This window comes from Tasmannia lanceolata, unplaced genomic scaffold (assembly GCF_043159265.1).
Source record: "Tasmannia lanceolata isolate RefF3 unplaced genomic scaffold, GAP_Taslan_0.1 ptg000054l, whole genome shotgun sequence".
NCBI lineage: Eukaryota > Viridiplantae > Streptophyta > Magnoliopsida > Canellales > Winteraceae > Tasmannia > Tasmannia lanceolata.
Window position 1 is genome coordinate 1,918,696 of NW_027518731.1, and position 144,179 is coordinate 2,062,874.

Here is a 144,179-nt window from a genome sequence, read left to right on the forward strand (position 1 = left end):
CCCGCTCTGGCAACCTTGGGACATTCATCATGAGGTTTAGGTGCCATGTCCAGGTACCTTGATCCACACCATCAACCTTGCCCGATCTCAAGAGGAGAAGCTGGCGGCACAACGCCATCACACTAGGACCACGGTACCAAGAAACCCCACATCAAATGTGCGAACTCTAACCGGATCAAGTAATCGTTCTCTTCCCTCTATCAAATGTTCAACACCGGTCGAGGCTAAAGACATCATGGCAGGGGTTTATGCTACAATTGCGAAGAGAAGTTTCACTCAGGGCATCATTGTAAAATACAACAATTATTTCTTATTAATGGGAATTAGCCATATGAGATTGATGAAAGTACAACCGATGACAGTTTCGAAGAAGAAATGAAGGCACCCGAAATTTCAGTCCACGCATTGACTAAGTCCATGATGCCTCAAACAATGAGGGCTAATGAATTTATTAGAAGAAAATCGATAAACATCCTCATCGACTCCAAAAGTACGCATAATTTTGCCGATCCCTCAACCGTTCATCAAACTGGCTGTCGAATCACCCCAAGTGAAACTTTTGAGGTTATGGTGACCTATGGAAAGAGACTATCCAGTGAAGGTAAATGGTCAAATTTACCCATCATCGGGGAAAGAATTATCTTTAATGCTGATTTATTTCTTCTACCATTAGGAGCATGCATGGTGGTCCTTGGGGCACAATGGCTGCACACACTCAAATCCATTTTATGGGACTTCACCCAACTGTCCATGCAATACAAATATGAAGGTTGTTCGCACATGCTCAAAGTTTTTTCTGCAGTCTTGGGGCTTAAGCTTTTGATGTCCAAAGAGCAATCACAAACGTTTAAAGGTCAAAAGGAATTTTCAAAATATTGGTCTTGAAACCAAGAACTTTTTTGCCTCAATATGACATGCAAGATGCAAGTTGGAGCTCATCTCTTTCTGTATGTTGAGGATCATGTTCAGGTCGAGGAATTACTACAGCGGGGTGTGATCCGAGATAGTCTTAGCCCTTGTGTTGTACCTGCGTTGCTAACACCAAAGAAAGACGGGTCATGGAGAATGTGCGTTGACAGTCGCGCCATAAATAAAATCTCTAAAAATAACATGGAAAATAAAATCCTAGAAACTAAATAACATGGAAATAAAATCCTAGAAACTAAATAACATGAAATAAATCCTAATATCTGCATCATGTTACCTGTACCACACTGCACAATTGGTGTGTAATATTTTCCACTAGAGTTCACATGTATATCAAGCACTCTCTCCATTGTACTTGCACACATTTTTTGAAGACGACCCAAAGGAGCAGTTGTATGTCATCAGGTGGAATCCTTTTCTGTATTATTGGTAAATCAGAAATAGTAGCACCACCGAAACTATTACAACCATTGCCAATCCCAAAACATATATGGTTAGAAATACAGATGGATCTCATCGAAGGCCTTCCATCATCGCATGATAAGAATGTCATTCTAGTAGTCATGGATCGCTTATCTAAGTATGCAATTCCTTTGGAGCATCCTTATTCAGCATCATCCGTGCCCCAACTATCCGTTAATCATATATAAAAATCACATGGAATGCCAAAATCCATCATCAATGATCTTAATGCAGCATTTAAGCGTCAATGTTTGACGGAATTTTTTAAATTACAAGGAACTCATCTTAAAATAAGCCCTGCTTTTCACCATCAAACAGATGGTCAATCAGAGGGGATGAATCATTATCTAGAGACTTATCTACGATGCTTTTGTAGTCAACAATGCAATGGCATACAAGCTTACATTGTCAAACAACTCTAAAATACACCCTGTTTTCCAGGTGTCATGCCTAAAAAAGGCCTGGTGATTCAGAAATTCAGATATACTAATTGTGCATCACTCCCAAACATTACTGGAGATGGTATCAACAAAGTTCAACCTCAAAGTCATTTTAGACAATCAAATGGTCAATAAAAATGACCGTGTAATCACTGAAGTCTTAATTCAATGGGCAAACACGATTCCAGATAATGCAACGTGAACAAATTTACCCATAATTTTGCCGATCCCTCAACCGTTCATCAAAAGTACCCATAATTTTGCCAATCCCTCAACCGTTCATCAAACTGGCTGTCGAATCACCCAAAGTGAAACTTTTGAGGTTATGTTGACCTATGGAAAGAGACTATCCAGTGAAGGTAAATGGTCAAATTTACCCATCATCAGGGAAAGAATTACCGTTAATGCTGATTTATTTCTTCTACCATTAGGAGCATGCAAGGTGGTTCTTGGGGCATAATGGCTGCACACAGTGGCGGAGCCAGGATTTATACATAAGGGGGGCAAAATAAGATAATATTATATTTAATCCAAAAAAACATTACATTGTTAATAAAAACATTCCATCACTATGCTCTGATGGATGCACCAACTCACCTCATCTTTTCATTTCAAATAATACAAGAAATTTCAATCTGACACCAACTCTAACAAAACAAGAATTTTCAATCCAATTCCCATTTCAAATCCAAAATCTTTCCGTCTAAATACTCAACATTGAAAGGGTATCATTTATATTGGCACTACACAAACTCACATTGTCTTGTCTTTTAATAGGTGCTACTTATATTGGCTCTAGCATGTTTAAATAATTACACAAACTCAACTTGTCATGTCTGTTTTAATAGGCCGCTGCAATTAACAAAACATGGCAGTGAGGAGCTACTTATATTGGCACTAGCATGTTTAAATAACCTCAATTTGTCATGTCTGTTTTAATAGGCTCTTGCAATTAACAAAACATGGCAGTGAGGAGTTGGGTTGAGCTTTTGCTAAAAGAATGAATTGGAATCAATTGGAACCTGATCAGATTTTAAGGTTAAAGCCCAACCCAAATCTTTAGGTTTAACAGGACCAAATCAAACAGGACTCAAAAATCCAAGCAGTTAGGGTATTTGGATTGGATTTGGAAAATTGATTGATTTTGGGTTCTAAAACTGATTATTGGACTCAAAATCAAATACAATTTTGAGTGTAATAATCAGTTTTGGACTCAACCTCCAAATCAAAAAGGGCTCAAAACCCCCTAAAACAAGTATCAAAGAAATCATATTTGAAATGAAACGAGACCCTAAAACCTTAATTCGAGTTGAAACGATGACAAAAAAGAACCCTAAGTTGAAATGAATCGACGAGAAAAAAACCCAAATTTGAATTGAAACGGTGACCAAAGAAATCTGAGCAAAAATGGGGTGAAACCCTAAATGAAACAAAATCAAAAGAAGGAAGAAATCTGTGGGAAAAAACCAAAAAAAATAAGCAAACATACCTGAAGATGCTAGGGTTTGGGCGATTGAAGGCGAAGACGGCAAAGCTACTGTTTCTCTCGTGTCTCCTTTCACTCGAAGATGCTAGGGTTTGGGCGACGGACAAACGGCGAGAAGCTGCAGATGGATTTGGGCGACGGGATCCAGCAAAATGGGTTTCGAATCGATTTGGGATAAGTTGGGAGAAACCCTAGTTTCTGAAAGAAAGTTTTGGGTTTCTATTATTGCCTCGTGAGAATAGAGAGAAGAGAGAGAAGTCAACTTTGTTATTTTTGTCTTTCTAATAGATGTATGGGACCCACATAAAACGACAGCAGAAATGCTTTTCTCAAAGAAAAGCTTTTCCAAAACCGTTGAAAAAAATGTACTTTTTTTAGTATTTTTTTCAACTCATGGGGGCAGCTGCCCCCCTTATTCTACACGTGGCTCTGCCCCTGGCTGCACACACTGAAATCCATTTTATGGGACTTCACCCAACTGTCCATGTAATACAAATGTGAAGGTTGTTCGCACATGTTCAAAGTTTTTTCTGCAGTCTCGGGGCTTAAGCTTTCGATGTCCAAAGAGCAATCACAAATGTTTAAAGGTCAAAAGGAATTTTCAAAATATTGGTCTTGAAACCAAGAACTTTTTTGCCTCAAAATGACATGCAAGATGCAAGTTGGAGCTCATCTCTTTCTGTATGTTGAGGTTCATGCTGCTTGTACCACACTGCACAATTGGTGTGTAATATTTCCGCTAGAATTCACATTTATATCAAGCACTCTCTCCATATTACTTGCACACATTTTTTGAAGACGACCCAAAGGAGCAGTTGTATGTCATCAGGTGGAATCCTTTTGTGTACTATTGGTAAATCATAAATAGTAGCACCACCGAAACTATTACAACCATTACCAATCCCAAAACATATATGGTTAGAAATACAGATGGACCTCATCGAAGGCCTTCCATCATCGCATGATAAGAATGTCATTCTAGTATTCATGGATGGCTTATCTATGTATGCAATACCTTTAGAGCATCCGTGCCCTAACTATCCGTTAATCATATATAAAAATCACATGGAATGCCAAAATCCATCATCAATGATCTTAATGCCACATTTAAGTGTCAATGTCTGACAGGATTTTTTAAATTACAAGGAACTCATCTTAAAATAAGCCCTGCTTTTCACCCTCAAACAGATGGTCAATCAGAGGAGATGCATCATTATCTAGAGACTTATCTACGATGCTTTTGTAGTCAACAATGCAATGGCATACAAGCTTTTACATTGTCAAACAACTCTAAAATACACCCTGTTTTCCAGGTGTCATGCCTAGAAAAAAGCCAGGTGATTCAGAAATTCAGATATACTACTTGTGCATCACTCCCAAACATTACTGGAGATGGTATCATCAAAGTTCAACCTCAAAGTCAATTTAGACAATCAAATGGTCAATAAAAATGACCGTGTAATCACTGAAGTCCTAATTCAATGGGCAAACACGAATCCAGAGAATGCAATGTGGGAGACTACAGGAGAAATTTCCAAACATGAACCTGACGGATCAGGTTCCTTCGGTGAGCATGGTATGATATACACCCGCATATGATCCATGCATGATTAATCTTAGCCGTCTAAGTAGCAACAATCCAACCATACCATCTTGTTGGATCTAATTTTGTTTTGAATTTGATAAGAGACGGAAGAGATTTTCGTATAACCAAAAGGTGAATGAGAGGAATCGTTCCCCTTGAAGAAAATGTTTTATGTGATTTTTAGCTATATGTAATAAAACATATCAAATTCCGTGTCTTATTCAACTGAGATCTTATCACCCTCTTTTGAATTCGCCCAACAATAAAATCAAGGAAAAGAAAAAACAATCCAAAAATATCAGACAAAGAAAGAAAACCCTAATTTCAAAGGACAAATACAAAAACCCTACTCTCTTTTAAATTCATCTAAAAATAAAATAAATTCAAATAAAAGAAAAACAATACAAAAATACCAAGGACAAAGAAGAAAAAAAAAACCCTAATTTCAAAGGACAAATACGAAAACCCTACCCTCCTTAAATTCCCCCAAAAATAAAATCTAAGAAAAGAACAACAAATCCAACCTTAATACATAAGGAAGACAAAAGAGAAAGGAGAATAACTAAGACCGAATTGCAAGAAAAACATTTCCGAGGAAGGAAAAAAAATATTCTTTCAAAGATTTAGAGAGAAATAATATAAGTAAACAATTAATTTAGAGGGATATCATCATTATTTCAAGGTCCTTGATACAATTTAGCTTTTTTTCGTGTGTCAAGAAAGTACGGAATTTTAGAAATATTTTTCCTTTCCAAACTTTTCCAGAAAATTCCTTTAATCCAAACAAATCCTAAAGAAGAAAAAAGGGTTTTAAAGAATACCTCGTCGTACTCTTTCTTGTCCGCTTTGGGTTGCTTCAATGGCTTTGCCTTTCCACCTGCAAAAGAAAAGAAAGATATGAAAGCAATCCTTTAGAGAGAGAGAGAGAGAAACCCTAATCGTAGAGAGAGAGAGAGAGAGAAACCGTAATCGTAGAGAGAGAGAGAGAGAGAGAGAAACCCTAATCGTAGAGAGAGAGAGAGAGAGAGAAACCCTAATCGTAGAGAGAGAGAGAGAGAGAGAGAGAGAGAGAGAGAGAGAAACCCTAACCTTGCTTGGACGACATGGTGTATGAGGGAGAAAGGATGAAAAAAGCCGGAGAGCTCTTAACCCTAAAAGGCCCAAAATCAGACGATTTGGGAACGGGTGAAAAAACCCTAATTTATAGAGTTCGAGTCACTGACCAATACGGAATCTCATATATATAGACAATGCTAAAATTAGTCATGACACCCCTTCCAGTTTGTCCTGTGTGTAAGGGCTTTTGTTATAGGGCAGTGATAAATCGACTCCCATGTGTCTATCTCTCTCCTCTTTCTCTCTCTAACCTAGAGGAGAGAGAAAGACACATGGGGAGTCGATTTATCACTCCCCTTTGTTATATGATGTAGATTGTAGAGACTAGACGAGTTTTTAGTTTTCACATGGTGCAGGCCCTGTTTTTTTAACAAAAAGTAATGCACGGCCCACACTATAGGATGATCCAAACCGTCCATTTTTGTGACTATCAAGTAATATTAGCTCAAAGATACTCCCACTAAAACCCATACCTACATACCTTCAACTGGATCTCTCTCTCTCTCTCTCTCTCTCTCTCTCTCTCTCTCTCTCTCAATGTGATGGGACTTAGTGAGGGTAAAATTGGCACCCTCGCCAAGATCTCGACACATGGCTAAAGCACATACCCCACGCCCCTATCCGCAACCTCGTTGGAGGATCGTGCTCAAAATTCACCAAATTCTCCCTCACCTTCAACCTCCAAAACCCTAAGTTAAGCTCACATGTTCTTTGTTTCTTCTATCATTCTATTCAGTTACTGGTACCAATTTCTGACTTAAACGTCAGAGTGGCTGCCCGGAGCCACAGCTCCGAGACCCCTTAATGCTTTCTCTATGAGCGCAGAATATCACGGATTGACGTTCCACAAGCCATTGGATCGAGGGACCGGACTTTGGCATCATTAGATTGGCGCCATCCTTGGGACCAGTTCCTAAAGTGCCGAAGAATATCGCGAATCCCCAACAGAGTGATAGGATGATGACAGGGATCCATGACAGTCGCGGCTCCACTCTTCTCTTTATCTAAACATGTTTTTTTTTTAATATTGGTTGTAGTTATCTTTCAACAAATAGTAACGACACAACCAGCTAGAAAAGAGTAATTACAAAAGAAAGCCCAGGAGAAGGAGTGGAGATACCGGGGGAAATTCTCCTATGTTTCTTTCCGCGTAAAATGGGCGTAAAACAAAATTGACACCCATATTTTAGTAGAAAAATGGACATATGTAAAATTTGTTTTACACCCATTTGCATTGAAAGATATGGAACCTTATTTATAGTATCACTTGTGCAACCATTTATCTCAATCTTTTCAAATATCATTTTCCTGTATTTATCGTATCACTTAGTCTCAATGTTTCCTTTTCATTTTTATTTTTTTTGTAGGTAAGTGAGGAATGCGCTTAATGTTAGAATATGTGAGATATCACCGTTGGATTGATTACATGCAAGATGAGATAGGTGGGATATTATGTAAGTAGTTTAGATTCAAATTATCGTCATATCGGCCTAGCGCACGCTCAACCAGGTGCCACTCTGCCGCTGGTCTCTACGGAGAGGATCTCTAGGATCTTTGGCAGTGGGGCCCAGGAGGAGTCAGAGCCATCCATAATGAGCTAGGGGGGTGCCATCGAAAGCTTAATTGCGGTGATTAGGAGGACGAACAACATGATCATGTATCTTCAAATTTGGACGTGTGCGGTAATGGCAGTCATGTCAGAGAATGAAAGAGATGGCAATGACAATTTTGATCGGGATTGCAGCCAGGCGCAAGCTGTTGATGAGGATAGATGCAAGAGGGGGCTAGACCCACTCTGATACCATGTTAAAGAAAGAAATTTCTCCGATCTTGTATTTTAGAAGGATTACAAAGGAGCCCTAATGAGTTATTATATAGAGCACTCAAGGGTAAACATAGAAAGATCTTAAGATAATGATGAAAATAACTAAATAAAGATTAGCCTAATCTAGACTAGTATCTTAATCTATCCTTTTTCTTAATCAATCATTACACGGACCAACGATCATATCTCATAATATCCGATTTATTCAAAAACTTAAGACCTCTAGCGGACGATCTAACGATAAGATCTGATATATTCTAACACTTAAGACCTCAAGGGTGAGAAAACATTGAGACTTATCGTTACATAAGCCAATAAGCGATATGTCTCAATGTTTTCCTTTGTTGTTCTATCATTATACCATTTCAAATGAGCTACAAGCTAGACCCTTCTCTAGGTTTTTACTGGTGTACATTTACGGGTGGTCATATAAAAATGTCGGTATATTGCATTTTTACCGGAGACTTTCTTTGACATTGGTAAATGTTAATAATAAACCGACAGTAACAATTGCTAGTAGAAGTTAGTTTTTACCATTAGTCAAGAAGAATTTATTTTTTTTTTTGAAAGTTGATATATTTCATTAATATTAAGATAGTAATCGGGACCAGTAGTCCCATTCTGCTTTACAAAATATTAAGGTGGATTGGACCAACATGCCAGCACTAATCCAGGAGATAAACAAAGCAGCATCCAGACATCTATTCAAAATTCAACCACCATCCAGGTCTTTTCAACATTCATTTCTTTTACCCGAAAAACCAAAACTAAAGATCCCCAAGAAGTCCCATCCATATAAGCAGATACCCTACAAAATCTCGTTCTACTCCCTAGCCATCTGTACATTTTCTCCATCCAGTCATAAGCTAATAACCAGTTCCCAAAAAATCATATAACAAGACTCCCTTTTAAAACAAAACATCCAAACTAACTCTGGCATAGGTAAAAACATAATATACTGACATTAGGTCCCGTTTGAATGAGACTGCGAGTCTCTTTTACTTTAGAGTCGCCTACTAGGAAACATGGGCCCAAGATCCCAGTCATAACTCTGTTTATATTTGCACTATTGGCCTGGTTACCATGCCATGAGGGGTTAGCCACAGGTTCCACCCGATCGAAAGATCGGTCTTTACTTGAGGGGTTATGTTCATTACTTGCTTAATTTTATCATTCTTTGGCCTGACAAGGTAATTAAGGAACAAAGATGAAGCCTATATGGAAGTCGTGGGAGTTGAGAACTAGAAGAAAGGAGCGATTTGGCCCTTCTGGAGGTAGGTTCCAGTCGAACACTAGAAGTGTAGAGTTCAGGGGCTGGTTTTCTTGAGCCAGTCGGGGTTGGTCAAGCGTGGGACGAGTGGCACCGGGCTTAGATGGGTTTGAGAAGGATGGGTTTGGTCTTGGGATTGGAGAAAACATGGTCAGGGTTGATAGAGCTTTGATTAACTTCCATTGAGATTCGAGGGGAGACGACCATTTTAGTAAGAAGAGAATTCAATATATAATACAAGTAATGAGAGATTTGGATTCAGAAGTGGTAAAATTTGGATAAGAGAAATCTATTCAGTTTTTATTTAAATAAAATTTCATGATTAAAAAAAAAAGAAAAAGAAAACGGCACAACCATGTTTTAACAATTGCACTAACTCATCTCGTCTTTTCTTATTTAAAGAGCTGTCAAAAGTTATCATAGTTTCCAAAAAGCACACATACCAATTAAAAGAGAAAAGACAAGATGAGTCCGTGCAATTGTTAAAACATGGTAGTGCCAATATCAGTACAATCATGTCTTCATAGTTTCACTAACACATCTTGTCTTTTCTTATTTAAAGAGCTGTCAAAGGTTATTATAGGTTCAACAAAATAGTAATTTTTTATTTTTTTTTTGCAAATCAGTAGTACTCTGGGTCTCAATATCATTTTCCTACCCAAAGAGCTCTCACTAGCCAATGAAAAGAGAAAATACAAGCTGAGTTTGTGCAATTATTAAAACTTGGTAGTGCCAATATCAGTAGGCTAGAAAAAAAATATGGAACTTCTGGGTTTTCAGCTAAGACAGCCCGGCCTTGACTGCCAATCACCTGCCAAAATCAGCTCACTCTAGCCAAATACCCTTAAGCCAATCTAACCTGCGCTTATAGTGATTTGTCCCACAATCCGACTCACATCCAGCCAACAATTCGTTTAAAACGAGCATATTCCTTCTCTTCTCTCCTTTTATTTTTCTTCCTTTTCTTCTTCTCGTCTTTTCTCATGTCCCAGATAAACTCCTCCAGAAGAAAAATTGAAAAAATCCAACCTTGAATTGATAAATCCACCCTTATCAATTTCCCAAGGCTCATGGACCTCGGCCTTCTGAGCTCGAAATTCTGCTCCTTTCGGCAGAGAAATTCATGGGTTGAGAAACCCTTTTCTTGCTTTTCAGGAAAGGTGGGGGTTTTTAGGGTTGAAGAAAGGGGAGATTTTATGATTAGGGTTTCGAAATTGAACGGTTTTAGTTACCGATCTCTAAGGGTTAGATCGATGGGGAAGGAGAATCATGACGATTCGTCGTCTTCAGGTCAGATTCTTTGCTAAAATGTATGCAAATTAAGGCCCTTTTTTTTATACCACTATGAATTATTTGCACATGATCTTATATGCAAATGGTTTTTAATTTAAGTATGATTGTGTCCAAAAAAATGGTTATAACAGCTCTAGAAATTATATAGTTAATAGCTTCCATAGATGTCACAACTACAAACAGATTTGTTCAGATTTAAGCTTATGAGCATGGAGCAGGAAGATCATGGAGACGACATATATTCATTTTATCTGGTATCCAATGGTAAACACGAAAAAGACTAAAATTGCCTTATAAGTCATGAGCTTATTACATCAATAAATCTCAGTATATCTCAACACTCCCCCCCTCAAGCTAGTGAGTACATAGCACCTTATGCTAAGCTTCCTTGTAATTTCTCCGCATCTACTCTTGTTGACACCCTTAGTTATGACATCTTTCTATTGATGATTCTTAGTTATATAAGGAGTACAAATCACTCTAGAAGCTAATTTCTCACTTATGAAGTGTCAATAGACTTAATATGTTCTGTACTGTCATCTTGAATTGGGTCATGGGTGATGCTAATATGATGTGGCCCAAGGGAGGAGAAATAGAAGAAGGGGAAGAGAAGAAGAATAGAAGAAGGGAAGGGGAAGAGATTAGAATAAAGAAGAGAGAGGACAAGAAATTAGAGGGGAGAAATAGAAGAATAAGAGGAGGAGGAGGAGGAGGAGAAGAATAAGAGCAGAAGAGAAAGGGAAGAAGAAGAGGGATGGGGGAGAATCTCTGTTCTCAATTCATTAATTCATTAAAAACTCTTCCAATTCCCTAATATATGAGGGCCTTATATGGCAACTAAAATAACCTAGAAATAAAATAACATGGAAAATAAAAGCCCTAAAAACTAAAACATGGAAATAAAAATCCTAAAAGTTCTAATGGGCAAATATGCCACTTATTGGGGCTACAATACACATCATAATAGTAACTTTGTCATTGCACTACAACTTTAGTCTTATGTGACCGTGTCTTTTAAAGCAATGCTCTCCTGGGACTCCTCTTGAGATACTTGAGTATTTTCTGTGTTGCCTCCAGATGAACTGCCCTTGGAGCATGTATAAAGTATAAACTGGCTCACAACGCTCACAACATACTCTATGTTTAGTCGTGTAAGAGACACGTATATCAACTTACCATCTAGTTTTTTTTTTTTTTTTTTTTTTTTTTTTTTTTTTTTTTGAGTGGTAGAGAATTCATTAAATAAAACGGGAAATAAAGAATGTACAAGAGCTATGAAGGATAAATAAAAACTAAAAGAAATTCTTAAGGAGGCAAATGGCCATAAAGAACGAAGCCTTACTTGGACACCACCCCCTCCCTTGCCAATCTGTCTGCCGCTCCATTTACCGATCTTCTGCCATGATTCATTAAGAAGTCCGATCCCTCCACCAATTCTTGGATCTCATCAAAAGGTGTTCACCATCTTTATCACCTAATCAGTGATTTTATTCAATAGGTGTATCCACTGTTTTACAGCCTAAGTTTCCTTCTTCCTTGAGAAGATTTTTTGTTTTGTTTTGAATGCTTCCTTGAGAAGATTAAAACATATTTTCTTTGTGAAATAAAGATACCTTCTCTAGATTTAGCCACTTCGATTCCCAAAAAATACTTCAATTAGAAAAAGTGTGTTCTCCTTGTGTTTTGCAAACAATGTGTGATCAGCCTAGATTTGAACATATCCAACTTTAATCTATGGACTTGACCATCTGCTCTTGATAATTTAGTCCTTGGTGGCATCATCATGTAAACTTATTCTTGCAAGTATCACAGGAAACAGTGACCATTCAATCCCTGAGGGAGACAGTTCTAGTGGTAAATCTGAGGATGCCACCAGCCACAAGTCCCATCACATGATTTCAGACTGGCGAACGTTTAGAGCAAATCTCGTGGCTCAGGAGCAGGTAAATTGACAACACCTTGAACAAATATAATTTGAATACTTCAGAATATCTGTTAATTTCATACCCATTCGCCAAATGCTGATTGTTATTACTTTCTCCTAATTGTTATTACTATCTTGTAATGGGTGGTATATTGTTCTTGAAAACTTTAGTTCTACTTCCCATTCTTCTTTCAAACTTATAAGACTGCCTATCGGAAATGATATCAGCACGACCTTATTATGATATTTTCATTAACTCATCTTGTCTTTTACCATGTTTTAATAATTGCACAGGCCCAGCTTGTCTTTTCTTTTTTAATTGGCTTGTGAGAGCTTTTTGGGAACTATAATAACCTTTTGACGGCTCTTTAAATGCTAAAAGACAAGATGAGTTTGTGAAAATATCATAATAAGGTCGTGCTGATATCATTTCCCTTGCCTATCTTATATAGTAAATATTAAATAATATAGGTATATGAGAAAATAAAATTAATGGGCACTGGGATGACTATCATTTTCCTAAAGAAAAAAAACAAAATTAATTTAGCAAGAAATATACCAGGGAACAGAAGTGTTGTCAGCACTTAAAATTGCTAAATCACCAAAGAGAACAGTGGTAAAGAATTTGAGTTGCAAGAGTGCAGCCCTGGCATTAAGACCCAACCCTGTCGCATTTGGTTCTACCTTGAACATAACTTACCCGCCCACCCCGAAAAATTAAAACTTAAATAAATAAACTAATATTTGAGAATATTTTCCAGGTGCAACTGTTGGATGCTGATACTCCTGTAGAAGATACAGTCACCCACAAGTCCCCCAAGCCACTCGGTCTGAAATGGGCTCACCCAATTCCTACACCGGAGACTGGTTGTGTCCTAGTTGCTACCGAGAAGCTTGATGGGGTTCCCACCTTTGAAAGAACCGTTGTCCTTCTCCTCCGCTCAGGAACTAGAGATCCAAGGGAAGGCCCTTTTGGAGTCGTCATAAACCGACCGCTTCAGAAGAAAATCAAACACATGAACCCATCAAACCTCGATCTCACAACCACCTTTGCAGAGTGTTCCCTTCATTTTGGGGGCCCCCTTGATGCTAGCATGTTCTTGTTAAGGACCAATACTCACTTGCAGCTCCCATGTTTCGAACAGGTGATTCCAGGCCTATGTTTTGGTGCTAGAAACAGTTTAGATGAAGCCGCTGGGCTAGTGAAGAAAGGAGAACTCACGCTTCAAGATTTTAGATTCTTTGTTGGGTATGCAGGGTGGCAGTTAGATCAGTTACGAGAGGAGATCGAATCGGATTACTGGTTTGTTGCGGCTTGTAGTGGAAATCTGATTAGTGGGGGGTCTCCGGATTCTTCGTCGGGTTTGTGGGAAGAGATTTTGGAGCTGATGGGTGGCCATTATTCAGAACTGAGCAGGAAGCCAAGGCAAGATAGGTCCTGAGGGTCCATGGTTTTCTTTCAGCTGGCCTTGCGAATTCAAATGTACATAAACTTGTTATATTAATTTATATTAGTTGATCTGATTTTCTAAGTGGTTTTCAATTAGTTTCTTCTTTAAATGTCTTAGCACCAAGATCGGAACAATTATAAATAGAATGTAGATACAGTGTGTAGGTTAGACATTGTCGTTCAGCGGCACCTGAACCCTTTGCCGGGCAAATTATCTTTTTCAATCTGACCGAGAGAGAGACGGTTTATAGGGTAATTTCGTGAGAATCTTTCCCCTGAAAAAACTCCCCCGTATCAATGTTTGCACTTTTCTATTTGTTTGACACTTTTATAATTAGCTGTTAAAGGCAGTTTCAATTCCCCAAAAGCTATTAACAGCCGATCAGAGAAGTGTTCAATGGAGTAATGTGGCATTATCAAAACAAGGGAGTGCCTATATCATGTACCAAAAATGAACCAAAACCATCATCTTTCAGAAATGGAATTAGAAACTGAAATTCAATTAATTTGATTTGGAATTCCAAGCTTTTAAGGTCAACAACTTTTTCTTTTCTGATAGATGGATTCTCCATCCCCGGTGGTAAATATTGTGGGTTCATTGTCTGTTCAATGTCAGCCAAATTTCAGAAAAATCAAATCAAATTTTAACAGTACTAGTTAAACAAAGACATAACTTGAGCAATCTCTTTCTTTGACTAAATAAATTCATTTAAATTTGGGAAGATGGCATTGCCTCACAAAAGTATGGGGCAGTTTATCAAATTGTACAGTTGATCATGGCAGATTCTTCTTCATTCTAAGCTTGAAGTTAATAATAGTGTAGATAGAGGCCATTCCTGAACCAGAAGCTTCCAAAATATAGAATTCCCACCCAGGTCCGAAATTCAGCATCCATTTCCAACAAATCTAATCTAGCTTGTATAACAAATTAAAGTATGTTGACCTCGAAATCTCACATAATTTTGCACCTTGAAGAACCTGTGTGTAGTGCAAACTCCCCCGCTGTAACCGACGATGACAAAGCCAAACTCCCAAAAGGACTTTTAACGAATAATATAATTTCTGTGGAATTTTCAGACCTATTCTTCCCTTTGAATGACAGCATTGTTCATTGCGCTGTCGGAGCATTAAACCAGTATAAAGTACAGTTTGTTACTCAAACATCTGAACTGCCATTTCTCCCCGAGTAAAGTAGTGATTCGAATTGGGCATTCCTGTCATAGTTTTTCTTGGTCTTGGCTTTGTCAAGACGTGCTTTACGAACGGCCTGTTGGATTTGCCTTTCGTGCTCTTTGAGCATTTCATCAATGTTTCCTCCTAGAGGCATCAATGGTCCAGAGTAGTGGATTCTGTTCTTCTTAGAGCCATAACCCTGATGTCACAAAGAATGCACACGCCCAAGTTAAAAATTCTGATGAACTGTCAGGACAAGTAGTTTTCGGTACCATAAAATCTAGTTTTTAGAATGAAGGTCAGTTGTAAAATCCAGAACCTTAATGAACTTCGACACTTAATACCACATAATCTACAAAAGAGCCAAGATTTTGTAGGCCAACCTTCCTAAGGTTCCCATTACAATTTTTCCTGTTGAGAGGAAAGATTTTCATTAAAAAACCCTTGCTATTTGCTTTTGCATCTAGCAAGATTAATCATACTGAAGGTATTAGTTCCTTCTGTTACTGTTACACAGTTTTTAGATACTTAAGATAATATTTTCAACAACCCCAAACCACGCCCCCCCCCCCCCCCCGCCACACACACACTCCACCCCCACCACGCGGCACTACGCATGGGCTCCCCTTATAAGGTGATTTGATGTGAACAGTGTGCAACTTTAATGCTTTTTAACGTCAAATCACTTTATACGGGAGCGCATGCGTAATGCAGGGGGGGGATATCATCGCCCTTACTTTTTATTGATAAGATTTCAATAACTTTCTCCCAATTGGTAGCTAAGGTTTCAGGTCTCTGACAATGATCAGTGGGTATCACAAATTATTTTTTCGTCAAAACAAAAAATGGCATGTGATATGAGAAAAACCTATGACAAAATTTAGAAATTAAAAATAGAGCCAAAGCTTTAAAATGTCAGGTATTTAATTGCTATAAAAATTTACATCTACAAGTTACTTAATAGCTATAGAGAAACTTACATGTGTAAGATATTTAGTGACTGTAAAGAAGCTTACAATTGTAAGATGGGATTTGCTACGGACCATCGCATAAGGCATTTCGCAGACCAGCTGTTGCATGAGAGAGCAGCCACATAGGATGAATTAAATGAATAAGACAAAAAAATAAAAAGGAGTCTATGTGGCTGCTCTCTCTTGCAACAGCCAGTTCGCGAAATGCCTTATGCGATGGTCCCTAGCAAATCCCTTGTAAGGTATTTAATAGTTAAACAGAACTTTACATCTACATCATTCAAAAAGAAAAAAGAAGTTCACATCTATAAGGTTTTAAATAGCCTCGCTCAAGTTTTCTCATTACATAGAGTATAGATAATTAGGTAAATTTATATTTGCAGGCTATTTAATAGCTAACAAGTAATTTACATTTATAATATCTTTAATAGATATAAAGAAATTTACATTAAAAAGGTATTCAATAACTAAATGGTTTTAGATAAACAAGGAGTCGCTAGGAGTGCAAATAGGATCGGGTCGAGTTGAGCTTTTGCTAAAAATTGAATTAGGTTCAACCCAAACCTGACCCGATTTTATCGTAAAAGCTAAACCCGAATTCCCAAAAAACGACCTGAGTTGTACCAGTCGGGGCCGCCCAAGTTTTCCGTAGTAAAGGTATTACAAAGGGAAAGCTTACCTATATAAAGTTTTAAAGAACCTTGGGGATTCCCCAAGTTTTCTCACTATTACATTATACATGTAAGAAATTTAATATAACTAAAATGTTTTAAATAAACTTGGGTATTCCACAAGTTTTCTCACTATGTACAACATAGATGAAAGAAATTTAAAATAACTTAAAAGTTTTAAATAACCTTGGGTATTCCACAAGTTTTCTCACTGTGTACAATATAGATGAAAGAAATTTAATATAATTACATAGTTTTAAATAACCTTGGGTGTTCCACAAGTTTTCTCACTGTGTACAATATAAATGAAAGAAATTTAATATAACTAAAAGGTTTTAAGTAAAATTGGGTGTTCCACAAGTTTTCTCACTGCGTACAAAATGGATGAAAGAAATTTAACAGTAACTAATGCTATACATAGCTACACAAACCAATAAATGATTTTGTAATATTTTAAATAGCACGGGGGCATGTGTATGGCAGCCCATATTATGTAGTCTTGAATATTGAATATAGTCTGTGTTTCTGTGTATCATAATAAATTTATCGACTTTTTTATTTATTAATATTTATGTATATTACTGTGCATGGATTAGTATAGAATTTTTGGAGAGGTATGTCTGGAACTTTTGGTCCAGCCTCATGTTTTCACACATTGCAGCCATGTCTTGAGTGATGATGTCTTGAATTATGTTTCTTAAAAAGTTTAGACTCATGGTTGCAATTATAGGTCTCAAAGGTACCATTTGCAATATCTGAAACTGCCAACAAACAGCATCAACGCCCAAGTTACACAAGTTCCAGATATTTTTGTAGCTCCCTGTGTCACAAACATCTCCGACATTTTCAAAATATCGCATTTTTATCAAGACATTTTGATAAAACGACAAAATCCGAAGTAATCCCAAGATTTTAAAAATGTTTTTTTTATCATTAAATATCACGATAATATCCCGATATTTTTACGATATTTTTTTTCTTAAATTTTATATATTTATATATTTTTAAATAATTTTATTTTTATCATTTTTCCCGATATAAACCCGAAAAAAATAAAAAAAAAATTAATATATCCCGAGATTTTCCCTTGCAGAGAAATTCCTGAGAACGATATTTGTGACATAGGTAGCTCCTGAATTCATCATGCATTTGATTTATGGATTAGACTACAACATGAAGATTATGGACCAATTTATAAAATTACTGGAATTTGTAGATTCCTTTCAACTCACCTTATTGTCCTTCTTATGGGAAGAGGTTGGCCTATCCAGCAAATGATGGTTCCAATCTTGCTTCTCAGAGGACTCGGCAACATCTAGTTGGTTGTATCTGTCATCTGGTCGCTGTGGAGGCACACTCTTCTCTCTTGGAATATCGGACTTCCCATTGCTTCTTGCTGCTACCAAACTAGACAAGTTGGCCAATTCAGTGGTCCCTTGGGGCATGTAAGATCTCTGTGTCTTCAATTCACGGCCATTTGAATCCTTCGAAGAACCAAATGCTCGACCAGGAGCAATCCGAAGCTCATCTTCCTTTAACTTCTTATTCCGTGAAGATCCAAATGCATCAGGGTGCATCAATGGACTGGAATGAGAGAAGCCATTCTTTCTAGTTCCTCTGGGAGGATCAATTGGAAACCCAGACACACTATCCTCTGGGGGATTGTACTTCTCACTGTTGCTTTTAGGATTTGAATGTGCCTGTCGCTTCTGCATTATCCAATGAATGGAATGGAGTATTAAGCACAAAGCACACATTTATTAGATTAAATCAAGTTTGAGAACATCGCCAGTGAATACCAAGTCCAAAAAAATACAAGTTGTATTTGCATTTTCAAATTATCTTTTGTAAATAAGAACCTTAGAAGCACGAAGCGGGTGCGGGGGCTGGAGCGGAGGCGGGAGAGGGGGCGGGGAAGCGTGGGGTCTAGAAGAGTCTAAGTTTGGGAGCGCCGTGGGAGCGTGCATGTAATATTTTCTTTATATATCTTTCAAAATTCAAGTACATAAAAAAATAATAGTTTCTAACCATTTTTCATTTGTATCTTTCAAAATTTAAGTACATCTAAAAGCTAATTTCTAACCATCTTCACCATCTTCATTTGTGTGCACTCGTTCCTTGTGTCTTCTGAAGATGTACAAGCCTTTGTGCTTGCTCAAATGAAGTACTTTGAAGAGTTGGAGGAGTTTGATATAAGGAAGTTGGTGATGGTGGGACTTATAGAGTAATAGAAGCAGACTGGGAGCGTCATTAGAGTGGTTCCCGTCTCTCTGGGGTCGCGTTCCCTGGAAGCTCCTTCCTAAGGAGCGCCGAATCGAGGTTCCGAGGTGGGAGCGGCACCCCGAGAGGAGGTTCCTGCTTCTAAGATAAGAACCCCACAATTCCAAGGATAAGAACAAGAACGCAGTACCTGTAGTGATGCCTGTAGCTCAGCATTTGCACCTGGTGCTGGCATTGCTTTGGAATCTCTTCGCCCTTTTATTCCAGATTCGGATCCATTCCCTTTCAGAGCTGCTGCTCTTTGCCTGGTACCAAAATAGAAACATCAGAAGGAAAAGGAATAACTCATTCCCGAAATATTAAAGCATAACCAAACATCGTGATTACCAATTCGTTTGAATGGAACACCAAATGACACCATGATTCAATGATAATGGCCCACACAGAAGATTCAAATAGAGAAAAAAAAACATTTAATAACTTTGATCAGTAACAACTAAAACATGGTATATGCTATTTAACATGAGATCAGCGCCTTGTGAATGCATTCATAATTGTAGTGATGGGGACCATCAATCGAGAAAGAAAAAGAGAGGAGAGGTCCACGAGGAGTGTCCGGTGTTTTTTTTATTTCTTTCCATTAGGTATAATCGTATGAGTATAATTTTCAAGTTGGGGTTTTATTTTGATGTGGTTATTCCTAATTCCTGTGAAGAGAATAGGAGGCTTCAATTACGAGTCCAAATTTCAAAACCTTACTTTTTCTTTTAGTTTAGTTTGTATAAAGGGATACTTTTCTTTGTTCTTTTTTTTTGAAATGGACGTAAAGGATTCTTTGGCTTGTAAAAAGATAGATGTTTGATGAAATAAGCTTTCAAGAGCTTTTGCAGCCTATAATCTTGCGTGTGGATTAATGGAGCAGACCCTATATGTGGATTCTTAGAGATCAAAGGTGGATTGCTTTGATAATGGTATGATCATAATGATTCTTTGAATATTTAAGTGAATTACTAGATAGCATTGGTGTATTTTATTGGCAACCATTATTCTCTACTTCTCCTTTTCATTCCTATACTATCTCAATTGAATCCCTTTAAATTTCCCATTTCAAATTTGTTTCTCTATTCTGGTTTATGTTTTCCGCTTCCCTTTTACCTTTCCGCCGCCCCCATACCTTTTTCCCTTATGTTTTTCGATTCTTTTGTTATCTTCCAACTGTTGGTATCCGATATTATTAGTTGGTCTCAAATCTTGATTTCTTTTTTTCAAATCTTGAACTTTGATATTGTTTCTTGATTCTTAATTATTGATTCTTGGGTCTTGATCTTGACTTGTTGAATCTGAAATATATCATATAATCATGTTTCTTGAATCTAAAACTGTTTTCTTGAATGCAACATTAACTCTTTCTAAACCAGAACTAAGGTATAATAGTGATATCAGGTCATTCCTACGAAATTAGGATACTGTTTGGAGCAAGGTTGCCAGAGCGGGAATCGAAGGCTCCCAAGGAAGAATCCTGCTCAAGGTTGCCAGAGCGGGAATCGAAAGCTTCCTTGGTTTGGAGTATCCGATCATATGGAGTATCCCTTCATAACCAAATGAGGGTTGGTAGACAATTGGTCAAAAACTCCCAAAGTTAATCATTGACTCCCCCAAACAACTTGATTTTGACCAGTCAATCAAAAATTGCTTTGACTCGCCTATGTTGGCTTGGAGACATTTGTCAAAATAAAGACCTATTTGTTTCAAGTGAGATCGGTACATAAGGATAAGGGTAATTCCAAAAAAAACTTCCTTTTCTTTCTCTCTTTCTATTTATTGTATGACTTCAAAGTGACCCTTTGATCTTTGCATATTTATTTGTTAAATTGATAGTTATACTAATTCCTAACATGCTCAACAAACTTTACTATTACACAACACAATAATAGGTAATTAATAATAAACACTTGTAAAACACACTGCTTTTCTCACCTTTCATGAAAGCAGAATATCTTTTAGCATGGCAAAGGAAATGAATACGAAGCAAAAAAAATGTACAGACATACCTCCTAGATTCCTCATCTCGAAGTTTAGCATCAATCTCCTTGCTTGGTGGATATTTGGGCAAACTTGAAGGATCACAGGCAAGAGGTTCTGTCGTGAAGAACTGAAAAAGAAAACCTAGAAAGTTTAACAAAAAACGAATCTAAAAATTTAGGAAGAAACTAAACACTATAGTGTGACGGAATCTGAAAATTTAAAACCAGGAAATCCTGATGGATGTGCGTGTGCATGTATCTGACATATTTCACGGGTATTCGAGGAAGAATATAGAACCAGATACAGCAAACAATACATTATATGCTATTTTCCCGCAGAACCTCATATGCTTGGGATAGAATGAGCTTCGACCCCCAATTTTCTACATGTGTGTGTACTTACTTGCTTATATTAAAAATGACTAAAGGTCAGTAAAATATGTACAGAGCTCATAAATCAAAGTTATAATTCATCATTATTTTTTAAAAAAGTTACAATTCATTACGGAAAAAAAACTTAAGTTAACAAAACTACAATAGTTCAAAAGGCACCATCAGCAAGTGGTTTTTAATATATTCCAAGAATACCGTAAAATACTTTCAAGCTACACAAATGATAAAATATATTAAAGATTAAAGTTATATAAAGTTTATATAGAAGTTACTTAGTTTACTACTATAATTAGTCACTTTAATTTTTAACAAGTTCCAACAAGAAGATACCTTTTAATAATTTAAATACATATGTATTCTAGTTTTATAGAAAATTAACAAATTTTTTCTTATATAAATTATTAAAAACTTACTACTAATGGTGATTATTATAATTTTATATAAGTTAAAAGAGTTTTCTATTTTTTTAAGAAGAAATCTGAAGGGAGCGATAGGGACACTACATCAGTCAAGCTCTCTCTCTCTCTCTCTCTCTCTCTCTCTCTCTCTCTCTCTCTCTCTCTCTCTCTCTCTCTCTCAAAATAGCATTCTAGTTTTCTCTACTCAGCAATCTCCAGTGTTCTGTACATTAGAAGCGGGAGCCAAACTAGTGCAGTGTTCCTACAATTGCCGAGGGGTGTTCTTCCCCGCAGTTTGTTTGATTTCGCGAAAGTCAAAACCAGTGATACAGTGCGGGGAGGTACCATGAACCATTATTACAGAACACGGAATGCGATTCCCTCATAATTTATGAAAACCAGAAACATGGATGGAAGATGCTAACTCTCACCCTCATTAAGCTCCACTAAAATCCACGTGCACTATCATCATACTCATGTATAGAGGAATGATCCAATGCTGCCTGAATTCCAACACAAAATTAGGTATTTCCGTCCAATTGTCAAGGTCAAGCATGTAAGTACAACAACTTCTTAAAAATGATGAAGAATTGGCTGCCCCCTGACCATTCAAAAACAAAAAAGACGCATGGCTGCCCTCTGCAAAATAGGGTGACAAGAATGGGAACTGAGCCTATACATCTCGGTTACCACATCATGCATGAGGTGGAGGCGGAGGAGAGGAAAGGAGATTAAAGCTCGAGATCAAAATCACCGTGTTGAAAAAATTGGGAGGGATTGATCGAAATTGCGTACCAAATGGAAAGTATTGATTCATTGCTCCACATATAAGCGCCACAAGAGTTGCACACAAATTCTCCATCACCTCTTGAGCAAAGATTGCCACTTGCGAGACACGCTAGGCGACAACATCTACATTATCATCTAATAAAAAAAACCACTTGAAAAGCCTTGTCTCTGCAGTGGCTACAGAGCCACATCCTTCAACTAGTGCCTATGCTTTGGGAGCAAAATAAACCATTAATCTCGAGGGTGCATGTTTAGCCACTCGATGCAGACATGATGATAAATGTGGTTTCTTGTGGAACACGAGCATACCTTCGACGGCTAGACAGCAGAGTTAGTTGATCAAGCAAGCATAAAACCATCACGTACAACCTATGGGGTGGTGTGCTCTAGCTTGATATATGTATTGCCTTCGTCTCTAAGAACTGTGGCGCATGAGAGATGAATCACGTGTACCAATTGTATGTTTTTCCAATAGGAGGGCATGATGCTAGCCACAATAAGCAAAAACCTTCCGTTTCTTTAAAATCCTCAAACTTAGAGGTGATTTTGAGATAGGTTTGGTAGTTGGTTGATTGCAGGAATGCTGAAATGAGTAGCCAAGGAGAGAGAGAGAGAGAGAGAGAGAGAGAGAGAGAGAGAGAGAGAGAGAGAGAGAGAGAGAGAGACTACTGGCTCCAATGCCACCCAATCGAGGGCATAAATGATAAATGACGTAGGTGAAAGTGACAGATTTTGGGGGCTGCCCCATATACATGCACACATATTAAGGGACTAATATTCAACTCAACGAGTTGTCCTTTCTTTCAGCACTAGGCGGGTACTCTCTCTCTCTCTCTCTCTCTCTCTCTCTCTCAAACAATGGTAGATGAACCTAGTTTCAACAAACTATCTCCAACGTTGGCCTCGTGTATCATCCCTCTCCTTCCTCTTCCCATATTACGAACAATTCTCTCATTCTCTAGTTCTAAATATTAGAGCATCCAAGTCTCTGAGAGAGAGAGAGAGAGAGAGAGAGAGAGAGAGAGAGAGAGAGAGAAGAAAAAAAGGGCTCCATTTTCCCTAAGGAAAATGATATGCACCCCCTTTTCTTCCTGGGGCACTCCCGTCTAGTGTATTTATGACTGCTCTTTTTACCCTAAAGGGAGTGGCCTGGGGAAGAAAAGGGGTGAATATATCATTTCCGTTTCCCTAATTGATTCTTCAAAGCCACATAAAGATCAAAAGGCTTCACACTACATTCCTCTTTATCACTTCACTTCTCATCCCATCAACTCTGCTCTCATCTCAAATCAACCCACAACCATAATTGCTAGTCTCTTCACATCCCATCATCACTATCCTCCAATCATTTCACCGCTACTGCAGTTCATGTGGGAAATCATAAATTTCAAAAGGGTCTCAAGAGTCTCCTCAAAAAAATATCAAAATCACAAGCTCCTTAGGTTTCCTAATTTTAATAAAAAATCCATATCATAAAATGGAAAATTAATAAAAAAAAATAGTAGAAAAATAAATGTATGACTTGGTTCTCTCCCAATTATTTGGGAGGGTTTTATTCATAGAAGGGCCAAAATAAAAAGAAAAACAGTAAAACCAAATTTAATCAGATTTTGAAAAATTAATGAACCCTTCATGTTAAAAAAGATAACAAATCAAAAAATAAAAAATCAAAGCGAGTTATAAAGAAACATCAGCGGGAAGCAACTACATAAAATACAAATTGGATCTTGTGACATCCAACTTGGTGAGTTTATTAGCAAGCTCGTTAGCACTCCTTGTAAGTGAAGCTCAGCAAATTCGTTTGCATTGCTTGTATGTGACTAATACCCACGTGTCAACCAATGCAAGCCTAAAAAATCCTTTTTTTATATGAAATAGGGTATCCCCCACCCCAATTTTTTTAGGCGGGACTATTCCCTACGGATGCGTGCAATCACCCCTGTAAACCACACACATTGGGTAAGCCCGGGGGGATTCGAACTCACGTCACTGGGGAGATTTCTGTGTATTTTTGGTAGAGGTCAGACCAAAAAATCTACGCTCAAACGTGACAACACAAAAAAAAAAAAAAAAACTTATGTATCTATGCACCTATATATTATATGTATCCATGCCTGTACATATTAGGATTGCCTGCAACAGTTTTACGGTTATAGCCCTTCCATGGTATTAGTTATAGATTGAGAAGCACCAGGCTAAGCAACACAACCCCCCCCCCTCCTCTCTTCACCAATGCATACAGATATATCCAAAACGGAGGCACAATCAACTAAGGAGAACACATTTCCGTTTTCTAAAGAACAAAAAACATTTCTCATCTTTATCATATTTTACCCAAAATTTTAAGGTCATACCACTGCATGATTAGTAATTTTAAGCTTTCCAAAATTGCCACAAAAAAACACTCAGATGTAGAATTACCTCACTCTTAAGGGCAGAAGTTGCAGTTCCCCGAGCCCCAGGCTCTATTGCAAGGAGTACATCCATAAGAGCTAAAGCTGAAGAAGGAAAGTCCTTGAATGTCTCGGCAACACAACGCTTGTAGGGGTGTTGAGGTTTGAAAATGGTTGCATGTGGCAATTTCGATGTCCTCCAATAATCCTCAGATGGTGAACCACAGAGCTTAAAAATCTTGTGCAACTGCTCCACCTACAGTTGTAGAACATAAAGTTTCAACCATCATGAAAGATCAGATAAGGATATCAATGCAAATACCAGTTCCATGAGAATTTACACCATATAATACAACTACATACTACAACATTCACGATCTATGTCACAAATATCGTTCTCCGGAATTTCTCGGCAATATATTATTTTTTGAGCAATGATAGAATGAAAGGCACCCTTGCAAAAACCAGCTTCAAGGGCGCCCACATTGGACAATTTCAGCAAAAGTCAAAGCCGTTCCACTTTTTATGGCGCCATCCACTTTTTTCGGCGCCATCATCAACGAACTTAGCTGTTCCACTTTTTATGGTGCCATCCACTTTTTTCGACACCATCATAAACGAACTTTGCTGAAATTGACCAATGAGGGCACCCTTGAAGCTGGTTTTTGCAAGGGCGACCTTTCATTCTATCATTCCTCTACTTTATTTTTTTGGGTTTATATCGGGAAAAAACTATAAAAATAAAATTATTTAAAATATATATATATATAAATAAATTAAAATTAAAGAGAAAAAATTAAAAAAAATCGTAAAAAAAATGAAAATATCACCATATTTTTAAAATCTTGGGATTTTGTCATTTTCTCAAAATGTCGTGATAAAAATGCGAAAATATCGGAAATATTTTTGACATAGTTCATGATGGACTTACTGAAAGTGATTTTTTTTTTTTTCGAAATGTTGCTGAAAGTGATTTTAGCAATAGAAAATCCTACAAATGTAGAAACCAGACATGATACAAAAGTACAATCTTCTAACATGAAACAAAATACATCTGAAAGTAGGTCTGAGCATAAGAACCCGTCTATCGAACTCAAAACATGATTCTCTGATGAAGTCAACAACATCATATAAGCTTCTGAAAGACATCAAAGCACATATCAAGCGAGGTATACCTCTGTTCTTCCTGGCATAATAGGCTTCCCAGCAAGCAATTCTGCAAGGATGCAACCAGTACTCCACAGATCGACCGCAACCCCATACTCTGTGGCACCTAGCAAAAGTTCCGGAGGCCGATACCACAATGTTACTACACGGCTTGTCAGGGGTTGTTTCTGATCAGGATGGAAAAATGTTGCTAAACCAAAATCCGCGATCCGGAGAATGCCATTATCATCAATCAAAAGATTTGATCCTTTGATATCTCGATGCAAAACCCCATTACTATGGCAGTGTTCAAGACCACGAAGTAACTGTTGCATATAACACTTGACCTGAAATCTCAATACCCGTAATTATAAATGAGAACATAGATACACTAACATGAAAAAAGAAAGTAAAATTGGTCAAGTAGAGCAAAAATACCTGTGGCTCGGTAAACTTATTACCGGGCAATGCTGCAAGTCCAGTAAGATCATGCTCCATATATTCAAATACAAGATATAAGCTGCATGACATCCGTGATGTAACCAAACCTTCGAGCTTCACAATATTTGGGTGATCGAGTCTGCGGAGAATATGAATCTCCCTTGCCATAAAACGGACACTTTCAGGATCCATATTAACAAATCGCACTTTCTTCAGTGCAACAATTTTGCCGGTTTCAAGATCACGGGCCTTGTATACGTTACTGTAAGTTCCTTGTCCGATCTGCATGAATAGCATTCAAAAAAGGATTAAAAAAGCAATACACGAAGTCATACAAATGGACCATGAAACAATATTATTGTCAAGCAGTAAAAGAGATGATGCACCAAGCCAATAAATGAAATCCTCTGTAAAAAAACAAATGATGGTTTCTGATTGTTACATGATAGTGTTGAAAAATATATTATATGATTATAGTATAAATGAAGTGTTGTTAGGAATACACGTTTCATCGTCTCTCTATTCTGCCATCTTTTCAACGTTGTCTTTTTCATGACAAAATTACTTCTACTTTCAAGAAAAATGAAAAATATTTCCTCGCTTTGCTATACTTGGCAATATTAAAAGGGCTGTTTGGTACAAACTTAACACAAATCATATCGTTTCCAACATAAATATTAGTTCATAAAGAGCACAATTATCCAAATAAATAGGAATCTATTAATATATATATATATATATATATATATAAGAGAAAAGCATAAATTAGGAATTTCTCTTGTAATGTCAACATGCTTAACACACATGCACTACTCCAAACAATCCGAATAGTTATCTAAAAGAAGGATAAAGTTGGTTTTGACATTCATACATTGTCATATCTTTGATCAACCAAGTTGGAATGTTAGAGTTTGAAATTATACATAGTTATTTAATTATGCTCTGGAGTGGAACTTCCAACCTGTAATGATCACTAGTCCAGAGCTTGTAGCAATAAGTATAACCAAACAAGTCACCATTCATTAAAAAACACCATAAAAGTACGTAAAGACTTTGAATATATTTTGTAACTTCATGAGCTGGACCAGCTGATGAAAACTGAAAATGATTTCCAGAGTGAAGTAAGGTTAGTAGGGCTGCTCGGCAGCTAGGGTGGGGAGGGGTGGGGTGTGTATAACTGGCACTGGGGTGTGAAACCCTAACCCTAGAAAATGCCTCCCTGGATACATGAACATTGCCGGCTGGTTGCTTCTTTTCCTGTCGACTGCCAAAAACACAGGGACAATGAAATCTGATACCTGGTATTTCAATATCCCATTGTGTTTTATTTCCTCCTCTCTGCCCACCAGAAACCCCAACTCTTCCTGCCTCCTCTCGGTCCTCCTTGTGTGACCCAAGAACCGGCGATTGCTAGATGGAATAACCCCACCCTGGATGAAATGAACACCTATCGGAACAGCCCCACTAAGTATAGCATAAGGGACATTACAAACACAATCATTTCTTGAGATTGGCATTTTCTCTAAAAATTAAAGTAGAATTTGATGTGACAAAAAGGATGATATTATGGCATGAGGAGGAATCTCAGCTATGGGCTAGAGTGATTGTCAGCAAGTATGAGTTGGCTCTGGGTCACTGGGAATCTTTGAACTATTTCAGAAAGTCAGGGGTGACATTATTGCGTGACATCATGAAATTCAAGCATAAGTTTTAAGGAGGAGTTAGATTCAGAGTTTACTCTGGGCCCGGATGAAACTTTGGTCTGGTATTCTCCTCTTCCTTTGAAGGATGTTTTCCCTGAGTCATTCGCTTTGGCCTCTTCAAAGGAGGCATTGGTCTGTGACTATTTTGAGCGCAGAGATATCAGGGTGATCTAGAAGCCGATTTTCAGATGGAACTTCTTTGATAGAGAGCTTGACATGGTGAGCCAGTTCTTAGAGACCTTGAAAGGGTGTTGCATCAAGTTATGTAGATCAGACAAAAGGGTTTGGATCTGGAGAAATTCTCTGTCGAGTCGTTCTACACCAATCTCGTTCCTTACCCTGCTCCCTCCAGAGTTGCCAAAGTTTGGGGCATCCAAGGGATTGTACCTTCGGTTGGGCGGCAGTCAACGAAAGAATTCAAACAGTGGACTTCTTGAGAAAGCAAGAGATGTAGATTGTGGACCATTGTGCTCTTTGCATTAGGGGAGTTCTTAGGGATGAGCAGGGTGTGGTGAAATGGGCTTTCTTATACCCAATTGGAGTAGCCGATGCTAATGAAGCTGAAGTGTGAGAGGTGCATCAATGAATAAAGTTCCCTGATAATGTTGACCTCAATAAAGTGGAGATTGAAGGGGACTCCCTAACGTGATTAGATGGCTTAGGGGCTCCCATCCATATCCATGGAGATTTGCCCCTTATTTTGATGAGATTCTTGATAGATTGGACAGGGCTTCGGTTTCTTTCCTTCATGTTCGTTGGTCGGCCAATGAAGTGGCCGACAGATTAGCTAGAGAGGGTGTTTCTAGGGCGGAGGTGGAGCTGTTTGATTTCCTCCCCCTTGACTTTTTTTGTTTTTCTTGCCCCATGTGGGCTTCTATCTGTATTTATTCTTTCTTTGCTTCTCATCATTCCTTGTATAGACCTTCTCAGTCCTCTTTTTTTGAATAAAATTTTTAACCATTAAAAAGGATGCAATACTAAGCTATGCATATGAACCTTTATTGCCAGAATTTAAAGAAACAAATGGTTCATTTCGAGAATTGTCCAAAGTTGCCTTCACCAAATTATGTTTCAGTCAATAGAGTCACTGACTCACACTGCATATGAAATTAGCGAATTAAAGAATGACACATATCTAGCAGTTGATCTTTGAACAGTGAGTCAGAGATGAAAATTATTGCAAGTGTATAGTATGTCATATCATTCTGTTTATCTCTTTACATTTAACATAAGTCGAGCCATGTCTCCGGTGGAGAAACCAGAAGAGGTTCAGGTACAATAAGTGGTATGAGATTTTGGCTTAGCACTGCAAAGTTGATGTCTAATGTAGTTATATGTCACAATTGCTCACCACCACATGAGAAGACAAAAAGCTCCGTTTGTAGGCACTCAATAAAGATACACTAAAGAAGTCTCCGTATAGAGTATCTGAACTTTTTCAAGGACATTCCTGTAGAATGTTGCTTCAAGAAAATCTACCATTCAGTTGAACTGAAAATAGTGTGACTTGGATATTCCTGACTGTAAATGGCATTAAGTTAATAGATTAAATTTATTCATAGAGTTCAAAATAAAATTTTCAGCTCTTTTACTAATTTCAATTCTTAAAAAACATAGAGCAACTATCTCAAATCTTTCAGAACACATTTTTTACTTGGCTGCATTTTATAGTTTCCTTGATCAGTTCGATACAATAGACAAAAATCCTATCATTGGCATAGAGCAAAAGAGAAATTATATCCAAATTAGTCTTCTCCATATATGTGTATCTTGCTGCAAATTATCTTAAAATGAATAGATCCAGCGAAAAGACACTCTTCTAGACATAATTCTGCATATCATTTGCAACTTACAAATAATGTTTTCACGTTTGCAACAAATTCATGAGGTCAGTAAGTCCCCTTGATGAACTGAAGTTAAACCTTTTGCTTTATCAGGTGAGACGTGAAGTGGAATTAAATCACTTTATGATTACCTTTTTGTCATCTTTATAACCACCATCCTTTTTATCCTCCTTTTATCATACCAATAAGCTAATTACATCCATACACAATCAAGTGGCTAAGATCTTAAACAAACACTGTGACTGCTACACAATGAAAGATAGATCCTAACAATCCCTCCACAGAAACAAAAACTAATGTTCTAATATATCTATGGTCAGCAGGTTACTATGCTATGAAGCAAACAATCATTATAGATAGAATAACCAACAATGCAGATAAAAAGACGAGCCTAGAAAATCATGAAGTCAGACAAAGTGATAAGAAGACACATCAGAATCATCAGATTAAGAGTAGAACTCACTTTGTCTAATTTCTCGAAAGAATCTGCCCTGCGAGGAACCCACCCTTTGATTGCTTCTCCTGCCGCTGATGTGAGCCAAGAAGGCCACCCTGCAGCAATCTGTTCCCCCTCCACACCATTTGGCACATTAACAATTTTCGAACTCGGCTCTCCTCCATTCGATCCAACATCCACTGTCGCCCGCCTTTGATGGGTAATTTTCTTGGGTTGAATCTCAACACTCACTTTCTTCTCCCCCTCATCCAGTGGTGTGGAAACCACATTTTCTTGGGACTTTGATATCAACCTAACCCTCCCATCATTCCCACCGCCATTGTCGGTCTCAAGTACAATTTCCTCTCTCCTTGAGGGCACAACCAACCGTCTTGACGACTTGGCTGACCCTCTCTCTCTCTGATTTTCAACATAGTCATCTGTAGTACTAGCTTTTGAGCAAATGCAACCCATAGGTTACTGCCCAATTCCCGGAATTCGCCAAACCTACCAACCACAACCTTGGATGCATTAAGCCTGATAATCAATCAGCATTCCTATTGAAACTTATTTCGTATAAATAAAAAATGTAGCCTTTTTCAAATCAATTAAGAAACTTGTTCCAGAAAGTGTGTCTTTGCGCACAAAGGAGGACTGACCCTTCCCTCGAAATGGGTCCAAAGGCTGATTTCCCCTCTAATAAGATCAATCACGTTGCGAACCAATTCGGGTTTGTAACAAAACCCAGCTAAAATATACCCCAATCAACCAATCATTTCTATTACCATCCCAAATATTTTAACTCCAAACTCTTCAGACCAAGCAGCATTCTATAAAACCCAGCTGCCAAATTTTTTTAGGGTAGAGGAATCTTAACCCTTAAAGCCTATTCAATCAACCGGCATTGTTCCTCTTCAAAACCCTAAAATCATCTCCTCAAACCCTAAATCCTCTTCAACCAACCAGCCTTTTTAAGAATGGTACAAAAAAAAAAACCCCGACCCCAAACCCACAAATGTAAAAAACCCAGATCACAAATCAAAAGGAATTCAATGGAGAGGGACACAACTAAAGAGGAAACTTCCTCTTCAAAACCCCCAAATCTCTTCAAACCCTAAATCCTCTTCAACCAATCAGCCTTCTTAAGAATGGTGACCCCAAACCAAGAAATCTAAAAAAACCCAGATCACAAATCACAATAACTTCCCAATTGAAGAGAAAAAACAGAATACTAAATCCCAAAACCCTCAAATCAAATAAATAAAAATTAAAGCACAAACCCTAAAACCGTGAAACTCAGACCAAAAATTATGGCCGAGAACTTCAACGGCGTTCAGGGGTTGGGAAATTATTCTTTTTCTGTTTTTTGATCTGTTAAAGCCATTAGAATATTTTATTTTTCTATTTTTTTGGAAATCCGAAGGATGGGATAAAAAGAAACAGACAATGAAATTAAAATAAAATAAAATAAAATAAAACAGGTAAATGGGTCCAGCAAAAAAAAAAAAGGGCCTGTTTTGGGATGCGGTTTGTGAGAGAATGAGAGGATTTTTCGGATCTTGGGAACCCAAGAAATGCGAGGGTCCGGGAGATTTTTGGGATTGGACAGGTAGTAGACTTGGCTGACCAAGCGAGAGAGAGAGAGAGAGAGAGAGAGAGTTTGGCAATTAAAATGATATCTGCGCAAGCATCTTTAATAATTGCACGAATGCAGCTTGTCTTTTTCTTTTTAATTAGTTTGCAAGAGCTTTTTGGGAACTGTAACAACCCTTGACAACTCTTTAAATAATAAAAGACAAGATATGTCAGTGCAATTATCAAAACATGCTTGTGCTGATATCATTTTCCATTAAAATTTGGAAAGTGATATATTCGCCCCTTTTTTATTTTGGATGACTCTGCTTGTGTTTTTCATAGTCTGTACCAAGCCAAGATAAAGAAGGAGGGTTGGCGTCAGGTTGGCAGCCGGCCGTAAACTTTACCACTCGTCCATGAAATGAATCCTATATTTTTCTAGCCAACCCCAACTAGTTTGGGGCAAAGGCTTTGTTGAGTTGAGTAGAGATAGCCCCCTCGAGTATATTTGTGACTCCTCTTTTACACTGTCGGTGGCTGGCCGAAGTAAAAAGAAATTGCGTGAATATTTAATATATTCTTCTTATGGGTCCGATCGGTTACATCACTTGTCGTGGAGAGTTGGCGGAATTCAGGCTTTTTTCTGGTGCTGACTGGTTGTTATGTTGCATTCTTTCGATGATGAAAGGTGAAATGAGGTAAAATCTCTGTTCATGTCATCTCCCTTTTCTCTCCCTTCATTTCCCTCTTACTGGAGCAAAAATGTTGAAATCTCTCTCTCTCTCGTATTATGGGAACTCAATGGAAGGTTAGGGTGATTTTTGGGGCATGACTTATTTACGTTGTGTTCCATTTGATTATTTACATTGTTCCCCAACAAATGGACGTTTTCTATCATCTTATGGAGTGGTATGGTTTTTGAAAAACACTAGACTACATGGCCACACATATATGCACCGTGTAAAAACCCACCATTTTAATTATATGGTTTGTTATGAGTGCCAATGGACCATATGGTACGAAGGAACCGAAAGGTCCGAATGTTAGTGGAGAGGATTTTGGCGCAACAGTTGGATTCGATTCTGGCCATTGGATCCAAACCTAAGGTTCGGAATTATTTCGGATCATGACTCAAACCCAAACATAACCCCAAAATCTAGAGCATTGGATTGTACAAAAATATCCTTCATATTTTCGTTTATTTGCCCTGTTTTTTCGACGTAAATTGGGGTAAAACAAATTTTATGCCCATTTTTAAGTGAAAAGGCGGGCATAAAACTTGTTTTACGTCCAGAGAAATGGCTAGCTTTTGAGAGACATCTGCTCGGGTTCCAACATTATTTTATTTTCTTAATTTTCATTTCAATAACATTCTCCTCTCTGTTGAGTCTCTTCATTCTTCATTTCTCTGAGTTTTTATATGATGCCCGACCGTCAAGTACAGCCAAAACGGTACCTCCCTAGATATTTGATCCAACAGCAGCTTCAAGGGTGGTACTTTTGACGTACCACCTTCATGGGACTTGACGATCGGGCATCATATAATTTCTCCCTTTCTCTGACCCCTATCCTTACTTGTGTACAATGTAAGTAGGACCCAAGACACTCTGATGGACGGCTGGATTTGAAGTGGATAATGATCCAAGAAGCAGGCTAGAGTAAGCCATCTGAAAGCATTCATTTTCAAATATGACGAGTAACGGCCGGAGGAATGGCGAGTAACGGCCGCAGGAATGGCGATCTTTCCCTGTGTTGTTTTTTCCTCTCCCTTTAGGTACATTTTGGATTGCAAGAAATACATTCTTGAGGAAATTTTGTTCATAGGAATTTTTCTTTTATTTTCACAAGTTAAAATGATAAATTTTAGGGGCACCTTTAAAAATTGAAGGTCTCTCTGTAAATAAATCTTAAACTGAGGCGGTTCAACTCGCTTTTATCATGTGTAATCAAACAATGGAAAAATATAAAAGATGTTTAGAGAAAAGAAAATGACTCCATTTGCCCTTATTTTGGAGAGAGAGATGCCATTATACATAACTGAAAATTACCAAAATGCCATCCACTAGGCTATACATAATATGGTACGCACTGATAAGACTTGACACCATGGGGCTACCATAACCAATCACAAGAAGCCACGTCAGCTCCAGGTTGCACATAGCCCACTTATTTCATCCCACATTGCCACGTGTCACTACAGCCATTTGTACAATGTATGTACCTATAGGAGATGCTTAGCACTACTACTAAAGGCTAAAATTGAAATGAGCCACAAAGATTTCCGACCGGATTGTGTCATATTCTATTGATTTCTCAGGCAACTTCCACAGCCGCAGCGGCCGGAAAAAAGAAGTTGAATGTGAGATCAGGCATAAGGGGCTCACTCGAAAGGACTGTCTCAGCCGGAGATTGGTCGGAAAATGATCTCTGAAAAGCACTAGACCATTTCTTTTGCATGAATTTTCTTTTTCTCCAAGGACCCATGTGCATTTTCTTCTCTCTCATTGATCTCTTGCCGGCGTCGCACGCTACACGTACTATTGTGTTCAGGTGGTCGGGTTTTCCGACATAAGATTCCGGCAATTGATTTATCAGATTCTGGTAGTCATCGCATGCTTTCGCTATCTCGAATTCTGCTCGGAATTCCAATTCAATCACAAACCGGGCTTCCTTCTTTTTTTCTGTTGCATGGATGACTACGTCTATGTACTCGTGCATTCCTATTAAAATTGAAATAAGAAAGTAAGAAATGTATTCGAAACTTGTATATGTTTGCACATATAATGCCTATTTCTATAAAGGGAAGTGATATATTTGTGTCATTTATTACCCGGGCCTCCCTACCCGAAGTGTATTGATGATGACTCTTTTTACACCAAGAGGGGGCTCAGGGAAGAAAACGGGGTCAATATATTGTTTCCCTTCTATAAAACTAGTGGTACAAATCGCACGGGTGAAATTAATTTAAGAGCTAAAATAAACCGAATGAAAAATAGAGGGAAATATTATCAGCACTACTGTATTTTGATGACGGCACTCCTCACTTTATTAAAAGTACGGTATGGCCCACACCATAGGATGGTCCAAACCGTTCATTTGATGGGCCACAACCAAAATAGGTTGTGCCCCAAAAATCATTTCCATAGATTGATCCTAACCCTCCGATCTGAGTGTTAGAGTGTTGATCCTAACCCTCTATAGATCGGAGGGTTAAGATCAACCTATGGAAATGATTTTAGGGGCACAACCTATTTAGACTTGTGGTTCATCTAATGGATGGTTTGGATCATCTTATGGTGCAGGCCATACTCTACTTATATTAAAGTGAGGAGTGCCCACATCAAAATACAGTAGTGCTGATAACATTTCCCAAAATAAAATCGTCTAATGAAAATAAATATATGACCTATTTAAAACAGAAAACCGTAAGTGGCTGATGGTGAGAAACATAATAGATAAGAGAGTATATTGATCCTTTAATGTTACAAATATCTCCGATATATTCAAAATATAGTGATTTTATTACGATATTTTGATAAAACGATAAAATCCCGAGATTTAAAAAATGTAGCGATGTTTTCATTTTTAATCATTTATTCTGATAATATTGCCATAAGATCACAATATTTCTACGATACTTTTATTTTATATTTTTTTTCTTATATTACTTGTATTTTATTTTAATAATAATGATAATGATAATGATAATAATAATAAATTAATAATAGGGGAGTGATAAATCGACTCCCCAAATTGATAAAGCGACTCCCCCATGTATTTTTCTCTCTCCTCTAGGTTAGAGAGAGAAAGAGGAGAGAGATAGACACATGGGAAGTCGATTCATCCATTTGGGGAGTCATCTATCATTGCCCTAATAATAATAATAATAATAATAATAATAAAAGATATATACCCGACGGGACGTCTCTTGTAGACCGCCATTTTGATGTACACAAAGCCGCATCATATCCAGCGGCATGAAGTTGATCTACTACGGCTTGACGGAGACAAGTTGAGCAACCATTGGAATTTGGCTTGTGGCAACGGCATATATCCGCCACTCTCGCCGCCTTCACAGCCCGGCTAACTTCACGCCGTAGTCTTGATCCGGATGAGGTACTACGGGCTAAGATTTCCTGAGATAAATAAGCCATTTTACTGAAGGAAAAAAAGAAATTAAAAATCTATTTTTAAGTACTCTAAAATATGATACAAGTATAAAGAGGAATGATAGAATGAAGGGCGCCCTTGAAAAATGCCAGATGCCAAAAAATCTTCATTTGAAAAAATTAAAAAAAAAAACATAAAAAAAAAAAAAAAACAGCAAAAGGCTAGCGTCACACACTAGAAATAATATGCATTGTTATGTGCTCAACTCAACAAAGCCACTTTAAATCATGTGGGTACATGCTCTTCCATGTGGGTGGTACATGCTTGCATATTTGGGAAATGTTATCAGCACTACTGTATAATGATGAGGGCACTCTCACTTTATTAAAAGTACGATATGGCCATCATCATAGGATGATCCAAACCGTCCATTAGATGGGCCATAGCCTAACTAGGTCGTGCCCTAAAAATCATTTCCATAGGTTGGTCTTAACCCTCCGATCTATAGACGGTTAGGGTCAACCCTCTAACATTCAGATTGGAGAGTTAGGATCAACCTATGAAAATGATTTTTGGAGCACGACCTATTTAGGCTGTGGCCTATCTAATGAACGGTTTGGATCATCCTATGGTGCGGGCCATTACTACTTTTAATAAAGTGAGGAGTGCCCTCATCAAAATACAGTAGTGCTGATAGCATTTCCCTATTTTTATGATTCTTAAAGTTGTACCAGTCCTTCCCTTCCTCTTATATTTCTGAAATCATAACGTTTACACACAAAAGGAAAAAAATATTTTTGAATTTTTATTTTGGTAACCATGATGGGCGGTAATTTCATAAAAATTAAACCTTTCTTTTTTGGTATAAATTTCTTAAATTAATACAAGATTTAATGGGCGTGAATTGAGTTATTTGACGATGATTGTGATCAGACCATGATTTCTTTCAGTCTTCACACTGTAAAAATAAATTCATTACATTAATAACAAAAATAGCAAGCTGATATTGACAACCATACAGCAATGAATCTGAAGATTTTAAAAAATAATAGCAATTTCAGGCAAATCCTCCCTGAAAAATTAACCCATATAATTCTAGGGATACCATCAAACCAAAATTTCTCGGCTTCATTTCTATCCACATAAACACAGCCGAAAAACCAATATAAATATTACTTAAAAAAAATAAAAATTGGTTAGTGCTTGTCTTCAAAATCTAACATAATATACCAAGAAAAAAAATTCTAAAAACAAATTAAAATCTCCAAAAAATTAATGAAAATATGGGTATTTTTGGACAAAATTTACCTGGAGAAGGCTCTGTTGGGCTTGCCAGAATTCAGTCCTCTCGGCCGGATCCGACGACTCCCCGCCGTTATCTTCATCATCATCAACATCATATGAACGGTCGGATTCGTCGGAAAGTTCGCCGAAAAAGGCAGAAACTTTCTCTTCAAGGCTGCCTATGAATTCATTACTAAGAGCCTTTTCTTTATGAAAATAAGCCATTTTGATTAGGGAGAAGAAAAGGCTCTTAGAGAGGAAGAAATGTGGATTAAGGGATTTATATAGACAAGAGAGGATGGGGCCCACATGGGCATGAAGGGTATAGGTAGATGGATGGAAATTATTGTTGAATGGGAGGGAACACGCTTTTTTTTTTATGGGTATGAGAGAGGAACACGTTTTTGTCGAGGCTGATGTGGAAGCACGAGTCCACGTCATCTTATTTAACGGTGGATATGATATTTTAAGTTGATTTGAGATGAAGTCTTTTGCCTCATGTATTTTGTGGGGCGAGGGTTCACTGATTTTTATGTAGGGAAATGATATCTGCACTCCCCATATTTGATAATGGTAGCACTTTCTTTAGTTTGGGTTTCTCTTTCTAATATTTGGGGTTGCAACTTGTTGGATTAAATCTGTGTACTGTTAGAGAAGAAGATAAGAAGATGCTTCAAGGCACGTAAACGCTCTACTTAAGATGATATTCGCCCCCACCAGTAGTGTGCAAAGGGGACCACGAACTCGTCTCCAAGATACAATGAAGTCTGGTTCCAAACCGATTGCTTGACGACGTTCTGCACTGAACGGAATCAAGCCCTGAATCACCTTTGAATTTTGCAAGTATTTGAGACACAAATGTCTGTTTCTGCAGAAAACAGAACACTTGAACAGAAACAGTAAAACAGAAACTTTGTAGGAGTTTAGAGAGAGAGAATTGTTCAAAAGATAGCAAATTTGGGTATGTCAAAGTAGAAATCCGAATTCTGTATAGAATGAGTATTTTCTACTGATTTTATAGAGCTTCTTGTGGCTTTTCCCATTGGAAACACCCTTTCTGGACATCCTTTCAGCGGGTTTGAATTCTGACCGTTAGATCGCGTCTAATCGCGACTCTACGGTTCAGATCAATCATGGAGTGACCGTTGGCTTATGTAAAAACCCTTCAAACTTCGTAACCGCTATATCTCCCATCCACGGTGCAAAGTGCGCATAAAAAAGCGTCAATAAAACGCCACTATGCGCCATATAGCCCATTGGCTAAGACCCGTTGCGCGTGTGCGAACCCATGGCTAAGACCCGTTGTGCACCATAATAAAGAAGAGAAAAGAGTAAAGCTTTATAAGGTGTGCCCCACCTATGCCATGAGTGCAAAATGATGGGCAATCAAAACATATGTTGCCGGGTCCCACCTAGGATAAGCATCCTATTATAATTCTACGCACCAGAGAAGTCGAGTATATAAGCTTCTTAACCATTGTTAAAATGGGTTTAACTTACTCTAATAATCACATTAGCCTCATGTGATTGGCCTACACTACTAGTCCATTCATATGCGTTAAATTTTAAAGGAAAGTGACACAATCAGCCGTTTTTTTACTTGGGACAGCCTCATCTAAGTGTATTTATGACTACTCTTTTACACTAGAGGGGCTGTCCCAAGTTTAAAAAGGCAAATATATCATTTCCCATTTTAAATTACCCAATTAACCTTATATTCTTCCTTGGATAATCGAAAGAATATATCTGCAATTTATATTGTACGGAGATTCTATTTGTTTATAATTTTATAATGCTCATAAATAGTACTTGAATATTTATCTTAGTTAATGACTTCTAAAGTGTCCTTAATGCCCCATTTGAGATAAGATTAACTTAAAATAATCTTATTTACAAGTAAGGATTAGTTTTAGTGCTATCCAATGAGGCCCCCATAGATGGGTTAAAGGTGGTTTGAATCTTGCAAAGCAATTGAATCTAATTGGGTCCCACTTGATTTAACTCAGTGAAGTGATATATTCGCTCCCTTTTCGTCCCTGAGCCATGCACCCTCTAGTGTATTTGCGACTACTCTTTTAGACTACGAGGGGATGGCTTGAGGAAGAAAAAGGGGTGATTATATTGTTTCCCTTAACTCAAAGTTCTAATCTTCAATATCTATTACCCATTCCTTATACACACTTTTTCTTTATCCTTTTGATTAAAGCATCGAAAGGGAAAGAAAAGTAGTGATTAAGAGGAAGAAAAAGGGGTGATTATATCATTTCCCTTAACTAAAAGTTCTAATCATTATCTATTAGCTAATCCTTATACACACTTTTTCTTTATCCTTTTGATTAAAGCATCGAAAGGGAAAGAAAAGTGTAATTAAATGATTAAAATGCTTCTCTGGTTCAAAACAGTGTAAGAAAAGTTGGATGATAGCAGAAGTTGATGTGGACTGGGTTTAAACATGGCAGTTTTTTATTTGCGGGGTTCAACGATGATGCCATGCGGCATAATTTCAAAGAATACATCATTTCTAATGGTACCAAATTTCTTGTGCCTTTTGTTGGGGGAAGTGATATATTCACCACCTTTTCTTCCCCGGTCCACTCCTCTAGTTTATTCATAAACATATATGGTTTTAGATTTCCATAAAAACCGACACAAAACAATTGAAATATTTTCGTTCCCATCCTCACAGAATACGAAACTGAAATAATCGAAATGCATAAACCATAATCGTAATTATATTGATGTAAATTATATGTACAAGTATTATGTATACATATTCATATGAATTACATGTGAAATTTGGTATATAGTAAATTATCAGAAATGCGCAACAGTGCATGATGCTATGTGTTCTATGTTTTTAAAACAATGTGGATGGTTGTCTTACTTATGTGATGATTTCTAAATGTGTAAGTGTGCTTATTCTAGAATTTTCTGAAGTTTTATCCTTAAATAATATCATTTTTATACGTTTTCGTATGTTTCTGTGATTTTAATGATTTCCAAAAAAAATTCTAACCGACATCGAAACATTTCTGTAAATGTTTCGGTGAGGACCAAAATCGAAATCGAAACAAAAATTTAAAAACTTATTCGTAACTACTCTTTTAACACTTCAAGGGGTGGCTGAAAGAAGAAAAAGGGTATATCATTTCCCTTAGTTTGTCAAGAAAGAGTGGGACCCACAAATTTCACTAATTCTTGGATACAATCATTTCCCTTAGTTTGTCAAGAAAGAGTGGGACCCACATATTTCACTAATTCTTAGATACAATTACAAGATGATCACTGCGTGCTTATATACAGCACTTACATGATAAACATGGAATGAAATCAAGATAATTATGGAGGGAAACAATCCTAATCAAATCTACTTTCCTAGTCTATCAAATCAAATCTACTTTCCTAATCTCTAGGTTACCTCTACTAATCTACTTGCCTAATCCACCACCACAATGATCCGACGGTGATATTTCAACCTAATCCAACAGTGAAATCTCACATATTCTAACAGACATGTCTCCATAAGTGGAAGATGGCATCTATGATGGGACTAAAACTCACTGAGCCGACACGAATCACGTTCCATTTGAGTGAGCTACCCTACCAAATTCATTCGATTTGAGTAGACCTGGCAAACTGGTGGGTCGGGCCAGGTTTCACCCAACTTGTACAGGTCCGGGTGGGATGAGCCGGGTCACATATGACCCGGAATCTTAACAATTTGGTGAACACAGACCCCAACCATATGGGGTAGGTGGACCCTCGGGTCACCTAGTTTTTTTATTTATTTTTATTCTCACACTATAGGATGATACAAACCGTCCATGTGATAGGCCATAACGTAAATAGGTTGTGCCCCAAAAATCATTTCCATAAGATGATCCTAGCCCTCCGATCTATGGAGGAATTGCATATTATTATTTATGTAAACCTCTATAGATCGGAGGCCTAGGATCATCCTATAGAATTACTTTTGGGGCACAGCCTATTTACATTGTGTTCCATCACATGGACGGTTTCGATAATCTTATGATGCGGGTCGTAAGTACTTTCCGAAAAATATGGGACTATAAGAGCTTTCACCATATAAAATCTCGATCATTAGGGTATTTAAGGGCACCTGTGGGCTTCCGCAGGTCCACCAAGTCCGGTCCAGTTTTGATGGGACCCGTACGGGCCAGGTCAAATTTCAACAGGTCGTTAATTTAGTGATCCATACCCGTAAATAATGAGCGGGACCGCAGGTCCGGGTCACTTTTGCCAGGTCTAGATTTGAGTGGGCTTCCCTGCTCATCTCTACGGTGGCTGTGGGAAACCGATCCATATCTGCGTTGCATCTGTTCACAGGCGATCATGAGGTAGTCTTTTGAAAATATAGGGATGTTTTGGCCTAGTTGGAAGCCAGATTTGGCCGCAAAAACATGGCTCTCTTTCTTTTCTTCTTTATACACTTTTCATATTAATGGGCTTCGTTATTCAAGGAAAACAATTTTAAGTTTCCCTAGAAGCTCATTAAATGGCACTTTAGGCCCTGTTTTGTTTTCGATTTTTATAATCAATTGAGTCCAAAACATATAATTTGACTCAAAATTAAGGCCCTGTTTGTTTTGGATTTTAATAATCAATTGTAAGGCCAACATTGATTATTGGAGTTAAAATTAAATATAAGTTTGATCAATTAAGAGTCCAATAATCAGTTTTGGCCTCACAATCAGTTCTCAAACTGCAAAACAAGTAGGGCTTAGGAATTTTGTAAAAAAAATTTCTATATTAGTAAAATTTACACTACAATTTTTAACCAATGGAATTTTATTATTAGAGCTAGAACAAGCATTATAACCAGAACCGGTATTGTACAAACACTCAAAGGAAATGAAAAAATAAAAAGATTTTAGAAAAAAAGCCTACTTTCTTTCTTATCCTTCTTTCTTCTACTTTCTTCTTCTTCCTTTTGAGATTTCCACCGGCGGAACGGGGACATAAAAAGGAGTTTTCGGTCAGTTGTAGTTGTTTTCTCACACCGAAGTCAGAAGTTCCACTGGCGGCCTGTTAAATAGTAGCTATAATTACCTCAGCGACGGTCCAAACTGCCAGTAAAGAAGAATGGAAAAACATAATACGAGTTTCGGCGGCGGATTTTAGTTATTGCCGCTAAAAATAAACATATATTGATCATTTTATATCACGGTCGATATATGTATGGCATTTTTCCAACCCAGTAAAAATTTAACAGAATGGTTGTTTTTTTAATGACCGCTGGTAAAACCCAACTTTGTTTTGGTGCGCATTAAACTCTTGACATCTCTCACACACCTCATTTTCTCTCTCTCACACACAAACAACACTCACATTTATCATTTCTATAGAATCATAACATTTGAGTGAATTTTGCAAATCAGGCAATGCCATCAATCCATGACCAAAATACCCATTTTAGACTTAATTAGGGCGATGATATATTTTCACCCCCACGCATTCACCCCCTTTTAAAGTGATTTGACGTAAAAAAGCGGTGAAGTTCCCCACTGTTCACGTTATAAGGGAGGCGAATACGTACTGCGGGGCGGGGCTGGCGGAGGGGGTAAAAATATCATTGCCCTTTAATTAATTCATAAAAGACCAAAATGTCCTTATATATATATGAAAAGACGAAAAATTGCCCTGTGTAAAGACTAAAATACCCATGACGGCCAATGATATGTTTTGATAGGCGTCCAGCCATTTTGCCTCATATTTTAATGTGACAGGTCCCACGAATTCCACCCGAGCTCATGTATAGGTGGGGCTCACGATTTTACATCTTTTGTTGTGATGGGGTGGACCCAATTTTTTACATTTATGCATGGGCCAACAATGCCAATATATCTAGAAAGGGCATTCCCACACACTCTATTCAATACATAATCATTGACCATCATGGGTATTTTGGTTTTCGAAATTCACTCAAATCTGACGACTCTACTATTAAATTGTCAAACTAGAAGACTCGTTTTTTCCAAATAAACAAAAAGCAGTGCTAGGAAAACGGGATTTCCGTTTTGGGAAAAAAAAGGGCATCAACTATTTGAGCCACGTCCACTAAAAGACAAAAGGTAGGGAGCACAAATCTATCTAATCTAATCTAATCTAATCTAACTACTATATATATATATATATAAAGGGAAAATGAGGGGTTAAGTTCTTCCACCCTTTGCCGTTAATTCCACTTGTGTCCCACTGCGATAATTCCAATTGTATCCCACATGTAAGGGCATTTGTGTCATTTGCCGTTATTTCCGCTTGTGTCATGCCTTTTGATCTACAAGTCTGTGAGAAATGATTTGAGGGTAAAATCGTAATCTACATACGAAAAGTACCGACATAGGGTACTTGCCTATGACAATTACAGCAAAAAACTATCAAGAAGAGGTCAAGACATATGACAATGACGAAAGAACTACTTTATATTACTCATGTAGGACACTTACAAAATATTGATGAATTCCGGGCACCTGAAGAGGAACAACAATTATGGAAAGCCCTATCGATTGGAGGGCTAGGATCAACCTATGGAAATGGTTTTACGAGCACAACCGATTGATGTTGTGTTTCATCACATGGACGGTTTAGATCAACCTATAACCCTCTATAGATCAGAGGGTTCAGATCAACCTATGAAAATTATTTTTGGGGCACAACCTATGTAGGAAGTGGCCCATTCAAAAGAAATTTCTTTTCTTTTTGTCTGGGATTTACACGTCAGCATTACTGTTTTACCATTAACCCCTTTGCTGATATCTAACATCTATCTATATGAGAAATTATTTCAGGGTAAAATCGTAATCTACATACGAAAAGTACCGACACAGGGTACGGGCCATACGGTACATTTTAATAGAGTGAGGAGTGCTATCATCAAAATACGGTGAGTAGTGCCATTATAAAATATGGTAGTGAGGACATTAGCACTATATATAATTTCAAACCGTCGTTCTTACTTGGATATTCCCACGTAGGTCGGGTTCAACCTGAATTTGGGTTAGGTCGGGTTAAGCTTTTTCGCAAATCTGGTTGGGTTAGGAAAAATCAACCCCAATTGGAAATCGGGTTGGGTTGTTGGCAACCCGAATTTGGGTTCCATCTGAAGAAGTTCTGTATGTGTGGTTTTCTTTTTCAACATTCAAATAGTCTCCATAGCCCACAATGGACGGTTTGGATAATCCTATGGTGCGGCCCATACCGTACTTGAATAAAGTGAGGAGTGTGATAATCGAAATATAGTAGTGCGGATAGTATTTCCCTTTGTTAATTGTTAGTCCCTGTTAAGTTTGGATTTTGAGAACCGATTGTGAGTTAAAAACTGATTATTGGTGACTCACTATTGGTTCTCAAAATCCAAAACAACCTGGCTTGAGTTGAGGTGATCAACAATTGGTACCATATCAAATCGGGTCAGCCAGACCCAACCCAACCCAACCTGAATTGGGTCGGGTTGACACCCAAGTTGCACCCCTAACGATGACGAAAAAACTACTTTTCCTTATTCACTATGTGCGGGTCAAATTACAGAATTGTTGATATTACGAATGCAGGACACCTGTAGAAATATTGACGAATTCTGAGCACCTTAAGAGGAATAACAATCATGGAAAACTCGATAGATTGGAGGGCTAGGATCAGCCTATGTAAATGATTTTACGGGCACAACCTATTGATGTTTGTGTTCCATCACATGGACGGTTTAGATCAACCTAGAATGTGATATGTACAATTTTAAATGGATAATTTAAATGGATAGCACATGCATCGCACGTGCATTTTTACTAGTCCCATAAAAGCAATAAATACACTTTGAAAACGTCAAATTAACGGTCATTCTCGTGCTCCCTACCTTGATAACCCATTTCGTCCCTCTCTAACAAATTTTCAAAAGTGTGTCCCACCCCCTATTGGCAATTCTTTGAATTTTGATGTCCCGCATTTGCAATTTTTCCTTTCCAAATTGGAATCCCGTTTTCAAAATGTGTTTGATAAACATACTAGAAGACTTCTTTTGCAAAAACCTCTTATTATCATTTCCAAGAGATGTCTTTTGCAAAAACATTATAACCATTATTTGCAAATTGTATTTAATATCATAACCATTACAATTAGTGATTTGCTAGGGAATTTTGTGGAAAGCCATTTTGCAGCTCACTTTTGTTGGGAGACGATAGCTACACAGGCTAACATTTTAGCGGATTTTGTCTTATTCATTTAATTCAAATAATTCATCTGAGGTGCATGTTGACTCCTGCAAAAGTGAGCCCCGAAATGACTTTCTGCAAAAAATTGCCGAGCAAATTCCATACATACAAGATTTGGGATTTGCTAGGCAAATTCATGGCTCACTTTTGCCAAAGAGAATAATAATAGAAAACATGACGGGCAACATAGAAAATTAATAATAATAATATAAAGAAACATCAATCCAAGATAATAGAAAACATTAGCAAAAGAAACATGCACAGATGATTCAATTCTATAATAGAAAACTTAGGGTCGGGCTGACAGAGGTATCAACCCTGAACCCGACCCTACCCTGAGTCAGGGCCTAAAAAATGAACCCTGACCCGCCCTCAGCGCTGGAAAATCCAGCCCAGACCCTGTTCGGGCTCAGGGTCGGTCAGGGCTGACAGGGCCAAACTTGCACCCCTAATTCCACATTTATCATTTCTATAGAATCATAACATTTGAGTGAATTTTGCAAATCAGGCAATGCCATCAATCCATGACCAAAATACCCATTTTAGATTTAATTTGGGCAATGATATATTTTCACCCCCCACGCATTCACCACCTTTTAACGTGCTTTGACGTCAAAAAGCGGTAAAGTTCCCCACTGTTCACGTTAAAAGTATGGTATGCCCCGCACCATAAGATGATCCAAACCGTCCATTAGATGGGCCACAGCCTAAATAGGTTGTGGCCCAAAAATTATTTCCACAGTTTGATCCTAACTCTCCGCTCTATAGTGGGTTCGGATCAACATTCTAACATACAGATCGGAGGGTTAGGATCAACCTATGGAAGTGATTTTTGGGACACAACCTATTTAGGCTGTAGTCCATCTAATGGACAGTTTGGATCATCCTATGGTGCGGTCCATACTGTACTTTTAATAAAGTGAGGAGTGCCCTCATCAAAATATGGTAGTGCTGATAACATTTCCCTTTGCAAATTGTATTTAAAATCATAAGCATTACATTATTTGCTAGGGAATTTTGCAAAAAGCCATTTTGCAGCTCACTTTTGTTGGGAGACAACAGCTACACAGGCTAACACTTTAGCAGATTTTGTCTTATTCGTTTAATTCATTTGAGGTGCCTGTTGACTCCGGCAAAAGTGAGCCCCGAAATGACTTTCTGCAAAAAATTGTCGAGCAAATTCCTTACATATAAGATTAGGGCCCGTTTGGATACCCCTTGGATTTGGAGGTGAATTTGGATTTAAAGCGTTTGGCAAGCCTTTATGATATCTAGATTTAGATTTGAGTGAAATCCACAAGATTTACAAATTCCTCATGTTAGTGTAATTTTTTGGATTTATAAATCCTTTTTGCGAGAGGTTATTTATAAATCTAAATCTGACCCGTAAGGGGTTAAAATGACCAAAATATACCAAAAAAGTGTTAAATGACTTTAGTACCCACATGACATTAAAAACTAATCAAAATACATAGTATTAGGTAAAATGATTAGAAAACCACTGAGTCAGGCAAAATGACCGAAATACCCCTATACCAGGTAAAAATGACAAAATAACCCCGAGTCGTGCAAAATGACTAAAATACCCTTATGACATAAAAATGATCAAAATAACCTCATATAGGGTAAAATGACTAAAATACCCCAAGATCAAGAAAAATTATCGAAATACCCCTGTATCGAGTAAAAATGACCTATGGCTCATGAAAAATGACTAAAAATACCCTCATGAGATAAAAATGATAAAAATACGCCATATTAGGTAAAATGACTAGAATACCCCTCGAGTCATGCAAAATGACCGGAATACACCTATACCGGGTGAAAATGACCAAATACCTTGAGTCATGGAAAATGACTAAAACACCCTTATGACATAAAAAATGATCAAAATACACCCTGATATAAGGTAAACTGACTAGAATACCCCTGGATCATGGAAAATAGCTGAAATGCCCCTATATCAAGTATTTTAGGGCTTTTTGATTTTGTTAGATTTCAAATTCAAATCCAAAGAGCATCCAAACAAAAAAAAATAAAAATTTAGATTTGAAATCCAAATCTATACGTGGTCATCCAAACGGCATTATTTATAAATTTGTGAATTTTAAAATTCTTGATTTCACATCTATGGATTATGGAAATCCAAATTCACCACCAAATCCAAAACCAAGGGGTATCCAAACGGGCCCTTAGGGATTTGCTAGGCAAATTCACGGCTCACTTTTGCCAAAGAGAATAGCTAGTACGTTGATCTAACGGTCTTGATAAAAAATCATGTTGAATACAAAAAGCTAGCATTTCAGGATAATCTTGCAATTGGATAGCTATTGATTCAATTTGTTACAATGATCGGTCCCGCCTTTGATTGATCCAATGGCCCACAAATCACGCCAATCCAAAGATCTAATGATGGGTATCTATAGGATTAGATGATTGTCGTGAATTTTGGGCTATCGGATATCCAAAGCAAGGTCTATCAACTTTACGGTTCAGATCAATCAAGTGGGACCCACTAAGTCGAATCCCTTCAAAAATCTAAATACATATTTCCATGTCATCAACTGATATACTCAATGCCTCTCCTTCTCTTAAATCACAGCTCCCACCCACCTCTTCATTATTCACATCCTCCCAAAATGATTCATCCACACCTTGAAACCCACTATTTTCTAGCATCTTTACCTCCTCTTCCGGCCGTCTAGTGACCAATTTAGCATCCACAGCCATGCCGGCATCGGTAGCCACTCTTTGTACGGAGGTAGGAGACATGTCACCCCGGTGAAACATCGGAACGCTCATCGGGAAGTTTAAATTCTCCATTTCGGACGGGCCCCGTAAATAGAAAACGGCGGTGTCGTGGGCCACGGCCGCAGCCTCCGGGGTGGAGTAAGTTCCCAACCACAAGCGCGTTCGGCTGCCTTGGATCCGGATTTCCGACACCCATTTCCCCCATTTCCGACGCCGTACCCCTTTAAACTTTTTCTTGCCTTCGTTCCCATTCTGTCCGACCATGTCTCTGTAGTTCTCGGCCTTCGAACGACATGGATGCACCTGCATCAAATTCCCTTCTTCCATTGATCAGATATTCTTATGAGTGTTTGGAAATGAGAGATATGTTGGGTGTGGGGTTTATATAGGTTGAAGAAGGGGAAGGTCAGCCTTGTAGCAGGGGTTATGATCTCAAAATGTTTGACCAATTTAAAAAAAAAACGTTGACAAGGGTTTAAGACCTGGTTCGTTCATTTTGGAAGGTCTAAAGTCAAAAGTAAGGGAAAGTGTTCGTGGTGGACTTAAATGATAACGGTCACGTCTTTGAAATTTTTATTCCTGTGGATCAGTGGATGGGAAAAATGTGATATTTCCGATCTCCTTTTGTTGTAATTTTCGTCCACGAGAAAATGGCAAAGATTATTTTGTTGGGATTTGCTAGGCAATTTTTAGGGGCTCACTTTTGCACGAGAGTATGGCCACACAAGCTCACTTTTCATCAGATTTTGTCTTTTAATTTCCCATTCCTTTAATTTTTGGCATTCTTAGTGCGTTATGGGCCATTTGGATACATAGATTTTGTAATCCGCAGTGGTAAAGTCATGAATTATATAAGCTAAAATGTGGATTTTATAAGTATTATAATCTGGGATTTTCTAAAGGGTCCAATGCAAAAGGCATTTCTCGGAACTTCTGTTGCATGAGAGAGCAGCCCCCTCATGAATAATCACAAAACCTAGCTTATAAAATCAAAGTTTTGTCATTATTCATGAGGTGGCTGCTCTCTCTTGCAACAGACGTTCCGCGACATGCCTTTGGCGATGAACCCTAGCAAATCCCTTTATAGTCCATGTTTGTAAAATCAAGGCTTTAGATCATAAGATTCAGGTTTTAGCTTATAAAATCAAAGTTTTATCCTGTAAAACCCAAGATTTTACGATCACGAATTATTAGATTGATGATTCCAAACTGTCCCTTAGGTGATGTGCCCTCAGCTTTAGCATTCCTCTAAAATTAATGCCCGGTGGTCAAATATTTAGTCTTCAAGAAGAAAAGCATAATTTTGGCCTTGGCCTTTATTGCGTCACTGCTTGACCTTCTCTCTCTCTCTCTCTGCCGACCTGTGGATTTGAAGTCTCATATAGGAATCTCTAGTTATCTCTCATATCTCCTCCCACTGAGTCACTGCTGACATCATCTCTCCTCTTAAGTCATTGCTGACGTGTTCGCATATTCTAAATCTTGATGAACGAGTTTTTATACGGTGAGTGCGCGTTAACACCAGTATTTTTCGAAAAGTTTGGTGAGTCCCACTTCAGAGGATGATCCAAAGCGTCCATTTGCTGGGCCACAACATAAATAGGATGTATGTGGTAGATAATCTTCATAGGATGATCCTAACCCTCCAATCCATAGATGTTTCTATAATGTGCAGTCACTCTACAAAATTGGAGGGTTAGAATCATCCTATGGAGATGATCAAGTAGGTACTACGTATTTACGTTGTGGCCCAGCAAATGGAAGGTTTGGATCATCCTTTGAAGTGGGTCCCACTGTTCTTTTTGAAAAGTGCAGTGGGTCTACAAAATTGGAGGGTTAGGATCATCCTATGGAGATGATCATGATCAAGTAGGTACTACGTATTTAGGTTGTGGCCCAGCAAATGGAAGGTTTGGATCATCCTTTGAAGTGGGTCCCACTGTACTTTTTGAAAAGTGCAGTGGGCCCGCTTCGAAAGGATGATCCAAACAATCCATTTGTTGGGCCACGGCATAAATAGGTTATGACTTAAAAATCATTTCCATCCCCCTCCTATGTGTAGTTCTATAGTGGAATTGCACATTATGAAAATGTCTTGGAGGGACGAACAAGCAACCGGATTTACGTGCAGCTCCTTCCTGTGTCCCCTCGAGCACCCCCCCTCCTTCACCATATAAAATTTCTAAAATAGTAGCATTGATTCTTTGCTCTAAAAAAAGACTAAAACATGCTTTCTTTTAAAAAAGAGATACCCTCCCATGCTAGTTACCATCTATAGATTTTTCTTTTCCTTTAAGCACCATTTCTTTTCAACGTAAAATAGCGTAAAACAAATTTTACCCTATTCTTCCACATAAAAATGGACGCAAAATTTATTTTAGGCACATTTTCAATCAAAAGAAGAAAGCCTTAATCTCATGCTTCTTTTTTGAAAGGGAATACCCTCCCCTGCAAGCAACCATCTCTTTTCTTTAATCTCAAGTACTCTTCAAGGAAGGAATCCCAATCCCTTTTTTTGGGCTTTAAAAGTAGTAAGCTAACTGTTCATCCTATGTACCTTCTATACCTTCTTCCTATCACAAACCTAAGGCCTTTCTGAAGAAAAGACTACAGGCTCCTACTTTCTAGTGCCACTCGCCGCCAAATTTTTGGGTAACTACGCTACTCTAAATCTTTCTTTTGTTTTTGTTTTTGTTTTTTTTCAAATTATCGCAATATCATAGCTTACTCTAGTCATAACCCATATGGATCTACAATGGTGGAGCCAGGATTTATACATAAGGGCGGCAGGCTTATACATAAGGGGGTTGGCTTCAAATTTTAAAGGGGGCTGGGCCCAATTGAGTTAGGCCTATTAAGGAGTTTGGCCCAACTCAACAGTGGCTGCTGCCGCCCTTATGCTACATGTAGCTCCACCCCTGGGTCTATGAAGTTTTAGATTTTTTTATGGCCGGAGAGATTGATGGTAGCAAACCTTGATTTTTGTGGGCTTTGATCGAGTGGACAGGACCTCCCCATTCAATGTGGGAACAATAGCCATACCCATAGCACATGTGGATGATGGTTTCAACATTTGATTGAGTAGGCCCCTCTACTCCAGTCAAATTTCGTTGGTCCCAATATGAATGCGTGATCCTAGTCCCTTAATCAAGCCCTATAGCCCGAGGCCACCTCTCTCTAGTGTATTTATGACTATTTTTTTTATACTACAACGGGTGGCGTGGGAAGAATTGAGGGTGAATATATCATTTCCGTGAGGCTTTGTTTCTTTGGATGTAAACTGGGCGTAAAACAAATTTTACGTCCATTTTACACTTAGAAATTAGTGTAAAAGTTGCTTTACGTCCATTTCCAATTTACCATTTTACGTTGGAAGGAACAGAGCATCAACATTAGTGTTCTCCCATCCTAGCTAAGACTATTAAGCCGCGTTTGGATTACCAGAATATGGAATCAGAATTGGCATCCTATTTCGATTCTCCTGTAAATAGAATGGAATGCTTAAATAAAAAATCTAATTCAAAAACTTCTAATGAAAATTTCATTCTGAATACCACCTATTGGGGCGGAAAATAGATTTAGGCATTATCATCCTTTAATTCTGCTCCGGTGTCAATTTCACCTCCTTATTCTGTTCAATTTTTTGAGCCGAATGTTAGAATCAGAATATGGTGTCGATTCCCGCACCTAATTCCAATGATCCAAACACCACCTTAATGTTTACAAAGCATGATCAAGTGAACAATATCTTTGTTGGGCATGGGATCATGACAGTTTAGATCATTAGTGGTGTAGTAGATCAGAGGCCACGATCGCTATACACATGTCTAATGTGTACCATGTATGATGGAACAAGGTGTTCGAAATGATAGTGGCGTTGTCGAATGGGCTTATTCCGGCCCTATTGGGATAAGTGATGCTTCGGAGGCCGAAGTAAAGGCCGTCTATTTTGGTATGATGAGGTTAAGTAGAGAAATGTTAGATAGTATTATTGTGGAGGGTGATTCACTCAACGTGATTGGATGAAGGGTAAGACGTCACCCCCGTGGAGATTTTCACATTTGTTTGATGAAATGGATGATTTATTTTTGGGTTCATCTTCGGTTCTTAATCATGTGCGGCGATCTGCTAAAGGGGAGGCGGATGCTCTGGCTACGGGTGGGTTGAGCGGTGATGGAGTGGTTTGATTATCTCCCTCCGTGACATTGTATTTTATTCTTTCTTTTTGTTTTCTTGTCCTTGTTCCATGTACCAATCATGGTCGGGTTGGGTTGGGTCGGGTCGGGTTTTTCAAAACCCTAGCCCAACCTTGGATCCCATTATCTCGACCGTGACCCACCCTCACCCTGAGTTAAGGCCGGAAAACATCAACCCATTGCCCACCCTACAGAGCTCAGGGCAGCCCTGGCCCACCCTGATTGGGCCGGGCCGGGCTCTGATTGACCCTATTGCAAATACCTGTTAAGAGTGCCAAAAATAAAGCAACCATATATCATATAGAACAAAATGATCAATAAACAAAGAAAAGAAACAAAATAAGACAATATGAATTCAACAACATGACGGGCAACAGAGACAATTAATAATAATAATGTAAAGAAACATCAATCCAAAATAATAGAAAACATTAGCAAATGAAACATGCACAGATTGTTCAATTCTATAATAGAAAACTTAGGGTAGGGGGATATCAATCCAAAATAATAGAAAACATTAGCAAAAGAAACATGCACAGATGGTTCAATTCTATAATAAAAAACTTAGGGTCGAGGTATCAACCCTGAACCCGACCTTACCTTGAGTCAGGGCCTAAAAAACGAACCCTGATCCGCCCTCAGGGTTGGAAAATGCAGCCCAGACCCTGTTTGGGCTCATGGCGGGTCAGGGGTGACATTGTACCCCTAACTCCACATTTATCATTTCTATAGAATCATAACATTTGAGTGAATTTTGCAAATCAGGCAATGCCATCAATCCATGACCAAAATACCCATTTTAGATTTAATTAGGGCGATGATATATTTCCACCCCCGCGCATTCACCCCCTTTTAACGTGATTTGACGTCAAAAAGCAGTAAAATTCCCCACTGTTCACGTAATAAGGGAGGGGAATGCATACTGCGGCATGCGGCGCCGGGGGGTGGGGGTGTAAAAGATTTTAGGAAAAATGCCTACTTTCTTTGTTATCCTTCTTTCTTCTACTTTCTTCTTCTTCCTTTTGAGATTTCCACCGGTGGAAGGGGGACATAAAAAGTAGTTTTCGGTCAGTTGTAGTTGTTTTCTTACACAGAAGTCAGAAGTTCCACTGGCGGACTGTAAAATAGTAGCTATAATTACTTCAGCGACGGTCCAAGGGAGGTGTGTCTATATCAATTCCTTGTATTCAAAAGTAAAGAATACATTTACCCCTTCCCCTTAGAGCACCCCTTAGAAGTGTAAAAAGAATAGTCCTAAATACTTAGAGGGGTTGTCCAAGAGAAGAATTTTTTTTTTTTTTTTGGGGGGGGGGGGGGGGGGGGCGCATATATCATCCCCTTTATATAGCACTCGATTAGGGTTAGTAGCTATAATTACTTCAGCGACGGTCCAAGGGAGGTGTGTCTATATCAATTCCTTGTATTCAAAAGTAAAGAATACATTTACCCCTTCCCCTTAGAGCACCCCTTAGAAGTGTAAAAAGAATAGTCCTAAATACTTAGAGGGGTTGTCCAAGAGAAGAATTTTTTTTTTTTTTTTGGGGGGGGGGGAGGGGGGCGCATATATCATCCCCTTTATATAGCACTCGATTAGGGTTAGAGAGGGAGGGGTCTCTTCATTTTTTGTTGAGAGAGAGAGAGAGAGCTTGCCAGTCTCGTTGCACACCGTTGATGGTCGATTTGGATGGATAAACTTTCTTTTTTTTTTTGGTATAGATAAATGTATTTAACCACTTGATTTCGATTTGTACCGGATAAACCGTGAACCAAACCGAACCGGTCAAAATCAGTTTGGTTTGTTTCGGCTATACCCCCGATCGGTTTGGTAATGGTTTGGATTTTCTCCAAACCGATTTGATTGGTTCGGTTAAAAAAACGCCCTAAACCGAACCGGTCCGAACCATGTGCAGCCCTAACACAAGCTAACGTTTTAACGGATTTTGTCTTATTCATTTAATTCATCTGAGGTGCCAATTGACTCCTGCAAAAGTGAGCCCCGAAATGACTTTCTGCAAAAAATTGTCTAGCAAATTCCATACTTGTAGCTCCGTTTGGTTGCCAGTTAAATTTTTGTGCTAGGAATAATCTTGTAAAATTTTGAACCCATCCTATGTTTGGTTGCCTTTTAGTACTAAAATTTTTTTAATCTCATTCTTGTAATGATTGCTTATGTGGTGACATGGACTCTCTGTCCCATATTTTTCTTTCCTAGGGAATGATGTCCTCTCTCTCATCCCTTCCCATATTTGGTAATGACACCCCTAAAATTTCACAGGAAGTTTTGAAATTGTAGGAAAAAAAAACCTAGTTGACTCCACTATTGGGATTAAAAAGTTCCTAGGGTAAAAAAAAAAGTCCCAAGAATTTAAAAAAAACCCAGCAACCAAACGGAGCAGCTAGGCAAATTCACGGCTCACTTTTGCCAAAGAGAATAGCTAGTACGTTGATCTAACGGTCTTGGTAAAAAATCATGTTGAATAAAAAAAGCTAGCATTTCAGGATAATTTTGCAATTGGATAGCCCACAAATCAAGCCAATCCTGTAATCAAAAGATCTAATGTTGGGTATCTCTAGGATTAGATGATTGTCGTGAATCTTGGGCTATCGGATATCCAAAGCAAGGTCTATCAACTTTACGGTTCATATCAATCAAGTGGGACCCACTAACTCGAATCCCTTCAAAAATCTAAATACATATTTCCATGTCATCAACTGATATACTCAATGCCTCTCCTTCTCTTAAATCACAGCTCCCAGCCACCTCTTCATTATTCACATCCTCCCAAACTGATTCATCCACACCTTGAAACCCACTATTTTCTAGCATCTTTACCTCCTCTTCCGGCCGTCTAGTGACCAATTTAGCATCCACAGCCATGCCGGCATCGGTAGCCACTCTTTGTACGGAGGTAGGAGACATGTCACCCCGGTGAAACATCGGAACGGTCATCGGGAAGTTTAAATTCTCCATTTCGGACGGGCCCCGTAAATAGAAAACGGCGGTGTCGTGGGCCACGGCCGCAGCCTCCGGGGTGGAGTAAGTTCCCAACCACAAGCACGTTCGGCTGCCTTGGAGCCGGATTTCTGACACCCATTTCCCCCATTTCCGACGCCGTACCCCTTTATACTTTTTCTTGCCTTCGTTCCCATTCTGTCCGACCATGTCTCTGTAGTTCTCGGCCTTCGAACGACATGGATGCACCTGCATCACATTCCCTTCTTCCATTGATCAGATATTTTTATGAGTGTTTGGAAATGAGAGATATGTTGGGTGTGGAGTTTATATAGGTTGAAGGAAGGGAAGGTCAGCCTTGGAGGAGGGGTTAGGATCTCAAAATGTTTGACCAATTAAAAAAAACGTTGACAAGGGATTAAGACATGGTTCGTTCATTTTGAAAGGTCAAAAGTCAAAAGTAAGGGAAATTTTTATTACTGTGGATGGGGAAAATGTGATATTTCCAATCTCCTTTTGTTGTAATTTTCGTCCACGAGAAAATGGCAAAGATTATTTTGTTGGGATTTGCTAGGCAATTTTTAGGGGCTCACTTTTGCACGAGAGTATGGCCACACAAGCTCACTTTTCAACAGATTTTGTCATTTAATTTCCCATTCCTTTAATTTTTAGCATTCTTAGTGCGTTATGGGCCATTTGGATACATAGATTTTGTAATCCGTAGTGGTAAAATCATGAATTATATAAGCTAAAATGTGGACTTTTATAAGTATTATAATCTGGGATTTTCTAAAGGGTCCAATGCAAAAGGCATTTCTCGGAACGTCTCTTGCATGAGAGAGGAGCCCCCTCATGAATAATGACAAAACCTAGCTTATAAAATCAAAGTTTTGTCATTATTCATGTGGTGGCTGCTCTCTCATGCAATAGACGTTCCACGACATGCCTTTGGTGATGAACCCTAGCAAATCCCTTTATTGTCCATGTTTGTAAAATCCTGGCTTCAGATCATAAGATTCAGGTTCTAGCTTATAAAATCCAAGTTTTATCCTGTAAAACCCAAGATTTTACGGTCACGAATTATTAGATTGATGATTCCAAACTGTCCCTTAGGTGATGTGCCCTCAGCTTTAGCATTCCTCTAAAATTAATGCCCGGTGGTCAAATATTTAGTCTTCAAGAAGAAAAGCATAATTTTGGCCTTTGCCTTTATTGCGTCACTGCTTGACCTTCTCTCTCTCTCTCTCTCTGCCGACCTGTGGATTCGAAGTCTCATATAGGAATCTCTAGATATCTCTCATATCTCCTCCCTCTGAGTCACTGCTGATATCATCTCTCCTCTTAAGTCATTGCTGACGTGTTCGCATATTCTAAATCCTGATGAAAGAGTTTTTATACGGTGAGTGCGCGTTAAAACCAGTATTTTTCGAAAAGTTTGGTGAGTCCCACTTCAAAGGATGATCCAAAGCGTCCATTTGCTGGGCCACAGGGGCGATGCCACATGAGAGGAAAGGGGGGCAATTGCCCCCCTTATTTTTTTGGAAAAAAAAAATATGCCTTTATTTTTTAATAATTTTTTAATACTTACCCCCTTTTTTAAAAAATATGCCCCCCTTTCCAATAGAAAATAAGTTTAAAATTTTAATTTTACCATTTTTATCTCTCTTTTTTGTGCAAAATTTACTATAATTTTTGCCCCCTTGTGCAAAATTTCAGATAGAAATTTTTTCTATCTTAATTTCAAGATAGATAAAAAATTACTATAATTTTTGCCCCCCTTGTGCAAAATTTCTGGCATCGCCCCTGCTGGGCCACAACATAAATAGGATGTATGTGGTAGATAATCTTCATAGGATGATCCTAACCCTCCAATCCATAGATGTTTCTATAATGTGCACTCACTCTACAAAATTGGAGGGTTAGGATCATCCTATGGAGATGATCAAGTAGGTACTACCTATTTACGTTGTGGCCCAGCAAATGGAAGGTTTGGATCATCCTTTGAAGTGGGTCCCACTCTACTTTTTGAAAAGTGCAGTGGGCCCGCTTCAAAGGATGATCCAAACCATCCATTAGCTGGGCCACAACGTAAATAGGGCGTACGGGGTTGATCATCTCCATAGGATGATCCTAACCCTGAAATCCGTAGAGGTACTGCACATTATAGAATGTATTAATCTTTCACATCTATTTTAGTAGGCATGGGAGGGTATCTCTTTTTTAAAAGAAAGCAAGTTTTAGTCTTTTTTTAGAGCAAAGAATCAGCGCTACAATTTTAGAGATTTTATATGCTGTGTGGCCATACTGTCGTATTCTTCTTTTTTTTCTTTTTTTTTCAAAAAGTACTGTACGGCCCACTAAGTAGGATGATCCGAACCGTCCATTTGTTGGGCCACGGCATAAATAGGTTATGACTTAAAAATCATTTCCATCCTAACCCTCCTATGTATAATTCTATAGTGGGACTGCACATTATGGAAATGTCTTGGAGGGACCGAACAAGCAACCGGATTTACGTGCAGCTCCTTCGTGTGTCCCCTCGAGCACCCCTCCTCCTTCACCATATAAAATCTCTAAAACAGTAGCCTTGATTCTTTGCTCTAAAAAAGACTCAAACATGCTCTCTTTCAAAAAAGAGATACCCTCCCATGCTAGTCACCATCTATAGATTTTTCTTTTCCTTTAAGCACCATTTCTTTTCAACGTAAAATAGCGTAAAACAAATTTTACCCTATTCTTCCACATAAAAATGGACGCAAAATTTATTTTAGGCACATTTTTCATCAAAAGAAGAAAGCCTTAATCTCATGCTTCTTTTTTGAAAGGGAATACCCTCCCCTGCAAGCAACCATCTCTTTTCTTTAATCTCAAGTACTCTTCAAGGAAGGAATCCCAATCCCTTTTTTTGGGCTTTATAAGTAGTAAGCAAACTGGTCATCCTATGTACATTCTATACCTTCTTCCTATCACAAACCTAAGGCCTTGCTGAAGAAAAGACTACAGGCTCCTACTTTCTAGTGCCACTCGCCGCCAAATTTTTGGGTAACTACGCTACTCTAAGTCTTTCTTTTGTTTTTGTTTTTGTTTTTTTCAAATTATCGTAATATCATGGCTTACTCTAGTCATAACCCATATGGGTCTACAATGGCGGAGCCAGGATTTATACATAAGGGCGGCAGGCTTATACATAAGGGGGTTGGCTTCAAATTTTAAAGCGGGCTGGGCCCAATTGAGTTAGGCCTATTAAGGAGTTTGGCCCAACTCAACAGTGGCTGCTGCCACCCTTATGCTACATGTAGCTCCACCCCTGGGTCTATGAAGTTTTAGATTTTTTTATGGCCGGAGAGAATGATGGTAGCAAACCTTGATTTTTGTGGGCTTTGATCGAGTGGACAGGATCTCCCCATTCAATGTGGGACCAATAGCCATACCCATAGCACATGTGGATGATGGTTTCAACATTTGATATAGGCCCCTCTACTCCAGTCAAATTTCGTTGGTCCCAATATGAATGCGTGATCCTAGTCCCTTAATCAAGCCCTATAGCCCGAGGCCACCTCTCTCTAGTGTATTTATGACTATTTTTTTTATACTACAACGGGTGGCCTGGGAAGAATTGAGGGTGAATATATCATTTCCGTGAGGCTCTGTTTCTTTGGATGTAAACTGGGCGTAAAACAAATTTTACGTCCATTTTACACTTAGAAATTAGTGTAAATGTTGCTTTACGTCCATTTCCACCATTTTACGTTGGAAGGAACAGAGCATCAACATTAGTGTTCTCCCATCCTAGCTAAGACTATTAAGCCGCGTTTGGATTACCAGAATATGGAATCAGAATTGGCATCCTATTTCGATTCTCCTGTAAATAGAATGGAATGCTTAAATAAGAAATCTAATTCAAAAACTTCTAATGAAAATTTCATTCTGAATACCACCTATTGGAGTATTGGGGCGGAAAATAGATTTAGGCATTATCATCCTTTAATTCTGCTCCGGTGTCAATTTCACCTCCTTATTCTGTTCAATTTTTTGAGCCGAATGTTAGAATCAGGTAGAATCAGAATATGGTGTCGATTCCCGCACCTGATTCCAATGATCCAAACACCACCTTAATGTTTACAAAGCATGATCAAGTGAACAATATCTTTGTTGGGCATGGGATCATGACAGTTTAGATCATTAGTGGTGTAGTAGATCAGAGGCCACGATCGCTATACACATGTCTAATGTGTACCATGTATGATGGAACAAGGTGATCGAAATCATAGTGGCATTGTCAAATGGGCTTATTCCGGCCCTATTGGGATAAGTGATGCTTCGGAGGCCGAAGCAAAGGCTGTCTATTTTGGTATGATGAGGTTAAGTAGAGAAATGTTAGATAGTATTATTGTGGAGGGTGATTCACTCAACATGATTGGATGAAGGGTAAGACGTCACCCCCGTGGAGATTTTCGCATTTGTTTGATGAAATGGATGATTTATTTTCGGGTTCATCTTCGGTTCTTAATCATGTGCGGCGATCTGCTAAAGGGGAGGCGGATGCTCTGGCTACGGGTGGGGTTGAGCGGTGATGGAGTGGTTTGATTATCTCCCTCCGTGATATTGTATTTTATTCTTTCTTTTTGTTTTCTTGTCCTTGTTCCATGTACCTTTGGGTGTGGTCCATCTCGGGTCCCGTCTTTTTTATTAATATTACCTGTTTGCCATCTCAAAAAAAGAAAAAAGGTGATTGAACATATTTTAGATTGTTGTGCTCTGTATTTGTAGGACTCAAGTTTTGGGTTGGGTATGGTAGCCAAACTCTCTCATTTTAATGATTTTAAGATTGAGGATCTCTCTAATAATTTATATTCTAATTGTATGAGTGAAGAGTATACAGTAATTTTGTATTGATTGGCAAAATGAATATACAATATCAGAGTTCTTGAAAAAGATAAGTTTTCTAAAAATTCTTTTACTAGGTACTTTATATTTTTCCTTATTACTTCAAATTTTACTCCTGTTAGGGGTGGTGATGGACCCAGATGGTCCGATGGATCCACAGGATCTGAACACTAATGGAATGCATTTGGGCAATCTAGCTATATCCAAATCTGTCCATTGGATCCATATCTTAAGGTCCAAATGAAGTGTGTCAATGTTGAGAAATACCCTTCAATTTTTTGTTCATTTACGTCTTTTTTTAGGGATATTTTCTTAACTTTTAAAAACGTAGCTCATGACGAAAAACAACAGTTCCTTTTTCGCCTTTTGTTTTGATAAAAGGGATTCAAACGGATCGTGATCAGACATAGGTGGATCCGTTGACACCCATAACTCCATGGCCCACTAAAACCGTGTATACTATATTTCATTGTTTATGAAAATTATATGGACATATTCAAGAATAGGTGGCAACGTCCCAATAGATTATAAGCTTATGAGATTTTATATGGTGTGTGGTACTATGGTCCATTATTTTTTCAAAAAGTACTGTAGAGCCCACTTCATAGGATGATCCAAACCGTTCATTTGTTTGGTCACAACGTAATTAGGTTGTGCCCTAAAAATTTTTTCCATAGGATGATCCTGACCCTCCTATCTATCTATAGATTGGAGGGTTAGGATCATCCTATGGAAATGATTTTCTGGAAACAACCTATTTAAGTTGTGGCACAACAGATGAACGGTTTGGATTTTCCTACGAAGGGGGCCGTACTTTTTAAAAAAGTATTGAACTATACGTTCACACCATATAAAATGTCCAAGTTTATAACCACATTTTACTCTTATCAGTTATCACCCTCTGTTTTAAGTATTAAAACGCTCATTAAACCTTTCAAATTTACGAAGGTATGCTCTTATCTTTCGCAAGTGTTTTCCAAGAATGCATTCAAATCCCATTCTCCACTTAGAATCCTTCCCCCAAATCCCTTACCCAAACCATCCACCTCCATATAGAATCCCAATCAATCCTGCTTCCTTCTTGGTTTATAATCGTCTTTTCTCCCACAAATCCACACAAATCTGATTAATCACCATGTCCTATATAAAAACCATGCAATGGTAGTCCCTAGACACAAAGCAAATCCCATCTCTCTCTCTCTCTCTCACAGCATTTCTTCTAGTTTTCTTTTTTATTTTGCATTTTCGCTCTTTTAACGCTGGGACATCAACTCAGAAAAAGAAGGGTCTTCAAACGGGGTCACACGACCCACCCCACATCCTCTCCTTAAATTTCCTGCCATCCAGACATCATTCGGCGGAAAAAGAAGCCGGGGAAGGACTAAACTCTCTTTTCTCTGATTTTTTTCATTATTATCATTATTTGCATTCTATAATCTTCATATGTGAAAATACTTCTTGTTGAAATTTATTTAGTTTCTTGTGATAATCAACAAAAAATATTGGTTCATTGGCTGTTTAGCTGCATGCTCTCACACTTAATAACTTTCTTTTACTAAAAACTTGTTACCCAAAGGCAATGGAGCTTTTTCTTCAGCTTTTTTTCTGAAACACCTATTTTGCATTATACCATTCAAACTTCATTGCTTGGATTTTCACATTTTATTGCACTTCTATCAGAAATTTATCACTTGAATCCAGATTGCACAAGTCCATTTAAAATAAGGATACTAGAATTTTTATTTAGACTCCAATTCAAATATTCTAAAGTATAAACTTGATATCATGTATTCTTGTGTGGTTGTGCGGAGTAACCCAACAACCCGAAACTGAAGTGTGTGTTCAATAATTTTGTGGCGTAATGTTTTTATACAGGTTTGTGAAACTGCAACCGAATAGTAATTGAAGTGTTGTGTGTGTTGAATTGAGAAGGAAGAAAAGATTACCAAGAGATGGCAAATTTGAATGTTGTTGCAAAAACAAACACAAATCCAAGCACGAGCGCTGGGCCTGTGTTTGAGCGCTTGAGACAACGCATCTGGGAATGTATTAGAGATCCGAATGTTTCTTTGATGGGATTGGTTGTTAGAAAAGAGCGTGGGGTAGTCGGGTTGACGACGGACCGGGTCCTGAACCGAGTGATGGAGGAAGCCAAAGAAACCCATCACTTTGAGTTTACGGTGCGGGTAACAGTATCCAATGAATTTGAGATTTCAGAGCGGTTGTTGCATAGGAGAATAGGAGAGGGGTTGGGGATCCCTGTCCACGGTTGTAGCATTGGCTTAACAGGAGAAAGAACAATGGTATTCTTGCAAAATAGGAGGATCTTGGTGATTTTAGAGGATGTTCGAAAGCGCTTGAATTTATATACATTGGGGATACATCCCGATGTACTTCCTGAGGGCAGCGTGGTTGTGATGGTAACTCCAGTGGGACAAGTCTGTTATGAAATGAAGATCCAAAGAGTTGTGGAGGAGGAAGCATGGGAGCATTTGTGCGAGGAAGATGCTTGGGATCTATTATGCCGAGAGGCTTCTGATATTGCTTCATACCTCTCTCGATTTCAAGGCCGGATCAATGGTGACACAGTCATGGAATGTTGGTTATATCTCTCGCTTTTCCCCAACGGTCTGGATGCTTTTTCTCTAATCTTCTTTTGGATCATGGAGGGCTTTATAGATGGATTTCAATGGTTGTATGATGGCATCGGGGAAGGAGAAAGTATACTTAATGAGCTAAACGAACGCCAGATGTTTCAAGTAGAGGATACTTATGATGGGACTAGGATTCCTAGTCACATAAAGTCAAAGTTGTTTGCTGTTACTATTGAATCAAGTAGAGGAAGAAGGTTTCCTCGTGATAAGATGCTACTGAAAAGTGACATGGCGCTAACACAAGCACCTAACGCAGAGGAGTGGGAAGACAAGGTAAGGATCTCCCTATCCTTCAATCAAATACAAAGTCTCTTCAATAGCCCTCCCAACTGCCCTACGCTCTCCACTTTGTTTCTTCATTGCAATCCGTTGCGGAAAATCCCTGATTCATTTTTTGAGCACATGAATAGCCTTCGACTCCTTCACCTCTCCAAAACGCACATCTCATCCTTGCCCTCATCACTCTCATGCTTGTGCAATCTTCGTATGCTTTTCTTGTCTAGTTGTCCTTGCTTGTACACTCTTCCCCTGCCCCTTATACAATCTCTTCCAAAATTGGAGGCTCTTGTTCTTGGAGGAACTCCAATAAAAAATTTGATTCCAAAGGCATCCTTTGAGTACATGCCTAACCTTCGTCTTCTCGATATTGCTATTATAAATGCATATTGTATTACTCAAGTCTCTGTAAGAGGTTGTAGGTCCTTGGAAGATTTTAGCGGCATTAGCCAACTTAAAAATCTTGAGGTGCTCGATCTTTCAGGTACCAGAATTAGATTCCTACCCAATGGATTTGAACATTTAACTCAGCTGACACGTCTAGACTTGCTAGACACAAAATACCTTAAAAATGTTAATTGGGATGGGATAGTTCATCTTCCGAAAGAGTTGAATTGGGACCAATGTTGCTTTGATTTGCCAACACAATGTCAGGTTAGAGGTAGGAATGGATATTGCATCTCCGTAACAGATGCGAATATTTTTCGTACATTGGATGCACACTCTCCCTTGTGGGAAAAATACATCCATGAATTTCATTTGTATGTGGGTGCATGTGAAGAACGGGGAAAAGCCAAAGATGATCCTTTCGAAAGAACTGAATTTTACTATGGTGGGATTTATTCCCACATTAAAATCCAACACCCTACTCCTACAAGTTATAGCACTTCTTTTGAGATTGGCTCTACTGAAAGTGATCTCAATGGTATTGGAGGAGTTCTCTACCACACAAAATTCTTGTCCCTGCAAAAAAATCAGTTCATTATAACACTATCTCATTGCGGCATTAAAAATACAGGAAATCTTATTGAATGTCGGATTGAGAAATGTTACAAAATGAAAAGCTTGATTGTGGGGCAAAGCGCGGACATTGATGCATTGGAGTCCCTCGAGAAACTGTCAATGTTTCATCTTGCCAATCTTTCTACAGTGTGTGAGGGAATAGTTGGGCACAAAAGCTTTACAAGCTTAAATTGCATCTATTTGGAGTCTTGTCCAAAACTTGTGAGCTTATTCTCTTCGGGTATACACTTGAAAAAACTAGAAATACTCGAGATTAAATCATGTAAAATATTGGAGAGTTTGTTCCAAGATGATCAAGCAGGCCAAGATGCATTCCCATCCTTGCGCAGTTTATATCTTTGGGAGCTACCAAAACTGAAGAGCATTTGCCAAGGATATTTGCCAGCTTTAGAGATGATGAAAGTCAAAGGATGTCCAAATTTGCGAAAACTCCCTCTATATGTTGGGGATTCAATCACTGGACTAAAAATTTCAGGGGAGCCTAACTGGTGGAACAATCTTGTATGGGAAGACACTGGCATCAAGAATCACATCCATTTCGAGGAACGAAGCCCGTTTACTTTGGAATCTTTCCCATCTACTTTGTAATTTTTCTTATTTTTTCTTTTTTCTTGTGGGTGCCACTAGTTCAAGACTAATATTGTGTAATTTTTATGTATGTTTTTCTTTGTTTGAGTTTCCAATATAGAATTTTTCAGTAAGTGAAATGAAAATCATACCTCAAAATCCTTTAACAATCCAATTTTAGCTATTGAGGGGGCTCTATCTGAGTAAAGTATTTCCCCAATAATCTTTTTCCAATTTGAATACAAAAAAGATGTTGAATCTGGGCCGTTAATTGAGACCCTTTTCAGACCATAGTTAGAAAAAACTCTTCTTTAAATGTCATTTTTTGAAAAAGTTAGGGCATGTGAATAAAGTTTTCATGTGCCGTTAAACACCTTACAAGTGTACAACTCACACGCCCTAACGTTTTCTGTTAAAAGGGGTCGATTTAAGATACATGGGGGTCGATTTATCACTCCCCAATATAATTTATAGTTTTGAGTAGGGTTTTTAAATGTTATGAAAATATAGACATATCCATTTCTTCTTACATAAAACAAATTTTACGCCCATTTTTCACTTAAAATGGGCATAAAAATTGTTTTACCCACAGTTGATGTCAAAAGATATGAGGAAAATAAACGCAAATATTAAAGATATTTTTGTACAACCCCACGCCCTTGGATGCTCTAGATAATGGGGTACGTTTGTGGGTACATTGATCCAATGGACACAATCATATCCAACTGTTGTGCCAAAATCCTCTCCATTAACGTTCCGACCTTTCGGTTCCATCAGACCATATGGGCCCATTGACACCCATATCGATCCCATATAATTTAAGTAGTGAGTTTTTATACGGTGTGTGGCCGTATAGTCCAATATTTTTCAAAATGTACTGTAAAGTCTACTCCATGGGATGATACAAACCATCCATTTATTGGGCCACAGCGTAAAATAGGTCATGTCCCAAAAATCATTTCCACAGGATGATCCTAAACTCTCTCATCAATAGCAGTTTCCCTAATTTGCAGTCCCACTCTAGATCGGAGGGTTAAGATCATCCTATGGAAATGATTTTTGTGGCACAACCTACTTATGTTGTGGCTTCACAAATGGACGGCTTGTATCATCCTATGGAGTGAGTTGTACAGTACTTTCTGAAAAATACTCGACCACATCGGCCACACCATATAAAATCTATAAAATAGTAACATTGATTCTTTGCTCTAAGAAGACTAGAACATGCTTTCTTCTAAAAAAAAGATATCCTCCCATGCCAGTAACCATTTCTAGCTTTTCTTTTCTTTAAGCTCCAATTCCTTTCGACTTAAATGAATGTAAAATGGCGAAAAACAAATTTTCCCTCGTTCCCCCACATAAAAATGGATGTAAAATTTATTTTAAGCCCATTTTTTTAAGTTAAAAGAAGAGAACCTTAATCTCATACTTTCTTTTCTGTTTGGTTGCTGGAAGTTGCGTAGGGGATTAGGAGAAGAAGAAGTTAAAGGGGAGAAGACAAGAAGATTAGATTGGGAGAAGAATAGTGGAAGATTGACCGGGTGTTTTTGGTTGTGCGGCAATCCGCGAGAAGATTGGCGGAAGATATAGGGGTGCCATTACCAAACTGGAGGGTGAAAGAGAGAGAAAGGGAAGAGAGAAAAGAGATAAAAGATAATAATACAAGAACTTCTTGAGATCTTCTCCTCAAATTTCACCATTAGGGGGGGAAATATCTCTGCCACGTAGGAGCCACATAGGATAAAATGTAACAATGATGTCTAGAAGTGGTCTAGTGGTCAAAGTTCTAAATGGCAACCAAATATGCTTTTGGGAGATCTTTGGAAGATCTCAAGCATTTGAAATTCCTACAATCCCTCCAAAATGGGCAGCTTTAAGAGAATCCCCTCCCATGCAAGCAACTATCTCTTCACTGTTTTTTAAACTCGGGTACTCTTCTTATATATCAAGAAAGGAATCCGAATCCCTTTTTCAGGTATTATAAGTAGTACAAGCTACTTCTTCATCCCATGTACCTTGTATACCTTCTTCCTATCCCATACCTAAGGCCTTACCGAAGAAAAGACAACATCATCCTATTTTCTTCCTTTCTATCGTGTCACTCGCCGCCAAATTTTTGGGCGGGTCGATGTAATCTTAGGTTTTTTTTTTTTTTTTTGGCTGGAGAGAGTGATGGTAGCAAACCTTGATTTCTGTGGGCACTGATCGTGTGGACATACAGGATTAGGGGTGGCCAGAACCGAACCAGACCCGAATAAAAAACCCGAACCGAACTGTTTAGAAAATACTTTGGGTATGGGTCAGTGCCACTGATGAAGAACTGAACGTATTCGCTTCTGGTACGGGTATAATGCATTTGGTTAGGTTCTGGAACTGAAGACCGAACTATTTGAATATATATACACCGGCTCCCATTGGTCGTAACGAGGGCCCACTTACGTTTAACTTTTAAGTTTGTTTATCGTAATGCGAAAAAACAAAACGCCTAAAAATATGTTTTTAGCCATTAAAACCGGAGAACCGAACCAAACCGAACAGATTATGTTTGGTCCAGTTCGGTTCGGTCCTACTATGTACTACGGTGCGGTTCATGGAACCGGGAACCGAAAACCGAACTAAAAAGTTACCAAGGACCGAGCACCGAACCGGTTGGCCACCCCTAGTTACCACAGGATCTCCCCATTCAACGTGGGACCATTAGCCATATACCCATATCACATTTGGATGATGGTTTGGACATTTGATTGAGTGGGCCCCTCTACTCCAATCAATTTCCGTTGGTCCCAACATGAATGGGTGATCGAAATCCCTTAATCAAGCCCTATAGCCCCAGGCCACCCCTCTCTAGTGTATTTATGACTATTTTTTTACACTACAAAAACTGATTCCATACATTTACATAGGGGGGAGAAATAAACCATGAAATGTATAGATCACGGGCAATAGTAGGAAACCTCTATTGAATTCAAAAACTGATTAAAAGTTTCACAGAACAAAAAAACATGCTCTACAACAAATTTGGACTCCATACATTTCCAAATATATATATCTCCATGAAATCAAAAATCAAATTACATCAGAAACACCAGCAACGAGAAAATGGATAGAAAGGAAATAAAAAAAGGACACTGTAATAAATAAACAAAATGGAGAACACAAACAACATCCAGAAGGCTTTTACTGCAGTCGAATACAGAAAAATAATGTGTAAGAGAACGTGCGAAGACTTACGTTTCTTTCTTTTTTCTTGAGCTCGAATCATGATCCCAATGCTGCGGATCTCAGGATCAATCCTCAGGGCCCACCCCAAATTGCCCAAATTGCTATTGATTGAATCTTTGGAAGGAAGATGAAATAAGTCTAAAGAGCCCATCTGGGTTGTCCGCATGCACCTAGTAAGAGACACAGAATAAGAAAAGGATTAGACCGGCATTTGAAAAATCTCCAAAATTTTTGGTGCAAACCTAGGGTTTGGAGGTTGATATTTGGGAATTGCATCATACATTCACATAATAGAATAAACGTCACATCAATGTTCCATCTTGAAAATAGCCCAATGTACCCAGTTGACAACAAGTACTCAACTTAATCTTAAAGGGAGAAAGCCCAAAGTATCCACAGGTAATTAACTTATAGAATGCTCCTAAAGGGAGAAATGATATCCAAACGAGATTTGCACGTTCTACAAATTTAAGAAAAGCTACCAATTAACTTTGTTTTGCAATCAAGATTACCATGCTGCAACTTCTGCAAATGATGAAAAATATTATTCATAATGGAGCTTATAGTGTACTATTATGAAGCTCAGAAGTTTGTTTTGCGAGTGCCCCAAAGAATAAAATTTATTACCTGGGCTTTTGATTTCCTTTTGCTCAAGGGCATTTAGAGCATTTTCTAAAAACTTCAATGAGTCAATTCATAACATTAATAGAGGCTAGTAACACTAATTATATCATGGGATGCTAGACTTGCATATTCTGGTGCAAACTCGGGGGTTTGCAGGTAATTATGGATAACATTGGAGATTAATCGATCAAATTTTCAATTAAAGTAACTCAAACCACCCACAAATCAGATCAAGCATTTGAACTTAATCAAAGCACACTAAAAAATTTATTTTGAGTTACCCTTTGAGTTAATTCAGAATGACCATGAAAATCTACCTCAAGCAACACTTGTCAACAACCAATCACATTAAGGGATGCTTGAGTAGGCAATATATAAATATGGCTGCAATAAGATAAGCCCAAATACAAGCCGAGAATAAAGCTAAAAAAACCCTAGAACCTGAAGAGATCACCTAACTGTAATAAATAAACTCAAATGTGAAGTAGGCTCGAAGGTGGGTGGATGATGGGTGTCGCTGAACCGAACCAAGGTTACTGGGCTGAAAGAATAAATATGGTCGGATCTCACCAGGGAGATAGATGTGTCGGGGGTCCAAGTGAATAGTGGAGAAGCCAGGAACTTCCAAAAAACTGCCAAAGATAAACGCAGCCTGCAATGGATTGAACCGGAGTGGAGAAAATGCCCTCGTGCCAAGCTCAGACAATGAAATCAATGAGGAAATATGTACAAGGCAGCAAGGTACGGCTAGGTAGGGAATAGGGATGAACATGCAAAAATAAAGAAGAAAAGTCAAAGAAGGGCTGCAACCAACAAGGTTATCACCCGGATAGAAGTAATAGGGAAAGAAGGTCAAGAAAAGGGATAGAAAGCAAAAGAAAGCAAGAACAGAATATGATAGGGATAGAAAGATTGCAAGGGAAGTCAAGGAATTTTAAAAGAGAGAGAACAGAAGGAAACAAGGGCTGGGTAGTCCTGAGGTGTTGTCCCGCCGTGCGGTTTTCCAAGAATGGGAAAACTATGAGGTAGCGATGGGAAGGAGGGAGGCAAAAGAAAGAAGAAGGAGAAGCCAGAGAAAATAAGAAAGAAGGGAGAAAGAGAATGAAAGAAGAGATGGGAAGAAGGGAAGCAAAAGAAAGAAGAAGCAAGGAAAAATAAGAAACAGGGAAGAAAAAGAAAGAAGAGTGATGAAGGGAAGAAATGCTAACCTTAGGTGTGGGTTTTTATCCTCTTCTTTGCTTCTTGCACCGAGACATAATGAAGGAGCTGCTACTCATGTTTTACTCCAATACTGCTCCAATTTTTTGAAGTGCTCCAATGAGAGTCGTAAAACGACATTTGTAGTTGAGATTTGCCTCAAATCATTAAGCCCTATCAACAACCAATAGGACATAAGGGTTTTTAAGTCGTATGACATTAATAAATGACTTAAATACCCTTAAGTCGCATTTAAATATTACTTAGGGCTAATATGGTCCAAGTGTGCAATGAAGTAGAGTGGGGGGTGGTGTCCTGGTGTGGGCTCCTGGTGATGTGGACAACCCCACATCTAGGCTCTAAAAATAGATCAAAAATACTATAAATACTATAAAATAAAATACTATAAATAAAATATCCCTAAAGATGTGAAGCCATAAGCTCGGATCACATCATATTTCCATGGTACATTTATAACCATGGTATTATGGCCACAAAATTGACTAAATTACAATATTCCAGTATGATGGGCCTAACCATGTGATGCAGATAATAGGATGTTAAGCATATATGCCTTGAGTGAAAGGATTTCACTATTATCAATAGTAGGAATCTTCAAGCTCAACAAAAAAAGAGGGAACGTTGAATAATTCTTGAGAACAGAAAAAGACCACATAATTTAGGGAAATGATATCAGCACAACCATGTTTTAATAATTGCACAAACCCATCTTGTCTTTTATTATTTAAAGAGCTGTCAAAGATTATTACCGTTCCCAAAAAGCTCTCACAAGACAATAAGAAAAGAGAAGACATGCTGAGTTTGTGCAATTAATAAAACATGGTTGTGCTGATATAATTTCCCCATAATTCAATAGGCTATTGATATTGGCACTGCCATGCTTTGATAATTGCACTAGCTTACCTTGTCTTTCATTATTTAACCAGCTGTCAAAAGATATTACAAGTCCCAAAAATCTCTCAGCAGCCAATTAAAAATGAAAATACAAGGTCAGTTGGTGCAACTATTAAAGCATTGCAGTGCCAGTATCAGTAGACTATTAAATATTAAATCTTTTGGGGTATTAAATAGTGTATATATAAAGAGAGAAATTTGCACTAATGAGTTAAAGGAAGATGATGTTTATAAAGTCACCATAACCTACCCAATGCCCAGCATCTTCAAGCACATGCATTTCAACCCCTCCCCCTTCATCTGCAGCCTGCTCCTCTGCCGCATGTATCCTCTGAAGATCTGCAAGAGCCCATCTGTGCAAACTCCGTTCAGCTTTCAAGAAATTCACGTGAACGCCACTGGGCACGTCCTCCACTATTTTCCTGCACAGATTGGAAGAAATCTAAATAAGGTACTTCAAAAAAATAATTTTGGGGGTATTGAGACAGATAGAAAAAGGTTTTTAGAGGGATCTCAAACTCATAACCGGTGTTAGAGAAAAGGACAAGGCTAAATAGTGAATACCATAAATTTGTATCTTCATAGGACTTGTACATCTCAGCAATTCCCTTAAGATCGAAGACCCATGAAAAGTTTGCTGATGACGAACCAGGAGGACCTGATTGGCGGAGATTTGTTACCACCCACTGGAAAAAAGGAAATTAAAACCTTCAAATTTTTGGTGGCCACACAATAATGAATGGCTAAAGTAGAAAGAATCTTCGTGGATGATTAGAATTACAAGTTTTAGGGAATTATATTTCTGCATGTTTTATTTGTGGAGATTTAATGTAAAGATTTTGAAAAAAGAAACAGATAAATTTTATTCAAAACTTTTGATAAGTCTAATTTTTAAATACACTCCTTCAACGTTATCAAAAGGATAGCCTACATTAACCCTTCCTCCATAACCTACCATAACCCTATTTTTTTCTAGATGCTTCTTCTTTGCTTCCAATGAGGATTATTACATTCTGTATGTTCGCTTTCGATGGACGCTTCAAACACGACCCCCCCCCCCCCCCCCAAATCCCCCTAACACACACACACATTCAAAAAAAAAATTAAAAATAAAGAGAATGATCTGTACAACCTTGTTTTGGTAATGAAACTCTTCACTTTATTTAACAGTTTCCAGTTGGCTGTTAATAGCTTTCTGATAATTCTTATAGCCTTTAGGGAGGAGTGCCATTACTAAAACAAAGCAGTGCACCCATCATTTCAAAAAATAAAAATTCTTTTTTTCCTTTTCATACAATCGTATTATAAAGAAAAATTTACAGAAAGGTGAAAAATATCCAAGGTGGGCCTGATGGCTCTTGAGCAAATTAAGGATGATGATAATTATTCAAAAGATTATGAACAAGGGCTTGATAACTTTAGAGTTGTTTTCAATTTTGATCACAATTTTTCAAAATAGGCTATATGCATAAATAATTACTCTGAAAGCTTTCCAAAGCTCAAGTCCATTAGCCGTTCCAAATCTTTCTACGATTTTCATTATATGTGTATATGTGGCTGTGTCCCTGTTTCTAGCCATGCCCCATTTCTAAATTTTAGGGGGCTGTGTTCGATGCTCGTGTCTGTGTCCACAAATCATAGAATGGGAGTAGTCTAATAAAATAATAACCTTAAGAGACTCCCGAATTCATCATTTCTAAGGTTTTCCAATCACAACTCTCTCAAAATATCTAACAAGGCACCCATTAACTCAAAAAACCATAGAGTCAGGAAAGCATGGCAAAATGGAATATTTCACAAGCACAAATCTTCCATGGAAGGGCCTTCCAACTTTGATTGGGTTAGGATGATCCTATAGGGCTGATTTTTGGTACACACCCTATCCATGGAAGGGCCTTCCAAATGAATGCTTTGGATCCCCCAAAAAATGTGGCCCACTGGCCCCCCCTATGCTTTGGATCCCATGCACAGATAGCTTATCTGTGCAGCTGCACATACTTTATTTTCTCATATATATATATATATATATATATATATATATATATATATGAGGAAACTGTTGGTGAGCTTAACCAAACTTATGGTGAGCTAGCTTGCCCAATCACATGGGGGCCCACTTTGTTAGGATGATCCAAAGCATTCATTTGAAAGTCCCTTACATAGATGGGGGGGTGTACCAAAAATCAGCTCCATAGGATCATCCTAACCCCTCCATTTGTGGAGGACAAAAATGGACAGACACAAATCTGCCCCATTTTTGTCCTCCACAAATGGAGGGGTTAGGATGATCCTATGGAGCTGATTTTTGGTACACCCCCTATCTATGATAAGGCCTTGCAAATAAATGGTTTGGATCACTCCCCAAAATGTGGGACCCATGTGATTGGGCAAGCTAGCTCACCATAAGTTTCGTGAGCTTAAGCTCACCAACACTTTCCTCATATATATATATATATATATATATATATATATGTGTGTGTGTGTGTGTGTGTGTGTGTGTGTGTGTGAGGAAAGTGTTGGTGAGCTTAAGCTCACCAAACTTATGGTGAGCTTAAGCGCCCCAATCACATGGGTCCCACATTTTCTGTGGTGATCCAAACCATTCATTTGAAAGGCCCTATCATAGATAGGGTGTGTAACAAAAAGCAGCTCAATAGGATCATCCTAACCCCTCCATTTGTGGAGGACAAAAATGGGCAGATTTGTGGACAAATAATGTCTGTCCATTTTGACCTCCACAAATGGATGGGTTAGGATGATCCTATGGAGCTGATTTTTGGTACACACCCCATCTATGTAAGGGCCTTTCAAATGAATGCTTTGGATCATCCTAACAAAGTAGGCCCCAATGTGATTGGGCGCTTATGCTCACCAACACTTTCCTCTCTCTCTCTCTCTCTCTCTCTATATATATATATATATATATATATAACACAAAAATAGATTGTCATGATCCCATCCATACATTTCTAGACTACTCTACTCTCCAACCCCCCCAACTACTTAGCTATGATGGCTCTTTGCCAAAGGACATCCCCTCTCACATCCTCCAATGACATTTACCTACAGAGCCTTGTTCTTTAACCTCATACTTCCAATCCCAATAACACCTTTTCTCTTTAACATTCACACTTTCTTCCACTCAAGATGTTAGATCCATTTTGATTCCTCCTTCCCCTACAATAAAAATTCTCCTTGATGTTTGTTTCTCTTATCAGCCATTTTACCCTAGATCTTAAATATTGGTATGAAATAAACTGTGAGATGTGATACAGAAGCCTCAATAAATATTGTCAACTGCTATTCCAAAGGGCTAGCTTCCCTTCTACCCCTCAATGACAGAGTCCCTACATGATTTAGAGTAGAAAGAATCCACAAAGAAACAGAGGTGCATACATAGGTATTTTTAAATGCTCCGATTTGCAGCTAACATTTTCTACAAGATGAATAATCAATTCTCATTTACATCCCCCATCATAATGCCTATCCCCAAGATCACCTTGAGGAACCACGCCGCTCCAAACCATCTAAGAATGCATCATAAGATCATCAGATTCTTAAGCGTCGCCTGGAAAATATTAATGTACTGTCCATAAATTGGAGATGGGAAATGGGTAGGATTGAGTTTCCCATTACAAATCCACTAAACCCCTTTGCCCTTTCCTACTAAATAGCTTACTCAAGGATTCTCTCCTTAGTAAACAAAAGGGAAAAAATAAGGCCTTAAGGCCTCTCAAACTCCTAAAGTATCAATCTAGACACACATTGAGAAGAACAGAAAATGACATTGAGAAACAAACCATTGTATGCTTTTCCAGTGCTTCCCATAACCCGTTCTTTCCAACAAACATCAAGGAAGCTCACTTTACATTGTCAAAGGCTTTCTCCATAATAATGTTGTACATAATTTCTTCTTTCCCTTCACCATTTCTTGAGTCCAATAATTCATTGGCAGTGAAGACAACACCTAAAATTTCCTTCCACAAATGCTCCTTGAATGGGAGAAATAGAGCACTCCTGTAACTCTTATTGAGCAATTATTGACAATTAATACATGATTCGCTTATTATGAAGAGTTGAGATTGGTATTGCTTATCAAGAATATTCACTATATACTCAACAAATACATGTTTTCACAACTCTACAGATACAGATTCACAACTAGAAATACCAGTTCATGATATATCAAATTAAAAATTTGTTTGGAAATAAGTGCAAATCTGTTGATAGCATGAACCCATAGTGGAACATGGCAAACTTGTCAACGCAATAGAGCGAATCTATAAGGACACAAATATACTGATACGATAGCATGAATCTATCGGGACAGGATCATGAATCTACCGAGACATGATTATAAACCTCCCATTTCAAAAAAGAAAGAAAGAAAAAGAAAAGAGCCCCAGTTATCATTCGGAGAGAGAGAGAGAGAGAGAGAGAGAGAGAGAGAGAGAGAGAGAGAGAGAGAGAGAGAGAACCCCATGTCAAAGGATCTGGCTAATTAAATATGCAGTAGTCATATTCTAGGTCTAAGAGAGCATAAACCATGTTCATATAATATTGGGCTCAAGGATGAGTGGTGATCAGTATACCTGTGCAACATCTTTAGAGAAACCTTCTCGAACAAGAGCATCTACAACTTCCCGCTTAGAAGAAACCTGCCATAGAAACAAGATAATAAGATCATGCTAGGAGGGTATTTTTTGAAATGAGCTGTTATTCTAGTCAGTCTTCAATGAAGAGGAATGGTGTTAGGAGAAGTGCTGAAAAGAAGTCCAACACCCTCTACCATTTGATCGGGTGTCATAAAGCACGTTCCAACTACATGCAAAAAAAAAAAAAACAAATATATGTGATAATGTCCGTGGGGCCACTACATGGAGCCAAACAGGGGCAATAAACTCCTTATGGTTTCCAAATTGCCTCACAGCAATGAATGCCATTAACATAACGCTGACAAATAATGTACTGAGGAAAAAGATAAAGCCAGTATATTGTGAAATGGCTTAATAATGCATAAATGATGACGATGACGATGGCAATACATTTATGAGAGGAAAAAGATAAAGCTAGTATATTGTGAAATGGCTTAATAATGCATAAATGATGACGATGATGATGGCAATACAAAAGTGGCATTCTAAGGGAAATGCTAAGCATAACAACGGACAAACTAAGGGAGTTATTCTTTCACTGGAAACACAATAGCCGACACTGGCAACTTTATTCTTGACAAGAAATAGAATAAACAAGAACCCATTACAATGTTGAACATGTAAGAAATAAAAACTGAAATTATGTGAAACCAGCCAAAAATGAAGATGAGATGACCTGAACATATTCCATATGAATCAAAATCCTTATTTGCATATCAAATTTGTACTAGACAAATATGAAGCAGATAATGCACACACACGAGCAGACAAATATATTAATTATTAGGCCATAGGGATTCGAAGGTGAAACCCACCATGCGAGCAATTCATATCAATCAAGAGGCCTCATGTGCATGATAGAGCTGGGAAGCATGAGAAATGATAAATACAATTAGAATCAGCTCATTCCTTCTTTCCTCTCTCTTTCTCTATGTCTCTGTATATGTGTGTGTGTGTGTGTGTGTGTGTGTGTGTGTGTGTGTGTGTGTGTATTTGTGTGTATAGAGAGAGAGAGTAGGGGGGAGAGAGTATATATATTAACATGCAGCTATTTGCACTGGGTGATAGTACCCATACTTAGCTGATTTATCGATTGCAGATCATTTGTGACAGAGAGAGAGAGAGAGAGAGAGAGAGAGAGAGAGAGAGAGAGAGAGAGAGAGAGAGAGAGAGAGAGAGAGAGAGAGAGACTATGGAACCAAACGGAATAGTGAAATGATAATTATGATGTTTTATAGATAACATATCATTTGCTTCAGTTATTTGTGCAAGCAATTTACACCGAGTTTCAAGTTCCAATTCTCAGATTAGCATATCTAATTAACTCATCAGGAAATCCTCTAAAAAGAACATGACTGAAATATTTAATACAAACAGTCCATATATATATAATTGTCTACCGTTACAAGAAAGAAGAGATAAGCCACCGAACAAGCCGTATCAAAGTCCTTCACTGAAGTCGGAGTTAAGTTTGATTTTTTGTGGACACCCTATCTATGTAAGGGCATTTCAAATGAATGCCTTGGATCACCCCAAAAATGTGGGTCCACACTGTAGCTCAGATAAGCTCAGAAACAGTTTTCCCACACACACACACACACATATATATATATATATAGAGAGAGAGAGAGAGAGAGAAAACGGTTCCTACACATATGTGTAGAGAGTTCTCTACACACTAGCTTAAAATACAGTGGGGGCCCACATTGTTTGGGTGATCCAAGCCATCCATTTTAAAGGCCCTCACATAGATAGGGTGTCTACAAAAAATCAGATCCATAGGATCATCCCAACCCTACGATTTGTGGAGGTAAAATGGATGTCTTTAAACCTTCACAAATTAGTCCATTTTTTGCCTCCACAGTTCGAATGGTTAGGATGACCCTATTGATCTGATTTTTTGTGGACAACCTATCTATGTGAGGGCCTTAAAAATGAATGGTTTGGATCACCCAAATAATGTGGCCCCCACTGTATTTTAAGCTAGTGTGTAGATAACTTATCTACACATGTGTGTAGGAACCGTTTTCTCATATATATATATATATATATATATATATATATGAGGAAAATGATTGTGAGCTTGAAGCTCATATAGCTTATATGAGCTTGAGGGCCCAACCACATGGGTCCCACATTTTTTGTGGTGATCCAAACCATTCATTTGCAAGGCCCCATCATAGATAAGGTGTGTACCAAAAATCAGCTCCATTGGATCATCGTAACCCCTCCAAAAGCGGAGGGCAAAAATGGGCAGATTTGTGGCAAACGGTGTCTGTCCATTTTGCCCTCCACTTTTGGATGGGTTAGGATGATCCTATGGAGTTGATTTTTTGTACACACCCTATCTATGTAAGGGCCTTTCAAATGAATGCTTTGGATCATCCTAACAATGTGGGCTCACATGTGTTTGGGCCCTCAAGCTCATATAAGCTATATGAGCTTCAAGCTCACAATCATTTTCCTCTCTCTCTCTCTCTCTCTCTCTCTCTCTCTCTCTCTTTATATATATATATATATATATATATATAGATATATATATATATATATATATAGATATATATATATATATATATATATGTGTGTGTGTGTGTGTGTGTGTGTGTGTGTGTGTGTGTGTTGGGGAGATATCAGTCATTGATACTGGTATCTATAAGAATCCCAAAGAAATCATGAAAAGATATATAGCAAAAATGTTTTTTCCATAGCAGTAGTTCTCTTCACAGAAGTCTGTACCAGAAACTATGAAGAATTGACATCTTTTTCTTCATTTTAGCAATTTTTTTGAATGATTCTTCTTAAAGTGATGATTTCCCTATAAAAGCTCCCAATTAAAAACACAACAAGAACTTAAGATCAAGGACTTTCTTTTGGCACTACAGACATCTATGCTCAAAACTGTTTTAAGTATAAACGATTAAATAACGCCATCTCCAACGACTTAAGCTTTTGGAGCAATTGGTAGTTTCACATGGTATCAGAGCAAATGTCCCGAGTTCAAAACTCCTTGATACTACCATTAAAAAAAAAACTCCTTGATATTAAAAGTCCACATGTGATGGCCAACCCAAAAGAGGTGCTATTTGTGCCACGTGTAGGGCAACCATAAAAGCACGAAGTGGGTGCGGGGGGGAAAGAGCGGGGGTGGGGAAGCGTGAGGTCCTAGAAGAGTCTAAGGTTGGGAGCGCCATGGGAGCGTAACGTAATATTTTCATCATGTCTTTCAAAATTCAAGTACATAAAAAATAGTAAGTTTTAACTATCTTTATATAAATCTTTCAAAATTTAATACATCAAAAATAGTAATTTCTAACCGCCTTCATTTTCATGCCCTCTTTCCTCATGCCTTCTGAAGATTTGCCTCCGTGCTTGCTCAAATGAAGTACTTTGAACAGTTGGAGGAGTTTGATGCATGGTTTTAAATTTCAACCGAAATCCGAAATTTCGAGCCAAAATACCAAATTTCGGTGGGGTCCGAAATGGGTACCGAAACCGAAATTTAAAACCTTGGTTTGATGCAAGGAAGTTGGTGAGGGGGTTACTAATGGAGTAATAAGAGCGGGTTTGGAGTGCCATGGGAGCGATTTCCATTTCTTCAGGATCGCGCTCCCTAGAAGCTCCTTCCTAAGGAGCGCCAAATTGAGGTTCCGAGTCGGGAGCGGCACCCCGAGGGAAGATTCCTGCTTCTAAGAGGGCAACCCTAAAAAGGGGGGCCACATATGAGGGGGAATGTTAAATTATAAAAGATTAAATAACGGCATTTCCAACGGCTTAAGCGTTTGGAGTAATTGGTAGTTTCACAAAAACTATACATTTCCTTGTATCCACATAAAAGTCTACATGATCTCAAACTTCGAAGCCAAGCAGCCGTAGGGATTTCCCAAATGCTCTACAGAGAGCATTAAATTATTAATTAATGACAAAAGAGGACACTTTAAGCCAATTGAATCCATCAATACCAACGAATAGGTAATTCTAATGCATTAATTGGAAGCTTCTTTGTCTACAATGAAATAGATTTATAAGGAAAAAAAATGACAGAGCTATTGACAGAAAAGGCACCTGCTTTGGCATGGTACTAAGGAAAGCGATTAGTTCAGCAGGATGGTCCTCACCATCTCCACCAGGACGTACTTTGCCAGGAGTAGCATCCAGAACCCAAACCTTCAGAAAACATGATACTTAGAATAATGGGCGATGTGATTTTCCAACTACTTATAGCAGAATGTGTGTCACATTTTTTATTTTTTATTTTTGTTTGAGCAATAACAAAAAGATTATTGAAGAAACTTCTAATGGAATTTAATCTTACTCTAACAGGTCTTGGAAGTGGTTTTGCAGCTTGTTCGACCATGCTCAAGGCAACTGCATAGATCATTGATGAGGTTATTTTATATAATTTTTCAAATATCAACAAGTATCTTGTTAAAGTACAAAAGATAAATAACGCCTTTCTCCAACAGCTTAAGCTTTTGGAGAAGTTGGTTAGTTAACATGGTATCAGAGCCAAAGGTCTCGAGTTAAAACCTCCCAGATAGCAAAAATCCACATGCGATGGTCGGCCCAAAGTGGGACCACATGTGCCACGTGTTTGCCGAGTGGGCCACACGTGCGGGGGAGTGTTAAAGTACAAAAGATAAATAACGCCTTTCTCCAACAGCTTAAGCTTTTGGAGAAGTTGGTTAGTTAACATATCTCAAGCAACATGAGGCAAGCATGTTAATGAGATCAAGTGAAATTGCTAGTAACCTAGTTTTAACAACTGACTTTATTAAGTGCCTTCTGAGATGAGTTGCAGTGTCTATAATACCTTTGCCTCCAAAGCTGTGACCCAATAACACCCGAGGAGTTACTCTAAGTTGTGCTACCTATGCCATAAAAAGGTAGAGTAGTCGATTAGATGATAAGATCCAGACATTTCCATTTTTTTTTTTTTTTGAATGGCACACATTTCCAATTTCTAATAGACAAAAGATGTACATAGAGTGTTCAAATAGCAAAGCACAAAATTTGTTACAGCTGTGCATAGAAGATCCAACTTGTCATTTCAAAAGCATGGTAAATCTGCAAATTTTAGTGATAGACAACCCAGATGAGTCTCTACCCACAATGCATAGCTCCAAAGATAAAACAATCTCAAAACGGTTTTCCAAGGTAATTAATGGAACAAATGAAAGTACACTGTTTTAAACCAAGCGAGGCTTTTACTCTTCAATGTTTCCATCAAACCAGACAATGACAAGAAACATTAACATGGGCTTTTTATACAGAAACTACCAATGGGTTGCTGATACTGGGAGCTAATTGGAAGTAGAAGTCTGACGTATTGCTCATTTATATTGGCTGCTGAAGCGTGTTTGTTATAGCGGTAACTAGTTTCAGAGCTTTTATCAAGTGTCCCTTGCAACAGACCTATTCCTTGTGTAATTTGCTGAGCAATTCATGAACTGTATTAATATTAATTTCAATTGCAACATGCAGAAATTAGTTCTTTATGGTAGATAATATAATAAAGTTAGGGTGATGATAAATTCGCACCCCCTGTAGGATAATTTGCACCCCTTTTCACACGAATTGTGGCAGAATTTAACGCTTTTCGACGTCAATTTACATTAAAAGGGGTGTGAATTATCCTACAGCGGGTGCGAATTTATCATCACCCTAAAGTTATCAATCAGAAATTAATTATTAAACTCTGCATAAAACCTGCTAAATATTGAACAGGAAGTCCATTTAAATGCACACCATATTTTCTGACATGCTAATAAAGGATTCTATGATTAAGTGGCAACAAAGTACTCATTTTAAATGCACACCATTTAAACAGTTGCAGATCATCTGATTGTAGTGTGAGTGCGAACATTAATTTTTGCACTTCTTTATCATGATTTCAGTAACAATGAAGCACAGTACTCTTACTTATTTTACAAACTTGACTTTAGTAAAGCTAATGATATTAGTCCTGGGCAGTCAGGACAAGAAAAGTGCTCTTCAAGTGACGAAAAATAAAGTGAACAGAAGAATACATATGTAAGGCATACCACAGATCATAGATTGAAGGAACCAAACAATCGCCTTTTTCTTACCATTTTGTTCCCATACAGCAATCCAATTAAAAGTTTGAGAAAAATAAAACTGTCATTCAATATGTAAGCAGCCACAAAAAGAAGACCTAAGACTAGATTGCAAGCTCAATTCCTAAAAACAAGAGAATCAAGCAATAGAACTTAATTAAACAAATAATTAAAGAAAATTGATGTATAATGCCAATAATTTGAAGGGTATTAGTTGCTCTACTTAATTGTAATTAACATGTGCATTACATCAAGACATCCTCTACAACAGAACCAACAAGAGGTGCAATTCTTCATTTTCTTATCAAAGAAGAATTGGACTTAAGAAAGTGACCCTTTAGAATGTAAGTTATGTAACCACTTGTCAAACACTCCCTGGGGAACCACGATACAAATAAAATCACAGGACGTACCAATCTTACAGGATATCTAGACACCACAGAAGGTCTTCCCTGGTACTGTGTGAACCAACCTCCCTACATAATATCTAAGTGAATGCACTTGGTAACAGTAATGCATTCGTCAAGAGGAGAAGACAATGTAGTTTAGGTCGATAATTAGGTTGAACACCTTGACAACAAAATAGAAGAGAAGCAATTTTTTTTCATGCCAGGCACCTACAACAAAAAAATAATAGTATGATATTTTGCACAAGTTTCAAACAAAGAATTGTTCCTGGTGCTTAATGAATGTCTATTAGTGAATTTAAATAATTTCAATGCTAAAAATGGTTGCATGCCCCTACTTTTCCCCAGATCACGTATTTGTAAAGATCTATATTAGACGACTCATGGACAGCCTAGATTACCCAATTACAAACGTTGGTTATGCGGGTACAATTAGTTACAGATGCATAGTCACAAATATCTTATTTTTCAATTTTTATTAAAAAAAATCCAAAATTATCCTGAGATTTTGAAAATTTTCGAGGTATCTTCATATTTTATTTTTTTACAATGAAAATATCACAATAAATTCACTATATTATTTTTTCTATTGATTGTTTCTTAAACTTATATTTTTATATATTCTTAAATATTCTATATTCCATTTTTTCCAATATGTAACAAGAAAATTTTAAAATATCTGAAGTTATACCGATAAAATATTTGTGACTTGCTCCTAACTATTACAACTCCAAAAGGCCATAAGATTTTTTTTTTGAATGACAGCATAAGATTTAGTATCATCTCAAGCGAAAGCTTCCTTGTTTCAGCTTGATGCATCTATCTAAATCCATAGTTTTAAATTTAGGCCGAAACATTTCGTTTCAGCCGAAATATTTCGATTTCAGATGCTAACGAAAAGGATTTGGAAACACACCAGATTTAGCCTGAAATTCAGGATTTCATTAATGTTTCGATCTGAATATGCGAAACATCAAACTTTTCAGATAAAAACAGTTCCTATCGAAATATCGACATCTTGATAGAAACCCACAAAATCAACTCCATTCGCAGAAAAGACAAGAACAACGAGATTCTTTAAGATATTTTTAAAAATTGACAAAAAATAAATAAAAAAGAAAAACCAGTAGGAAGAATCCTTCCTACTCTTACCTGGATTTCAGCCATGATTCCGAAATGTTTCCGTGATTTTACAAGATTTCGTCGAAAATTACATACCGAAACCAAAGTTTTCCATGTCACTGATGACCAAAACTATAACCGAACCGAAATTTAAAACCTCGTCTACATAGTCCACCTCTGTAGGGATACACACATCACAGGCACTTCAACAATTTTCTTTCAACAACTTAAAATAAAAATGGTTGTAGTGCCAGAACAGATACTAATCTTAAATTTGAAAAGATCTACAACAGAGCTGATATCAGTAGCCTACTTTACCTTCATACAAGTACAAGTGTAATGACACAAGCATGAGCACTTATACGAGTCATGACAGCATCTAAAAAAAAGAGTATATGTTAGTACAATTAAGTTTTCTTTTACTATCAGGTATATTATTAGAGAGGCTAAATATGTTCATGATGAAAATACAAAATTCAGAAGGCTTAACTTCCCAAGTCAATCATTGTCTCAACAATTCGACCTGGTTTAGGCCCTACTGAGTCAATAAAAACTTCCTTTACTCAGGCGACCCTCAATCATTGACTCCCCTGAGTTGAATCGGTTTTTTCTTGGGAAAGTTCTTGTCTGAGAACGAGTTTTTAAACACTGATTCAAAATAAATTTAAAGAGTATTGCAGGGCTAAGGAACTTTGGAATGATTATAATGTGGAGACATTGTTGTAGAAGTAGTATCCAATATATGTCGGATATGGGTATGGCTACAAGCATTGCGAAGACTTAATAGAAGGAGAAGAAGAGAACAATAGAAGAATAATTCTTTTTTTTTTGGGAAAGGTGATTTTATTGAGAAAAAGATGTGAAACACTCCCGATCGAGATGGTCAATACAAAAATCGAAGGCCCCTCAAGGAGGGGAAAAATAAAAAATAGACAAGCTATCTCTACCAACTCCCACCCGGGTAAATCTATCTGCATCACTATTGAGACATGTGGGAAAGTAATCTAGAACCCCGTCATCCGGTCCTGAATCTCGTCAAACGTGTTAAAGTATAAAAGATTAAATAACGCCATCTTGACCAGCTTAAGGTCTTGAAGTAATAGGTTGTTTCACGTGGTATCAGAGCAAAGGTCCTCGGTTCAAAACTCATTGATATTAAAAATCCACAGAGGGGCCGCATGTGTCACGTGTAGGCAAACCTTGAAAGGAGGGGCCACACGTGAGGGGGAGTGTTAAAGTATGAAAGATAAAATAATGCCATCTCCGCCAGCTTAAGCTTTTGGAGTAATTGGTTGTTTCACAAAACATATTCGCAAATCTCACCACCATCTAAGCACCTTATGACTTTAAGAGAATCCCCCTCCACAATCAATCTGCCTAGGTCTATGCTCTCAGTAATCCCAATAGGGCCTGAGAAGGCCCACCTGATCGATCCATTTTTATCCATGAGAACTCAACCTACACTAGTCAGGCCTGGGTTACCCAAAATCGATCCATCGAAATTGAGCTTCAACATCCCTGGGCCCAGAGGATTCCACCTAGGGGAAGGAATCTTTACCTGCTCTCTACTAGCAAAAATTTCTTTGCAACACCTCCTAAATTCATAGCTAGAAATAAACCTTAAGCAAGGGAGGATCTTCACCCAAGAACGGCCCAAGGGATAAAGTGGGAAATTTTTACCACGCTTTTAAAGACTCGACCATTCCTTTCCTACCAAATAACCCAAATAGTAGCCAAAAGAATCACACTCCATCAAATCTTCCCTTTTCAACCTCAAGGGGCAAAAAACCAGCAGTCCAAAAGATCGACTACCCGGGAAGGAAAAACACAGGATAAGCCCAACCTTTTAAGGTTGAGGCTCCATAACTATGGATACCATGTAATGAAGGAGTAAGTGATTCATTGACTCATCTCCCTCCAAACATAGAGAGTGATCAATAATAAGCATCTTACGATTGCGGAGGTGATCTGCCGTAAGAATCTAGCCGAGGAAGGTGATCCATCTGAACAAGCAGACCCTATGAGGAGCAAGAATGCTCCACACTATCACCAAATGCAAAGACGTGGAGCAAGGAACGATGTGGTGGTAGAATGATTTAGCTTTAAAGTGTAAAGTTTATAGTACAAAATCATCCCAAAAATGGAGAAAGTGTAAAAAGTGTAAAGTTTATAGTAGAGAATCATCTTGTAAATAATATATTAGAGAAATGAATAAGAAACGCTAAGGCACACAAACATATTCCAACTCAGATTTTGAAATTTCATGAAATTTAGGTTAGAATAGATACATGATAAAAATATATCAATATCTTTAAAAGAATAGTGAGGTAACTCTTTCACAGTATTACGATCATAATGGTTTATTTTTAATGAATTCTCTTTTTTCTTAAAATTTTATATTTTAATTATTTATAAAGTTTTACATTGCTTCATATACTTTTTAATAGTTCATTTTCCCAACATAAACCTAAGAAAAACATAAAAATTTATAATCTCCCGAGAAGTACCACACCACAAAACTGACAAAATAAATATTTCGGACTATTCTCACAAAGATCAAATAACCATATAAATAACAAATGATGAAAAACAAGTTGGTGCTTTAATAATTAATATTGCCCGTGGATACAATTTACATAAGGCACTAGATAATATAAATTATCATATAGGTGTTGTACATCACCCTTCCCCTACACCTAGCCATCTGACACTTTGTCCGCCCAACTCTTTGTCCATGTCGTGCCTGCATTTCTGCTGCACCAAGTCTAATGGTCTAGCAAGACAAAAAAAAGCCCCGACGACGTCCTACTGCCACTGTCAGGCTAGAGTCTTGTGTTGTTGCCCTACCTACATCTGCCATTGGAGTCGATGTCACTGCCACGCCGGAATCAATGGCGGCTGCAACCACCACAACATATTCTACTAAAGGGACTAAAGAATATTTCCTATGGATCTATATACAGTCTGTACTTACAATATGTACTTTGAACAATATTAATGTTCACTTGTATGTACTTTGAACAACGTTTCCTAAGAACGTACTCTGTAATATCTTATATAACTGGATTTTTATATTAAGTAAGAGAGTATAAATTATCGGCATAAGAACAGTGTTGGTTCATTGTCTGAGAAATAAGATAAAAAAATAACAAATCCATGGAGTATTAGTTATTACAGCTCCAACTGTACTAAAAATAAGACAAAGATACCGTAAATTCTAGTATGACTAATCAATGTCCAGAAAAGAATGACACTGACACAAAACTTGCCCAAAGGCTTGAGTAAGTTGCCTAGTCTTCACCAAGCCTTTATTTAAGTCAGCCAAGTTTAATGTGCTCCCATTAACTTTTATTTTGAATAGTACAAATTCTCATTAACATGGTTAGGTCCAGATCCTATTCAACTCATGGTCAACCATAGTACCATACAAGTTTTTAAACTGTCTTTAAGATCTCTATCACTTCCCCCTCAAAATGACATGGTGCAGTCAATGAACATCATGTTACTAAGAAGAACTAATGACTTTGAGTCCTCACCTCAGTAAAGAAATAAGTGAATTGCATAAAGATGGCAATACACTACGCTCTTTCTTAGTAAGTTTTTGGTGACTAGAACATCTACCCATGTTGCAGAGAGCGACAAGGGTGAAGATTGTCATTTGTAGCACATACCTAAATAAATGGTCTATTCTTTTACACTTCTAGAATGGACGTACCTAATTAGTGGTTTTTGCATTGGATGAAGCACATGCCCTTCACAATCAAGAATGTACTAAAAGGTGTCTGTAATCATGCATCACCATATGGGAAAAGTTACATCTGTTCAATCAATGCAACCCATGTTTTTGCAACCAATAAGAGAATGCATATGAGCTTCCATAAATAAGATAGACTGAAGAATAAATACTGTAATTTCCATGTACACATGCTAGATGTAAAAATGATTTTAGATTGCTTCAAGCTGAAAATAATGTCAGTGAAAAATCTGCATGTGTAACAGTTAATGGTAATTCACAACATACTAGCTTTAGGACGTCAAGAGCGGCTGATGCAACACTATGTGGAGGGGTCTTCTTAATCAGTGCTGAATCACCATGGCAACGCAAATCTACTAGGAGGAACTGCAATAAAGCACATAAAGAAACCACTTTAAGTTTCTCTTCATCTTTGCTGTATCAAACAGAATAAATGTCCATGACATTGGATGATATGAAGAAGAAAAGTGAATGGAGAGGATGGTGAGCTTAGTTGTAAATATCATTCCGGTGACCATTTCGTTTGGGTCACCGGGACGAAATATTTCGGTCATTCCAGACATTTTGTCCGGATTTCGTTCGAAACATTTTGTTCTAGAAAAAAAAATTTTCATCCGGATTCCAGTAAATTTCGTCCGAAATTTCGGTCATTCCAGACATTTCGTCCGAAATTTTCAGAACTGGACAAAATCCAGAACGAAACAATTTTTTTTGTCGTTTAGTTCCGGTTTTCGAACGAAACCGGTACAGTTCAAGAATTTCGTCCGAACAAAACGATATTTACATCTAAGATGGTGAGTCTCCACTCAGGAGCTCCTCATGAATATGATGTATATAGGTCCAACTTAGGGTTACATGGTACAAAGACTATACCCTTCTACATACATGTAAAGACCTAAATACTCTTCAACAGATGAGAATAAGTGCATTCTAAAGTTGTGTTCAGATACTCCCACACCATAACAGATGCTACAAATAAGGGAAAATGCACGAGTAAGACTAGCGGAAAGTAGATATGCAAACAAAGTAAATCAACAAAGTAATAGCACGACTTTTAAAAGATGATATTCTACATATACATCCATGTTCCATTAAAACAAGTCTACTCACAGGAAAAAAAATGAAGGCAAAGTTTTGGATTCACTATAAAATACCTGCCACATGGGAAATTCTTGTGCCAACCTCCTAGCGAAGGATCCTGAAATTCTTATACATTAGTAGTTATGAGAATGATAAAGTTAAATAATCACATCACCAACACCAATATGTGCCACTAAAATTTATGCTGATTGATTTGCTGGACAAAATTGTCAGTAGAGAGCAGAGACATATCAACAAAAAAATAATCCGCCTACGCAGATCAAAAGAATAATTCCATGCAAATCAAAGTATTTTAAACTAATGACCAAATTGGCAGTTCAACAATTAACTGATCAGAGATAGAAGATGAGGAATAAATCCCACGACAATATTCGGTCACAAAAAGAACATTTAAGATTTGAATATTTCAATGTAATTCAAAATCCGAAAAAGGTAAACATCCCACAACATAATCAGCCTCAGGAGTCAGGATAAGTAAGGCCTTAAAAAATAATAAAGCTCCTTAAACATCAGGTCCAGCATAACATGCAAACGCAACCCTCAACCCAAAAAAGATGGGGCGTGTTAATTACAGAATAAATAGAGAGGGATTAGATTCCAGAACCTCAAGACAATCCAAACAAAAAAGAACCTTGGAATTGTCCACTTACGAACCACATGAGATGGACCTAGACCCAAGAAATATAGAAAATGTCAACCGAGAAACAAGTGAAGAATATCGGTATGCTTCAAAGTTCAGAGTAGTCAGGTCAGATGTAGACTATGGTTACATATTTTATGACCATAAATGTTTTAGAATGTAAAATTAATAGCAAACAAATAACTGCAAAATTAGATAAAATTGTGTGCTGTTAAAGATTTTGGTTGAGAAAAGGCAAAGACATCAAACTCCTATGGTTCAGAAATATGAACCAAGCCACTGATCCAACTTTCCATGATAAGCAGTACCCTTAAGAACATTCTAACAAAACCATTGCATTCCATGGAAAAGGAACTGCTGAAGGGGAACCAAGAATTGAACTAGGAAGAAGTAAATTATTTTATTTGTGAAATAGAAACAACAATGAGCATAAACTTGACTTCATGGAATCGAACACAACGAGCATAAACTTAACTTTGTGGGGAACTGGGGATTCCACTGCTAAAACTTTTTTTTTTTTTTCTGATGTAGCTTGCTTCAAGTTTGGTTTTTATGATGTTCCAGGCTGAGAATGAACATCATGGGCTAAGTATAGCAGTTATAACAAGCTCTCTTACTAACACGGGTAGTGATGGTATTAAAAAAAACACAGTCTGCATCATATTGAACAATTGAGCAAATGATGAAATTGGCTGGAGGAGAAAAATAATCATGTGTCTGCTTCTCGAAAAAAAAAAATCATGTGTCTTACGTTTGGAACTCATGTAGAATAGAAGACATAAATTAGTAAAAGAAGAGTATAAAACCTACCCCAGTTCTTCCTGCCACCAAGAATACCATGCAGAAGAACGGCAGTCGGTGGATCAGGTATTGACTTGTCCATAGCAGAGCTACATCTAACCTGCACCAAATCGTAGTTATGCTATTCAATCATGCCTTAGAATCTGATTTATCACATTCAAACAGAAGACAAAAACAAGTACAACCCGTATCTTTCCACAACAACTAGAATTAAGTATTATTGGATAAATTATCTTCATAATTAAATTGATCAGTTCCACTTTTGCTAACTGGTTAATTTAGTCAGAGTATCCTCCAATAAAGCACGGCAGCCAGCATTTATACTTAATTTTTGGTTTTAAATACCATATTCAAGGAGAGTCATCAAGTTCCTCACTAGGGAGTGGACTTGCACAAAATGCAAATGCCATGATTTCTGTTAACTTACCAACTTCTCCAAAAGCTTAAGCTGTTGGAGAAAGGCGTTATTTATCATTTATACTTTAACACTCCCCCACACGTGTGGCCCACTTGGCAAACACGTGGCACATGTGGTCCCACTTTGGGCCGACCATCGCATGTGGATTTTTGCTATCCGGGAGGTTTGAACTTTAGACCTTTAGCTCTGATACCATGTTAACTAACCAACTTCTCCAAAAGCTTAAGCTGTTGGAGAAAGGCGTTATTTATCTTTATACTTTAACAATTTCAAATATCGTTGGAGTGTTATTTATTTATTTTATATTTTTTGAATGGTTCAGTTGAAGTGTTATTGATGTGCACCGGGTAAATACGGAATAAGAATTGGCATCCAAGTCCTTTTCCGACTTTTTGTCAATTCTGGCATCTGGATGTAGAAATTAGGTGGAATAAGACATCTCGGCCAGCATTCTTGGCAGAGATCATGGCAGAAATCGAAACCCCACCAAAAAGGTGGTATTCATGGTATTCATCTCTCTCTCTCTCTCTCTCTCTCTCTCTCTCTCTCTCTCTCTCTCTCTCTCTCTCTCTCACAGCTGTGACTACTCGATCTCACATGCCATTAACGGCAATGTTAAATACACACCGAATCTCTTCTTACTCAGCTACTACGCCTTCCTTACAAAACCATTTCACTCATCTTCCTTACAATGCCCTTCCACTCATGATTTCTCTATGCCTCAAAGAAGCAAAAAATAAAGAGAGAAGGAGAAATCGATTGAGAGGCAGACAGTTCCTCTCCACCCCCCATCTTCGAGCCTCTTCTTCTCCGATCATTCTGTGAGTTCCCCTTTCTTGGTCGGTCTCTTTTTTTGTTTTTAAGCTTCTATTTTCTAAATTGATTCAGATGTGGATTCGAGTCTTATTGTGAGATTTTTGTTGTTTGGGTTTGTCTTAGGGTTTGCTCTTCTACCTTTCAAAAGCCCATCAGATGTCAACACCGATTCCTCCTTTTTCTTACCCAAACACTACCATCAGAATTCGCATTCCCTGTACTAGGGGAATTAGAATAGGAATGGAATTTGATATTGTTAAAAATGAAGAGGGTAAGGTTAAGAGGAGAAGAAGAGTCTCCACTAAGGAGCTCTCCAATTTAATATGATGTATATATAGGCCCAAGTTAGGACTACATGGTACAAAGACTACAATGCCCTCAACATACATATAATGACCAAGATACCCTTTAATACTCTTCAACACTCCCCCTCAAGCTGAAGTGTATATACTATAGAACTCCGGCTTGTTACAAAGAAAACTACAATTACAGCGATAATCCCAATACAACAAAAAAGGCAATAATCCCATACACAGGTCAGCTTGGTACAACACTCCCCCCTCAAGCTGGTGTGGTGAATACATAGTGAAAAAACATAATAAAAAGAAGACAACGGCCACCATGAGCACAACAAAGAGAGCAATGGCCACCAAAAAACAATGGCTCCCCCTGAATCAGCACTACCTCAAGAGCTATCACCATAGGGCATCCCTAGGAATCAGAGCACGGCTAACAAATAAGCATACCAATAACGATCGAACAGAGACGCCTCAATAGGAAAACAGCAACGATCCATCAAACAAAAGAAGCACACCAAAGGCATGCACACGAGCAACAACGAGGTACCACGAGCAGAGACATCAGCTGAGGAGCACAATGCCAATAGAAGAAGAACAACAAATCGGATGCAAGAACCAACTAACAAGGCGCTCAACAAAGAAGCGCACAACAACCGACCAACAACGGCGGACAGCACGTCGCCTGGAGAGACAAGGCCGAAAGCAACACTAACGACCGAGCATATGCCACCAACAACAACAAGGCCGAATGCAATGCAAACAACCGGGCATATAGCCACTAACAACAGCAAGGCCAAATGCAATGCAAACGACCAGGCATATAGTCACAAACAACGTAGATTCCAACACAAATGACCAGGCACATAGCCACCAACAATGTGGATTGCAACACAAACCACTACTACAACAACAAGGACGTGAAACTACACCAAGCAACTGCACTCACCATGTAGAAGCATCAACAACATGACTCGCAAAGCGAGTTCATCAACAATCAACCACAACAACTAACAACCAACCACAACCAACCAACCAACTAAGATCACAAACCAACAACCAACCCAACCAATGATGATCATAAGCCAACAACCAACAAAATAACAAACCAACAAAGAATGGTGAGAAACATAAAAGGAACCGCCAACAACACACAAACAAACACCAAGCGGAAGGAAACAACTAATAACACAAAGAACTACCAATGTGAAGAAGCAACCAACGAACCATCAACAAAAAGCGGAAGAAACCAACGAAGAACACGAAGAAGCAGCTAACAATGTGAAGAACCAACCAACCAAGAAGGAATGGTGAAGAACATCAACTAGAGAAACAACAAGATAGAAAAGGAAGAACAACCACCAATAAGGAACTCCATATGGAACAACCACCAACAAGACAACGACAAAACAACAAGACTACAACAAGACAACAATAAGGCAACAACAAGACAACACAAGACAACACAAGACAACAACAAGACAACACTCGAGAACATTCCACCCATGGAACTTTCAACACTCCCCCTCAAGTTGAGGCCTTCAACTTGCAACAAATAAAACACTCTCAAGGCACCACATCTCTCTTGGACATTTCCTCAAACACTTGGTGTGCACTTTTGACATCAACACAAACGCCATAAAACAAAACCATGACAAAGATGGATGCAGTGGAGGGGGGAATGAGGCTTTCAAAACATAAATAAGAGGAGATTCAAACCATAAAGAGAGGGTTTTAGAGAACTAGAAAGAACTTAGGAAGGGACTAAAATGGAGAAAAGAAAAGGATTGATGGATTGAGAACAAGTAAGGAACAAGAAAAGAAGACAAAGAATGGATTTAGGACAACAAAGAACAAGAAAGAAGGGGATGGATGAAGAAAGAAAGGGATTTAGAACAGAGAAAGAACAAGAAATGGAAGTTATTGATGGAGAAAAGAAGAAAAGAATGGATCTTGTCTGGGTTTTTTTTGGATGGATCAATTTACAAATGGTATTTACAAGAGAGGTTTGGGTTTAGGGACTCACAAGATGGGGTTAGGTTTTAGGGATTTAGGGTATGCGATTTGGGATGGAGATTTAGGGTTTGGGCTTCCCAAAAAGGGATTTGGGAAGAAGGTTTCTTCCTCAAATGGGATGGTTTATGGAATGGATTAGGGTCTGGGGATTTTGGGTTAGGATTGTGGGATTTGGGGATTGGGAAAAAGTGAAAAAAGGAGGATACGAAGAGGAGAAGGGTTGAGATTCACGGCAAGGTGGGTTTTGGATATTACGGCAAGGTTGAGGGAAGAGGAGGGTTTACGGCAAACCGTATGGGCGAGGAGATGGGTTACGGCAAAAAGAGAGTGGAGAGAGAGATGGGTTTACGGCACTAATGGTTTGTGGGGGTTTACGGCAACCCAAAACAAAGGGTTTTGAGAGGTTTACGGCAAGGGGTAGAGAGAGGGTTTACGGTTTGGGGTTTGCACTGCATAAGGAAGGTGGGTCGATACGCGAGGATTGTGTGGGGTGGAAGAGAGATTTTAGGGATTTGTATTACGGCAAAATAGGAAAAAAAAAAGAATGAGCTAATTCGCAACAGATAGGGTGAGAGAGAGGTGTAAAAGAGGAGATGCAGGCGAGAGAAACGGGGAGGCAAGAACTCTTCTTCTTTCCTTCTTCCTTCTTTCCTTTTCAGGATGTTAGCTTTGTTACCATGTTAGAAATGAAGAGGATAAAGTTAGGAGGAGAAGATGAGGAATCTCCGCTAAGGAGCTCTCCCATGTAATATGATGTATATATAGGCCCAAGTTAGGGCTACATGATACAAAGACTACAATGCCCTCCAACATACATATAATGACCAAGATACCCTTTAACACTCTTCAACAGATCTCAATACTGTTTTCTAATCCAAATGCACCCGAAGGGAAGACATCGGCAACTGAAGATGCCGATTTTCATTCAATTACCATATATGGGGAGAAAGACCACAAGAGAGCATGTATGCTAAAAGCTTGCCTGATTGGCGGTGCCAAAAAATTATTGGAAAATGGAGGAATTAAAGTTTGGGCGGAGGAGAAGTGGCGAGTAGCATTATCAGCAACTCCTAAACGAATTATCAGGAATGAGGTTGTCTTCCAGTTTGGCTCAGAAAACAAAGCTCGAACAATCAGCCAAGCAGGCAGATATGCATATGGGAGTCAGATTGAGATTTTTTAACCCATGGAACTCAGTGCTCAACACTGGAGAAAGAACGATGTGGATCAGATTCTATGGAATACCACAGCATGCCTGGGCGAAATCTACAGTGGAGGCCCTCGGCAAGCTCTTTGGTCCTGTTTTGGAGGTGAAGTTGACAGTAAACAATAACAACAACTGCAACAAGACTCATGGAGGGTTCCGAAAGGCGAATGGGACCATTCAACTACTCGTAAGAAATAACAATAACTACTTGTAAGAAATCTTGCGAGCTTTTTTTTTTTTTTTTTGAAAATCTTACGATTTACCATTCAAATTTTACTATTAAAATTAAATCTTATGGATTTCGATTTGAATCCCATAGGATTTTCGATTAAATCTTATGATTTGATCATAAACTGTACAACTCATACGAATCATGTGATTTATCCTAATTTAGTCCCCCGCGCGTGCGCATTATTCGTTTATTTTTAAAGGCAAAGAAAAACGCTAAAGGGGGTGAATTTATCCTCAAGCAGTGAACCATTGTCACAGAAACCGTTGGTGGGGGTGTATCATTTCCCTTTTAGTTTTGTATAAAACAAAATAGGACTTTTTTTCGAACGAAGAAGGGCCGAGAGGTGAGATGTGGAGGGAATTGAAAAAGAGTGCGAAGGCTATGATTCAATCCATGGTGTGTAGGAGGCAATTTTAATGTCATGAGATTCACCCACGAGAAGAAATGTGGTTCCAAATGAATGCTAAGCATTACCATTTTTTCAGATTTTGTGGGGAGAAATACGCTTCTGCATTTTCAGATTTTGACAGATAGTTGGTTGATGAAGGATAGCTGGGACATTTTCAGGGTATTATTCATAAAGAATTGCTGAAACCTACCTCTGACCATTGTCCCATACTACTCAATTAGATATTGCGTCCTTGGAATTTGTTCTAATCATTCGAACTGTGGTTGTTAAATTCTGTTAGAATGTGTAGAGAAGAGAGGATGAAGAAGAAGAGTGAATGGAGAAAATGGTGACCCTCCATTACAGAGAGCTCACATGTAATATGATGTATATATAGAGCCCAAAGTAGGGTTACATGTGTAAAGACAACAATACCCTCAACGCTATACATAACGTAATGACCAAAATACTCTTTGACAAATTCAATGAAAGTGCAATACATTTGAAGCATGATGATGTGATGGTAAATTCAGTATATGGAAGTATCCATTATGCACCTGGTACCATTATCAGTATCGTAATGTGCCTGACACAATATGCTGGGCCCACATAATTATCTAGATATCTTAGTGTGTAATAGATATCCTACCATAGAATCTATGATGAGTAAGGAAAATTGCTTCTGAAAAAAAAAATCATCTAGATTCATAATCATCAAGCAGCAGAACAGAGCTAGGGAAACTGTCAACTTACAAGTGCACCTTGAACCATATCATAGGCCTGCAAAAGAACATGCAAGAACTCAGTTATTAAAGAATTAAATAAATATCATTCCTCGAATGCTGAGTCTATATGCTCCGAATTAATATTCAAAAGTACTAATCGTTTCACCCATAAATAAATTGATGCATGACCTGAATCTGTAGCCCATGGGAAACTGAAAGCGTACACAAAAGTTACCTGTGGAAAGGGACATTAGTAATTACCAGGACTCCAGAAGGCTTGGCAATATCTTGGCCACATGTGAGTCTCTCATCTACTAAAGCCATATGAATACAAAAACCTGGCCGCTTAACTTTAGGAGATGCCTTCCTTGAGTGTCTTAGAATTAGTTTACCATTGCAGAGTGTCTCAACCTAAAACCAACATAACAGTTTCATGATATCACTCCAAGCAACCTGTTTATAATACAACCATTCTTCCTAACATCAAGGCTAAACAATAGGCAGTTCATGAGATCCATGTGAAAAGAAGTCTTCCAATTTCAAGGAATGGGTGTCACAAAAAATGTGTAGGAACATTTTTCAACATGAAAACAACGACAAAACCTTAATTTACGTTCCATTGTTTTTTAGTATTAATGGAAAAAAAAATAGCCGATTCATTAACGGAAACCAGGAAATGTTTCCTGTGTAGGATGAAGGTAAGACATATATTCCAAGGGAGAGTAAGTAGAAATTCCAATGTGAAGACAACGGAGAAAGTAATAAAATACAAGTAGTTCTGGATAAAAATCTCCAGAAGAGAAAGAGAAAGAGGTCAAATACATGCATGTGTTTCCCACAACGAAAAAGAAGATTTCATGACTAGTCTACAGGATGCAAGTCAAAGCCAATGCCAACCCGCATCTCATGCTTCATAAAATCTAAGCAGCTGTTTGGATACCTGGATTTTAGAATCCAGGTTTTAGTTTGGAAGCGGTGTAAAATTCTGGATTTCACAATACATTATCCTGGATTTTAAACATGGGACATCTCCTACTCTCTCGCTCAATGGAAAGAACAGCGAGAAATCAGAAAACGACGGACAATCTCCTTCTCCTCTAGTCTCCCATCCAGGATCTTGAGGAAATCCAAGATTCTAAAATCCGCATATCCAAACGGCCCTTAAGTATATTCTTGCCGAAGGAAAACTTGCTGCACCACAGCCACTGCATTATCTACTAATCTAAGCAAGAAAATGGCAAATACTCAGTCTATCTGTTCTTCTGCATATTAATTAATATTAACAATAGCATTATGTTGTTGTATTGGTTCACAAATTGAGTTTAACAAGGTTAGCTGCGATGATTTATCTTTGTCATCACTATGGATGTTTGGTCCTTGAGAAACTTGGTGCATTCTTAACCTTGCATATGTTAATATAGCTTCTTGGTTGTTTTAGACTTTTAGGTGTCAATGATTGCTCCTTGATTGGTGCGGAGCATTAATTAGCACAATAGTTTACGAATGTAAAAATGTTCTCTTCGTTTGAGAAAATGTGCGTGTAAAGTCGTGTCACATAACGATAATCCAGGATAATTTATGAGGGTGTTCTCTCCAAAATGTGGATGAGGATTTGGTGTGACCAAACAAATCCCGCAGCAGATAGAACTAAGGTTGGAGGTTGTCCACAGTAAATGCTTAACATGGCCGAAATCCTTGCCCATCAAAGTCTACACATCTGTGGTGTTCGTTACAATCTCATCTATGTTTCATAGATATCATCTGAGGAAAAGAAAAGGTATGACTCTATGGGTTAGTCAAGTTTATAAAAGAAAGGCATAATCATCTCCACCATTTGAAAGAAATGAGAACGGGATTGGAGTATATGGTTTCAGAAAGAAGGAAAACCGAACCATGGGGTGCATACCAATCCTCCAATGCTTCTCAGTCCTTGGAAAATCAGACAGCCCACCAAGTCGGATGATTTTAAAGTCCAAGAAATGAAGCAAGTCAGAATTGCCTTCTTTGAGGAAAGCTAAACACCGATGCTGGATACATTACTTCTGCTCCAATCACCTCCAACGTCAACTAGGAATGCACAGCCCGGATTGATGGCAGATTTCATGAGATATGAAGTGGTCAACTACATTAAATTTAACAATTAACTAAGGGGTTTCCTAGCGACCATCGCAAAAGGCATTTTGCGGATGGCCTGTTGCATATGAGCGCAGCCACACCGGCTCACTTTTCAGCAGATTTTGTCTTCATTCATGATGTGGCTGCTCTCACATGCAACAGCCCATCAATGAAATGCCTTCTGCGATGGACGCTAGCAAATCCCATTAACTAATGTATTTCTAGTGACAAATATATAAAATGTATGTATGTATGTATGTAAACCCGTCCATTTTAATCTCCACAAATCGAAGGGATGGGATGATTCTATGGAGCAGATTTTTTGGGCACACCCTATCTATGTAAGGGCCTGTCAAATGAATGGTTTGCATCACCCAAACAGTGTGGGACCCTGTGTTTATATATATATATATATAACGAACAAGATACGGGTTGAGAAGGGGGAGTTTGCAAAGTTGGACTAGATTGGAATGGGGGAACGGATCCACAGCTAAACAAGTAAGATCATATCCCCTTCTTGGACTGAGTAAGGATCAGGAAGCAAGGCTTCTGAGTGTAAGTAAGTGAGCCAAGCCAGGAGTTCGCCTTTGAGTTCTAGTTGTGAGTTCCAGTCTATAAGATGGGACCTATAGTTATGTAGTTAATAAGTATTCAGCTGGAGCTCACCGTGAGCTAGAGTTCACAAACCACTTCTCCCATAGTTGTTTGACTCATCCAATCCATTCATTTTATAGCACCTCACATAGAGAGGATGTTGCTAAGAAACCACCTCCATACCATAACCCTAACTATTGGATCTATAGAAGCCCATTTTCTATCCATCCATTTTAAACCTCCACTTTAGGAGGGTGAGGATGATCCAATGGACCTGATTTTTGGTACACACCCTATCTATGATGGGGCCTTGCAAATGAATGGTTCGGATCACCACAAAAAATGTGGGACCCATGTGTTTGAGCACTCTAGCTCATATAAGCTCTAGCTCACGAACCGTTTTCCCATATATATATATATATATATATATATATATGCATACATACATAAGACAGACATATATATATATATATGCACATGATATATGTATGCATGTATACCTACATACATAGGTATGCATACATACATAAGACAAACATATATATATATATATATGCATACCTATGTAATACATAAGACAGACATATATATATATATATATATATATATATATGCACATGATATATGTAAGCATTTATACCTACATACATAGGTATGCATACATACATAAGACAGACATATATATATATATATATATATATATATATATATATATATATGCACATGATATATGTATGCATGCATACCTACATACATAGGTATGCATACATACATAAGACAGACATATATATAGTTGCAAACCTAAGTTCTTACGGCTACTAGGATTCCTATTAACTTGGGATTTTTTTTAATAGATTTTCCTTCTTAAAACACAATTCTTCACCCCTAGGAGTCCTATTCTCTACAAATAGTAACAAGACAAGTGAAATGACTTAGCCAACTCCTAATGACTTAAGGACTCTCATTACATGGACTCTATCTTATCATACTACAAATAAACTAAGTGACTTGGCCGACACTATGATTTGGTAACCCGATCTCTTCAAACCTATCATGGAAACCTATGATTTGGCCGACACTTAGAATTTATTGCCGACTCACGTGTCCACATTTGTCGACACTCCTTTGGACACTTTTACTTGTATTGATGGAAGTGTTAGACTTAATGTGGATGTGTGGACATGTTTTTGTACCGTGTCAAGTATGACATTCTGTTTTTTTATTGAATATTGTGTTTACCTCATTTAGACAACTCGTATCCATGTCTAAATTGGACACACAAATCCATATCCACAAATCATGATAACATATACTTTCTATTTTTGCCGTGTCCACGTTTCTAAAGTTTGAGGGTTTGCCGTGTCCGACACTCTGTGTCTGTGTCAGCACGCGACACTCGTGTCCGTGTCCACACATCATAGATGGAAACTAAGCCACTTTATGTCCCACAAATATAAGGACTCTCTTATGTTGTAATGTGGGTCATTGTGGTCACTTAACAACTTAAGTGATTAATTACAAATTACTCAAAGAAAACCAAGTGATATTGGTGAGAAAAGACAGTGGTACCCCACCTATAACTTAAGGGACTTAAAAGATACCTAAAGGATACTTAAAATTAGAAGATGGTCCCTATCATATATCTACATATACAATATGTGATTTAAATAGAAAAATACACAATTGTTTTAATATTTCTAGATATTTTCTTCAAGTATTCTTGAACTTTGCCTCGGTGAATTATTCCCAGATTCGAATTTCGTATGACAAAAAAGGAAATTGATTAACCATGATTTTGTGACGATTTGTGACGACAAGAACCAAGGAACCCAAAGTAGAGCTATGCCTATATTTTTGGCGGGCTTCCAATGTCAGGTGCAGGCCCAGACCGATTGTCACTACATCAAACTCAAGCCCAACCCAGCATTGCATAGGCCTCTAAATTCTATTGACCCACCCATTCATAACCTGACTAATCGTGCCTATGGAAGTTAAATGTGGAGCAATTGAATAATAGAGTAAACTTTTGCAATCATTCTAATAATCTATACCCGGAAACTAAAAGATGACCTAAAAATGGACAAAACTATCCCGACAAGCCGATGATGTTAACATGCTCCAACACATTGCCATTGTTGGTGTAGTCGGTAGGACCATACTAGATTGCCTGACATGTGAGAGACAAGCCCATTGACTACACCAACCATATCAGTCAATTAGAGTAGGTAAACATGGTTGGTGCCTTGATATCTCTTTTGATTTCCTAGTTAGACAAAATCTGAGTCAAAGAAAAACTGGTGAACATTCTGAAACATTGCATAAGTCAGCTCAAGTAAGCCAGTACTATAACACCGCAGCTTAGAGTGCGACCACTCTGAGTTGACTCACCATGTTTGAAGCCGATCAGTGATTTTTCAAACATTACTAGGCCACTAACTTATGTTATCAATAATCATCATGAAGTTCATATCTGTCAGGGGAATTCCCTATTGGATTTACCTATGTGAGACTAAACATGACAAGGGGTGATCAGGATTGCTATTTGTTAAAATATAAAGGATAATGCCTCCTCCAACAGCTTAAGCTTTTGGAGTAATTGGTTGTTTCACATGGTATCAAAGCAAAGGTTCGCGGTTCAAAACTCCTTGATATTAAAAATCCACATCTAACGGCCAACCCAAAAGAGAGGCCACATGTGACACGTGTAGGCCAACCCTAAAAAGAGGGGCCACGCGTGAGGAGTGTTAAAATATAAAAGATTAAATTATGACTTCTCCAACAGCTTAAGCTTTTGGAGTAATTGGTTGTTTGTCACTATTCAATGAAGCCCACTATCAAGTAACTGACTCATTGTAGCCCAAAAAGCATCAATGGAACACTCCTAAACAACTACAATGATCTGCAAATGAAAGGTTGACAAAAAATTGAGTGATTGTGTGGAAAAACCCAACACAACAGTGATGATCGGGATAGTCAACAATAAGGCCACTAATCAGACGGTTAAGATAGGCGGATAATGGCGATTTCAGACTCCGGAATCTATGCAATAGGGGCCCATTCAATGCATGCCAAGATTGTCTTAATATAGTAAATTTCAACAGGATGACCGAAATTGGCCATACCAATGGGGCCCATACCAGTAACAAAAATGCCTAGAGATTAGTAAAGAATCTGTGAAATTCAAAGGGCATTTTCGTCATATCAATGGCATTTCTATTCTGGGTCTTCTATTGTCACCCCTTTGTTTTGAAATTCGTACTGTTTTTTACAGTTTGCTCGGAGTTGTTAGTTGTTACAGGAAATGAGAAGTTTCAGAAAAAAGATGGGGGTGCAAATATCAAAGAAGGGAGTATGAGTTTGACTCCCCATCTGTAGCTGTTTTATCCAAGTCATGATGAAAGAAGGAAATCTATAATTAACCTAGATTGACCATAACACCCTAACGAGCTACATGTAATGAATCATAAAACGCGGAATAAAGGAGAAATTTACGCATCTTAGAAGGGTGATTTCGTCAATTCAAAGATATCTCCGATTTTATTTTTCAAAAAAGAAAAAGAAAAAACAAATATAAGGAAAAAAAATATATGGAAAGATTGCTAACATATATGCCCTAAAAACCCACATGTAATGAAAAATGAAATGCAGAAACTTAGGCATTTCTATGGGGGTGAATTCGTCAATTCAAAGAAATCTCCGATTTTCTTGTTCAAAAAAAATACGAAAAATCAAATATAAAGGGGAAAAAAGGAGAGATGAACAAAATTTCGGAAAAGACAAAGAAATTCAACAGATGAAACTGTATTCGCACCTGAAAAGGTCTTAAACTCCTCGCTGATGCTCTCTGATCGAATGCATGGACATGCAAAAGCTCAAAGCCCTTATTTCTTTTTAAATTGAGCTCAAAACCCTTATTTTCGGAAAGAATCGATTTGCGATCCAATCCAAAGGCCTGAAAATTCGAAATTCCCGCCATTCTAACAAACCATGGACAAGAAATTTTCGAAATTGCGAAGCTAGGGATTCAATGAAGAAAACGAGAGGAAAAAAAATCAGAGAGAAAAAGAGGGGGGATTTAGGGTTTTGGGGTTGGAGGAGGAAAGATGGGGAGGGATTTGTGGTGGAGAAAATTAGGGTTTAAGGGAAAGGTGGAGAATTGAAGGGAGGGGGGCGGAAATACCAAAGTTGAAGCGTGCCCTCTCCCTCCCCACGTGGTTTCTCTCGCTCTTTTAGTCTCTACTTCTCGTGGCGGGGGTTAAGTAGTTAACTGATATTTGACCTACCATGTTTTTAATAAATGCACAGACTCAGATTGTCTTTTCCTGTTTTTTAATCGACTTTAGAGTGTTCTTAATTTTACAGTTGTTTAAATAATGAGGAATGCTAAATCCAAGAGTGCCCATGCAAAGACCAGCCACAAGGGCTCCATCGTTGGATCCCATCCACATCACCGAAGTGCATTAATTATTTCTTCTCCTAAGACTCATTGATCTGACCCGTACAAATGGCATGATCTCAACCATCCAAGAAAAAAGGCTACCAAAGAAATGGATTTCCTAGGGATGATCACAACCTATTTATGCTGTGGCCCATGAAATGGACGGTAAGCCGTATAGTACTATTTGAAAAATACTAGTCTATACGGGCTTACACCATATAAATATTGGACTATGCAAGATTTTATTTACTCTGGTATTCTTCAAAAGTATAGTACGACTTAGGCCATATGTTGATGGGCCACAATGTATGTAGGATGTGCCCCAAAAATCATTTTCATAAGTTGATCCTGGCCCTCAGGTCTATACAGGAACTGCATATAATATGGAAACCTCTATAGATCGGAGGGCTGGGATCATCATCCTGTGGCAATGATTTCTGGGACACATTTATGTTGTGGCCTATCAAATGAGCGGGTCGGATCATATGATCATATGGTGTATGTACTTTTTTTTTTTTAAATAATGGACTATACCGGATGACACCATATAAAAAGTATGATCTTACCGATAAAAAAATAATAATAATAGTCTGATCTTGCAACCAACGTGAAAGATTAGAGAAAGGAGTGCAGTTACAGTTGCCTGGAAAGGGCCAATGGTGATAAAGAAAAATGAGGAGTGTCATTATCAAAACAAGGAACTGCGGAGAATAATAGTTCCTTAGCTTCCAAGAGGACCATAAGTACAAAATGAGAACTTTGAATAGGAAGGGAATTTTCAGAACAAACAACTTGATGTCCTCTCCACCTTCTTATCTATCAACAAATCTGTTCCAACTCCAAAAATACATTCCAAAAACATGGAAGAAAAGCCTCCCCATACAACCCCACAACACTTTCCCAACCACATTACAAAAAACACCATTAGAAAATTCCAAAACCAAATCCCCAATCACCAAAAAAACTCCAGAACAAGAAGAAAAAGTAGAATCTCATACGGATTCCACATGGGAAGAATCTCTCATAGATTCCCTCTACTCATCCATCAAATCTTTCACAAGCCAAGGCCATCTATCCAAAGCCTTCAAAGCCTTCTCTCTCCTCCAACTCAAAGCCTCCTCTTCATCCCTTGTCCTACACCCACTCTCCACTCTCCTCTTATCCTGCACCACCCTCAAAGCACTCCCACAAGGCAAACAACTCCATACCCAAATCATATTTTTGGGTTTTGATCAAGACCCCCTTTTGGTTTCTAAGCTTGTCACCTTCTACTCCAGTTTTGGCCTTCTCATTGATGCACATACCATTGTTGAGAATTCAAATGCCAAACATGCTGTGCCTTGGAATGTGTTGATTTCTGCCTATATTAGAAATGGGTTTTGTGAGGAAGCACTTGGTGCCTACAAACAGATGGTGAAAATGGGGATTAGGCCTGATCGTTTCACTTACCCATCTGTTCTAAAAGCTTGTGGTGAGGAATCTGATTTGGGTTTGGGAAGGGAGGTTCATAGGTGTATAGATATAAGTGGTCTTGAATGGAACTTATTTGTGCATAATGCTTTGGTATCAATGTATGCAAAGTGTGGGTCGGTTGAGGACGCACGGGCATTGTTTGAGAAAATGCCTGACAGAGATGTTGTTTCATGGAATGCAATTATCTCTGGGTATGCTTCAAAGGGTATGTGGGAGGAGGCTTTTGAGTTGTTTGAGCTAATGAGGATGGGTGACTCTGAAGTGGATAATGTGACTTGGAATACTATTGCTGGTGGTAATTTACAGACAGGTAATTATATGGGAGCTCTCGAGCTTATCTCTCATATGAGAATTAGAGGTGGTCTGCTGGACTCTGTCACATTGGTTATTGGTTTGGCAGCGTGTTCTCGAATTGGGTCTGCTAAATTGGGGAAAGAGATTCATGGGTCGGCAATTCGTACTCATTGTGATATGAATGAAAGCATTAGAAATGCATTGATCACTATGTATTCTAGGTGCAAGCACTTGAAACATGCCTATGTTTTGTTCCGAATGGCAGGGGCTCGGAGTGTAGTCACTTGGAATTGTATAATCTCTGGGTACACCCATTTGGATTGGTCTGAAGAGGCATCATTCTTGTTCAGAGAAATGGTATTTTCCGGGGCTCAACCAAATTATGTGACTATTGCAAGCATTCTCCCCCTATGCGCCCGTGTTGCAAATCTCCAACACGGCAAGGAACTACACTGTTACATAATAAAATGCAGATTTGAGAACTACCTATTGATATGGAACGCGCTTGTAGACATGTACTCGAAATCCGGTCGAATTTTAGAAGCTAGAAGGGTCTTTGAGTCGATGGGCCAGAGGGATGAAGTCTCTTACACTTCCTTAATTGCGGGCTATGGAATGCAAGGCGAAGGGAAAGCCGCGTTGAGGCTCTTTGATGAGATGAACAGGTATAAGATCAAACCAGACCATATAACCATGGTTGCTGTCCTTTCAGCTTGTAGCCACTCAGGCCTTGTAGCCCAAGGTCAAATGTTGTTTGAGAAGATGGTTAGGTTTTATGGTATAGTGCCTAGGATGGAGCATTTTTCTTGCATGGTTGATCTCTTTGGGAGGGCAGGATTGTTAAGAAAGGCAGAGGAGATTATTGTAAGGATGCCCTTTAGGCCTAGTCCTGCCATGTGGGCGACACTCATTGGTGCTTGTAGGAACCATCGAAACATAGAAATTGGGGGATGGGCAGCTGAGAAACTGTTAGAAATGAGGCCTAAACATCCAGGGTACTATGTGTTGATTGCTAACCTGTATGCAGATGTTGCGTATTGGAGCAAATTAGCAGAGGTGAGGACATTGATGAGGGATATGGGTTTGAAAAAGGCGCCTGGTTGTGCTTGGATAGATGTGGGAAATGGGTTCCATCCTTTCTTGGTGGGGGACAGAGCAAACCCACTAGCACAAGAGGTTTATCTGTTGTTAGGAGGACTGGACAAGAACATGAAAGAGGCTGGTTATGTTGTTAATGAGGATTTGGGATTCGAAGATGATGTCATTGAGGGCTAACGAGAGGCATCATAAGATCATGATGCTCATGTTAGCAGTAACTTTGAGAAATGTTGATAGATTGGTGCCCAAAACTTGAAATTCAAACTTCACACACTGGACCTGATTATTTGACAAACTTGAACGTTTGAAAATTGGTGGCGCAATGGTGCCTGAAACTTGGAATTCAGTGTTTATATACTGGATATAGATAATGTAACCAAAGTAGAATGCTTGAGAATCTGTTACAAGATGGTGCCAATTCGTTTATAGGAGCCGCAAGTCAGTTCAAAGCACTGGAACCCAAGGCACACCAGATTGACAAATGTTGATTGGAGCTCCAGGAAAGATGTTCATAGGGATCCTGTTCTTGCTTGGTGTGTGGACTTCTAGCGAATTCGAAGGTCATCTGAATTATTTCATATTTTGCAGATCATGTTGGTTATGTGATCTTATCTAATCTAACATGTTTATTCAGAGGTTGCTTGGAGTGGAGCTGCAATTTTGGGTATTTGCTCATTTCATTATTGTTAGTCCATGATGACTTTCATGGAAGCTAGGCGGTGTTTTGGGGATATTAATTCAATCTAAGCTATGCTTATTCAGTGATGGCTGCAGTTGAAGGAGAGTTGCTAGCATTTAGAGGTGATTTAGATAAAAAAAATGACCAAAATACCAATGTACAGAAACCCCTGATTTGCTGACAATCTTGCAGAAATTTGTTCATAAAGAGTGAATGTTTGCTGTTCTGTGATAACTGAGAAGAAAAAGTAAAGGCCTTTGATGCTTTCTAGCCATATATTTAAAGTTTCTTTTTTGGTCATTGTACATGGTACATTCAGCCATGAGGAACATGACTAGTCATCTCTCTTATATTGTTTTTCAACTTTGTATTCGTTTTCTGTTCTCAGTATTGGTAAGGGCCTTTCTTTTAGGTGTTCAGAACATACCTCATGAAGTCATACTCTAGAATTCACCATTGACTCAGAACTCAGTTGAATCAACTCAGTTGGCTGGCATCCGAGTTCAATTTCGAATTTTCCTAAAATTAGATGAGTTGATAGACAATCTGACCATCTCAGTCCCAGGTTTATCCTGTTTTAGTTAATAGAGAGTGCTCCCATTCAAAAAAATTAATGAAAGCTAAACTTAATGGGATTTATTAATACTATCGGACTTATTTTCTTGCTCTAATCAAATTTATTGTTGCTTTATCTCTCTCAATCACTGCTTATAAAGATCTATTGGATTGTTTATGTGATTATTGATTCTCTAACAAATTCTGTACATTGTTAAATTCCTATTAGATTACTTGGAGTCGGCCAATGCTTGCCAATATCCTTCCTGCTTTTTTATGTTTGTAAAATTGGTGAGTTGTTCATTAAATCGGTTTTGTCGAATACTAGTTCAGAAGATCGATGTCTTAGCACCATAGGATCTGTTTGGATTACAAGAATTTTTTGGAAAAGTTGGAATTTCTTACTTTTCCATTGTTTTATTACAAATGAAAAGGTAACTTGAAACACAGCAACTCAAGTTTTATTTAGAGGGACCTTCAATTTATGATGATATCCCTTTAATTAAGCCATACCTATATCATTTCCCACTAAATCGTTGAGACAAAAAGATCTACAAGAGGTGTTTTTCCTGCAATCCAAACAGGGGCTCAAGTTTTAACAACAAAACACTGCCTTCCCCGCCAAGCCTAACTACACAGCTTAAATAGGAATCCCATGAATAATATTGGAGACTCCAATAAAACATGACAACAAATCATAGAGCCCTATCCAAGGCAAACAGACTTCAAACTTAGCTTCCATCAAATTTCAGGTTGTGAAAGAGACTAAAGCGAATACCAACAAAAACCTTCCTAAACGACAAATAACTGCTAAAAAATGACCCCCCAAGTTCTTGCAACTCAAAATCTCCAAATCAAGGCCTCAGGTTTATAAGAAATGGTGTACAAGAACTTCAAGCCTTTAAATTGTTGCTATTTCGCACAGATCTTTAAAAAGAAGTCAAGGTATTTTCACTCAAATGACAAGAAATACATAAGAACCATAACTTTTATTGTAAAGAATAATGCAATATACAATTACAATTTGGATTACCATTTCAATTGTCCAATTATGTTACTACGAAACTTAGATCCACGAAATGGACTATGCAATGGCACAAAGTTAATATGCTTCAAGCCTGTTGGAATATGTAACTTGCCTAAAGGCATTTAGGACTTTGTAGTTTGTACATTCATTTATGTTTTAGTATAAAGATATGAGTCAGGGGGAGATTATATTAACTCATTTATTTTCTCTCTCTAAACTTTCGGTTAACATGGTATCAGAGCCTTAGGGTTTTCTGATCCCTAGGGTTCTCTATCAACCTCCATCTTCTCCGCCAACCCCTCCCCTCTTGCCGCGAAACCCTAAACCCAACTCCGGGCCAAGTTTGATCCGAGGTACACCGGCATGCTGTCTTTTTCCTCCTGAGAATGAGTTGTTTCCTCTGAGTCGAAGGTACCAAGCCCTCCCTCACACCATCTTCTCCTTCCCTGCGTATAACTCCTGGTCCTGTACCCCCTTGCAGCAACCCACGGCCAAGGATTTGCACCCCCCAAAAATTTTCCAGGAAAATATTTTCTTCCCAGCTTGGAAAACATTTTCCAGGATCGAGGATTTGCACCCCCCCTCGCCCCAAATAAGTTTTCAGGGCTGCGATTCGCCTCGACTCCGAAATTATTATTTTTCCAGCCCCCAATTCCTAGGTTTGTTGGTAAGCCCCCCACTTTTTCCTCATCTTCCTTTCATCCCTTGGTAAACCATACAACTCTTTTCTCCCTGTTATTATGTGTTAGATCTTCATCTCCTATCCTACTTTGATTCTTGTTTGTCTTTGCGGCTCCCCTCTGTGCCCCATGGCTTCCCTCTTGTCAAGCTTCGTCGATGCCCGTCATTCTTGGAGCCGCGTCTAACTTTCTTGGCGTATCCTAGTTTGCCCACCTATTATGTTATTTCTTGTTATTCGTCTTGGTTTGGATTGTCTGTTTCTTTCTTGCTTGTTGTTATGGAGGAGGTGCTTGACAATCATTCCACAGGAGTGGCTCCTGGTGTTCGTCTGACACCCTCTTTGGCGTCTTCTTCGTCATCATCTTTCTCTGCGGATGGATCATTCCCACATATCACTACTGTTAAGTTGGATGGGGCAAACTACGTTACTTGGAAAGCAGCCGTCGAGAAGTATCTTATTGCCCGTGGGAAAGCCCACGTCATTCGTCGTGATCCTCCTCCTACGACGGATCCCACCTTTGATCGATGTGAACAGGAGGATGCTCTTCTGTGGTAGAGTATGGCCCCTCATGTCTCTAGGCCCTTGATGCTTCTGCCTACTGCGAAACGAATCTGGGATCAGGTTACTCTTCTTTACTCTGGCGTGGCAAACATTAGTCGGATCTGCTCTACCTATTCTGAATGGGTGCGTTTCAGCCGTGATGATCTTCCTCTTGCCACCCATTACAGCCAATTCGTTGGCCTCTGTCAGCAGCTTGATGTTTACATGCCGCTTACCACTGATCTCACAAGGGCTGCCCGTCAGAGGGATCAGATTCGTGTTGTGCAGTACCTTGAGAGTTTGGGTCCAGAGTACATGCATCTTCGTCAGCAGATTATCGGTTCTGGCGCTATTCCTTCTCTTACTAAGGTTTACTCCCACGTCCAGCAGTGCTCTCCTAGTGATCCAGTGATATCTGTTCCTATTGGTGGTTCTGCTCTCATGACCTATGATGGCAGTACTCGCCCCCCTCATGGTGGGGCCTCCTCTGGTTGTGGCCGTGGCCGTGCAGGCCGTGGTGGTGGTTGTTCTGGTGATGGCCATGGCCGTTCTTTTTGCACTCACTGTCAGTGCGAGGGACATTATATTGACCATTGCTATTGCGCTCCCTCTGCTTCTGTTCCTGCATCAGCTGATTCTACCTATACATTATCCCGTGCCAATTATGAGGAGTTCCAGCGTCTGCGGCTCAGTTCTCGTCCTCCCTCTGCAAGTTTCACCCAGCCAGGTAGTTCACCCACTACCCTTCTATCTAGCTCAGGGTCATGGATCATTGACTCTGGCGCATCCAATCACCTGACTGGTAACTCTTCTCAGCTTCATTCTTTTCGCTCTTTCTCGTCTCCCTCTCAGTCTATCACCCTTGCTGATGGGTCCACTACACCTATCACTGGTGTTGGTCATATCTCCCCTCATCCTGCTCTTATCTTATCTTCTGTTTTATGTGTACCAAAATCACCATTTAGTTTACTTTCAGTTAGCCAAATTACTAAATCTCTTCACCATTCTGTCTCATTTTTCCCATCTTACTGTTTGTTTCAGGATCTCTCCACTGGAAAGACGATTGGAATGGGTCGTGAGGTAGATGGACTCTATCGTCTTGACTGCCGGCCGCCTACTGTCTTACATAGCTCTGTGGATACATTTCAGTGGCATTGTCGCCTGGGGCATCCTTCACTTTAGCGGCTGCAGGAGACTTCTCTGGTTCCCAGACCTTTTTATAGTTTTCAGTGCGAGTCCTATGAACTCGGGAAACACCGTTGTGTGTCGTTTCCGTCCCGGATCATTAGTCGAGTGTCTAGTCCATTTGAATTAGTCCATTCTGATGTATGGGGACCCTTTAGGGTCGCATCTAGTACTGGCTTTCGGTACTTTATTGTGTTTATTGATGACTTCTCACGCATGACCTGGTTATATTTACTGAAGAGTCGATCTGACATGTTCTTTGCTTTTCGCACATTTCATTCTAAAATTAAGAATCAATATAATTACAATATTAAATGTCTTCGTACTGACAATGCTAGAGAATACTTTTCTGATACTAATGGCTTTCAATCCTATCTCTCCTAACATGGGATTCTACATCAGTCTTCATGTGCGTACACCTCTCAACAGAATGGTGTTGCTGAGAGAAAACTTCGTTATTTGCTTGAAGTAGGTCGCACTCTTCTTTTTCAGATGAGTGTTCCTAAGGCATACTGGAGTAAGGCCCTTCTCACAGCGTGTTTCTTAGCAAATCGCCTTCCTTCCTCCATTTTAGAGGGTGCCTATTCTTTCGAGATTTTATCTCCTGGTAAGGAACAGTTTCCTCTGACACCTTGTGTATTTGGATGCGTTTGTTTTGTTCATCACCTTGGACCTGGCCGTGACAAACTCGATCCCCGGTCTGAGTGTTTTGTCTTTCTGAGGTATTCTCGTACGCAGAAAGGCTATAGTTGCTATAGCCCTCGTCTGCGTCGCTGGTTTGTCTCAGCCGATGTTACGTTCTTTGAGTCTGAGGCATTCTTCCAACATGGCGCGGCATCTTTCACCCCTTCTCTCGAGTCCGCGGTCTCGCTTCCCTTACCAGATCTACTTGCTTCTCTTCCGTCATCTCCTATTTCTGTGCAGCCAGCTTCTGCAGCTTCTCTTTCTTCTGCCACATTGGAGAAGCCAGCTCCACCTAAAATTACACAACAGTATCAGCGGCGCCATGTTACAGATAGGTTTCTTCTACCTCCTCTCGCACAATCATCTTCTGAGCCGATGATCCCTCTCCCACTCTCAGGTATCTTCTCTTCTGCCTTCATCTATTGTTTATGATTCTCCTATTGCATCTCGCACGAGATCCTGTTCCACTGCACATCCTATTTCGAATTTTGTTTCTTATGATAAGCTCACCAGTACCTTCCAGAGCTTTGTTTCCTCCTTGTCTTCTATGTCTTTACCACAGTCAGTGGCTGAGGCTCTTGACCATCCTCGCTGGCATGATGGTATGAACCTAGAAATGGGCGCTCTTCATAGTAACGATACATGGGATCTGGTTTCCCTACCCGCTGATGCCTGTCCTGTTGGTTGTCGGTGGGTTTTCTTCATCAAATACCTCCCTGATGGTACTGTCGAGCGCTTAAAAGTACGGTTAGTCGTAAAGGATACACTCGGACTTTTGGTATTGACTACACTGAGACCTTCAGTCCAGTTGCGAGAATTCTCTCTGTCCGTGTGCTCCTGTCTCTTGCTGTTAATCATAGCTGGCCCCTTCATCAGCTGGATGTGAAGAATACCTTCCTCCATGGCGACCTGACTGAGGAGGTGTATATGGAGCAACCACCAGGGTTTGTTGGTCAGGGGGAGACTTCCTCCTACGTGTGTCGTCTACGCAAGTCACTCTATGGCCTCAAACATTCTCCGCGTGCGTGGTTTGGGAGATTCAATGAGGCAGTCATGCGCTTTGGCATGAAACAATGCGCAGTGGATCACTCAGTCTTCAATTATCACTCTTCAGCTGAGTGTATTTTGTTGATAGTTTTATGTGGATGACATAATCATCACAAGGAGTAATTCACAAGGTATACAGCGTTTGAAAGCCTTCTTGCAAAAGGAATTCTCTACTGAGGATTTGGGTCACCTCAGGTATTTCTTGGGGATAGAGGTTGCTCGTTCTTCTATAGGCTTGTTCCTATCACAGAGAAAGTATGTCTTGGACTTGCTAAAGAAACATGCAATCTTGGAGTTAAACCAGCTTCTGCACCCATGGATCATAATGTGAAACTCATTCCAGAAGGAGAGTTATTAGAGGATCCTGGCAGGTACCGCAAGCTTGTCGGTAAACTTATATATATCTCACGGTTACTCTGCCAGATATTTCATATGCTGTTGGAGTTGTCAGTCAGTATATGAGCTCTCCACGTATTTCTCACTGGGCTGTGGTGACACAGATTCTTAAGTATTTGAAAGGGGCTCCAGGGAAGGGATTGATGTTCAAAAGACAACCCATATGAAAGTTGAAGGCTTCTCTGATGCAGATTGGGCTGGATCCCCAGCAGATAGACGGTCCACCACTGGGTATTGTACATTTGTAAGTGGCAATCTTATTTCATGGAAGAGTAAGAAGCAGGATTTTATAGCTAAGTCTAGTGCAGAGGCTGAATACAGGGCAATGGCACAGACAAGCACGAAACTTATTTGGCTACGTTCACTTCTTTCTGAAATTGGCTTCATTTCATCTTCTCCTTCGCAGCTTTATTGTGACAACAAAGCTGCAATATACATTGCCAACAATCCATTCTTTCATGAGCGCACCAAACATATTGAAGTGGATTGTCATTTTATCCGTCAAATAATCCAGAAAAGAGAGATTTGCACTGTGATTACTCAGTCAGGGGACCAATTAGCTGATATGTTTACAAAGTCTTTAAATAAGTCAAAATTGAGTGATATATGTAACAAGCTAGGAATGTATGATATCTACATTCCAGCTTGATGGGGAGTGTTGGAATATGTAACTTGCCTAAGGGCATTTAAGACTTTGTACATTCCTTTATGTTTTAGTATAAAGATATGAGTCAGGGGGAGATTACCTTAACTCATTCATTTTCTCTCTCTAAACTTTCGGTTAACAAAGCCTAATGTTATATTTGCTGAAATTTCTTCTGAGCAACACAAAGGGACAAAATACTGCCAAGAATACCTCTGTGTCCGGCTGAAAATGAAACTTATCCCTTCCAATTTAAGCGAAAACAATTCCCAATAAGCCTTGCATTTGCAATGACAATCAACAAAGCTCAAGGACAAACAATTCAGCATGTTGGGATATACTTACCAGAGCCAATATTCTCTCACGGGCAACTCTATGTCGCATTATCTAGAGGCATATCAAGGCATACAACAAAGGTATTGATAAAGCCAACAGCAAGCATATCGACGCCTTCGATGTATACAAAAAATATTGTTTACAAAGAAATATTTTGTAAATAATATGCTTATGTGAGACACAGACCTTTCTTTGTCGTAGATATATCAGGTATTATGATATGACTTTCTATTCATTGCATATGTTTGACGTATTTTATGTATATGGCAAATTTGTATATTTTGAACAAACTACTAATATGATGCAGATAAATGCTCAATATGGACAAAGAAAAAGGCACAACTCTTCCCGATCTTCAATCTATTGCAGGCTTAAATCCTACGGATAAAGGAAAAGATTTATCTCTTCCCGATCTTCAATCTATTGCAAGTTTAAATCCTGGAGACAACATATAGACAATCAAATGTTCCGTGTTGCAAAAAGGGGACACCGGTTTCTATAACAACATAAAAGGATATGGATCTAGGAAGAATGTAACTTTGCTAGATGAAGATGTATGTATTATAATAAAGCCATATTAATCTACATTCTTTTACTAAATCGTTATTAATAAATAAATAATGTATGTATACTTACATTATTTGTATTTTTAGGGTACAAAAATATCAGCTACTCTGTTCAATGAATCGATAGAGTTATTTGATCACAAGCTACATCAAGGTAAAACATATTATATTTCAAATGGTTTCGTCAAATACTATCGTTCTTGCAAGGAAATCAGTTTCAACAAAAGTACTATTGTTCGAGAAGCTATAAATGAGCAACAAATTGGTGGGACAGTAAAGTATAACTTTGTTCCTTTGAAGATGACTCGTCCATATCTTGAATCACATAATTATATAGGTAAGCAGATGCATAAATATTTAAGAAATTATTATTAAAGAATAGATTTGATATCTACTTTAATGTTTTATTTTTACAGATATTGTTGTACTTGTGGTTGGTGCTGGCCCACCTTTAAATACTAATCGAAGAAACGATCAAACAACAATGACTCGACGGCAGCTTCAAATCGTTGAATCAGAGTATGTATGTCATTATTTATATTAAGATTATCAAATATATTGATTTCTCTAATTATTGCAGATGCACGGCGCCTATGCAATTAACATTGTGGGGGGCGACTTGCTAATGAAGAAGGGGAAATTATAGCAGCAAAAGTGGGTGAAAATCTAGTAATGGTTTTAACATATATATCAAAGTTAAAGATTTTCAAGGTAAATTTCATATATATATAAATATTTGTATACATATATTTCATATATTCAAGGTGTATTGACGTTTATAGTCACATGGTTATATATGTTTACTTTCTCTTTTTTTGAATGGTGCTTTTATATGTTTAATTAACTTATATATTTCATTCTGTTTTGAAATATAATACTCTTTATTTATTTTGAATATAGGCATGTCATTTTGCACAACTGGAAATACAATGATAAAGATAAATCCAAAAATAGAGGAAGCTCAAGTCTTAAGAGATTGGTATTATTGCTCATTTATTTTCAAATATTGTTTATTTAATATTTAAGATAAATTTATATGCTATAACTAACTTTATATTCCTTGCAGGGCCAACACTAATCAAATGATAGTTGAGGAGCATAAAAAAACACCAACAAAGTTTAATCCCATCTATAATTTCTTCCACTGAAACTAGCAGCATCCAATGCAATTATCAATGATAAACAGCTACCTCACAGACAGGTAATATAATAAAATTTACAATGTCAATATCACTCTATTTAAAAAAAATAAAGTATTAATGTCTCCATTATAAATTAATATCTCTTTATTGTAGGTTTAATTGTGCAAAGTACAAGCATGGATTGTAGAAATCAATAACAAACAGGATATGTGGTATCCATCGTGCACGCTTTGTAAGAAAAAAGTTGATAAATCTATTAATGCTGAAAAATGTGAGAGCCGTCATTCCAACAAGTTTGAGGTTGTTGATCGGTAAGCTTAGTTTACACTATTATGAAAAAAAATTATAATTATTATACTTACATGTTTTTATTCAACAAATATTTATTCAAGATCAAAGTTGGAGATAAAACTGGCTCATTTTGGATCACACTGTTCGATAAGGAAGTTGAAAAGTTATTTGCTTGTGAAGCAAGTGAAATGAAAAAACTCAAGGTTTGAAACCTAACGTAACTTGTCAAAAAATTTGAATGTATTATTTCCACATTAAACTCATATATATTTTTCTTTTCCATCATTAAACTACTTTTAATTTATATTTTTATTTGTCTTTAAATATTCTTATTATTCATTTATTATTTTCAAGTGATCTATTTCAGAATATCAAAAATCGAATGAAGTTATAGGTGGCTAAAGAACTTACTCTTTTTTTTGGACAGAAGGTAAAACTTCTGTTTTTAATTCATATTAACTGTATTCAATTTTTACTCATATTGTTTATATAATATTTTTAATGATTTATTTCAGGGTATCTAAAATGGAGTTAAGGCAAGACGAACAAAGGACTTGCTGATCTTTTAGGGAACTTTTGCGTTTAATTTGCATCTTCTTTACCTTAAACTCAGTTTATATGTAAATGTGATTATCGTGAATGTAATATAGGAGTTTTATGTACATAGCAGTGCTAATATCAATGGACGTTTACTATTAAATATAACGTTACTTGCCTCCTTGTAAACACAGGTATCTTCTTATCTTTCATCTCCATTAAAGCAATAATTGATTAAGATAAAATTTCTTCCCTCGGTTACTAACTGATAAAGCAGTGGGGCTATGATGCTTTACCGGATTTTAGGAACCGATTTGTGGGTTCAAAATTGATCATTGGATTAGAAAATAGGCATCTATTCATCATTTTTAGTGCCATGAAATGGTGAGTCTTCCTCAACTTATGAATGTCCAGTTCTTTGATTCACAACATTCATTGTGTGATTGTAAATGGGCAGAACTTGGTGAATGGAGAATGCACAAGTAACTTATAGACCATTGATCTAGCTGGAACTGAAATAGAAATATCAGTTTTGTTGGGCAAACTTTCTGCGCCAAGAAATACTCAAGGGAAGGTGAAGTTTTGAACCGTGCCTTTTATTTACTTCAAGAGTCTGCATATTCATATTCCTTGGGGTTTCAAATAAATTCCTTACGGAGACTGTTATTATCGGTGTGATGGTAAGAACAACCCATTAGGTTTGATCTATTTATTTATTTTACTCATCAGTTTATTAGATTACATAGCAATATTATAGTGTAATACTTGAAAAAAGAAAATAGCTCATCAACTATGTGTGGACCCCGATCCCGAGGACGGTGGGCGAGGGACATGAGATCCCCCGTCGGTCCTCTAAGATCTCCATAATGTGAAGAAGAGCTCTACCAAGGAACTCTCGAAATGGTGCCACTCACAGCATGGGTGGCGATATAAATGAGATACCTCTCGATTCAAGGACTAGCCCGGAATCAAGATGTACCTATAAAAAAGAAGAGTCGACATCCAAGGAAGTAGGTCCTGAATCCCATGAAATACTCTGTTACAACGGATAACCAGAGATACAAAAATCCGTGCCTGATGACGAATGGAGAAGGTGTTAAGCGCCCCCAATTCGCCCAAGTGCAAGCACCTGGTCTCTTATGTCATTTTTAATTAATTTTGAAGAGTTTTGGGCTAAAATCATGTGAAATGGGAACGAGTATCCCCGAGAAAACCTCTATCTAAGCATGCATGACCCGAGGATGGGCGAAAGAAAATAAACATTCAAATCCTAACTCACCGCATCTAATCCTAACCTATCACATCTGGAAAAGCAGTAACATCCGCACGCACAGCTACAGCTAATCAGATAATCAAGATAAGATGAATAAATGCTACAATTAAGCAGGTGAGAGGACAGATAAGCACAACAGTAAACTACCAAAGCAATAGAATAAACATACTAGCATGCGAGCCTATGTAAGAGATAATGCTAAGAAAATAATAATCAATCTCATGCTAGGAAAGTAAGCAAGCTAATAGTAGCATATAAGAAGTCAAAGATAAACACACAATGAGCTAAAAGATACAGGGAAAGAAATGAATCGGAAAATCAACGGTACATGAGGACCAAGAATGCTAGGGAAAAGAAAAGGGAGCGTACGATAGGCTCAGGGAGCGATTCTAATGAATCAAGCTCAGCGATCCTGATCCGTTAAAGATCGGATAAGTCTTACGATCGTCATAGCCTATCGTTAGGCTCAACGAGGACAATCCCTGTGAAGGGGCCACGCTACGTCGTCGCCCGTCCCAAACCCCGATAAAACGTCGGAAAACCGATAAAACCGGAAAACCACGATCAAAATTGAAAATGAAATGAAAGGAAGGCTCTGAGTGACCTGGCAATCATCATCCTTGCCCATTTTGATTTTTGTTGTGAAAGGTTTGAAAGATTTTTTTGGATGTTTAAATGATTTTTGAAGGGTTTAAATGATTTTATTGAAAAGTTTGACTGAACTTGGGATGACGGTCCCAAGCTGCCTACGTACCCTGTGAAAAGGGATCAAGCCAACGTAGTTCGAAATCAGCTTTTCGAAAAACGCTTTTGTTGTTTTTTGATGTTTTTTGAATTTTTGTTATTTGATTTTTATGTATTTTTATCCCTTTTGATTGAAAGGGGGTTTTAATTTCGAGGTTTCGGCTTAACTTCATTCGGAAGTTTACTCGATTTCAGAAATTTATTCGATTTTGGGGAAAATGATCCGGTCAAAATGGGGTGTCTACACTATGTCATAGTAAACATGTTAAAAGCTACACATGTATATGTCACCTTCAGCTAATTTATAATAACATAAGGTACTCATGCTCTTTTGAGCCTCATCCAATTCAATTTCAATGAAATTTCTTAACAAGATAACACTTCTAACTGCATTTAAGTTGTGCTCTAAATTAATGTAGTTTACGTAGTAGATGACATTTTAATTGATAGATACAATGAGATATTTCACAAAACAAGTCTTCCCAACCTATCCTAAACTTAAGATGTCTTATTTATTTAATTCATTTAATGTATATACCTTAGCTGCGTGTTTGCACTTGAAATCTTTTGAATTCTGAAAGGAGGGATTCAGACATGTCTTTTTTGAATTATCTGAAATATGTTTATTTTTACTACTATAAGAAATTCATGAAACTGCATAGAAGAAAAACAAAATTAATCAAACTATGTTACCCTTTAAAAGTACAAAAAAAAGAAGAAGAAAAGATTCATAATGACTTCCTAGAATAATTTTCCAAAAGCAGCACAATCTTCATAAACATTATAGAAGGCTTAGAGAATTTTGTAACTCTTGTTGATTTATATTTTGAGTTGAGCTAGAATATGACTGGTTAATGATTTCTATAAATAACCTTTCCTAATTTAGATCTTATTAGGTGCCTAGCATACATGTTGTGATGGTTTCTTAATACAGTACTTATTGTGGGCTAAGTGGGCAACAGAAGATGCATGGTGAGGAAAGGAAACTGAGATACAGTTTACTTTTCTTGGTATGTCTTTGGATAAAGATCCTATTTTGTGGATAACATCCAGTCAACCTTGAAGCTGGTCATAATTTCTTAGAAGCCTGAGTTGTTTTTTGTCTATGCACGTTCAAAGAGATCTAATGGAATAATTTTGTTTTTGGCATATAATTCAAGGCAATTATTGCTATTCTGTTATTTCTTCTTTAATGTTGCTGTTTTTTTAACCCAGAGAGGAACCATCAACCCTGGAGATGATGAACCTAAAACAAAGCATTGGTTCTCCTTCGAAAGATATCAATATCTTAGCAACGGCCCTTGGAAATACGGTGTACTTGTGGGATGCTTCAGAGGGGTCTACATCAGAGCTTCTATCCATGATTGATGATAATGGTCCGGTTTAGATAGAAATCTTATTTACCAAATGAGGTTGAAATGAGATTTATCTTTGATTGAACACCATGGGCAATCTTTCCCTCAGCCCAAAAGGCACTACAATCGCTTCATCCCCCGAGACCTAGCCTACAAGGTCAGAATTGAGCATACTTAAACTAGAGATTGTAGTTGATAAAAGTTCCTTTGATTTGTGTTAACTTCTCATCTTTAGATCCCCAGTATGCATCGTACTCTGTTTCTGAGACTAATACTTCATGCTTTATTTCTGAGACTCTAATGCTTCCTTGTTGCAGATTTGGATTATGTGGCCAAAGACCAAAGATGAACTATCCAATGTAAATATACTTCACACTTACCTTGCATATGAGAAGTCTCACCAGAATTGCATGCTCTTCAAAGGTGGAAAGAATCTATTTCATGGGGGAGGCTTGAGTCACTTGCCCTTTAACTTTTTGAAAGAAAAACTAAATGTTGATGTCATTTTTGTACTTAAATCGAACCCACCTTTTTTAATAATCATACATCCATTCCTTCCCCACATGGATAGTTTTCTTTTGTGTATTTTTATTGCCTTTTTTAAGAATCATTTATCTCCATGTTGTACATTATAATAGATCCCGTACTTTTTGACAGAAAGCATATTCTTGGTCCTAATTTACATGGACAGATGCTCAACTTCACAAACATCAATTTAAATGAGGGAAGAATCCAAACATTTCTTGATTACATTGTGGAGTTGCAAGATTCAGACCATGTATTCTTTCATCTCATATCATAGCAAAAGTCAATCAGAGTTCATAAATCAAATACTTGGAAGTTAATTCAAGGGGGTATGATCTTCTCAGTGCATTAGACTAGATCGGATCTTAACCATTGATTTTATGGAAAACTTGACCTTTGGATTGGTATGTGGTATCACTCTCCATCATTATGTTTATCTCTTGCAATGTTTATCTCTTTGAGTGTTCTATATAAACATATCCCATCCGGTGCCTCATCCATTTTTGAGATCTATGCTATTTTTTATTTGAAAAAGGGTTGGTTGAACTTGAAAATTCACTCATTGAATGAGTAAACGATTCAATTGGATTCAGTTGGATAGTACCGACGAAATCAAGCAACTTCCATCTTTCCTTATTCCTAACCGCTTTTCCACTCTTTTCTTTTCTATCTATGTAGGATTGGCAACATTTTCAGGCCTTGGCAATAACAAGGTGTTACAGACCTTTCAAAAGAGCTTTGTTCAAAGTCCAAAACATCTTAGATGATCAATGAGATTAACTAGAACCGCTAGTCAAATGTCAAATATCCTTTACAATCTATGCCAAAATGTAGCGCTGATTAGGGAGCTCAACAACAACATAAGGAGGGCTCTAGCTTCTTTTCAAAGTCGAATGAAGCTTCGTCCAACGGGATTGCTTTATGGAAAAATAACCAGCAGTCGGATATAACAGGTTTTGTTTGTTGTAATTCAGTTCTATTGCTATTCGGTGTTGGCCATTCTCATGATTGGGTATTGGGATTTCTTTTATTTCCCCTTCTATAGGTTTTGTTTGATGTAATTCAGTTCTGTTGTTATTCGGTGTTGGACATTCTCATCATTGAATATTGGGATTTCTCCTCACCACCCCCCGAGAAACCTAACTTAATTTATCGATCAATAATAAGTTTATGATCTCCCCCATGAAACCAATACTTTTTACTGTTCACCGAAGAATATTCTCCTTCTTTCTTCTTATTAAGATACCCTTTTGTGACTTCAGTTAAGTACTTAAGTCACATGAATTAAATTATATAGTAATTGTCATTTTAATTGGTTAATAAAATTATAATTTCTAGAAAAAAAAAATGTTTCTTTCGTAGGTATACTAAACCACATCAAATAGTCAAGTCGGCGACACATAGATATTGTCAATTTAGCGTATGGAATGCTTGAAATGGATGGATCCATATATTTCAAAAGGCACATGTATAGTGTGATTAGCCGTTTAACATGAATTTCTACAAAATTTATTCCTAGTTATAATAACAAAATAACAATCTTCGGGCCGGGACCCGGACGGAATCTGCTCTGGAATGGAGAATCTAGATTGAGCCGACGTGGGCCCAAATCGAGAAAAGAGAGGAAACAAGCGAAAATAAGGTTGGTGGTGGACAAGCCGTCGTGGAATTTTTACAAAAATGCCACTCGTGACCCCCATAGTCTAAACAAAAAAGGTCTCCCCGACATGGATTTTACAAAAATGCCACTCGCGACCGTCTCCTGGCCCTGGCCCTTTCCCCATAGTCTAAACAAAAAAGGTCTCCCCGACATGGATTTTACAAAAATGCCACTCTGTGACCCTCTTTTCATTAAGTCTAAACACTCTTAATTTGGAACATTCCGCAAACTCGCAAAGTCTAAATACACTAGTAATTCGAAACATCGTGGAAAGTCCTAACTTTTCTATAAATTCAGAGGCTAGGTGTTTCTATCACGATAACCAAAAAATAAGAGAAAAAAGAGAGAAAGAGAATGGGTGTGAGGAAGAGTAGCAGTGGAGATGAATGGATGGCCGAAGCCATTTTTGCATTCGCCCTCTCCTTTGCAACTACCTTAATTTCACTTGTCCAACAACATGAAGCTACAGACCACCCCATACTCATCAATCTCACCTCTCTCTCCATCCTCATCTCCTTATGTGCTTTCACTACTTACTTCTCTTTCCCTCATTTAATCTGGGCCGTTCGTTTTGCTAGTCGTGTGGCCCTCCTCTTCACTACTCTCGCCATTTCTTCTCAATTGTCTATCGCTCTTTATAAAACATTGGGAGGATGGATAGCAATTGTATATGCTCCTTGTGTTCCCTCTCTCTTTTCATTATTGTTGGAGTTAAGAAGACAAATTCTTCGGAGAAATTTCACTTCCCGGGCCAATTTGGACGGCCATACTCTATTTGGGCCCACTTCGGCTCAATCTAGACTCTCCATTCCAGAGTGGATTCCGTCAGCTCCCGGCCCTGTCGAATATGAACCTGAAATGATAACTAGTAGAAGATTGTTATATTGTTACTGTAACTAGGAATTATGCCATGTTTGTAGGTGGGGCCCACCCGCACGTTAATGATCTAGACCATTGATACGAACCGGCCATGCCACCGATATCTTGGATTATTTTACTTAGTTGTGTGTATGTTTTTCTTTTATTTTTTAATGGTTGTTCTGTGTCTGTATTTTACTCATTGTATTTTGTTGCACTGTAATTCCTATTACGGTTAGTATGTATTTGAGTACAAATGGTTTATAGAGTATCTAATAAAAGTTTTATATATGTTAGAAACTTACCTTTGTGGTGGTGGCCTTGCAAAAGCCTTTAAATCATCTAAGATTAGCAAGTGGTGCTTGGGCTAATGATCGATGGCAGCATACTGTTTTGATTGCTAGTTAAGTTGAGGCCCAACAAATGAATGGGCTGGGTCTTCGAACAAACAAGGCAGAGGCGAGGCCTCCTACCTTGTTCAAAGTGGGCCCCACCAAGGGTTCATGTTAAAAAAGAATGGGCAGAGAGTGTGTATAGGGGTGCAACTCAGGTTGGGTAGGATCAGGTTGAGGCCAACCCTAACCAAATCTGAAATAGCATTCCCTCAACACTAAGCCTTCCCAACCCAAAATTTGGGTCGAGGATGGTCAACCCTAGCCCAACCTGCCTCTAAATTTCTCAACCCTAGCCTAACTCATCTAACTTGTTTTTTAGAAATCGGGTCAGGTTGAGCCGGGTTGGGTTCAGGCCCACCATGGGCAGACAGAAAAATACAAGAAAAAAACATATTCCTAAGAAGAAAAAAACACGATAAGATCAGAGGACAGACGTGGGTTCAGGGTTGGGTCAGGTTACCAAGGCCTCAACCCGAAATTAAATTGGGTTGGCTATTCCCAACCCTAGCCCAACCCAACCCAAGCCAAAATCGGGTTGAGCCCGACCCAAGTGGCACCCATAAGTGTGTAGTGGTGCATCACACACACCGAGAGAGAGAGAGAGAGAGAGAGAGAGAGAGAGAGAGAGAGAGAGATGTACACATGTTAATTTGAACAAAAGAATTTTCCTAAAAATAAATTTTACATATAATTTGTGTATTAAAATACTGAGATTTTATATGGTGTGCAGCAGTATAGTCCAGTATTTTTTTTAAAGTACAGTACGGTAAGGCCCACACCATATAAAATCCCTATTAAGAGAAGCGGAAGATAGTCATTTATTGTGATGCCTTGGCAGCCTCTATATTGAGAAGACACTCCCAGAAAGGCTTTTTGGTCTTATTTTTCTGAGAAATTATACGGTGTGGCCGTTTAGCCTGGCATTTTTCCAAAAGTATTGGATGGCCCATTTCATAGGATCATCCAAATCGTTCATTTGTACAGTCCAGATTTTATAGGGTGTGTGGCCCTATAAAATCTCCCAAATCAAAACTCGGAGAAACACAGAACATATCTGAATTAAGGGCCGGTTTGGATACCTCATGCATTTGTATTTTGATTTGGATTTGAGTTTTGGATACAAAACACATCAACCATCTTCATGATCATGTTTTAAGAAAGAGAGAGAGGGAGGAGGGATGTCTCGCTGCTGCCACAGTATTGATTTCCAAATAATGTCTCGTAGAACAGACTTGAAAATCAGAATTTTTTGCACTGTTGTTGCTGATCAACTAAATCCAAATCTAAATCTTGTTGGTATCCAAACGTGGCCTTAGTGGATTTACAGCTTCATATATACTTGCAAAGAAGGAGGATTGTATCATAAATGATCCACAAGCTGTGGAAACCGTTGCAGTAGCCATGTCACTCCTCTTATTATAACCTGTATGTTCAAGCAGAGAAGTGTTCAGCTAAAAAAGAGTTGATGTGAATTCTTAAGCTTAAAAATTAAAGCATTTCATTACTAAGGGATTCATGATTCAATGTTGTGAAAATGGGTTTTCTATCATCTTAAAATATTATGGGAAAGGGCCTAAGGAATTATTTCATGAGATTGACAGAAAGCAAGAGAACTGCACAGAGGAAGGGAGGGGGAGATAGAATAGTGGATAATTCTATGTGGGTAACTGGAGGTGTGATGTAATTTCATCTTTAATGAGCCAGTGGCATTCTGGGAGTAATAAAAAATGACTATGGCCCTGTTTGTTTTGAATTTTGAGAACCAATTGTGAGTCCCAAAACTGAGTATCAGTTTTGGACTCACATTTACATTAAATGTGAGTCCAATACTCAGTTTTGGACTCACAATCGGTTCTCAAAATCCAAAAATATTATGGGTGAGCAATTGAAACACTCAATTAGCAGAACAAGTTCAACCCCTGGCACATGGATCACACCAACCTGGAGCCAGGGGGTCCCCAAATTGTTCTCCTGTAGAGAACTAAAACGATGAAATTTATGAGTATTGTCTGATCACTGTTAACATCTTGGGTATTTGATCTACCAAATAAAAAACATCAAGGGCATTTTGATCATCTTAATTTTTGAAGTCAAAGGATCAAAGATTCTATTTCATGAGGAGAATCTTTTTACATCCTTTCATAAGATGAACTGAATAGCAGACAACTCGCAACGAGCCATGATGAGGTTCGCTATTGCCCGAAGATCAGTGTTGCAGTGGGAAAAAAATATAAAGAAATAGGCACCTTCACACCAGCCCAGGATTTTACACAGACTAGTTTCTGAATTCTGCTGGGGGGGTGGGGGAGGAGTTCCTACACAGCTTGTGAGTCGACTCTTTGGTCAAGATCAGTGAGACAAAACACAAACCAAAACTTTGTTAAGGTGGAGTTGTGCGCCAAATCAGAGTCTGAATTCTAGATACGGAGTGTCGGTGGTGAGGGGGCGTGAAGGCTGCTATGTTATTTTTCTTGTGATTTTTGTGTGCATGTTTCAAAAAAAAAAGAAGTAATAAAACACATACCAGAGCACTCTCCCCTGGCTTAAAAGCGGGTTCCACGCTGTCGCGCCCATAACTATATTCAAAAGTTAGAATTAGTTGTTTTATAAAACCATCTACTAATAATAATAAAAAGAAAAAACAAAGCAAATACTGCTAATTAGCTAAAGCAACAGAGGTCCCATTTTTTCATAAAATAAGAAACTATATTTACGTTTTGTCAAGCAAAAATCAATAGATATCAAGAAGACACCTCCAAAAAAAACCGATGGTCTAAAACTAAAGACAGCAATTCAACAACTGCATAATGGAACCAACACCCTTTTATAGCATATAAAATATGAAATATTAGTGAGGATATTAAAAGTGGGATCTCTCAAAACAAAAAAAGATTAGAAGCATAAAAAATATTATAAAATTTTTAGTCAATCATTCAATAAATATAAGATAGGTCATTAGATAATTATTAATATGTTGAATTGGAAGACCATGAGACACTTGGAACAACATGAAGCTACAGAGCACCCCATACTGATCAATCTCGCCTTTCTCTCCATCCTTATCTCCTTGTGTGCTTTCACTACTTACTTCACTTTCCCTCATTTAATCTGGGCCGTTCGTTTTGCTAGTCGTGTGGCCCTCCTCTTCACTACTTTCGCCATTTCTTCTCTATTGTCGATCGCTCTTTATAAAACATTGGGGGATGGATAGCAATTGTATATGCTCCTTGTATCCCCCCTCTCTTTTCATTATTGTTGGAATTAAGAAGACAAATTCGTCCGAGAAATTTCACTTCCTAGGCCAATTTGGACGGCCATACTCGATTTTGGCCCACTTCGGCTCAATCTAGACTCTCCATTCCAGAGTGGATTCCGTCCGCTCCCGGCCCTCTCGAATTCGAACCTGAAATGATAACTAGTAGAAGATTGTTATATTGTTACGATAACTAGTAATTATGCCATGTTTGTTGGTGGGGCCCGCCCGCCCGCACGTTAATGATCTAGACCATTGATACGAACTGGCCATGCCACCGATATCTTGGATTATTTTACTTAGTTGTGTGTATGTTTTTCTTTTATTGGAAGACCATGAGACATGAGACACTTGGAACCTTCCGCGCCCCCCCCCCCCCCCCCCTCCTCTCAAATCCCAGGTTTTCTTCTTGTGGGAAGCAAAAGAAAGTCGCATTGCATTTTCTACCAAATGACCGTTAAGTTGCTATCTTCCAAGGATAACAAACGACTTAGGCCCTGTTCGTTTCAGATTATGACAACCGATTGTAAGCCCAAAACCTATTAGGGCCCGTTTGGATGCCGAGAAGATTTTGATTTGGAATTCTCACATTTGCAGCCCTTTTTGCATTGACATTTGGATCCCGATCAAATCCTTGAATTTCCAATTCAGTGACTGACAGTGAAAAAAATCATATTTCCAAATATGCTGTGGAAATAAGAAATTGGAAATCAACAGATCTGGCAGTTTTCTTCACCCTCTTGGCTCCTCAACCTCTCCCCTACAGCAGGAATTACCCCCTTCCCTCTCTGTCTCCCTCAACATGAGCTTGCAGATCTATTCATTTTGCACTGAAAACTCAATTCCAAATCCGAATACAAAATCCCGAGGTATCCAAACGGGCCCTTATTGGACTCAAAATTACATTTAAATTTGAGTCCAATAATAGGTTTAAGGCTGACCATCGGTTGTCATAATCTGAAATGAACAGGGCATTAAAGTGAACCTATCATGAAAGGGATATGGGGTCAATGCTGAGCATTTTATCATTTGCAAGGGCTATCTTTTGTTCTAAAAAACGTAATAAATAATTAAAGCATTTTTTTGTGAAAAGTCAGAAGTTCAATTATGATGTACAAAAAAAAAACTTACATTATTTGCCTTCTCCCATTAACCAGCTCCAAATGATAAAAGCTGCATCCTTTGCTAAATGGAAAGGGCCTTCCCTGCCACTCTGTTAATATGAACATCTTTAGTTCTGCTCTCCGACCCCAAAACAACCATCAATGTTGCTATGACAGTAAAATAATTAATTATTTTACATACCCAAGTGCCATGTAACCCCAATGGATGAGGAATCTTCATTAGATATGTTATCAATAACAAATTGGAGGTCTATGCTGATATAATCTGTGAACTTCTTGAAAAACTCAAGAATTGCCTGCATTGTAACTGAAGTTATTTTAAACTGGAGCTTGCTAAGAAAAAGACTATAATATAAAGATGCAATATAAGGATTTTATTTGTGTTAATCACTTTAAATTGAGTTTCCATTTCTCTCCTTTTTCTGCTAGGATTGGAAATCCTGTATTTTACATATCCATACGATTGAGTCTTTAGGTTTCCGAAATAGTGTAATGTAAAAAGAAGAGCTTTGAATTATTGCTATTTGACTTGGACCTGTTCTGAAAAAGTGCATCTTCACAGATCAAGAACTACGAGATCACCGTGGCCCAATATCCTTTTCTCTTCCAAATATTTTGGTTGATTTTGTTCCATTTTGTCTTAACGTGCTTATATTTATTTATGGGAGGTCAATAAAAAAAAGGAAGTACAATAGAAATGGTGCTATTACTCACTAAGCACTGTTATGCTCACATATCCGGAGTTCCAGATCATAAGTATGCATTACTGCTAATTATGTATGAAATACACTACATTTATTACAGAAACATAATTTTGATACAACAGCAACTAGTCATTCATATTTTCTTCTTATTGTTTTAGCCCTCTAATAAACTTTCAAATTTATTGTAGTGTTTCTGATTAATTGTTAAAGTAAAAAGATGAAATTCAATTAAGTCTTGAATCGAATTGGCCAAAGCAAAGTAAAACCAGGAGTGACCCTCATTAGGTCCAGGGCAGGTTTTAAACATCAATCCGTAGCAATACGCTGACATTCTAAGCATTGCATTTCTAGGACAAAATCATCCTTTAATGCATTTTATTTTAAAGAACTTATCTGTTAACTTTTAAGATGGAATTCTTCATGGTCACCATAGTTTCATAGACACTGATACCTACAACTGTCACCATATCAACTGTCATTAGCTTGTCAGACATGGACTTCGAAAACCCAACAAAGGAGAACATGTTTATAACAATGCTTAAAAAAATTAAAATAACGACACTAAAAATTAATTAAAATAGAAAATAGAAAAGTACTACAAACACATCTAAGAAAACTCATAAAGTTCTTCAGTACATTATATTTTTAAGTTTGACTTCTTTCATTTATCGTGGGATACTTACTTCCAATACAAGTTAAAAAGGCACTTAAATGTCTAGCATGTCAATTCACATGTTCAACTTACACAGTGCAGAATTTACATCAATGGACACTAAGTGATGGACACAACAATAGTGGAAAACCGTGTGTATGAAGTATGAACTACGACTGCAAGATATGTCAGAAGGACATTGATAGCCTGTGCATACCCCAATCTATATTGGATTCAGGCTGGATATACAAGCCATTCAACTTGGGTTGGGCTTGAGCCAAGTCTCAGGCCATATCAGCAATAATGCCAGGCCCAACGTATGATAAAGGTTTCAGGTTTCAATTTCGATAATTGTTGCGTTCACCACGGAAACAGAAACGTGCCGTTTTCGGTTGGAAATTTCGATAGAAATCATGTAAAAGCACGACAATGTATGGAAACATGTGCAAAAGACGGAAATTTAGAAAGAAACTTCGGGAAATGCTAGAATAAGCATAAATACATACATAAAAGCCATCACGTAAGAAAGACAATCATCTGTAAGGTTTAACAACATCGAACACCTAATGAATAGCCATCCCATATGCAAGACAATCATCTATAATGGTTTAAACAACATTGAATGCCTAGTGACATGTGGTGTCCATCACAGGAGTAAAACAATGACCCATAATTGTTTAACAGCCTCTGCTGCAGACCCAATGGATTCACATCAACATCAAACACCTAGTGACTTGCGCTATCGAGTGGATGCAACAATCAGGTTCAATTGAGACTCAAAATCTATACAACCACATAAAAGGTTCTAAAGATATTTACAATAATTAATTCTATAAAGAAAGTACAATATAATGAAATTTAAATATGATGGTAAAAAAAGTTCTAAAGAAATTTAAATTTATAGCTGGTCTATAGCTGGTCTGACAGGCTATAGACCAGCTACGAAATTTAAATTTATGTTGTAGCCCATCAAATGGACAGTTTGGATCATGCTACGGTTTGGTCAAATGTAAAATGGACTGTACCGAAGGGAAATTTTGAGTCGGAGAGAGAAAAAATGATACGATTGATAAAAGACAAGATGAGTTAGTACAAATATCAAAAGGTCCATGTAGAGAAAGGTAAATCATATCAGCACAACTATGCTTTAATAATTGCACAAACCCACCTTGTCTTTTCTTTTTTAATTGGCTAATGAGAGCTTTTTGGGAAATATCAAAAGATAAAAGACAAGATGAGTTAGTGCAAATATCAACAAAACATGGTTGAGCTCAGGAGAATTTCTTTCACATGCCTTTCGTCCGACGAAGGGTTGAGAGAAGATGAGATCCTCGTAGACGCAGTTCTCGGCGATGAGATCTTCGACGGAGGAGAGATCGTGGCCGTTGATCCGACCGTAGAATTCCCTCACCACATCCGAAGCGGAATCAATGGAAGGAGGCGAGGATGGTTCCGCCGTCTGGTTCGTCGAAACCCTAGCTATGGTTTTGAGGGCTCTGGGAGAGTTTAGGGTTTTCGAAGGGAAAACCCTAGAAAATGAGGGTTTTGTGAGTGGTAAAATAAGTGGAGATTTGGAGGAATAAAGGAAGGGAGAGTGTAGTAAAGAAGAAGAAGAAGAAGAAGCTCCTTGCATGGTTGATTTTATTTTTATTTTTTCTCTGGCGTTCCTATACAACAACGGTACATGTGTGGCTCGTGTTTTCTGGAAAATTTTGGAATGAAAAGATATTTCTAAAATTTATTATTTTTCTATGGGGATTTGCTAGGATCCATCGCAAAAGGCATTTCGCAGCTGGTTTATAGCCTGTCAGACCAGCCACCTCGTGAATGGAGACGACAGCTTTTGTCTCCATTCACGAGGTGGCTGGTCTAATCTGTGACAGACCAGCCGCGAAATGCCTTCTGCAAGGGACGCTAGCAATTCCCTTTTTTTATGCAAGGAACCTATTCAATTTTACTTACGAATTTATGATAATGTTCCTCTAAATTAAACATAATCTTATCATTTCCATCTAAATCGGAGAATGAAAAAAAAAAAATCTAAGAAAAAATTTTCCCTTAAAAATGTTTTTCTTGCAATCCAAATCGAGCCTTATGGATAAAACATTTCCTTGGTGTAGACCTGGCAAACGAGCGGGCCGGGCCGGTTTTGACCCGGCCAGTACGGTCCGGGTCAAACGGGCCTGGTCAAAATGACCCGGAAAATTTTACGGGTCACTATGCTTGGACCCGGACCCGGACCGTACGGGCCGGGCCGACCCCAGGTTGCCCGGATTTCTGAGATATTATTTTTTAAGATTTTTTTTTTATAAATAGGGATTCGCTAGCCACCTTCCCCTAGTCTACTTTTCGGGTTGTTAACATCCTTTGCTGCAAAGATCTGACAGAAGTACAAATTGCCCAAAGTTGGTAGCAATAAAACAACAGCAATTTATAATAATCATAAAGTTACTAAGTTTTAAATAAAAAATTACCAAGGAACCGAAAGATTACCAAAAAAAGTACCAAAGTAATGTATTAAAAATATGACAATTACTAAAAAAACGAGAGAGAAAATTAAAAAAATATGACAATTACGGGAATAAGGCCAAAATAAAACTTTTGTAATTCTCTATGGGCACCCGCGGGTCCACCCGGCCCGGCCCAATTTTGCCGGGCCGGGTGGACCCGCAGTCGGGCTTTTTGCCAGGTCTACCTTGGTGTTTCTGCTCGAATTTGACCTTGTGCTCAGATGGGTCCCTTTTAGTCTAGCTGAGGCAGTGAGGCAGTCAATCAGGTGGTCTGCAATCAAAAGAATCGGTTATGAAAGCCCAGAGTCGAAACTCTACTGAAATCCTCTAATGCCTAAGTTAGACGACACATCAGATGAGACTAAGCATTGGGCAGAATCGTTCACTAAGCAATGGGCAGAATCGTTCGGGGAGTCTACTTATGTACCTAAATGGTGGCATTATCCTTGGAGCGGAGTGAAGGTTCCTTTTATAGATGGAGGTTCCGTAACTCATGAGATGATGGGATGGTGGCATGCCATTAGGGCAATTGCTGGGATTTGCGCCAATACTAATGCCACGGGGCTACCCAGGCGTTACTTTTTAATGGCATGATTGGCCCAGGCGCTACATGGCAATGACACGTCTCACTGTCCTCTGGGTTAAGAGAAAGCGGCTTATTAGGCGGTATGGTGGAGTGTGGCTTCTCGGCGCCATGCTGCCGAGGACTCATATATTTGCCGAGGACTCGTTTCGCCATGCCATGTGGCGACTTTTGTCCGGGGGTTTTCAGGGCCTCTGTTGGAACATGTCAGCATGCAGTTGGAGCCCTATTTTGACCCCAACACTTGGAAAACAAAATTCTAGGGTCTTTTTCGCTGAGTTTTCTTAAAAAAACAAGGAAATCTATTAATTATGGAAAAAAAAAACCTCTTCATTCAAAATGAGCTAGCATTGAAAAATAAAAATAAAAATAAAAAATACTAGAAAAATTGCACCCTCCATCAAGTAAAGATGGCAAATATATTCGTCCCTATTTCTTACTTGGGACAGCCCCTCCAGTGTAAACTCCGGTGTAAAAGAGTAGTAATAAATACAATAGAGGGAGCTGCCCCAAGTAAAAAAAGGGGCGAATATATCACTTCCCAACCCTAGAGGCGGATAGGCCCCATGGGCTAAGATTCTAGCTCAATCCACACGGGTACTTGTTACAGTGTAAATCCCTTACACGTGTACCATTTGTAAGAAACGAGAAATTAAACTAAGGATGAGATCGAAGGACTACCAAAGTTTTGGTGTCTCTCAACGACACTGAAATTGTAGCCCGCACTACCAGTAAAATGTGGGGCGCGCTGCGCTTCTAGAATTGAAAGCCTTATCAAATAGCAAGTGATATATGCAGTCCTTGTTTTGATAATGGCACTCCTTATCTTATAAACACTTTTTGAGGGAGACCGTTATAGACAGTTCTCACAATCTGAAATTTCTTTCAAAATTCAGCTTTGAAAATGAGAGATATTCTTCTCTCAAACCCCACCTTCATTCCCTCCAAAGCCCACTCAAAACCATCTTCCCCTCTTCAAATTCACCATCCAACAGCCAATCTCTTCAAAGCAAAAAAATCCTCTTCTACTCAAATCCAAAAAACCACACCCAAAATCAAAAGAAAAAGATTTCTAGAGAAAGACGCATTCCCCTCCTCCTTGCCCCTCCATACCAAAAACCCACATTCAATCTATGAAGACCTTCACAGATTCGCAAGGCTAGGAAAGCTCAAAGAGGCCCTCACCATCTTAGACTACTTGGAAAAGCAGGGTATATTATTTGGATACTTTTAAAATATTTTCGCGAAATGAAATTTCCATTCGAAAGATACTTGTGTTGTGAAAATGTGTCATTTTGAGTAAGGGCATACTGGTGGTCTTGAACTCGGGGTGCAGACTGCAGCTCTTGTTCCACTTGCTTATGTTGGGAAATGAAAGTCTATAAGAGAAAGCTTAGGCAATGCTTCTCTCCGCATCCTATGTGTAAAAAACCCATAATCATTGCTCCCCATACAACAATATCTTTTGCAGGAATTTCATCAAACAGTTAGTATGCCCATTATTTTAAGTACAGGCATACTAGTGATTTGAACTCTGTGTGCAGCCCTTGTTCTTGGCGTAGGCATTGTATCGTCTGACTTATTTCCTGGTACCCGTATGCATATGTGAGGAAATTAAAGTTTATAAGAGAAAGCTTCGGCTTGCCTTGCCTACCTCTCATTTCTAACCTTCTTTCTATTTGCTTTGTGTTTCTACTTTGATTATTTGCGTCTCCACCAGTTGATCATTTGCCATGCCAATTTGTCCCAACAGGTATACCAGCAAACCCCACAACATTCTCTTCTCTTCTCTCGGCTTGCGCCCGAAGGAAAGCTCTGATTGAAGGGAAGCAAATCCATGTCCATATACGTATAAATGGCCTCGAAAAGAATGAATACCTCTGCACGAAACTCGTCCACATGTACACTTCATGTGGGGCGATCGAAGAAGCGAAGAAAGTCTTTTCAGAAATCCCAAACAAAAGTGTTTATCCATGGAACGCATTGCTTAGAGGCAATGTGATCCATGGGGGTCGAACAAATAATGAAACAATATCCGTATATTCGAGAATGCGTGAATTGGGGATTGATATGAATGTCTACACTTTCTCTTCTTTGATCAAGAGCTTTGCGGGCTCGCCTGCGCTTACCCAAGGGATGAAAGCTCATGCCTTATTGATCAAGAATGGAATTTTCAGCTCTTCAGTTATAATTCAGACTAGTTTGATTGATATGTATTTCAAATGTGGCAAAATTAGACTTGCAAGGAACCTGTTTGATGAAATTCTTGAAAGAGATATTGTTGTTTGGGGAGCTATGATTGCGGGTTTTTCGCACAATAGGATGAGGAGAGAAGCATTGGAGTATTTGAGGTGGATGAGGAGGGAAGGAATAGAGGCTAATTCGGTTATATTGACGATAATTCTGCCAGTGATTGGAGAGCTCTCGGCTCGAAAATTGGGTCAGGAGGTTCATGGGTATGTGATAAAAAAGAAGGATTATGTCAAACAGCTCTTCATCCAATCTGGGTTGATTGATATGTATTGTAAGTGTGGAGATATGGGTTCAGGAAGGCAGGTCTTTTATGGGTCCATGGAGCGAAACACGGTTTCATGGACCGCTCTAATGTCGGGGTACGCTTCAAATAGGAGGTTCGAGCAGGCTCTTAGAACGATAGTATGGATGCAACAAGAAGGTATGAAACCAGACGTTGTCTCGATGGCCACCGCCCTTCCGGTTTGTGGCGAACTAAAGGCTCTAAAACAAGGAAAGGAGATCCATGGATATATAGTGAAAAATGGGTTTGTACCCAATGTTTCCTTAGTTACTTCATTGATGATTATGTACTCAAAGTGTGGAAGTTTAGAGTATTCTTGCAAGTTGTTTGAGGGGATGGAGAGGAGGAATGTTATCTCGTGGACTGCTATGATTGATTCCTACTTGAAAAATGGGTGTTTCTATGATGCATTGAGATTGTTTAGATCAATGCAACTTTCGAAACATAGGCCGGACTCGGTCGCCATGGCAAGGGTATTAAGTGCTTGTGGCGAATTATCAGCTTTAAAGTTTGGGAAGGAGGTTCATGGGCAGATCTTAAAGAAGAACATGGAACTAATCCCTTTTGTTTCTGCTGCGATTATTGATCTGTACGGGAGGTGTGGAGAAATTGAGAAAGTGAAGTTCGTGTTCAATTCAATCCCTTCCAAGGGCTCAATCACTTGGACTGCAATTATAGAAAGTTATGGACATAATAATCGGTATAGAGAAGCCCTCGATCTCTTTAATCAGATGCAATCCGATGGTTTTGATCCAACCCATTTCACTTTCGATGTGGTTTTATCTATTTGCTACAGGGCTGGGTTTGCCGATGAGGCTCTTGAAATATTTCAGTCCATGACCAGAAAACACAATATCAAGGCATCCAAAGAGCATTACTCTTGCGTCATCGACCTTCTTACTCATGTAGGGCGCATTGATGAGGCGCAGAGGTTTATCAATATGAGGTCGACTCTGTTTGATAGTAGTATAGTGTAATTGAAACTTGTGGATGTATAGGTGTGCATTTGGTGAAGAGAACCTCCAACTGATTTTGGAACAGAATTGGGACTACAGATCAGATAAGCTAAAATGGGCGTAGTTTCAAAATTCCCCCACATCATCTCGCCTGAGTCGACTCCCTTTTACCTTGGCTGCAGCCTTGTCTGAATATGCATTTTGCCTTACAAGTTTCAATCAAGAACTCGTTTGACTCTCCCGAGTTTTGGACACATCAACTGAGTACTCAGCCACGTCACCCAAATACTCGATTGCACTGTGCCGAGTTGAATATAATTTTCTTTGGCCATGATTTGGCCTTAATCTGCATTTGAAACACTGAAAATGTGTGTGGGCCATGATGTTGTCCAGGTTAAAATGACAAGCTTCCAAGTTCCATTGAGGCTCTTTCAAGTTCATTGTTTCAGACTTTCAGGGATTTGTTTCAGCTTTTTCTAATTGCAGCAGTGATGTAATTTTTAGGTATACCAAGGTGATAGTTTTTTTAATTGCAGCAGTGATGTAATTTTTAGGTATACCAAGGCTCTTTCCAAGTTCATTGTTTCAGGTATACCAAGGTGATAATTTAGCCGCTGCAACTTTCTCTAAAATGACCGTCCTCCAATTACTTATATTATCTCCTATGATACAGGATGATAGTATTTTGTCTGTGTATACCTCATGAAAATATGGGAATCTCTCTCTTAAGACTATTTTTATGAATCTTTTGATTCTTCTTCATTACTGACAAATTTTTTGGGAAATGATATCAGCACAACCATGTTATAATACTTGCACAAACCCAGCTTGTCTTTTCTTTTTTAAGTGGCCTGTGAGTGCTTTTTGGGAACTGTAATAACCTTTAACAGTTCTCTAAATAATAAAAGACAAGAAGGGTTAGTGCAAATATCAAAACATGACTGCTGATATCATTTGCCAAATGTTATTGTCCTATTATCATTTGCGAACCTGAACTGCAACCTGAATTTGACCTCCTCAGGGTAAGGAGGTCAATCAAAAGAGAGATCTTAAATCAAGGTCCAGCTAATCGCCGTGTCTGTGTTAAAATTGCATGCAACCGAATGATCAATGGAGTTGAGCCTCAAAACCTTGCTGGATTTGTGAGACTATGATCATGTCATGTCCATGTTTTGAACATTTCAGAACCAAACGGGTTGCAACATTGCTATCACATGTGCAATCTGCTAAGATACCCAACCAAACAAGAAAAAATGATATAAAAATGAAGTTCAATAATAATGAAAAGAAACAATTAAGTTTTCTTTACTGAACAAAGAATGAAAATTAGATATTGAAATCCCCCCAAAAGTGGGCTCATTTATTATTAAAACCAACCTAGTATTTCTTTGTTCTCAGTAAATTTGACCATTTTATATCAGCCATGACAAGTTCATGACAATAAAGACAAAAAAAGAAAAAAAATAATGACATCCCGAATGACAGTAAAAATGTTGCCCTTTGTATTTAGACACTTAATGGTAAATGAATTCTCATCCTATGAATTGAATCTTCAGTAAAAAGTTTCTTGTAAATTTAAGCATTTTGCCAAAATTCTCCCATGCAATACCGTTTCAATTTCCTCACTGTGATTGGAACATATCTCTGCCTTCAAATTTTGAATCCCTCGGAGCGAAGGCATTGACGGTGAGCTTCAATCCACTTCGTGCAAGCATCTTCGCCGTGCTCTACAATGCATTCATCTCTCAGTCTCTTTGTGTCGGGGCACGCACAGCATATCTTCTTCTTAGGCTTTGGATCGGGCGTGGATTCTGCTGCAGTTTGTTCTTTGTTAATCTCCTTTGATCGTGACGAGACAAGGATCACGGGGGCAGCCTCTGAAACACTCATGACAACGAGTTCCTGGAGGAAATGTGTATTCAGCAATCATTAAGAAGGTAGGGTTAAATGCAAGATAATCAATGTACAACAATAATGTTGAACATTTTTCATTTTGAGAGAAAACAAGGAGTGTTGAAGGAAGAACAGTGGTTAGATAAGTAAAAGGAACCCAACGGCGAAAAGGCTCAGTGAGGAAGGGATTCATGACCAGGAATTGGTTCTCTAGGGATATTTCAGGAATTCTTGATGTAGTGGGCATTTCATGTGTTTTTAGCTCTCTTGTATGTTTAAGGGGTAAAAAGGTTTAAAATGACCTTGGAACAACAGCAAAACGAGCTGAAAACTCAACTCAACTCAACTCAACAAAGCCTTTGTCCCAAACTAGTTGGGGTCGGCTAAATGAATCCTTTAGAAAAAAATTCATACAGGCAACAAGTAAAATGGAAGATTACAAAACTCATACAATCAAAAGCTAGCACCTGTTGCAACAGAAATCCATATGACGGTATTTTCATGGATATAATCAAAGGCTACTGATATTTGAGTTGTGCGGATGTCTTGTATTCTGGCATTATATAGGAACCTGACAGACTGTGCACAATATATAAGTCAAGTGTAAGGGTTAGGAGTAGTGAGGTTTTCTTTGTATTTCCTTGACCAAGAAGAAGAGAAGTATGTAACCCTAAACCAAAATAGTGAAAGCTCTTCTCCCATGAACGTAACCACATTGCCGAACCACATAAACCTTGTGTTCTTTCTTGTGCGATTGTGTTTCTTTGCATCACTTGATTGTGTTACTTTGCATCACTTCTTGACGTTTTGTGGCATATCGTGTTTGATCTTTGTTGAGAAGGTATTTCTCGGTTTTTTCTACAAATCACACTACCATGTTTTAAAAATTGCACACTAACTCAACATTTCTTTTATTAGTTAACCAGATTTCAAAGGTTATTACAATTCCCAAAACGCTCTCAGAAACCAATTAAAAAAGAAAAGACAATGTGAGTTAGTTCAATTATCAAAACATTGTAGTGCTAATATCAGTAGCCTAATTAAAATTGTACATGTTTATGAACAAAACAGATCGCATGCACATGCTACAATCTAATCAGGCAGAGTAAAGAATCTCCATAGCTAGGTAACATTTTAGGGTAGAACCACTTATGTAAAGATGAGGTAATCAGATTAACAACCCATTCACACAGAAGTAAAACAGCAAGATCATTCATATTAGAGCTTGATCAAGATGGACAACCAAGGTCCAACTATTATCCGATTGAAGCTACCATGAAAGTCTATAACTCATCATTTGAAAACATGTCATGCATGTAGAGGCGTAAAGAGATCATCAAGAGCATAAAGTGAAAATCTTAAGACTTTTGTTTTTTGAAAGATTGCCAATTTTATTGCAAGAAGGGACCGAGATGGTCAAAGCACAAAAAGGGGAAACAAACAGAGAACAGAAAATACAAAGAAACTACATGTTAAAGTCACGGGGTAAGAGAGTCAAACAAAGCCAAAGCCTCTTTCGACATCCCTAATCTACCCAGGCTATCGGCTACCTTATTTGCCGATCGACGAACATGCTTAAACACATATGATGAGAGCCTCATGCAATCGAACATCTCATAAAAAACCTATTGAGCCTCCAGGGATTCTTATGGTCCCCTTTAAGCCACTTTATAATTTAAGGAATCCCCTTCTACTACCACATTCTCCAAAGTCCAAACCATGCGAGGCCAAAAGTTTAAGACCCTGGTGAGCTGCACAAACCTCAGCCTCTGTAGCATCTGCCTTCCTAATAAGACCCGCAAAGGCCCATACCACATTCCCTTGATCATTTCTTAGCACTCCTCCAATATCAGCCGGACCCGGATTACCCATGCTTGAACCATCAAAGTTTAACTTTAGGAGTCCGTCTGGCAGAGGATTACCCATTCAATGTCTAAAATCTTAGACGTTGAACATGCACTCCATCAAAGATGTCAAAACAAGAACAGTCAAAGATGAATAGCCAATGCAATTTTTTTTTTGAATGGTAATATCCAATGCAATTATAGGAGTTAAAAATTACCAAGTGAGATAACATGAGCTTAACTCCTAGCAATCTGAACTCACATCCTAAGCAAGATATTCAGATGAGCTTCACGCAGAAAACATTAGAATTAATGCAAGGATATCCTAAACCTTAGCAAAACAGAAATCTACAATCTGATTTTTTTCCAATAAAACTAAAAAGGCCCTTAGCTAAATGCTGATTTTTGTGGACTGTTCAAGTTGAGGAATTCCCCATTGGAGTCGTCACTGTCATTATATGGGAATGGGTTGGAGAGTCGCCACTTTTGTCTTTCACACATGGGAGCAGACATTTGAGTGCTAAAATTAATTTAATGAAAGTCACTATTAAAATTAAAAAAGAACCCTATGGGATATGGTGGTCATCCACGAAAGCTTATACAAGTTCAAGATTACTCATTCAACAGACACTGGTTGCAATTTTGTGAGTGATATCTTCAAGCAATCTACTCCTTTTTCAGTTTCTGATAAAACTTTTACCAAGTATGATGGAAACGGAGTAAGATCCACCAAAGTGGATAGTCTTCACTATGTGTAGTAACAGTTCAGTTGGAATGCTGCTCCAACATCTCTCCCCACATGAACACAAAAGGGATGGCAAAAAGTATCATACATAATGCCAGTATAACTAATAGTATCTATAAATACACTGAAGTGAAAACCAAAAACCACTATAGGTCTTTACATAGGAACCGAGACTTGCGGCAAGTTGCTCGTAGAAAAAGTGCTCTTTCCGGTCTTGCTCTTGCGCTGGTTGTTCAATACGCCCATTAATCAATCTCATTCGATCCATCCAATCAGATTGTGATGCCTGACCTACCGATGCATTTTTACATCCCACAGCTTCTGCAGATCACTTAGCCCCGTTCATCTTCGGCGCAAGAGCGCTCGATCAGTGAGCTATTAAGCACTCTTTCAAGGGTTCCAACATCGAAGATCGTATCAAGAAGAATTGGATCAAGATCAATCAACTGGTTGTTCCCTTCGATAAGAATGAGAACCCCTTTCTTGCATACTTTTTGTTGACGGACCGAAGGCGATCATAGAGTTAATAAAACATTTGTATTGCTTAAGCGCTTGCCATTCTTCGTCATGTACTCCTTTTTTCTTCTTTTCTTGAGGACTTTGTAACGAAGATTGGTATCGACACAAGCTCATTCTACTGGAGACCAACTTGCCCCACTATTTGGCTCACCTGGTCAACGATGCCTGCCATCCCCGTCCCAACCACCTTACAAATAGGGCACTCCAAGCACGACATACTAATAAGGGCGTGAGTGTTAGGTACCTGACCAATACGCCAAAAGCTCCTGAGCTGATGGAACGTGTTAGACTAGGCCCTTTAAACCTGTCCCAAACCGGGCTGAGTCCCACCTAGTCTCATACCTAGGTAGGCTCCTACTTAGGACAGGAATATTCCACCACGCTTCCATGTTTTTCGTTCTCGTCAGCCCACTCTATGGCGGCTTTCACTCTAGCCTTTTTTTCAGGTATCCCTTCCCACAATGTCATCCCTTCCGAGCAAGCCCACTCTGTGATAACTCTCACTCGGGCGCCCCTTCTGTGACTCAAACATAGGACGTGGTGGTTGCTCTAATATCAAATGTTAGGTACCTAAACAATACGCCAAAAGCCTAGAGCTAATGGGACAGGTTAGGCTAGGCCCTTTAAACCTGTCCCATACCGAGCTGGGTCCTAACTGGTCCCATACCTAGGCATGCCCCCACTTAGGACTGCAAGAGCGGTCCCTCTAAGTAAGGACCTTATGAGTAAAGGTTTTTCAACATACTAACCTAATACGGGTTAGGGGTGCAACTCCGTCAATAGCTGGGAATTTTGGTTGACCTTTTACCATAAAATTGGGTCGGGTTCGAATTGATTCTATATCATCTTTTAGCCAAAGCTCGAACTGACCCGACCCGACCCAAATCGCACCCGTAATAAGGGCATGAGATGGGACTTCTTTAAAGTTCATGACTGAGAGATTGATTTTTGGTTTTCAGGACAGATTGAAGATCTGCATGCTGGGGGGGGGGGGGGGGGGGGCAAGAGGACTAAAGGGTCGGGGATCGTTTTCGAAAGAATTCAAAGATTTGTTATCGATGGGGGACGCATTTGGAATTGAATATGATGAAGACTTGGGGGCGACTAACGACATGTTTCTTGCAATGGAGGCAACAGATAAGGAAGAGAAGAAGGTAAGAGAAAAAGAAATGGAAAAGAAGAATGGAGAAGGTGTTTAAGTAGCTAGGTTAGAAGATGGGTATTGACTTTTCCCTCAGTATAGTGCCTGATGGGGGTATCGAAGTTTTGATTGAATCTGATGGCTTTTGTTGAAGTTTCAGAGTTTGGGTCGTAGAACCGTAGAGGGTAAGTTCCCTCCATAATCATTCAAGATACCCATTGTTTAATAGCTTTGTGATTTGTTTGTCGTCATCCAGAAGTTTTCGATCTTCAATAGCCATAGCTTGAAAGATTCGTTCTTTCGCTTAAGCTCCCCTGTCTGGATACTCTAGCTTTGCTATATTTTATTGGAGGTTTAGATCAGACCTGCAGTTTTAGAGTTTCAGTTTGCAATTCTGCTCGTTTTAGAAGTTTGAAGTTTTGGTAGTTTTCAGAAATTTCAGTTTACCTGTAGTTTCAAGAGGTACTTGTTTAGAGGATCTAGAATTACGAGCAGGTCAAAAAGTTACAGACGAAAGTTTTGAAAGAATGCTATGAAAGATGTAAAAAAGAGATACTATAGAATAGAGGATAGGAAAAGTATGTGTTTTTCTGCACCTTATTTTGGTTACTTTTGAATTGGTCCCGGGCATGCCCGTGCCAATTCATCTTAATATTTTGTAATGCAGGTTGGGACTCCTTGTCCCGAATTCCATCTGAATATTAATGAAATATGTCATTTAAAAAAAAATAAAAAATTCCAATCTCCTCATATTATATCAATGCCTAATGAAATGAGGCCATGGATCAGAGTTCTAACAAATGGAAAAAGAAGAAAAAATAAACTTGCATTCCATATTTCAAATATCCACTACACAAAAATGAAAAAGCATATAAATAGCCATATAAAAAAAACCCAAAACACTAGCTAAAATCCATATCAAATCCCAAAAACTAAAACCAGAAAAACAAAGAACAGGCCACTGAGATTACATGCATCAGAAAACGAGTTCCATCTGAAAGAAACGAACCGAAGAAAAGATAATTAAAAACAAAGAGAACATCATAAGATCAACCTCTCTTGGGCAGAAAGAAAGCCCTAAAAACATAAACCCATGCAATTGTACACAAAAAAAAAACCCTAAATAACATCAACCCAAAACAAACCTTAATACGATTTCCGCCGAGAATAGAGACAACGCAGAGGGCGAGAGAACCTTCGAAGAGGAGATTTTGCTCAAAAAAATGAAGGGTTTTTGCTAAAGAAGTCGTCTATTTTGCTTTATTTGCAGAAACAGTCTTCTATTTTGACAATTTGCCCATTCAATTTGACAATCTGTGAGGACAATGCCCATCATAGAATATTTTACTCTAAAAGACCAAAATGTCCTTATATATGAAAAGATGAAAATTACCCTGTAAAATGACTAATATACCTGTGAAGTGAAGTGATATGTTTTGATAGGGTGGGTCCCACCAACTCAATTCAAACTAGGGGTGCAACTCGGGTCGGGTTAAGGCCAACCCTAACCCAACCCGAGATAGCATTCTCTCAACCCTAACCCAACCCAACCCGAGCCTCGGGTTGGGGATGGTCAACCCTAACCCAACCCGCCTCCAAATCGGGTCAGGTTGAGTTGGGTTGGGTTCAGGTTGAGTACAGGTTCATCTAGGGCCAAATAGAAAAATACGAGAAAAAATAGCATAATCGGAAAAATCTTGAGAAAATTAGAGGATGGAGGTCGGGTCGGGTTGCCAAAGGCCTCAACCCTAACCCAACCCAACCCAACCCGAGCTCAAATCGGGTTGGGGTTGAGCCCGACCCAAGTTGCACCCCTAATTCAAACAATTGAACCAGGTGGGGCCTATCATTTTGCCTCATGCTTTGATGGCGTAGGTCCCATTATCTCCACATAAGCCCATGTTTATGCTGGGCCCACAATTTTCAGACGCCCTGTTTTCTTTTGTTGCGGTGAGCTCTTTTTTTTACAGCCATGCATAAAAATGCTATTATATGTAGAAATGATATTCCCACACCCTTGATTCGAAACTAATCTTTACTTTCACGAGTATTTTGGTCTTTTTACAAGGTAATCTTTGTCTTTTTACATTTAAGGGCATTTTGGTCCTTTTCTCAAGGAGTAAAAAAAATGTCACAAATTGATGGTATGACCTGATTTGCAAAATTCGCTCAAACTGGATGAATCTATTTGCAAAATTTCAAAGACTTTTTGCAAATAGGACAGAGTAGAAGACTTCTTTTGCAAAAATATGCAATCCAAATGAGTCAGGGGTGCAACTTGGGCCGGGTCGGGTTGAACTTTTGCTAAAACTGAATTGGAATCAACCGAACCCAACCCGATTTCATGGTAAAAGCTCAACCCGAATTCCCAAAAATTGACCCCAGTTGCAACCCTACAAGAGTAGAACTCAGCAGTGCAAAGAAAAAAAAAGGCATTGTTTGTACACAGGTGGTCGGCACCGACCTGGCCCCTCACTCCAAGGGTATAGACTTGATTTTTTGGGAACTTCCTGTGACCATCACTTCCATCACAAAGTAGAAAAGACTAGAAAAAGCATAACATTTTATCATTTCGTATGTCCCATGTGTGCTTCTATATAGTTTTTCAGTACATTATGTGGATTTAGGAAGATCTCTTATGAACTGTTTTACTTATTGTTTGTACAGATTAGAAAGAAAAGACAGGAATAGTCTTCTTTAATGCCAACTCTAAACTGCTTTTTGGTGTGATTTTCAATCTAAAGGTTTCTTTTTCTTTGTAATTAACTTCAGTCACACTCATAGGTGACATTTTATACATTACACTTATTATTCTGTCACAAATTATCGTATCTTGTTCATCCCTAATATTCGGATAAGCATAGTTACACACTTACACGTGAGCTGAAAGATAGTCTTCCTTGTAGAACTTGATTTGCACAATCAAACCATAAGCATGCGAAATTGAACAAGTTGAACGCCAGAAAGGATCGGGCACAAATACCTCTATTCGACGCTTTTATGATTGACGATACTCGATCTTGCTGTGATTCAAAATGTCTACAAAATGAAAACTTACTGAAGGTGTGGTCTTCTACTCTCTTTACTCCTATGGGG

At 38.4% G+C, this 144,179-nt stretch overlaps 9 protein-coding genes, 2 long non-coding RNA genes and 2 pseudogenes across 14 annotated transcripts; 5 read left to right on the forward strand and 8 right to left on the reverse strand.

Annotated features, from left to right (window-relative positions):
- Positions 1 to 421: 421 nt before the first annotated feature.
- LOC143864701 (uncharacterized) lies at positions 422 to 5,713 on the reverse strand. 2 transcript variants are annotated; one of them, XR_013241337.1, is made up of 2 exons: positions 3,319 to 5,713; positions 422 to 2,292 (listed from the first exon to the last, which is right to left on the reverse strand). It is a non-coding gene; the product is annotated as an uncharacterized LOC143864701 (long non-coding RNA). The 2 variants fall into 2 exon arrangements; XR_013241336.1 differs by having other exon boundaries at positions 422 to 2,681.
- A 4,336-nt stretch (positions 5,714 to 10,049) lies between these two features.
- Positions 10,050 to 13,860, forward strand: LOC143864879 (uncharacterized). Its single transcript, XM_077375746.1, has 3 exons — positions 10,050 to 10,401; positions 12,217 to 12,347; positions 13,090 to 13,860. The coding sequence occupies exons 1-3, from the start codon at positions 10,182 to 10,184 to the stop codon at positions 13,768 to 13,770; spliced, it is 1,032 nt and encodes a 343-aa protein (XP_077231861.1). The 5' UTR covers positions 10,050 to 10,181; the 3' UTR covers positions 13,771 to 13,860.
- Positions 13,861 to 14,452: 592 nt separating this feature from the next.
- LOC143864676 (putative serine/threonine-protein kinase At1g54610) lies at positions 14,453 to 31,998 on the reverse strand. Its single transcript, XM_077375421.1, has 8 exons — positions 30,408 to 31,998; positions 26,395 to 26,679; positions 25,986 to 26,303; positions 24,839 to 25,066; positions 20,865 to 20,965; positions 19,004 to 19,118; positions 17,826 to 18,302; positions 14,453 to 15,150 (listed from the first exon to the last, which is right to left on the reverse strand). The coding sequence occupies exons 1-8, from the start codon at positions 30,852 to 30,854 to the stop codon at positions 14,935 to 14,937; spliced, it is 2,187 nt and encodes a 728-aa protein (XP_077231536.1). The 5' UTR covers positions 30,855 to 31,998; the 3' UTR covers positions 14,453 to 14,934.
- A 1,911-nt stretch (positions 31,999 to 33,909) lies between these two features.
- Positions 33,910 to 37,609, reverse strand: LOC143864825 (uncharacterized). The gene is made up of 3 exons (XM_077375674.1): positions 37,374 to 37,609; positions 35,869 to 36,091; positions 33,910 to 34,675 (listed from the first exon to the last, which is right to left on the reverse strand). The coding sequence occupies exons 1-3, from the start codon at positions 37,572 to 37,574 to the stop codon at positions 34,269 to 34,271; spliced, it is 831 nt and encodes a 276-aa protein (XP_077231789.1). The 5' UTR covers positions 37,575 to 37,609; the 3' UTR covers positions 33,910 to 34,268.
- A 10,284-nt stretch (positions 37,610 to 47,893) lies between these two features.
- On the reverse strand, positions 47,894 to 48,707 carry LOC143864868 (ethylene-responsive transcription factor ERF019 pseudogene; annotated as a pseudogene).
- Positions 48,708 to 50,890: 2,183 nt separating this feature from the next.
- Positions 50,891 to 51,272, forward strand: LOC143864893 (uncharacterized). The gene is made up of 2 exons (XR_013241372.1): positions 50,891 to 50,977; positions 51,094 to 51,272. It is a non-coding gene; the product is annotated as an uncharacterized LOC143864893 (long non-coding RNA).
- Positions 51,273 to 54,994: 3,722 nt separating this feature from the next.
- On the reverse strand, positions 54,995 to 55,784 carry LOC143864852 (ethylene-responsive transcription factor ERF020 pseudogene; annotated as a pseudogene).
- A 7,139-nt stretch (positions 55,785 to 62,923) lies between these two features.
- Positions 62,924 to 65,032, forward strand: LOC143864802 (disease resistance protein RPS2-like). Its single transcript, XM_077375634.1, has one exon. The coding sequence runs from the start codon at positions 62,953 to 62,955 to the stop codon at positions 64,900 to 64,902; it is 1,950 nt and encodes a 649-aa protein (XP_077231749.1). The 5' UTR covers positions 62,924 to 62,952; the 3' UTR covers positions 64,903 to 65,032.
- Positions 65,033 to 67,889: 2,857 nt separating this feature from the next.
- Positions 67,890 to 102,441, reverse strand: LOC143864709 (alpha/beta-Hydrolases superfamily protein). 2 transcript variants are annotated; one of them, XM_077375486.1, is made up of 13 exons: positions 102,012 to 102,441; positions 95,753 to 95,902; positions 95,520 to 95,546; positions 89,403 to 89,493; positions 88,006 to 88,049; positions 87,119 to 87,217; positions 80,305 to 80,362; positions 79,807 to 79,859; positions 79,557 to 79,658; positions 75,432 to 75,497; positions 71,404 to 71,525; positions 71,090 to 71,261; positions 67,890 to 68,273 (listed from the first exon to the last, which is right to left on the reverse strand). In XM_077375486.1, exons 1-13 carry the CDS (start codon positions 102,174 to 102,176, stop codon positions 68,205 to 68,207), a joined length of 1,218 nt encoding a protein of 405 aa, XP_077231601.1. In that variant the 5' UTR covers positions 102,177 to 102,441; the 3' UTR covers positions 67,890 to 68,204. The 2 variants fall into 2 exon arrangements, with proteins under 2 accessions (XP_077231601.1, XP_077231602.1); XM_077375487.1 differs by lacking the exon at positions 95,753 to 95,902.
- Positions 102,442 to 103,373: 932 nt separating this feature from the next.
- Positions 103,374 to 106,550, forward strand: LOC143864738 (Tetratricopeptide repeat (TPR)-like superfamily protein). The gene is made up of 2 exons (XM_077375532.1): positions 103,374 to 106,063; positions 106,138 to 106,550. The coding sequence occupies exon 1, from the start codon at positions 103,389 to 103,391 to the stop codon at positions 105,678 to 105,680; it is 2,292 nt and encodes a 763-aa protein (XP_077231647.1). The 5' UTR covers positions 103,374 to 103,388; the 3' UTR covers positions 105,681 to 106,063; positions 106,138 to 106,550.
- A 17,345-nt stretch (positions 106,551 to 123,895) lies between these two features.
- Positions 123,896 to 130,072, reverse strand: LOC143864841 (Nuclear transport factor 2 (NTF2) family protein). Of its 2 annotated transcripts, XM_077375699.1 has the most exons (5): positions 129,651 to 130,071; positions 127,182 to 127,296; positions 127,008 to 127,089; positions 125,148 to 125,199; positions 123,896 to 124,046 (listed from the first exon to the last, which is right to left on the reverse strand). In XM_077375699.1, the coding sequence occupies exons 1-5, from the start codon at positions 129,987 to 129,989 to the stop codon at positions 123,984 to 123,986; spliced, it is 651 nt and encodes a 216-aa protein (XP_077231814.1). In that variant the 5' UTR covers positions 129,990 to 130,071; the 3' UTR covers positions 123,896 to 123,983. The 2 variants fall into 2 exon arrangements, with proteins under 2 accessions (XP_077231814.1, XP_077231813.1); XM_077375698.1 differs by lacking the exon at positions 123,896 to 124,046 and having other exon boundaries at positions 125,155 to 126,026; positions 129,651 to 130,072.
- Positions 130,073 to 132,297: 2,225 nt separating this feature from the next.
- On the forward strand, positions 132,298 to 135,521 carry LOC143864726 (Pentatricopeptide repeat (PPR-like) superfamily protein). The gene is made up of 2 exons (XM_077375513.1): positions 132,298 to 132,660; positions 133,203 to 135,521. The coding sequence occupies exons 1-2, from the start codon at positions 132,354 to 132,356 to the stop codon at positions 134,960 to 134,962; spliced, it is 2,067 nt and encodes a 688-aa protein (XP_077231628.1). The 5' UTR covers positions 132,298 to 132,353; the 3' UTR covers positions 134,963 to 135,521.
- Positions 135,522 to 136,267: 746 nt separating this feature from the next.
- On the reverse strand, positions 136,268 to 142,394 carry LOC143864755 (cytochrome c oxidase copper chaperone 2-like). The gene is made up of 2 exons (XM_077375560.1): positions 142,229 to 142,394; positions 136,268 to 136,843 (listed from the first exon to the last, which is right to left on the reverse strand). The coding sequence occupies exon 2, from the start codon at positions 136,829 to 136,831 to the stop codon at positions 136,592 to 136,594; it is 240 nt and encodes a 79-aa protein (XP_077231675.1). The 5' UTR covers positions 136,832 to 136,843; positions 142,229 to 142,394; the 3' UTR covers positions 136,268 to 136,591.
- Positions 142,395 to 144,179: the final 1,785 nt, after the last annotated feature.

What these genes read in the sequence shown, in the direction of transcription:
- LOC143864879 (XM_077375746.1), top strand. Translation starts at nt 10,182, where the DNA reads ATGGACCTCGGCCTTCTGAGCTCGAAATTCTGCTCCTTTCGGCAGAGA. An exon ending in TGACGATTCGTCGTCTTCAG is followed by an intron (nt 10,402 to 12,216) that starts GTCAGATTCTTT and finishes CAAGTATCACAG; the next exon opens with GAAACAGTGACCATTCAATC. An exon ending in ATCTCGTGGCTCAGGAGCAG is followed by an intron (nt 12,348 to 13,089) that starts GTAAATTGACAA and finishes AATATTTTCCAG; the next exon opens with GTGCAACTGTTGGATGCTGA.
- LOC143864709 (XM_077375486.1), bottom strand. Translation starts at nt 102,176, where the DNA reads ATGGCGGGAATTTCGAATTTTCAGGCCTTTGGATTGGATCGCAAATCG. An exon ending in TGGTGGCAGGAAGAACTGGG is followed by an intron (nt 88,050 to 89,402) that starts GTAGGTTTTATA and finishes TAAGAATTTCAG; the next exon opens with GATCCTTCGCTAGGAGGTTG. An exon ending in CACTTCCAAGACCTGTTAGA is followed by an intron (nt 79,659 to 79,806) that starts GTAAGATTAAAT and finishes TGTTTTCTGAAG; the next exon opens with GTTTGGGTTCTGGATGCTAC.
- LOC143864825 (XM_077375674.1), bottom strand. Translation starts at nt 37,574, where the DNA reads ATGGCTTATTTTCATAAAGAAAAGGCTCTTAGTAATGAATTCATAGGC. An exon ending in CCCAACAGAGCCTTCTCCAG is followed by an intron (nt 36,092 to 37,373) that starts GTAAATTTTGTC and finishes TATTTATCTCAG; the next exon opens with GAAATCTTAGCCCGTAGTAC. An exon ending in TACAAGAGACGTCCCGTCGG is followed by an intron (nt 34,676 to 35,868) that starts GTATATATCTTT and finishes CAATTTTAATAG; the next exon opens with GAATGCACGAGTACATAGAC.
- LOC143864841 (XM_077375698.1), bottom strand. Translation starts at nt 129,989, where the DNA reads ATGCAAGGAGCTTCTTCTTCTTCTTCTTCTTTACTACACTCTCCCTTC. An exon ending in AACCCTTCGTCGGACGAAAG is followed by an intron (nt 127,297 to 129,650) that starts GCATGTGAAAGA and finishes GTTACAATGCAG; the next exon opens with GCAATTCTTGAGTTTTTCAA. An exon ending in AATGGGAGAAGGCAAATAAT is followed by an intron (nt 126,027 to 127,007) that starts GTAAGTTTTTTT and finishes TTATCATTTCAG; the next exon opens with GTTCGAATTCGAGAGGGCCG.
- LOC143864726 (XM_077375513.1), top strand. Translation starts at nt 132,354, where the DNA reads ATGAGAGATATTCTTCTCTCAAACCCCACCTTCATTCCCTCCAAAGCC. An exon ending in AGACTACTTGGAAAAGCAGG is followed by an intron (nt 132,661 to 133,202) that starts GTATATTATTTG and finishes TTGTCCCAACAG; the next exon opens with GTATACCAGCAAACCCCACA.
- LOC143864802 (XM_077375634.1), top strand. Translation starts at nt 62,953, where the DNA reads ATGGAATGTTGGTTATATCTCTCGCTTTTCCCCAACGGTCTGGATGCT.
- LOC143864676 (XM_077375421.1), bottom strand. Translation starts at nt 30,854, where the DNA reads ATGGGTTGCATTTGCTCAAAAGCTAGTACTACAGATGACTATGTTGAA. An exon ending in CTTCTGCCCTTAAGAGTGAG is followed by an intron (nt 20,966 to 24,838) that starts GTAATTCTACAT and finishes TTTCTTTTTCAG; the next exon opens with TTCTTCACGACAGAACCTCT. An exon ending in CCCATAAGAAGGACAATAAG is followed by an intron (nt 15,151 to 17,825) that starts GTGAGTTGAAAG and finishes TTGTGACATCAG; the next exon opens with GGTTATGGCTCTAAGAAGAA.
- LOC143864755 (XM_077375560.1), bottom strand. Translation starts at nt 136,831, where the DNA reads ATGAGTGTTTCAGAGGCTGCCCCCGTGATCCTTGTCTCGTCACGATCA.
- LOC143864738 (XM_077375532.1), top strand. Translation starts at nt 103,389, where the DNA reads ATGAGAACTTTGAATAGGAAGGGAATTTTCAGAACAAACAACTTGATG.